At 45.5% G+C, this 141,233-nt stretch overlaps 6 protein-coding genes, 1 long non-coding RNA gene and 1 pseudogene across 10 annotated transcripts; 4 read left to right on the top strand and 4 right to left on the bottom strand.

Moving 5' to 3' along the window:
* The first annotated feature begins 18,647 nt into the window (after positions 1-18,647).
* Positions 18,648-19,610, top strand: LOC144326762 (vomeronasal type-2 receptor 26-like; annotated as a pseudogene).
* Positions 19,611-26,692: 7,082 nt separating this feature from the next.
* LOC114592011 (uncharacterized) lies at positions 26,693-37,210 on the top strand. 2 transcript variants are annotated; one of them, XM_077921571.1, is made up of 6 exons: positions 26,693-26,802; positions 30,054-30,546; positions 31,517-31,592; positions 32,090-32,172; positions 33,329-33,455; positions 34,531-37,210. In XM_077921571.1, exons 2-6 carry the CDS (start codon positions 30,145-30,147, stop codon positions 35,982-35,984), a joined length of 2,142 nt encoding a protein of 713 aa, XP_077777697.1. In that variant the 5' UTR covers positions 26,693-26,802; positions 30,054-30,144; the 3' UTR covers positions 35,985-37,210. The 2 variants fall into 2 exon arrangements, with proteins under 2 accessions (XP_077777697.1, XP_077777698.1); XM_077921572.1 differs by lacking the exon at positions 26,693-26,802 and adding an exon at positions 27,262-27,351.
* Positions 37,211-37,216: 6 nt separating this feature from the next.
* On the top strand, positions 37,217-52,544 carry LOC114592006 (zinc finger protein RFP-like). The gene is made up of 8 exons (XM_028719807.2): positions 37,217-40,379; positions 43,513-43,948; positions 46,681-46,776; positions 48,143-48,373; positions 49,464-49,486; positions 50,539-50,654; positions 51,464-51,496; positions 51,732-52,544. The coding sequence occupies exons 1-8, from the start codon at positions 39,952-39,954 to the stop codon at positions 52,247-52,249; spliced, it is 1,881 nt and encodes a 626-aa protein (XP_028575640.2). The 5' UTR covers positions 37,217-39,951; the 3' UTR covers positions 52,250-52,544.
* Positions 52,545-56,167: 3,623 nt separating this feature from the next.
* Positions 56,168-84,881, top strand: LOC114592019 (zinc finger protein RFP-like). The gene is made up of 15 exons (XM_028719827.2): positions 56,168-56,828; positions 59,399-59,488; positions 60,639-60,869; positions 62,773-62,795; positions 63,194-63,309; positions 63,950-63,976; positions 64,916-64,942; positions 66,767-67,298; positions 69,955-70,174; positions 76,670-76,765; positions 78,170-78,400; positions 79,013-79,035; positions 79,890-80,005; positions 80,552-80,587; positions 82,721-84,881. Exons 1-15 carry the CDS (start codon positions 56,412-56,414, stop codon positions 83,245-83,247), a joined length of 2,712 nt encoding a protein of 903 aa, XP_028575660.2. The 5' UTR covers positions 56,168-56,411; the 3' UTR covers positions 83,248-84,881.
* A 6,058-nt stretch (positions 84,882-90,939) lies between these two features.
* LOC114592010 (uncharacterized) lies at positions 90,940-114,982 on the bottom strand. The gene is made up of 6 exons (XM_077923073.1): positions 112,867-114,982; positions 110,501-110,630; positions 109,320-109,430; positions 106,823-108,310; positions 95,720-96,859; positions 90,940-93,562 (listed from the first exon to the last, which is right to left on the bottom strand). The coding sequence occupies exons 1-6, from the start codon at positions 112,924-112,926 to the stop codon at positions 93,345-93,347; spliced, it is 3,147 nt and encodes a 1,048-aa protein (XP_077779199.1). The 5' UTR covers positions 112,927-114,982; the 3' UTR covers positions 90,940-93,344.
* LOC144326610 (uncharacterized) lies at positions 97,482-106,406 on the bottom strand. Of its 2 annotated transcripts, none has more exons than XR_013391627.1 (3): positions 104,264-106,406; positions 103,064-103,435; positions 97,482-97,586 (listed from the first exon to the last, which is right to left on the bottom strand). It is a non-coding gene; the product is annotated as an uncharacterized LOC144326610 (long non-coding RNA). The 2 variants fall into 2 exon arrangements; XR_013391626.1 differs by lacking the exon at positions 97,482-97,586 and adding an exon at positions 100,984-102,611.
* Positions 114,983-115,329: 347 nt separating the features above from the next.
* GLOD5 (glyoxalase domain containing 5) lies at positions 115,330-119,485 on the bottom strand. The gene is made up of 4 exons (XM_028719859.2): positions 119,330-119,485; positions 117,746-117,898; positions 116,364-116,519; positions 115,330-115,504 (listed from the first exon to the last, which is right to left on the bottom strand). The coding sequence occupies exons 1-4, from the start codon at positions 119,390-119,392 to the stop codon at positions 115,373-115,375; spliced, it is 504 nt and encodes a 167-aa protein (XP_028575692.2). The 5' UTR covers positions 119,393-119,485; the 3' UTR covers positions 115,330-115,372.
* Positions 119,486-125,115: 5,630 nt separating this feature from the next.
* On the bottom strand, positions 125,116-137,488 carry LOC114592005 (uncharacterized). 2 transcript variants are annotated; one of them, XM_028719805.2, is made up of 6 exons: positions 136,834-137,488; positions 134,326-134,417; positions 132,366-132,495; positions 131,173-131,283; positions 128,450-130,109; positions 125,116-126,487 (listed from the first exon to the last, which is right to left on the bottom strand). In XM_028719805.2, exons 2-5 carry the CDS (start codon positions 134,398-134,400, stop codon positions 128,476-128,478), a joined length of 1,950 nt encoding a protein of 649 aa, XP_028575638.2. In that variant the 5' UTR covers positions 134,401-134,417; positions 136,834-137,488; the 3' UTR covers positions 125,116-126,487; positions 128,450-128,475. The 2 variants fall into 2 exon arrangements, with proteins under 2 accessions (XP_028575638.2, XP_028575639.2); XM_028719806.2 differs by having other exon boundaries at positions 128,450-130,106.
* Positions 137,489-141,233: the final 3,745 nt, after the last annotated feature.

Below are 141,233 nucleotides of genomic sequence, written 5' to 3'. Positions count from 1 at the left end.
ATCTTGAGTTTCACATCAACATTGAAAGATCTCCTTCATTTGAAGGTTTCTAAACAAATGCCTGACAACTATATATATCAGGACTGCCCAGATGGCGTCTTCTTGTCTGGCAGGGGGGCTAGGCTGGTGGCTGACTTAATTTCAGGATAAATACAACTCTTACAACTATATGAAATAAGAATCTAGCATTTCTTAAATCCTTTGCATAATTACATTTAAGCCAATATATTTAAGCTAATATATTTCATACATTATCATAGGTAACCTTTTAAAAGAATAAAGCTTCTCAAAGTAGAAAGGAAGGAACTCAGTAAAAAACAGCTTTTAAAAGAAACCTCTTCAGTTCACACCTCCCCCTTTCACCCTCCTTTCCAGCCTCAAAATAAAATAGGAAGAAGCTTCTTCTTCCCCAGCCAAGCCAGTTGCCTTTCCCAACATTTATTGCTCTTTTTAACTCTCTCAGTTTAAGAAAGAAACTGCTTTTAGAAGATTTCCTAAAAATGCTCTCTTTTTCTGTCAGCTAAATGTTTTTTTTTCCCATTTGCCTCTGGCCTTAGAAAATACAGCTCAAGGTTTAAGAGAGGCCCATGGTATCATTTTACTATTTGCCCATTCCTAATTATGTTTATCTCTGCTTTTTTATCTTCTGTAACATGTAAGGTCAATGTCCTCGCTCTTAGTCTGTAATTCCAGCTTTTACGACTTTGAGAATTGTTTTCTGCTATAAATCAAGGGGGGCCCCTTGTCTTAGGAGAATGGCCAAGGTTTTCTCTGCCTGGCATGAAACATTTGTGAATTCAAGCCCATTTTAGACTTTATGAACCTGATCAAGATATAAGCCAATATAAGTCTTGATTAAAAATGCAGTCTATATTCAGATGCCACATTCCCCCCTTTCAAGCTCAAGGACCTTCATCCCAAGTGTCCTTGATAGCTTGACCTTCATCATATTCCTGAGGTAAAGCTCTGTATAGGGCCATGATATGAGGTAGAGTTTCATTTGAAACCATCTTGCTAATTGTACTTCTAAAACATGAAATGATACATGGCATCATACATAAAACCATTACCACTACTGTCAAGAAAAACAAGCAAGACAATAGTATCCCTTTGAGTCCTGTGACATTAGGTAACCAATTGGTGAGCCATCCCATATCCCATCCTTCCCATGTTTGTACTGGGACATGTGCTATATTCTCCATCTTTGTAGCCAACACACGGATTGCCTCACCATTATCAGAAATGTTAAAGCAACAGGCATTCCCTGTCAAGTTCAAGACTCCACATAGGCCTCCCTGCCTGGCAAGTACATAATCCATTCCCATTTTCAGCTGCAAAATGGCGGCTCTACTTTCATCCAACTGTTGTGCAATAAGTCTCAAACTCTGGGCCGTTGCATTGGTTACAAGTTCCACTACTGCTTGCAATCGAATTATTCTGTTTAGATTATAAATAGGATCCCGTGCCCCTTGTATGAGCTCACCAGGATTCCAGGAGGCAGGATCATAATAGGCTATAATGCGCTCTGGCGGCCAATCATCAGTACCGCTCCAACTTTGGGTACTTCCTCCTGCTATACGAGAAATATCAGCATTCCTTCGTGTTCGCTTGGCCGAACTAGTGGGCATAATCCACATTGGTGGTAATACCCATCCCAGGAAACAAGTCCCACTCCATTTGGAAGGGAGTTTCTTGTATGCCCATTCTCCACATATCCACCACAACCATCGGGTCTGAGGTTTTTGGTACGTGGAGTACAGAAGGCGAAATATCAAAAGAGGTAGAGAGTTCACAGTGCAGTATGTTAGATTGCCTTTTTCTGTCACAGTTATGTTCCATACCACTTTCCATGCATGAATAAAAGGAGGTGCACAGGGCAAGGTATTCCGAGTTCGATAGGTAGTACCGTGTGCCCAGGTATGACTATTCTTAAAATAATCCCAAGTATAGTGACAATGAGAAGAGCCTATCATGGTAGAATCAGCTGCATCTGATGATTTATGTACACAGAATTCCCCTTGTACAGGTATAACTCGTAATGGTTTAGTTGAGTTCCATCCGGGGAAATTCTGTATTTCTGTTTGGTGTGGCATTTCGCTTACCATACCAATGGCATCTAATGGTATCGGTAATAAGGGCATACCTCCCTCTGAATCATCTGGCCCAAGAGAGCAAACAAGGCAATTGGTCCTATTTGCAACATTGGCTACCATTTCAGCTAAACCTACCCACATATTGTGGTCATGGCTGAATCCATATTTAGCAAATTTGGTCAGATTCAAGGACCCTTCCCCTTCCCAAGGGATCAGGATTAATAATAAAATCATGTTGATGTCTAGCATATGCATTCCTTCCACAAAAGATTACCTTATTGTGATAGCATAAAACTATTAGTCCCAATATAATTCCCCCAGTGACAGAAATGGGGAACCACCAAGACCAAAACATATATCCCGAGGATCCCCAATGAGTAATATCTCTGATAATTGTTCCACAAGGGGGGGGGGGCAGTCAATCAATTGTATAAGAGAATCTTCCCTTTCACAATCGCTGGTTCAGATGCTCCTCAAGCTTCAGGCGTGCGCAGGTCAGCCAGCTTCCAGGTTGTGGCTGCAGCAGGCCGGTCGTCTAATGTTGCCCGTGACCTAGCCCGTTCCCCGTAGGGCTAGATACAGGGGTTTTTGGAGAGAGTCAGTTTTAAAGGATTAGAGGGGTCACCTTTGCACGTCCAACTGCCTTCAGACTTCTTCAAACGGGAGTGATGAATCCAGGGGGTCACCTCAGCTACCTTCACCGCTGTTGGAGTAGAGAGCAAGACGGTGTAAGGTCCACGCCACTTAGGTGCAAGTGGATCACGTTTCCACTCTTTCACCCATACGCTATCGCCAGCCTGGAACTGATGAATCGGCTCGGCAATGCTGCACGGCGTGCGCTCGAGGACCCACCTGTTAAGAGAAACAAAAACACGGGAGAGAGATTGCACTTGTCCCTGTGTCACATGGTCTCCTATTTGTTTAAGGTCAGCTGGAATATCCTGAACAAAGGAGGGCGGCCTCCCATACAGGAGCTCAAAAGGTGACAACTTAAGTCTTTTTGTGGGTGCACACCGAACACGAAACAGTGTTATGGGTAACACATCTACCCTCCTGAGACTTTAGACATATTAGTGGGCTTCTGGCATGCCCTGCGGATACCTTGCACAAGCGTCTGGCGGTAAGTGGTAAGTCTGGCCAGATGAATTGCATTGTTTGGATCCCAATTAGGATCTTCCAAGGGAAAGTTGTCCTGGAGATGACGGTCAATATTAAAAATATTTCCCACTCTGGCCTGCTCACGCAAAGATATCTGTGCCTTTTCAATTATGTCTCTCCTTTCCTCAGTGGTGAAGAGAGTATTCAGAAGCTGGCGACAATCTGTCCAAGTAGGACTATGAGTATTTACTATTGAGGTCACCAAGTCCATCATAGCCTGAGGTTTTTCTGCGAAAGATGGGGTGTGTGTTTTCCAATTCATCAGATCCGTAGTTGTGAATGGAATGTACTGAAGGGTCGAAGTTCGAGGTGGCCTTGGTCCGGGTTGCCCGTTAACCAGCACAGGCTCCTCAAGTGCATCAAATACTCTTCTAAGAGGGGCTACTACGTGACCTTTTTCTTCGCTTTGCTCTAGGGGCCTCAAATCATAGGGGATGGTATTTGTCCCAAGGCGTTCTTTTAGCAGCTTAATACGCCTGGCTGTATTGCTTGCTGACCGATTAAGGTCTCCCTGTAACTTCTGTAATAATTCTCTAGGACTTGGATGTACAGGGGTTTGGGGTAGGCAATCAGTTGTTCCACTAAAAGAGACTGTAGATGGAGTTCTACTGGGACTCACAGATGGAATAACCACTTCTGCTTGGGCTTCATTATAGGACTCCAATGCCTCCTGAAGATATTTATCATAATCTATCAAGGAGTCAAGTTCTGTGTCTCTACCCCCATTATTCGTTCCACTTTCTTGTCTTGGGGTTACAACTGGTGGAGGGTTTGGATTAGGCTCCCTTCGATGTGGAGCATAGGGTGGAGGTGGAAGCACCTCTTCCTCTGGTCCCTCAAAAATGGGTTTGAGTTTATTTGGCAAGATTCCTTTCCTAGCTTCGGCTTTTACAGCCAATAATTTGCATCGTTGGACTTTGCATTCCCTTATCCATGGAGGATTTTTATTTAATGTGCTCAGCCAGGAATCTATATATGAAAATTGTTCTGGGCACCCTCCAGTTTCTTTGGTGATGTTAGACCAAAGTTTGCTTACTAAATTTATATCAAAGGTTCCCTGAGATGGCCATTCAGTATTTTGTTTTGGCCACTCTAATTCACATAACGTTCTCAAGCGCTCTGGCGTCATTTTGACTCCATATGCCCCTGAGAAGGCTTTCTTAAAATTATTTAACATACATTCAAGAGGTGTATTTCCCCCCCTTTGAACCCCCAACTCCCATTGTATGGCCCTGTGAAGTATCCACTCAGTCACTCACACACACGCTTCGTGGGGTTTCTTGCCCAGATGGAGTCGCCTCACTGGGAACCGAAGTACTACCCACTCCACACTCAGGTCAGCTACAGATTGCTCTGTACTTTCTCACACATACAATGCGCAAGATACTTCACCACACTCTACCTCCCATTCTTCCCTTTTCCCCCACCAGACCACCATCTGATATACCCAACCACCTAGCGTACTCAGTTCCCACTTACTGAGACGCAGAAGTTTGATCAAGACTTCTCTTCCTCCCAATTAATTGGAGGGCCAAAAATCCCTTTGTGCACTTACCCTTGGTTGGTTCCGTTTCCCCCCGGTCCGTCGCCGCCAGTGAGCAGGGTATCAGACAGACGAGACTTCTGCGTTCCCCCTGGAAAAAATTATCCAGTGCGCGCTGGGTAGCAGTTTAGAGATCCTCTCTCTTGTACCCTGCCCAGTAGAGCGAAGGGGCTGCGTTCCAGCAGACCACTGATCCGAGTCACAGGAGCACCATAAAATGTAGCACCCTGCTTGTGGTTAACGCTTAGCTGGAATGAAATATTCAACGCAGCAATAGAGAAATTAAAATAATAATTTATTTGTCAGACAAATAAATGAGAGGCACAGTGGTATATGGTTACCAAGCTCTGGCCTGGCCTCCTGCCATTATGGCCAGCACTTATATTCCCTTAATCCAGCCCCCTTTGCTCCTCCTGTGGCTGCATCTGTCCAATCAGCCTGGTTGAAATTCCTATTGGCTGCCTGCTATATCCAATCACAAAAGATACACCCATTTCCTTCTATCCTTATAAGGGAGACAAAGAGCTATATATTGTTACATCTATAAATGACAAATAAGTAATAATATATCTTACATGGAATCTTAATTACCAGCTCACCTCTTGCCCTCTTCGCCCTATTGCCTTCTAAAACAAATGGTTAATCTTAAATTTTTATCTTAAACATATGTCAAGGATCTTGAGTTTCACATCAACATTGAAAGATCTCCTTCATTTGAAGGTTTCTAAACAAATGCCTGACAACTATATATATCAGGACTGCCCAGATGGCGTCTTCTTGTCTGGCAGGGGGGCTAGGCTGGTGGCTGACTTAATTTCAGGATAAATACAACTCTTACAACTATATGAAATAAGAATCTAGCATTTCTTAAATCCTTTGCATAATTACATTTAAGCCAATATATTTAAGCTAATATATTTCATACATTATCATAGGTAACCTTTTAAAAGAATAAAGCTTCTCAAAGTAGAAAGGAAGGAACTCAGTAAAAAACAGCTTTTAAAAGAAACCTCTTCAGTTCACACCTCCCCCTTTCACCCTCCTTTCCAGCCTCAAAATAAAATAGGAAGAAGCTTCTTCTTCCCCAGCCAAGCCAGTTGCCTTTCCCAACATTTATTGCTCTTTTTAACTCTCTCAGTTTAAGAAAGAAACTGCTTTTAGAAGATTTCCTAAAAATGCTCTCTTTTTCTGTCAGCTAAATGTTTTTTTTTCCCATTTGCCTCTGGCCTTAGAAAATACAGCTCAAGGTTTAAGAGAGGCCCATGGTATCATTTTACTATTTGCCCATTCCTAATTATGTTTATCTCTGCTTTTTTATCTTCTGTAACATGTAAGGTCAATGTCCTCGCTCTTAGTCTGTAATTCCAGCTTTTACGACTTTGAGAATTGTTTTCTGCTATAAATCAAGGGGGGCCCCTTGTCTTAGGAGAATGGCCAAGGTTTTCTCTGCCTGGCATGAAACATTTGTGAATTCAAGCCCATTTTAGACTTTATGAACCTGATCAAGATATAAGCCAATATAAGTCTTGATTAAAAATGCAGTCTATATTCAGATGCCACAGCTTCTTGATCCTCGGACCCTTGACTTTGTAACTCCTTGCTTCCTGACCCTTGGACCCTTGGCTTCCCAACTCCTGGCTTCCCATTCCTGCTCCCACCCCGCCATCTTCCCCCCGTCCTGACGTCCCTAGCCGGGACTTTGATCGCCCGTGAACCGGACCATGACAGTTGTTTACAACCTCGGGACTAAAGCTACTCCTAGCTCAAGATAAGGCACAAGGCCTCTAGCTTGGCTAGTTAGCTGGGCTTATAGGTCTCTATGTGCATCAGAAGTAACAGGACTAGGAAAGTTGATCTGGGATTCTAGAAAGATCTAGACCAGTGTTTTCCAACCTTGGGCCTCCAGCTGTTTTTGAACTACAATTCCCATCATCCCTGACCACTGGTCTTGCTAGCTAGGGATGATGGGAGTTGTAGTCCAAAAACAGCTGGAGGCCCAAGGTTGGGAAACACTGATCTAGACAACTTTGGGCTAAAGAAACCAATGCTTTGGATCCATACCAGGCAGATTGATATGTTCATAAACTTATGCGACGGTTTTTCTGCTGGAGCTTTGAAGATATTTTCTCCCTTCCAACCTCAGAGGTTTGAGCCATGAAACTGGACAGTGCACGAACCCCCATTGGGAAGGCTTTTCCTGCATAGCAGAGAGTTGGACCAGATTCCCTTGGGGTCCCTTCAAACTCTATGATTCTATTTGTAATTTCTCCTGATATACACCTGCACATGGAGCCGCAGGGAGAATCGAGGATGCTGAAGTGTACTCTGTCCCTAATCATTATCAAAACCATTCTAATTGCTATTTATTATTATTTTGAAAAGCTCTGGGGAGTGTTCCAAAGACTGGTTTTGAAACTAGTAACAGAAATGCCAGAAGCGAGAACAACATGTAATAAGCTTGCATACCCACTGTGAAAAGGTTGGTGCATAAATATCTCCTGGGCCATCGAGAGCCTGGTCTCAGATTCAGGGCAGGCAGGGACCACGCAGAGGTGAGGTTTAATATTAGCCCCTTAAGAGCTGTTCAGCAGTGGAACAGATTCCCACGAGAGGTGGTGGACTCTCCTTCTTTGGAGGTTTTTAAACAGAGGTTGGATGGCCCTCTGTCATGGATGCTTTAGCTGCGATTCCTGCATTGCAGGGGGTTGGACTAGATGACTCTAGGGTCCCTTCCAACTCTCCAATAGTCTGATTCTGTGATCCTGAAGCCGCAGCTGGACTCCCATCTGGATTAAGATCTGCAGCTGAGAGCAGCCAGGGCAGAAAGGAATGCAGCAGCAGCAGACAGTGAAATGATGGCACTCCTCTCCCTAATTCTTTTGCTGTTGTTGCTGCTGCCCCATTCGTCCTGTGCAACGCTGGAGGGGAAATGCCAATTCGGTGTGATAAGTGATCGAAAAGATGCAATTAATTATTATAAGCCAGGAGACCACCGCATAACTGGTATCTTATCTACAGGCACTTCTTTATCCCAGTTGCATGATTTCTTCACGCCTCCTTCTAACGCTTTGGAAATGTACGTTATTCTGTAGATAAAAAATTTACTACTGCTTCTCTCAACTGAGATTTCCTCCTCTCCCATTTTTCTGGTGTCTTTCCAAATACACCGTAGCTCAAACTTGTCCTTGCTTGGTACCAGGGAAATCATATTTCCTGGGTGCACAGAGGAATGTAGTGCACAGCCAGGCATCTCTCATGTTGCAGCCTAGCCAGGAAACACCAGCCACTGCTTCCCCACAGTTTGTAGTGTAGCTGCCCAAGGGGCTACTCAGTGTGGCTGAATGTGCTCTAAGGTGCTGCTGCTGCTGCTGTTTAGAAAATGCTGCTGGCTCCAATGTGATATTAAACATTGTCCTCTGCTTTTTAAAGGAGGGAATGTATGGTGAATTCACAACTCAAGGATTAATTGTATTGTATTGTAAAGGTAAAGGTACCCCGACAATTAAGTCCAGTTGCGAACGACTCTGGGGTTGCGGCGCTCATCTCGCTTTAAAGGCTGAGGGAGCCAGAGTTTGTCTTCTTCTGCAGACAGTATTTCTGGGTCATGTGGCCAGCATGACTAAGCCGCTTCTGGCGAAACCAGAACAGCACAAGGAAACGCTGTTTACCTTCCCGCCAGAGCGGTACCTATTTATCTACTTGCACTTTGACATGCTTTTGAACTGCTAGGTTGGCAGGAGCAGGGACCGAGCAATGGGAGCTCACCCCGTCGCAGGGATTCGAACCGCCGACCTTTCGATCGGCAAGCCCAGGCGGCATAGTGGTTTTCCCACTCCAGTACTATGTTTCTAAGGAAATACTGTGCATGATTCTAGACATACAGTTCCTACTGTACTTCTCCCTTGTTATCCTGCCGTGCTGTTAATCCTAAAATCCCAAGGGTGCTTCCAAAAAGAATTACATGAAACCATGAACAATAAATGGGGGCACTAATAAAATCAAAACTGTCAATTCCTGGGATTCGGAGGTAGCATCAGTAGAGTCCTCACAACAAAATCCAAACATTTCTACTGGTTATCAATGCATATCTGTGTGTGTGTGTGTGTGTGTGTGTGTGTGTGTGTGTGTGTGTGTATTATATGCAGACAATTTAACACACATTTATTGACTAGAGGATGGAAATCTCATGTCATCTATTTTGCTGCAGCGTATACGATCAAAGGTACTGGCATATCCTGCCCTTCTTGTTTGCCATTCACGAGATCAGTAGGGACCCCAGGCTCCTACCTAACATCACCCTGGGCTACAACCTCTATGAGAACTATTTTCATGAAATAACGACTTATGAAGCTGTGCTAGACCTGCTCTCTGGTGGGCAGAAGAATGTTCCAAACTACATCTGTGAAAAACAGAATACGCAACTGGCCGTTCTAGAAGGAGGCGACTCTGCTATTTCCAACCTGATTTCAACCATTCTGAGCATTTATAAAATCCCACAGGTATGAATTGGGGGAATGTGGGTGGGTTGGGGGCAGAGCCAATTTCCGTATTACAGTTTCTCTCCACCGGTTGCATCAGACTGTATGTAAAAATGCATATTTTTGTCCGGGCTTTCCCAGACCCAAAAGTTGGTACTCCCCACTTTTAGATCACCCTCTTCCTGCCCAGTTGAGAAAACAAGGTCCGGAATGTTTTGCCTAGAATATACACACACACACCCAAATGTTGTCGGCAGCATCCCTAATACACTTCTTCCGCATTTGCAGTCAGAATGCAGAAAAGCAACGAGAGAAATACGTGTGTAGAATTATGTCTGAAGGCGCACAACGCAGTGTGACTTGAAATGAAACTATGGCTGAAAGATCAGGGCTTAGATTGAAACCTTTTAAAAGTAAGCCATGCTGGAAATAGACATACGTGGTACTGAGCAAATGCCAGTTTTTCCACCAGGCTGCAGAGCAGAAAGAGAAAGCAAAGAAGCAGGGTTATTCTGTCGCTGCTGCTCAGAGCTACCTTTGGAGTTTTTCCACAACTGTCACCTTGCAGCAGTCATTCCAGCAAGCTCCTTGGCACTGTTTCCACCCCATGATCACTTTAAGAACTACCTAAGCATTAGATGGTGAAAAGCTAGTTTGCCTCTTATCAACTTTCTGTAAACTCTTTGATTTTGACTTTGCATTCAGCGGCCCAATTCCTTGGACTACACCTGCTCTCGAGAGATTAAATAACATTAAAGGTAAAGGTACCCCTGCCCGTTCGGGCCAGTCTTGCCAGACTCTAGGGTTGTGCGCTCATCTCACTCTAGAGGCCGGGAGCCAGCGCTGTCCGCAGACACTTCCGGGTCACGTGGCCAGCGTGACAAAGCTGCATCTGGCGAGCCAGCGCAGCACACGGAACGCCGTTTACCTTCCCGCTGGTAAGCGGTCCCTATTTATCTACTTGCACCCGGAGGTGCTTTCAAACTGCTAGGTTGGCAGGCGCTGGGACCAAACGACGGGAGCGCTCCCTGCCGCGGGGATTCGAACCGCCGACCATGCGATCGGCAAGTCCTAGGCGCTGAGGTTTTACCCACAGTGCCACCCGCGTCCCTTAAATAACATTACTTGACAAAATAATAATAATAATATGTCACATCACATTGTTAGTTTATGTTCTTATCACTGAGCAGCTGTGTGGAGTCACAGGACTCTGTTTACATTCCAGAGACCTTGCAGTCTCACGGGAAAGGGAGACGGGATGTGACGTTAGTGGTTTCCGGTTTTCCTTTGTTCCTTTGTTCAGTTGCTCTCTGCTTTCATAGAGAGAGGATGTCTTTTCTGTTCTGCGTAGTTTAGAAATAAAACTCTTTACAATGTAGCCAAACCTCTCGTATCTTCCCTGTGGTGGGAACCCTGCTGGATAGCATGTGCTTGAGGCCTTATCAAAGGCTCAGGTCATTAAACACGTCGGAGGCGATTTCAAAGGCTCAGCTCGGAGGAAGATGAGGCCTTCTCGGCTTGGCCGAGCGGCAATTCCGACACACACATATAGCCTTATTACAAATATTGCAAAGGAAGTAGTTTTTCAAACATTGAAGACGGCTCCAACTACTTACATCCTTCAATATACTTTCGAGCCATGCATGCTTTCAGTTACTGTACTTTTCAAACCAAACTTCTCCATATCGCTTTGTTGATCACTTTAAACAACATAATACCGTATCAAGGCCTGAGCAATGTATCAATATATTGCTTGAAACCGGTTGAAAGTTAAAACCATCAACTTCTGTACTTCTTCTTTCTGTCACGTACACGTTCACATAGAAACGTTAGCACTCCAGTTACCTAACCCTGTCTCTTCTTAGGCATTTGTGGAGATGCAGCCATTAAGGTCAACTCACTCACGCACAAAAGAAAACGTAATAAGATGCCTCCCATGTGACCAGAGTTAACCAATCACACTTGCTGCGGAACATTCCAGAATCAAGCACACAGCTGTGCATTTAGGCACTCCCCATTTCAGTAACTTAAATCACTGTACTTATATACTCCCTAACTTCCCTGATTTCACTTATGCTTCCCTTTTGCGGCAACAGAGGCAGAGCTAGGAAGCAAGGGAAACAGAAACTCCCCTCGCGCCAGCCCTCCCTTCCCCTCGAGGAAATGGCAGCTCTGTTGCTGCCAATCGTGAAGCCAAGTGGCAGGAACCTCTTGGCTGCTCCAAGCAGACGGCAAGGAGAGACACTTGGGGCATTTGTGGGGCGTGCACCAACTTGGGGGGGGGGGGCTCAAATATTTTATTGGAGCCCCCCAAAGGGCCCCGGGCCCCTAGGAGTTGGCACCAATGGAACCTACACAGCTGAATACAATTAGGCTAGTGGACACTCCTAATGGGGCCTTTCTGAGGATTCATAGAAATCACAGAATTGCAGAGTTGGAAGGGACCCCAAGGGCCATCTAGTCTAACCCCCCGCAATAATAATAATAATAATAATAATAATAATAATAATAATAATAATAATAATAATAATAATTTTATTTATATCCCGCCCTCCCCAGCCAAAGCTGGGCTCATAGCAACTAACAACAGTAAAATGATAAAACATTCTAAAATCATTTCATTATAAAATTAATTCCAATCAGATTACTGGCAACCATTGGGCTAGAGTTCTGTGAGGATTGCCAAAGGAGGGGGTCAGGCTGTGCCCTGGCCAAAGGCCAGGTGAAACAGCTCTGTCTTGCAGGCCCTGCGGAAAGATGTCAAGTCCCGCAGGGTCCTAGTCTCTTGTGACAGAGCGTTCCATGCAGGAATCCTGCCCACAGCCATCCCTGGGTAGACTTGAACCACCAAACCTCTGTGTTAACAGCCAGATGTACTGACCCGTTGTGCCACAGGAATATATTTACTGCATTCAGCACTTCCTAAGGTGAAGGAGGACCCACGCCTCACGTAGTCTTTAAGCAGGCCGTGAAGAAATACCGTTTCAAAAAAGCCTTTCAGTTGTAGTATACATTGGGATCATAACCTGGGCGAATTTTCATAACTGATGCTTTATTTTATTTTCTGTGTTGGCGTTCAGGGTCACTGTTGTTGTTCTAAGTGCATCTTTGAAATGGTTCCATGCTGTACAGTGGTACCTCAGGTTAAGTACTTAATTCGTTCCGGAGGTCCGTTCCTAACCTGAAACTGTTCTTAACCTGAGGCACCACTTTAGCTAATGGGGCCTCCTGCTGCCGCCGCACCGTCAGAGCACGATTTCTGTTCTCATCCTGAAGCAAAGTTCTTAACCTGAAGCACTATTTCTGGGTTAGCGGAGTCTGTAACCTGAAGCGTATGTAACCCGAAGCATATGTATCCTGAGGTACCACGGTATTTCGCTTTGTGCATTTAGCTGACATAGTGAACTGCTGTGTAGGACATCTGCTCAAAAAGCAGGTAATAAATCTTTTAACTAAAAATAAATAAATAAATTTGGGCTCTCAGCCAATCGTAATGACGAATATTTTCCTAGTTATTAATCGGTTGAGGTTAATACATATTTGTGCTGAAAACAAACGAAGAAACCAAACTCTTCCTTTCTCTTCTAGGTCAGCTTTGGTTTTGCTAGTCGTGCATCTTCTGATAAAAATCAGTTCCCTTTCCTCTACCAGATGGTCCCAAAACGAGAGCCTCCTCACCTGGCTATGGTCAAATTGCTCCTGCATTTCAAATGGACGTGGATCAGTCTCATTGCTTCAGACAATGACAATGGAGAAAGGTTCGTGAAGACCTTCACAGCTGCGGTCACAAAGAATGATATTTGTGTGGCCTTCTCAGAAAGCATCGCAGAAACTGTGACTTACTATAATGCAAAGCACCTGGTTTCATTTTTCATGCAGCAACAAATCAATGTAGTTGTCTACCACGCAGAGCTTCAATCCGCTTTAATTCTAATGACATTTGTTATAAAAGTTGAAAAGAAACTTAAAACGATGGGGAAAGTTTGGGTCACGACAGCTTTGCAGGATCTCAGTATGAGTGAAGCATCTCAATATGACCCCCAGTGTGTCCCTGCAACCTTGTCCTTCTTAGTCCAGACGAAAAAGAGGGCAAAATATGAAACATTTGACCCACATGACCTTGAAATCCAACAGTTTGCGAGGATGGCATTTAGGTGTTCCGTGTCAAAGAATTCTGAGCGAGTCAGGAGAAGATGTAGAAAGAGAGGTGAACTGGGGACCCTGCCACAAGACCTAATCGAGAGAATCCTGTCTCAAGACAGCTACAGTATTTACAACACTATCCAAACCTTGGCAAGAGTCCTGAGTGCTGTATACTCATCCAAGCCAAACCAGAAGGCATCGGTCGGAAGGGGCAAGATGGGCCTTCAAAGACCACAACCGTGGCAGGTATGATCCTTTCTCTCACAGCTACTCATTCTTGAACGTTAAGTCAGTACAGTGGTACCTCGGGTTAAGAACTTAATTTGTTATGGAGGTCCGTTCTTAACCTGAAACTGTTCTTCACCTTAACCTTAGCTAATGGGCCTCCCGCTGCCGCCGTGCGATTTCTGTTCTCATCCTGAAGCAAAGTTCTTAACCCAAGGTACTGTTTCTGGGTTAGCGGAGTCTGTAACCTGAAGCGTCTGTAACTTGAAGCGTCTGTAACCCAAGGTACCACTATAATTAAATTCTGGTTGGGGAAATATCCAGGGTGGGCACGGAAGTGGTGTTTCGAACTCACTTCTGAGGTCTGTTGTCGAGGGCAGCTCCCCCCCCCTTTACATATACAGTGGTACCTTGGGTTACATACGCTTCAGGTTACATACGCTTCAGGTTACAGACTCCGCTAACCCAGAAATAGTACCTTGGATTAAGAACTTTGCTTCAGGATGAGAAAAGAAATCAGACGGCAGCAGCGGGAGGCCCCATTAGCTAAAGTGGTGCTTCAGGTTAAGAACAGTTTCAGGTTAAGAACGGACCTCCGGAATGAATTAAGAACGTGACCAGAGGTACCACTGTATACAATTTGTAAAGGTAAAAAACCTAAAGGACCCCTGGACGGTTACGTCCAGTCAAAGGCGACTATGGGGTTGCAGTGCTCATCTCGCTTGCAGGCCGACGGAGCCGGTGTTTGTCCACAGACAGCTTTCTGGGTCATGTGGTCAGCAAAACTAAACTGCTTCTGGCGCAAGGGAACACCATGACGGATTTATTACGGGGTTGCTTAATTTTGAATTTTGCAAGGTGGGCTGTCTTTAATTTGAAAGGGGGGTTGCTTTTTTTTGAGACGCAGATGTAGTGATTTTGTTTATCTATTTTGTAATCCCCCTGTTCAATTAGTACTTGCATGCAAGGGAGGGGGATCTGTGGTCGAGGGCAGCTCCCCCCCCCCCCTTTACATATATACAACTTGTAAAGGTAAAAAGGCATTGCTGGCCCCAGCTGTGGAGGCAAATCTAGCAGCCGTACTATTGGAGCAAATAACACCTGAGGGGGGGTGGCATTTGATGGGAAACTAAAGTGGCCCTGATCCGGATCGAGAGCATGTTGCAGATCGAGACTCCACAGCTGCTTTTTCCTCCCAAATCAAATTGCCTGGCTGAAGCACACTTTTAAAAACAGAGCGGAGCAATGCGTACATTGCTCCCAACTGCCTAATCAGGATGCAAAATGAAGCTTATATTTGATTTATGGCTGCATTTGTGTCACACCTTTCCTCTGAGGAGACAAAAAAACGGAGCAGATGGCTCTCTCCCCTCCCTATTGTATCCTGGCTGCAAGGGGGTGACTGACCTGAGGTCACCCAGTGAGCTTCATGGCAGAGCTGGAATTTGAACCCTGGTCTTCCTAATCCTAGGGACGCGGGTGGCACTGTGGGTTAAACCACAGAGCCTAGGACTTGCTGATCAGAAGGTTGGCGGTTCAAATCCCCGCAACGGAGTGAGCTCCCATTGCTCGGTCCCTGCTCCTGCCAACCTAGCAGTTCGAAAGGACATCAAAGTGCAAGTAGATAAATAGGTACCGCTCTGGCAGGATGGTAAACGGCGTTTCCGTGCGCTGCTCTGGTTTCGCCAGAAGTGGCTTAGTCATGCTGGCCACGTGACCCGGAAGCTGTACACCGGCTCCTTCGGCCAATAAAGTGAGATGAGCGCCGCAACCCCAGAGTTGGCCACGATTGTACCTAATAGTCAGGGGTCCCTTTACCTTTACCTTCCTAATCCTACACCAACACCATAATTATTACACCAAACTTGCTTTCATTAATGAGTCTAAAGAAGAACCAGAAATAGACACACTTCACCTCCAAATAATAGCCGCTGCCACAACTGAGTCTTTGAGGGCCTGCACCATTGGAAATTGAGTTCCAAGTGAGCAAGGCTCATGTACGCAACTTTGTTCCTCATTTCCTAATTGTGTGTGTGTTTTTCTATACCATTTTAGCTGCACTCTTTCCTAAGAAACCTCCACCTTTACAACTTTTCCATGGACGGAGCTTATTGGGATGAGAATGGGGAGCTGGCAGCTGACTTTGACATTGTCAACTGGGTGGCGTTTCCCAATAAGTCCCTTGTTGGGTTGAAAGTTGGGAGTGTAGAGAGATCAGCATCTCCAGAGAAAATCAAGTTTGCCATTGACCAGAATGCCATTGTGTGGCCCAGGTGGTTCAAACAGGTAGGGGACATAATCAGTTTCACCTTACTTTCTTTTTTAGCTCAGATCAGGCAGTCCTATGGTCCTGGAAAGTCAGCAGCAAATTCACACTTCCTTTGCATATGCTACGATCCTATCTCCCCTATATGACTCATATCCACAAACCTTAACGTGTTTTGCTTGATGCTTTAGAATAATAGAATTGTAGAGTTGGAGCCAGTGTGGTGTAGTGGTTAAGAGCGGTAGACTCGTAGTCTGGTGAACCGGGTTCGCTTCCCCGCTCCTCCACATGCAGCTGCCTTGGGCTAGTCACACTTCTCTGAAGTCTCTCAGCCCCACTCACCTCACAGAGTGTTTGTTGTGGGGGAGGAAGGGAAAGGAGAATGTTAGCCGCTTTGAGACTCCTTCGGGTAGTGATAAAGCAGGATATCAAATCCAAACTCTTCTCTTCTTGGAAGGGACCCCGATGGTTATTTAGCCCAACCCCCTGCAATGCAGGAATCACAGTTAAACTATCCATGACAGATGGCCTTTCAATCTCTGCTTGAAAACCTTCAAGGAAGGAGAGTCCACAACCTCTCATGGGAGTCTGTTCCACTGCCAACAGCTCTCATCATCAGAAAGTCCTTCATGAAGTTTAGTCGCAATCTCCTTTCTTGTAACATGAATCCTCAAGTCCTACCCTCTGGAGCAGGAGAAAATAATCAAAGAGAAGAACAGCTACCAGACTTTTAGAAGACATCTGAAGGCAGCCCTGGTTAGGGAAGCTTTTAACGTTTAACAGACCACTGTATTTTAATATTTTGTTGGAAGCTGCCCAGAGTGGCTGGGGAAACCCAGCCAGATGGGAGGGGTATAAATAATAAATTATTATTATTATTATTATTATTATTATTATTATTAGCCATGTGACAGCCCTTGAGATAGTTGAAGATGGCTCTCATATCTCCTCTCTTTCTCCTCTTTTCCTGGCTAAGCATACCCAACTCCCTCAATCGTTCCTCACAAGGCTTGGTTTCCAGGCCCTTGATCATCTTGGTGTCATACATTCCAATTGGTGAATATCCTTATTAAATTGTGGTACCCAGAACTGGACACAGTACTCCAGCTGTGGTCTGAGCAAGGCAGAATAGAGTGGTCCTTTTCAGTGTTTTTTTCTCAGGGGGTACGCAGTACCGGCACCTCTCTCTTTTTGGTTAAAAAGTGTGGTACTTACTTTAACAACTTAATGGTGAGTACAGGCACATATTTTTCTAGGAAAAAAGCACTGTTTCTATTCCTTCCCTAGCTCTAAACACTATACTTCTCTTGATGGAGCCTAGAATCACATTAGCTTTTTTTTTTGTTGCGGCATCACAGTGTAGACTCATATTAAGCATGTAGTCCAATAAGACCCCTAGATCCTTTTCACACATAATACTGGTAAGCCAGGTGTCCTCCATCTTATATTTGTGCAGCTGCTTGTTGTTGTTGTTGTTGTTTAGTCGTTTAGTCGTGTCCGACTCTTCGTGACCCCATGGACCAGAGCACGCCAGGCACCTCTGTCCTCCACTACCTCCCGCAGTTTGGTCAAACGTGCAGCTGCTTATTCCTGCCCAAGTGTAGAACGCTACACTTGTTGAACAACAATGAGCCCAGGACAGAACCCTATTGTTATGTACTGAAGTTCTCACCCTGGGCCAGCAGGGGGATACTGTAGATAGTTTTCACTCAGGTCACATATGCAAATAAGGGATTGAAAATGACGTTCAGTGATTGGATAGTTACAGAAAATGGTTACTGTTGCGTTCTAGTGGAGCTCTACATAAGCAGGCTGGCTGAACCCTTCAGTTCAGTTCTGTTCTGGCCTATGAATAAACAAGAGCTGTTTGAAGAATTGCTGTGTCGTCTGATATGTTCACCCACAACTTAACACCTATAGCATCCCACTTGTCTCTTTTGTCGAGGAAGGCAAGGAACCATTAATGAGCACTCGTTGGGTTCAGTCAGTCAACCAGCTACAAATCCACCTAACAGTTACTTTATCCAGCCCACATTTTACCAGCATGTCTTCAAAAATATAATGGAGGACATGTCAAAAGCTTTATTGAAATCAAGCATTCCACTAATCCACCAAGCTTGTAACTCTATTGAAAAAAGAAATGAGTTTCATCTGGCATGACTTGTTTTTTTAGAAACCCATGCTGGGTCTTAGTAATCACAGAATCCTTTTCAAAGTGCTCATGGACCAACAGTTTAATTAACAGTTTAATTACCTGCTCTAGGACCTTTCCGTGTATCTATGTCAAGCTCACTGGTTGGTAGTTACCTGGTCTTCTCCCCCTTCCCCCTTTCGTCTCATTTTGGTTAGAACATGCCTCTGTCAAGGTGTACCAAGAGCTGTCATCCAGGATATGCCAAGGCGATTAAGGAAGGAGAGCCAGTCTGCTGCTATGATTGTGTTCAATGTATGGAAGGGACAATCTCAATTCAGGAAGGTAAATGACCCTAAAAGGAAAGGATATTTAAAAGAATGAGTCACTTTTTCAGAGTTCAAAACCTCATTCAAATTCCAGGCATTGGTACCTATGGAGGGAGGTCTTCCCCTATTAAAGGAGTTCAATGGATTATGCTGGCCCTTAATACTTTTATTTTGACCCCAGACTTTAGCCCAAAATTGCTTCAAGGCAAACCGACAACCCAAAATACAGTAATCAGATAAGAATCACAGAATTGTTGGTATGTAGTAGACTATGGAATGTCATGGCTGTAATATTTATATTGGCAACACTGAGGTCACTCTTGTGTTTTTCAGATGCAAAGCTTTGCAACAAATGTCCAGATGATCAGAATTCCAATCTACACAGAGATCAGTGTGTCCCCAAGATTATACATTTCTTGTCCTACGAAGAACCTTTGGGGATGATCCTGGCTTCTTTTGCCCTGCTTTTGTCCCTCACTGCTGGTTTTCTTTTGGGAATCTTCATTAAATACTTTGACACACCAATAGTCAAGGCCAACAACCGGGACCTCACCTACTTGCTCCTCGTCTCCCTCCTGCTCTCCTTCTTGTCCTCCTTCTTATTCATCGGTCGGCCCCAGAAGTGGACTTGCCTTCTCCGACAAACTGCCTTCAGCATCATCTTCTCCATGGCCGTGTCTTCCCTGTTGGCAAAGACCATCACTGTGGTGGCAGCGTTTATGGCCACAAAGCCAGGGAGCCAGATGAGGAAATGGCTGGGCAAGAGCTTGGCCAACTCCCTTGTCTTGTCTTTTTCCAGTGTCCAAGGGGGCATCTGCATGGTCTGGCTGGGAATGTCTCCCCCCTTCCCAGACTCCGACATGCACTCCCAGCCTGGGCAAATCATTCTGCAATGTAATGAAGGCTCTGTTGCCATGTTTTATTCTGCCCTTGGCTACATGGGCTTTCTGGCGGCCGTCTGCTTCACGGTGGCTTTCCTAGCCAGGAAGCTGCCTGGGGCCTTCAACGAAGCCCAGCTGATCACCTTCAGCATGCTGGTGTTTTGCAGTGTTTGGGTGTCCTTTGTGCCAGCCTACCTGAGCACCAAGGGGAAATATATGGTAGCCGTGCAGGTCTTCTCTATCTTGGCCTCCAGTTCGGGGTTACTGGGTTGCATCTTCATCCCCAAGTGCTACATTATTGTCCTGAGGCCAGATCTGAATAAAAAGGAGCATCTGATGGTGTGATGTAAAGATGGTTTCTAATATTAGTATATTTTTCATAGCACAGCATTAATAAAATATCCAGCATTCATTCCCTGATTATTTCTTTCCTTCACGTGAATCAGAAAGGAAACTGACGGTGGGATGGTCAAAGCCCTGTTCTTTTAAATATACACATTCCCACTTTATTTCTATCTGAATCGAAGTAGAATCATGTTAACATTATTGGGTTTTATTCAACTAATGCACCTATGTTTTCACCAGACCCATTTTGCAAGGTCTGATTTCAGGGTGGAAATAAACATGCCGCTAAGGAGATCGCTACAGCAACCCTAGTATTTCTCCTTGGATGTCTCAGACTGGTTGGCTGTGGGGTAATAGTAGCAGGTCCCAGCTTGGGAAGGAGGCTCAGAGCCTGGGGATTAGGGGTGAGACAATGATGAGCGGTCAGAGGGAGAAGACTGTGGGGAGGTGTCAGAAGCTGAAGAGGTAAACAGGGCTTAGTGAGCAGGGGCGAGTCTGTAGCAGAGAGCAATCCAGAAAGAGGCAGAAGCTGAAACAGGAGAGGAGGGAGGCAGAGAGGCAGGGATGTGTTCAGCTGGTGAAGATGCATGGGTGTCTCCCCTTCCTGCTCCCCACTGGTTTCCCAGAAACAGGAGAGGCATGAAGAGAGCAGAGGAGAAGTTAGCTTCGTGCAGGCACAGTCTCAGATTGCTTGAGTTGGCTTGGGCAATTGTAGGGAGGTCTCCACAACTGCCTTACTGGGGCAAGACTTGCTGGAGAAGGGTTGCTGCGCTTTCTTCTTCTTTTTTGGCGATCACTCATAGACAAGTAAGATTGTCTTCCATAAACACGGTTTTAACAATGAGTCCGTAAGTGACTGTGGAGGCCAATTCTGTATCCACACGTCCTTCCACAGTGGGGACATTGATTCCTGGGCGGGAGTTGATCACAGTGTGGATTTGCCAAGTGTGCCTTCCTCTTAGCACGTTTCTCCCTTGCGTCCTGAGTCGGAGTGTCTTCAAAGCCCATTACACCTTTGGTAAAGGCTGTTCTCCAAATGGAGCGCTCACAGGCCAGTGTTTCCCAGTTGTCAGTGTTTATACTACATTTTTTTTTAGATTTACCTTGAGACAGTCTTTAAACCTTTTTTGTTGACCACCAGCATCATGCTTTCCATTTTTAAGTTCAGAATAGAGTGGTTGCTTTGGAAGATGATCATCAGGCCTCCGCACAACATGACCAGTCGAGCGAAGTTGATGTTGAAGAATCATTGCTTCAACACTGGTGATCTTTGCTTCTTCCAGTACACTGGCATTACCGGTAGCTCGCCTGTCTTCCCAAGTGATGTGTAAAAATTTTCAGATACACCATCGATGGAATCTTTCGAGAAGTTGGAGATGGCGTTTATAAGTGGTCCATGATGACCAGCAAGTGTGAGTTGCTGCGCACATTACACCTGACACTCCTGTGCAGATAAAGAGCTAACTGCGGCTGATGAAGAGTTAACTCCAGCTTGCTCAGTGTTCTTTCTCGCTGGCTCACTCCTCTCATTGGCTGATGGAATTAGCTGACCTCTCCTCACCCTGAGTGCTGCTCTGGGGTTTCTCCTGATCCTCCAGAGCTGATCTGGGAAAGGCCAGTTGTGGTAGCAGGACTCCTTGCAGTGGCACCCCCTAGCACAACTAGTTACTTGAATGCAGCCTTCAGAAATTAGAGTATATTTGTTTTATTTATTATGATTTTTATGATTATTTATTTATTTATTTATTATGATTATTATCATGCTCTTCTGAAGTTTACTATACAGCGGAAAGGAGCAGCCAAGCATACTAGGACTCAATTTCTCGACTTTAAGAAAGCCGACTTCATAAAGCTTAGGGAAGTGCTGGGTGAGATCCCATGGACAGTAATACTAAAAGGAAAGGGAGTTCAAGATGGCTGGGAGTTTGTTAAGAGGGAGATAGTAAAAGCACAACTTCAGGCAATACCAATGAGACGGAAACATGGAAGGTGCCTAAAGAAGCCAGGGTGGCTATCTAAAGAACTTTTAACTGAGTTAAGATTAAAAAAGGATGTGTACAAAAAATGGAAAAGGGGGGAAACCACCAAAGAGGAATTCAAACAAATAGCCAGCACGTGTAGACACAAAGTCAGAAAAGCTAAAGCACAAAATGAACTCAGGCTTGCTAGAGAGGTTAAAAGCAACAAAAAAGGCTTTTATGGGTATGTTCGTAGCAAAAGGAAGAACAAAGAAACCGTGGGGTCACTCAGAGGAGAAGATGGTGAAATGCAAACAGGGGACACAGAAAGGGCTGAACTCCTCAATGCCTTCTTTGCCTCAGTCTTCTCCGATAAAGAAAACAATGCCCGACCTGAAGAATTTGGAGCAAATGATTCAGCAGAGGAAACACAGCCCAGAATAACTAAGGAGATAGTACAAGAATACTTGGCTAGTCTAGATGTATTCAAGTCTCCAGGGCCAGATGAACTGCATCCAAGAGTATTAAAAGAACTGGCAGATGTGATTTCAGAACCACTGGCAGTCATCTTTGAGAATTCCTGGAGAACAGGCGAAGTCCCGGCAGACTGGAGGAGGGCAAATGTTGTCCCTATTTTCAAAAAGGGGAAAAGAGAGGACCCAAATAATTACCGCCCAGTCAGTCTGACATCAATACCAGGGAAGATTCTGGAGCAGATCATTAAGCAAACAGTCTGTGAGCACCTAGAAAGGAATGCTGTGATCACCAATAGTCAGCATGGATTTCTGAAAAATAAGTCATGTCAGACTAACCTGATCTCGTTTTTTGACAGAATTACAAGCCTGGTAGATGAAGGGAACGCAGTGGATGTAGTCTACCTTGATTTCAGCAAGGCATTTGACAAGGTGCCCCATGATATTCTTGTAAAGAAGCTGGTAAAATGCGGTCTTGACTATGCTACCACTCAGTGGATTTGTAACTGGCTGACTGACCGAACCCAAAGGGTGCTCATCAATGGTTCCTCTTCATCCTGGAGAAGAGTGACTAGTGGGGTGCCACAGGGTTCTGTCCTGGGCCCGGTCTTATTCAACATCTTTATCAACGACTTGGATGATGGACTCAAGGGCATCCTGATCAAATTTGCAGATGACACCAAACTGGGAGGGGTGGCTAACACCCCAGAGGACAGGATCACACTTCAAAACGACCTTGACAGATTAGAGAACTGGGCCAAAACAAACAAGATGAATTTTAACAGGGAGAAATGTAAAGTATTGCACTTGGGCAAAAAAAATGAGAGGCACAAATACAAGATGGGTGACACCTGGCTTGAGAGCAGTACATGTGAAAAGGATCTAGGAGTCTTGGTTGACCACAAACTTGACATGAGCCAACAGTGTGACGCGGCAGCTAAAAAAGCCAATGCAATTCTGGGCCTCATCAATAGGAGTATAGCATCTAGATCAAGGGAAGTAATAGTGCCACTGTATTCTGCTCTGGTCAGACCTCACCTGGAGTACTGTGTCCAGTTCTGGGCACCACAGTTCAAGAAGGACACTGACAAACTGGAACGTGTCCAGAGGAGGGCAACCAAAATGGTCAAAGGCCTGGAAATGATGCCTTATGAGGAACGGCTAAGGGAGCTGGGCATGTTTAGCCTGGAGAAGAGGAGGTTAAGGGGTGATATGATAGCCATGTTCAAATATATAAAAGGATGTCACATAGAGGAGGGAGAAAGGCTGTTTTCTGCTGCTCCAGAGAAGCGGACACGGAGCAATGGATCCAAACTACAAGAAAGAAGATTCCACCTAAACATTAGGAAGAACTTCCTGACCGTAAGAGCTGTTCGACAGTGGAATTTGCTGCCAAGGAGTGTGGTGGAGTCTCCTTCTTTGGAGGTCTTTAAGCAGAGGCTTGACAACCATATGTCAGGAGTGCTCTGATGGTGTTTCCTGCTTGGCAGGGGGTTGGACTCGATGGCCCTTGTGGTCTCTTCCAACTCTATGATTCTATGATTCTATGATTCTATGATTTATTTTAACATTTTCTACCCTGCTTATTTTTCCAAGGAGACTTATTTACAAACCATAATGAATGCAGAATAAAACAGACACAATCCCTTAAAAGTGTTGAGGAATTTGCAGCAGGGCCCCAGATGATGGCAGGACTATGTGGGGAGGGGCAGATGGTGTGGGGATTTTGCATTTCACCTTAAGTTGCAGACATGGGATTGTGTCACATGTCTGTTTACATTCCAGCACAGTTTGCAGGCATATGCAGAACTTCTGCTGTGTATAGCTTTTGCCTCTCTCTCTGAGGAGGCGGCAAGGAGAGACGACATGTTTCTTTGTCCTGATTTATGCTTAATAACTCCGTAGCTTGTAGTATGTATCCACATGTCTCACACCTCTTCTGTTTGCGCAGTTTGCTCTGCCGATATAGCGTGCTCATGTCAGCAGACATGAGTCACTGATTTACGTCGGAGCCAGAGGTCAAGGGATCTCCGCACGATCCAGCTGAGGGCCTAAAGAACCCATGGAAAGAAGGCACAGAACCTTAAACTGAGCCTGGAATATAATTGGCCGCCGAAAGAAATCCCATAGTACTGACATGATAGACTCAAAACACCTAGTTCCCGTCAGCATTCCAACAGCACCATTCTGCACTGGCTGAAGTTACCGAATGTTTTTCAAGGGCAGTTCTATGTAAAGCACATTACAGTAGTCTAATCTGGAGGTTACTAGAAGATGAGTGACTTTGGCAGTGTCCACCTTTGTCCGTAAGAGCTATAAGGCGAATGCTGCATGCACCAAGTGGTGAGAATGGTACCTGGAATAAAGGTCGCTGGAGACTCTGGTGTCTTTTATGGTATATATAACTTTAGTTGCACATATGTACAACCTAGGCATAAGAGAAGGGCTCACAGCTGTAAAGACTTTTCTCAGGGGAGAGACATGTTATTTTGCTGTAGGTGGACATTTTATTTCCTCCTCTTGGGCTCTTCATGTGTTCTTGTCTGCAAGGGACCATGGTTTCCAGACAGTCACCCATCAGGCACTGATCAGACCCAGAACGGAAGGAGCATCTCCACCCCCATCGTCCAGCCCAGACACTGAGGCCCAGCTCTGAGGTCCTTCTGGGGGTTCCCTCACTGCGAGAAGTGAGGTTACAGGGAACCAGGCAGAGGGCCTTCTCGGTGGTGGCACCTGGCTTGTGGAACGCCCCCCCCCCCATCAGATGTCAAGGAAATAAACAACTATCTGACTTTCAGAAGACATCTGAAGGCAGTCCTGTTTCGGTAAGTTTTTAATGTTTGATGTTTTATTGTGTTTTTAATACTCTGTTGGGAGCTGCCCAGAGTGCAGAAACCCAGTCAGATGAGCGTGGCATACATAATTTTATTATTATTATTATTATTATTATTATTATTATTATTATTATTATTCTGCTTAGCAGGGGGTTAACCAGGCTGGGATAGCTGAGATAGCAGGCTTGTTGGTTTTTGAATGTCTGATGCAGATTTTTTCAATTCGTTGTTCTGTATGGGACAATGACAATAAAGATTATCGTATTGTATCGTATTGTAAGAAGAGCAGCTTCTGCTCCCACTCTGGGGCCTTGCTTCTACCCCTTGAAAGGCTAGCAAAGGCTAGCGAAGATGCCAAAGACTGTGGACTTTCCCTCATGGGAGGTTTTTAAGCAGAGGATAGATGGCCCTCAGTCCTGGACGCTTTAGCTGAGATTCCTGCATCGCAGAGGGGTGGACCACATGGGCATAGCCAAGATTTTTGGTAGGGCGGGCAGACCTTTTGGGGGGGGGCAGAACTTCAGTTTGTTATGCATTTTTATTTTTATTTTATTTATTTAAATTTTTATAAATAAATGTTATTTGTATTTTCCACACAATAACACGAAAAATATCAAAAAACAACAACACACAAAACACAAAAACCAACATACAAAAAAAATATCCATATCTTACAAGTTAATAATATAATCCACCAAACGCACAGCACCTCCTTTACTTCTCATTGTGTCTTCCTGTTTTCCTTATCATCTCTATCCTAGCATCTAGATATAAATCCCTCTTTCTTATCCTTTCACTTCACAAGGTTATTCCAGACTCAGCCAGATTTCTGTCCTCGAACCTTGGCTTTTAAGGTATTCATTTAGACACTCCCATTCCTTTTTCACTTCACTGTTTGGTTTTTGTCTTATTATATCTGTCAATTTGGCTAATTCTAAATATTCTGAAAGCTTACATAACCATTCTCCCCTAGATGACAAACCTAGAGAGCATCTTTAAAAGCAGAGACATCACCTTGCCCGCAAAGGTCCGTATAGTTAAAGCTATGGTTTTCCCAGTAGTGATGTATGGAAGTGAGAGCTGGACCATGAAGAAGGCTGATCACCGAAGAATGGATGCTTTTGAATTCTGGTGCTGGAGGAGACTCTTGAGAGTCCCATGGACTGCAAGAAGATCAAACCTACCCATTCTTAAGGAAATCAGCCCTGAGTGCTCACTGGAAGGACAGATCCTGAAACTGAGGCTCCAATACTTTGGCCACCTCATGAGAAGAGAAGACTCCCTGGAAAAGACCCTGATGTTGGGAAAGATGGAGGGCACAAGGAGAAGGGGACAACAGAGGATGAGATGGTTGGATGGTGTTCTTGAAGCTACCAGCATGAGTTTGACCAAACTGCGGGAGGCAGTGGAAGACAGGAGTGCCTGGCGTGCTCTGGTCCAGGGGGTCACGAAGAGTCGGACACGACTAAACAACAAAATTTTTATTGATGGAGGGGTCAGCTGCCCCTCCCTGCTCCCCCATTGGCTATGCCCATGTTGAACTAAATAACTCGGGGTTCCTTCCAACTCTACAATGCCATGCTTCTATAATGGGGTTTCCTATTTCTCGCAGTCTTTTTCAACGCAAGCTGTTCTTCCCGTTTCTGCCCAAAGGAGTGAACAGCTCAGAACGCCAGACAAGACGGTCCCCTAAAATAAAACATCTTTGCGTGTGCGCGCAATGCGCGTTAAGAGGGAGGCGTGATCTTGCTGCGCTCGGCTTTCCAAGGGTTAAAAATGAATGCTCCGGATTCCTAGAGAGGACAGGAAATGGGGGGGGGTGTTTCAAGGTCCTCCAGAGGAAAAGCCCCTCCCTCCAAAGTCCCTTCCTGCAAGAGGAGTGGGGGGCACGGCTTTTGTGTCTCTCCTCTCTAAGTGCTGCGTCGGCGGCGGCTTAAGGGATCTGGTGAGTCTTCCCTCTCTTCTCCAATAGTGTGCATTTGGGAGAAGTGGGGGATCCCAGGGCTGCAGGGGGAGGGTGCATGCCCCCCCCCGGTCAGCTAAGGCATGGGGGAAGCCCCCTCCAAGACACCACCCCCAAATCCGGGAGCAGAGGTTCCTCTCCGCTTCCCCTCTGCAAAGCCAGGCGGGGGGCTAGTTTTACATCTAGGTCTGCGACTGCATTCTTCTGTATTTGTATCAATTCGCAGCTTGGGGAGGGATATTGGGGTCAGGAAAAAAGAAAATGGAATGCAAATAAACCGATGGATGAATGAATGAATGAAGTCATATTTGTTAACAAGGATCACAGGGATAATAAATGATACAAAGAGAGAGAGAGATCAAGCCTTCTCATGTCGTTTGCATATCACACAAAAAACAGCACAATACATTTGCAGCAATATCTACAACATGTGGTTCGTTTTCAGTGGTCCGTGTAGAAGTTCTTGGTTCGTGAATTGGTTTAAACAAAGCCGGAAACAAAGGAGGGAACAGGATAGTGCAGAGTTAACAGGTAATACTCAGCATTACAAATGCTATGCCTGGAGACTCAGGTTAATTATGTGTAATAGTGATTTTTCCTCTTATGTTACCAATGAAACAATATGAAGTGTTGGTCTTTTGATGAATATGGGGTGGGGGGTGTCAAAGCGAATATAATTAAAATTTAGATCGACCAGATGGAGCAAAACGCTGACTGTTTGTGTGTACACGTGTGTTTGAGGCTTAATTTTATTCTCAGAATGCTGTAATGTCTGTGTTTAGTTATGCAAAAACCTCGAGGGAGAAAACTACCCTGCAAATTCCAACAAGTCCCCCCTCCCCCCCCCATGTTGAGGCTTTATTCCCCCCCCCCCAACCTTGAGGATTTATTCATTGTTGTTCTGTTTGTTATGGTTATTACTGTTATTGCTACTGCTACATTTATTATCCATGGCAGGTTACAACCATTAAGAAATATTCAATATTGAAAAGTGTCAGGAAATTATAGCCATAGGAACAGGGCAGGTCCTGAAAACATATGCCTCGTGTGTCAGGGGAAGGAGGGGATTTTGGACCAGTTTCTGAGTCGCCTTCAAGGGCAGTTGCACAGAGAGCACATTGCAGTAATCCAATTCTGATCCACAGCATGGGGTACCATGACCACATCATCTCTGACTGTGGCTGGCAAACTAGCTGGAAATGGACGCTGCTAGTCACCGAGGTCGCCTGAACCTATATGGTTTTGTGTGGGTAGAGAGACTCGGGTGGCGCTGTGGTCTAAACCACTGAGCCTTGAGGCTTGCCGATCAGAAGGTTGGCAGTTCGAATCCCCACGATGGGGTGAGCTCCCATTGCTTTATCCTAGCTCCTGCCAGCCTAGCAGTTTGAAAGCACACCAGTGCAAGTAGATAAATAGGTACCACTGTGGCAGGAAGGTAAAAGGTGTTTCTGTGCGCTCCGGCTTCCATCATGGTGTTCCATTGTGCCATAAGTGGTTTAGTCACCCTGGCCACATGACCTGGAAAGCTGTCTGTGGACAAATGCCGGCTCCCTCGGCCTGAAAGCGAGATGAGCGTCACAACCCCATAGTCGCCTTTGATGGATTTAACCATCCAGAGGTCCTTTACCTTTTTCGTTGGGTTAAGCTATATAACATTGTTATTATTAACCCCCTAACTCTAACGCTAACCCGTTCTTCACCCGAAATTCCCAGGGCAGATTACGACATTAGAACACAGTATTAAAAACAGTTGTTTTTTTTAAAAAAAAAAACTGTTTTATAAGCACAGTCCTACAATCATAATTACAGTACTTCTTTACTTGCCCAAGTGCTAGAAAATGAGACGGAAGCAGGGGGGAAATGTGTAGCTGAGGTGGGGGTGGAAGAGAGAGAAACTTTTTAGGACCCTGAGGTTAGGATCCACATTATAGCCTAGTGTCCAAACTGAACTAGGTACAGTCATACCTTGGATTACAGATGCTTCAGGTTGCACATTTTCAGGTTGCACACCACGCCGAACCCGGAAATACCAGAATGGGTTACTTCCAGGTTTCGGCGTTCACGCATGCATAGAAGCACTAAATCGCACTTTGCGCATGCGCAGAAGTGCTGAATCGCGACCTGTGCATGCGCAGATGCTGCGCTGCAGGTTGCAAACATGCCTCCCGCACGGATCACATTCGCAACCCAAGCATCCACTGTACAATTCACTCACTTGTCAGTCACAGTTCTGACTTCATTCCTTGACTGAAAACACTGAAAGGCAGGAGCAACCCTGGAGAAAACTGGACACACACACACACCACTGATTTGCAACACCAGACTTCTGGGTGGCGTGGGGAAGTTAAAGGGGGAAAATAGTTGGTCTGATGGGAATGATTTTTATACTACGGGGAGGCTGAAGTTCTGTTTATTTTTGTCTATTTGTTAATTAGGGGGTCTGAGTATTGCTTTTTATTATTTGAGTACAGTGGTGCCTCGCAAGACGAAATTAATTCGTTCTGTGAGTTTTTTCGTCTTGCGATTTTTTTCGTCTTGCGAAGCACGGTGTCGGGAAAGTTTTGGAAAAGCTTCAAAAATCACCAAAGTCTTTAAAAACCTCAAAAAAGGCTACCACACCGCGTTCTATGAGTTGCTCCTCGAAGTCAAGTCGCAACTGTATTAACGGTGTTAAGAAAAAGGAAACAAACTTGCAAGACGTTTCCGTCTTGCGAAGCAAGCCCATAGGGAAAATCGTCTTGCGAAGCAGCTCAAAAAACAAAAAACCCTTTCGTCTTGCAAGTTTTCCGTCTTGCGAGGCATTCGTCTTGCGAGGTACCACTGTATGTTTTTTGCATTGATGTTATATGAAATATTAATATATTATATGGTTCCCCCCACTCCCCCGCCATGGTAATATGTATTGTATGTGTATGTTTTTTGTGTATGCTGTAAGTCACTTGGAGACCTTTGGGTGACAAGCAGCTAATAAGTCTAACAAATGAAATAAAATGAAGTGATTCATCTTATAGAAATCGCTTGAGTTGCCTGCACATTTTGCATTGTTCTTTCTTTCTTTCTTTCTTTCTTTCTTTCTTTCTTTCTTTCTTTCTTTCTTTCTTTAGAAAGCTCAGAGTCCGGGCTATGGTGCAACCCAGCTCTGGTTCCTAGCAGGACTTATCCACACTTGCTCAGGGAACATTTTCCTTCTCCTGACAGTGTATTAATTTTATGATAATGTAATTGCTTTGTAGAACTTGCTGGCACCCTTAATTGGGACAAGCAGGACGTGGCAGAAGACAAAAGGATTCCTTCAGATCTCCTGGAGACTTCCTGAGAGCACAGATGGATGAGCAAGACTCGCCTGGGCCTCAAGCAGGAAGAGGCAATACCATCCAAACCGGGAGCATCGGGGGATTCTGGGAAAACTCAGTGCAGAAGATCCTGGGTGAGGAGGACACCCTCAGCTCAGATGTGCAGAGCCAGCAGTTCAGGCAGTTCTGCTACCAGGAGGCTGAAGGACCCCGAGAGGTTTGCAGCCGACTCTACCACCTTTGTCGTCAGTGGCTGAAGCCAGAAAGGCATACGAAAGCTCAGATGCTGGACCTGGTGATCTTGGAGCAGTTCTTGGCTGTCCTTCCACCGGAGATGGAGAGCTGGGTGAGGGAATGTGGAGTGGAGACCAGTTCCCAGGCAGTGGCCCTGGCCGAAGGTTTCCTCCTGAGTCAGGCAGTGGAGAGCAAGCAGGTGAGAGAGACTTTCATCATGATGGGCTCAGAACATGAGGAAAGGTACCCCATGAGTCTCTACTGGGGACGGGGCGGGCGGGTGTGGGGGACTCCCTGGTCCTGAATGGGGTAACTGTGTCCCTGAAGAACCAGGTGCGCAGTCTGGGAGTCATTTTGGACTCACAGCTGTCCATGGAGGCGCAGGTTAATTCTTTGTTCAGGGCGGCTATGTACCAGCTCCATCTGGTACGCAGGTTGAGACCCTACCTGCCCGCGGACTGTCTCGCTAGAGTGGTGCATGCTCTAGTTATCTCCCGCTTGGACTACTGCAATGCGTTCTACGTGGGGCTACCTTTGAAGGTGACCCGGAAACTGCAATTAATCCAGAATGCGGCAGCTAGACTGGTGACTGGGAGTGGCCACCGGGACCACATAACACCGGTCCTGAGAGATCTGCGTTGGCTCCCAGTAGGTTTTCGAGCACAATTCAAAGTGTTGGTGTTGACCTTTAAAGCCCTAAACGGCCTCGGTCCTGTATACCTGAAGGAGCGTCTCCACCCCCATCGTTTTGCCCGGACACTGAGGTCCAGCTCCAAGGGCCTTCTGGCGGTTCCCTCGTTGTGAGAAGTGAGGTTACAGGGAACCAGACAGAGGGCCTTCTCGGTAATGGCGCCCGCCCTGTGGAACGCCCTCCTTTCAGATGTCAAAGAGATAAACAACTACCTGACATTCAGAAGACATCTGAAGGCGGCCCTGTTCAGGGAAGTTTTTAATGTGTGACATTTTAGTGTATTTTTGGTCTCTGTGGAAGCCGCCCAGAGTGGCTGGGGAAACCCAGCCAGATGGGCGGGGTACAAATAATAAATAATAATAATTATTATTATTTTGGAAAGCATCCAAGGAATGATAATTGGATATACCTTGCCTCTGTTGTTCCTTTTCTAATCATTCTCCCCTTTCTTTGTTTGTAATCCTCATTGCTAATTCAGGGAACGAAACTGTTTGTAGAATTGTGCATGGATTACTCTGAGGCAGAGACATTGGACACCAGACAGAGGCCACTGGGTAAGGGTGAATGATTTTCTCTCTTAGTTTGGTCACATTCTGTTGATTTTGAAACTAATCCATGGGTTCCTTTAATCTTTTGGGGGAAGACACTTGAAGCCACAGGCCCCAAGGAGAGGAGATGTATTTTTACACAACTAAAATATGAAATGGGTACAAATGTCAAAACGCCCTCAACAGGTGAGACTTTTTCTAAGGCCCATTTGTACAGTGGTACCTCGGGTTAAGAACTTAATTCGTTCTGGAGGTCTGTTCTTAACCTGAAACTGCTCTTAACCTGAGGTACAACTTTAGCTAATGGGGCCTCCTGCTGCCGCCACACGATTTCTGTTCTCATCCTGAGGTAAAGCTCTTAACCTGAGGTACTATTTCTGGGTTAGCGGGGTCTGTAACCTGAAGCATCTGTAACCAGAGGTACCACTGTAGTTAAGAGATGCACTGCTTAACCTTTGAGAAGCATGCACTAAAGGCTTCCCGCCTGCCCTTGTTTTTCACAGGTGACAGAATGATGCTGGCAAGACCTTCTCATCCATCTTTTCATCGTGGCAGAGGGGAAGCAGCGGCCGTGGAAACAGATCAGGTAGGGGGGAGAAGCAGAGAACTGGGGCAGCCAACGTGCCACTGGGCCCAAGCAAATCTCTCTCCTCTGGGCTTCTGTCAGAGCTTCCCTTAACAATGGCTGAAAATGCCATTCATGGCGGTTTATGTGCTGAGAATAAAAAACAGCCGCCTCACCGTAGCTAGCTTTCTAATTGTCGCTAGTATTATTTATCAATAGTTGAAGTTTTTGTTTATATGTTTATCGTTTAATGCTAAAGTATGCTTCTATGCAGTTTTACAAACCATGAAAAACAGTGGCCAGGATTCACCTAACCAGCTCCATCAGTTGCAAAACAGGGCTTCCCCCCTCCCCCCATGAACTCCTTGAATTTTATTAATTTATTCATTCATACATACATACATACATACCCCGCCCATCTGACTGGGTTCCCCGGGGTGGCTCCCAACAGAATATTAAAAACACAATAAAACATCAAACGTTAAAAGCTTCCCTAAACAGAACTGCCTTCAGATGTCTTCTAAAAGTCAGATAGTTGTTTATTTTCTTGACATCTGATGGGAGGGTGTTCCACAGGGCAGGTGCCACTACCGAGAAGGCCCTCTGCCTGGTTCCCTGTAACCTCACTTCTCACAGGGAGGGAACCGCCAGAAGGCCCTCGGAGCTGGACCTCAGTGTCTGGGCTGAATGATGGGGGTGGAGATGCTCCTTCAGTTATACTGGGCTGAGGTCATTTAGGGCTTTAAAGGTCAGCACCAACACTTTGAATTGTGTTCGGAAACGTACTGGGAGCCAATGTAGGTCTTTCAGGACCTGTGTTGTATGGTTTCGGCTTTAGGACTTTAGGACATTGGCAGGGTACCCCCCACAGAACAGCACAGGGGAGAGTAGAGAGGAGATCCTTCCACCTGGCAAACTGGAAAGCTTGCACAGACAGTATGATTGAGAAACACAATATGGAGTTCCTCCCATTTACACAAAGATTAATAAGCATCATTAAAATACACAATAAAAGAATTCCATTAAAACATTAAAATAGACATCCGGAATTTAAAATGTGCAGGAAAACAATATCATCAAAGCAACGTAGCAATTATCAGGCAGAAAATGACAGAGAAATATGTAGCAGATAATCTTTATGCTGTCAAAGAGGAGGACATTTCCCTTTTTCTTTTAGGGTCCAGTGCGCTTTGAAGATGTGGCTGTTTATTTCACAGACGAGGAGTGGGCATTGCTGGATCCTGACCAGAGAGCTCTGCATAACAAAGTCATGGAGGAGAACTGTGGGATCATGGACTCTCTTGGTAAGGCTCCCTGTTGGATCTTAGTATCTGTTTTGAAATTCAATACGTATTTCTATGTCATAAAGTGCCAAGATTTTGACGTAGCTCAACAGTGCCACCCAAATCATTTGGGACACTAACACCCCACAGCTAACCTTGAATGGAAGGCTATATTTTGTTTCGTCTGTGAATATTATTCCTCTGGTTAGGCCTTTTTAAACAGACTGCCCTGAACCACCCCACCTAGGCCTTCAGAGTTGAAGAAACTTCTATCAAGTTTTTTGTTTTTGCTTCTGTCAGTTCTCGGTTGACCAAAGAAACTACTGACATTGAAGAAGGAGCAGATTCCACGATGGGGCCAAACAAAATCCATCCCAGAAAAGTGTCAGCATCGCCCTTGAGCCAGTGTCACCAACTGGACTCATCCCCTTCAGCCCCGACTGGGCTAGACAAGCTGGGTAGCACTTCCAGAGACCACCTTCTGCACAGGAACAGGTCAAAGTGCTGTGGACTCACAGCTTAGAGTTGTGAGCACCGGATTCACTTCCACAAGAAGACAGTCTTCGCACAGCAGAGTATAGCAGAGTATAAACTACTCGGAGAGCAGCTCTGTAGAATATCTTCTTTATTCTATCTACAACTATAATACACAACTATATACAGAGCTAAATGAGGTCTAAACGAAAAATGCTGAACTGCACTGAGTGTCTGCAGCTGCTCTTAGCAGCAACCTTATCTATACACACGATCTCTCTCTAACACTCAGTCTCTCTCTCTCTTTGATGTGAGGCTGGAGCGGAATAAGTAGAGAGCAGAAACCGCCCCCCCCCCCTCTCTGGAGAATCATCAGAGAACATCAACAGATTCTTGGATATGGGAGGGGTGAAATCTCAAAAAGAACCAGGTTTTTCAAATCTCATGTTCCCATAAATATGTCAGCTAATGGCCGTCAACAAAGGCAGAGAACCCTGTAGGAAGATCTCACATCTAACTCCCTTCAGTTCTTCCTCTTTCACAAGCATTAATTAGCAGTGTTCAGTAATTTGGGGCTACATTATTTTCTTGAGGCTCTAATCCATTTCTCCATTTGTTGCAGGTGGGGATGAATTGGAAATTAAGAACAAGGTAGTTCACAACAAAATCCACACAGTGGAGAAGCCATCTAAATATTTGGAATGTGGAGGGAGCTTCAGTCAGAGCTCCCATTTCGCTTCCTATCAAAGAAATCCCATTGGGAAGAAACCCTATCAGTGCTTGGAATGTGGAAAGAGCTTTAATACAAGCAGAAACTTCCGTCGACATCAAAGTATTCACCGTGGGGAGAAACCGTTCCATTGCCAAGAGTGCGGGAAGAGCTTCAGTCAGAAAGAAAGTCTTACTTCCCATCAGAGAATTCATACAGGGGAGAAACCGTATCAGTGCTTGGAATGTGGAAAGAGCTTCAGTCGAAGTCACCGCCTCACTTCCCACCAAAGAACACATAGTGGTGAGAAACCATATCTGTGCTTAGAATGCGGAAAGAGCTTCAGTCGGAGTGACCGTCTCACTTCCCATCAAAGAATTCATACAGGGGAGAAACCATATCAGTGCTTGGAATGTGGAAAGAGCTTCAGTCAGAAGGAAAGTCTCACTTTCCATCAAAGGATTCATACAGGGGAGAAACCGTATCAGTGCTTGGAATGTGGGAAGAGCTTTAATACAAGCACAAACTTCCGTCGACATCAGAGAATTCACAGTGGGGAGAAACCCTTTCAGTGCCAAGAGTGTGGAAAGAGCTTTAATACAAGCACAAAGTTCCATAGCCATCAAAGTATTCACCGTGGGGAGAAACCGTATCAGTGCCAAGAGTGTGGAAAGAGTTTTACCTGGAAGGAAAGTCTCACTTCCCATCAAAGAATTCATACAGGGGAGAAACCGTATCAGTGCTTGGAATGTGGGAAGAGCTTTAATGCGAGCACAAACTTCCGCCGACATCAAAGTAGTCACCGTGGGGAGAAGCCGTTTCAGTGCCAAGAGTGTGAAAAGAGCTTCAGTCAGAAGGAAAGTCTTCTCTCCCATCAAAGGATTCACACAGGGGAGAAGCCATATCGTTGCTTGGAATGTGGGAAGAGCTTCAGTCAGAGCGCACCTCTCACTTCCCATCAGAGAATTCACACAGGGGAGAAACCCTATCAGTGCTTGGAATGTGGAAAGAGCTTCAGTCATAGGTCCAATCTCACGGCCCATCAGAGAATTCACAGCGGGGAGAAGCCATACCACTGCTTGGAATGCGGAAAAAGCTTCAGCCAGAGCTCCTACCTCACTTACCATCAAAGAACTCACAGTGGGGAGAAACCTTATCAGTGTTTGGAGTGTGGGAAGCGGTTCACCTGGAAGAAAAGTCTCACTTCCCATCAAAGAACTCACAGCGGGGAGAAACCCTATCAGTGCTTGGAATGTGGAAAGTGTTTCAGCCAGAGCTCCAATCTAACTACCCATCAAAAAACTCACAGTGGCGAGAAACCATATCAGTGGCTGTGTACGGATTTAATTTTAAGAGACTTTCATTAGTATGCAGGTGAGGATTGCAACAGTGTTCTTGTCATTTGGTCACCCGGCACAGAAGTTGACCTTGTCTCTCAAAACCAAAACAGTCAGTATTTTTTCATACCATGTACCTAGATCTGTGAGGTGCAAGCCGTCAACCAAGATGTGATTTGGCAACACTCAGCTCTCAATGCTGAGCTTTCCTTTGAAGAAGTTGACATAGTTCCGCTTCTAGAGCCTCCAGATTGCAAATTTGTGGTGCTCCTGACCTCCGCTGTCCTCCTCAACATGTCTAGGGTGGTGGTGGTATCAACTGGAGCTCTTCCGGGTATCTGCTAAACGCACATAGGACATCTGTCAGAAACTCCGCAAGTTTTCCTCTGTGAGAAGGTTAAGTAAAGGATTCCCCTGTCCTCCTTTGAGCATTCAAAGTACATAATGAGTGCATGCCGGGAGCAAAGAACTGTATCTATGAAGAAGAAAGAGTTCTCTTAACCACAACACCACACTGAGAGCCAGTGTGGTGTAGTGGTTAAGAGCGGTAGACTCGTAATCTGGTGAACCGGGTTCGCGTCTCCGCTCGTCCACATGCAGCTGCTGGGTGACTTTGACACACTTCTTTGAAGTCTCTCAGCACCACTCACACCACACAGAGTGTTTGTTGTGGGGGAGGAAGGGAAAGGAGAATGTTAGCCGCTTTGAGACTCCTTTGGGTAGTGATAAAGAGGGATATCAAATCCAAACTCTTCTTCTCTGTTCATTGAACCTCAAAGGTGGTTGGGAGCAACAGGAAGCAAATTTGTTTGCTTCAGCCAACTTCACTACTTCTCTGCACATGTCAAGACACATGGAAGGAGGCTTAAATTGAACCGAGACTCTGAACAACACAGCTCACCGCAGTGGCAGCATCCGACTCATTTTTCCATGCCGTGTGGATAGGGCACCAGATCTTGACTCGTGGGACATTGTTGTCAGTGTCTCACATATATTCCTTGAGACGGTGACACTCATCTACTTCCTGCCCAGTGTTAAACTGAGACTCATAACGGACGAGGAGTTTTTGAAACCAAGCTGAGTGGCAGTGTCTCCAGTCAAGGTTTTGTGACCCTCTTCACGAGGCCTTGTGCCCCACAGATTGTCGGCTCTAACACCCCAAGATGTCTTGCTCTTCTTCTCAAGATTTGGAAGCCACTTTGTCCAATGTATATCTTTTGTCTGTGTGTGTATCCTGGCTGCCAATCTATATCACCTGTGGATGTATCTATTGTAACATGAACATACACCACAAAATAGCTGAAGGTTCGTTCTGTTTACATACACTGTTAATGGTATACTAGGTTGTGAAGCCCTCCCCAGTGCTCTGAAGGATCTTCAGAAGAACGCAAAGGAACCCCTGGTGAACCCTGCTCTCAGGCCGAGTTGGACTTCTTGTCATGATAGGATCACTCCTTAACTGAAATTCTTCTCAGACTATTGATGTCAGACCTTTGCTGCACTCTTTTGGTACCTGCTTAACATACTTGTTAATCAGGTATGCCTTTCCAGAGGCATAGACGTAGATGTGTTTTAATCTTACACAGGCAATTATAATATTTTTAACTGTTTTAATTTTGCCTTTATATTTCAAATGCTTTACTTGTTTTCAACTTTTTAATTGATAATTTCAACATTTCTAGTGAACCACGTAGATGTTTTGTTACCATCAAGTGGCATATAGGTTTTATTAAATAATAATAAATAAAGGTCCGTCCCTCCCCCAATTGTAAGGGTTTTAGAAACCTACTTTTGTTTTTTGTTTTTGTGGAACGTTTGCAATACAGTTGTACCTTGGATCCCAAACGCCTTGGTACTTGGACGTTTTGGCTCCCGAACATCACAAACCTGGAAGTGAGTATGCGAACGTTCTTTGGAACCCAAACATGTGAGCTTCCTGCAGCCAATCAAAAGCCGCGCATTGGTTTCCAAACGTTTTGGAAGTTGAATGGACTTCCGGAACAGATTCCGTTCGACTTCCTGTACTTGTATACAAACTGTACTTTGTATAAAAGTTTGTGAGTTGTTGTTTTTCCTGGTATCATTTCATGGAATAAGCACCATCTATAGAAAATGGCTTCCATCTTCCAGCAACCTTTTTTGCTGATGGCTCTGTGCTCTGACCTGTTGTTATTGTTGATAATATTTTTTCTTTTTTTGTATCCAATTCATTAGTAACTGAAAATAGAAAGACACCCCTCATTTATTTTTTATTTTTTTGAAGGAATGACCACAGTTTGCTTTTGGAAAGTTCTCAAAAGTATAAATTTGGATCATTCACACACTAACGTGGCAGCTGGGGCTTCCAGGGGGAAAGTAACTCAAAAGATGCAAATATTGAAAGAAAAACCAGAGGGACACCTTTTTCAAAAAAATGCATTGGACTGTGCCTGCAACATATGTTCAGATTTGGTCAGCACGCGAAGGACTGTGAACCTCTAGCATTCTTACTCAGTCTCATATGTTTGGAAAGATAAATCTCTTGCTGCGCCGCATCCCTGGAAGGCAAAAGGGTACAGAATCTATATACCTAAACAGTCTTACTCCTCATATAAATTGCCGCCGTGGACTCCATTGGGAGGAAGAGCGGGATATAAATTTAATAAATATGGTATTGTAATGAGTGGCAGCAAATTGTTACACAACTGAAAAACAAAACACCGTCATAGTTCCACTTCACTTCGCAGTGAACAAAGACGTGAATCACCCTGAGACCTCTGGGTATACAGCGGTATATAAATTCAATAATATTAAATAATAAATACAGGCAGGTCTTTGCTTTCCTTCTTTTCAGCCCAGCCGTATGCTAACGTGGCTTCTCTCTGCTTTGCTCAGCCTCTCCAGGGAGCAGCAACAGCGATCCTGAAGGAAAAACAAGCCTGCATCTGATTGCAAATTGGGAGAATTTGTACACTTTCTGAGGCTTTACTTCAGAAGTGTCTAATCTTCAGCCCTGAACCACAGCTTACACCATCTCTGACCACTGGCCATGCTGGTTTGGGCAGATGGAAATTTTGATCCCACAACATCTGGAGGGCCAAAGCTTCCCCATCTTATAATCTACTTGACTGGAAGCACGAATTGGTCACTGAAACCGGCATGCCCAAACAGATGAGCTATGCTTGATTCTTTTGCTTTGCAAGTACAGTGGTACCTCGGGTTACATATGCTTCATCCCTAACTAATAGGACCAGTGGTCAGGGATGATGGGAATTGTAGTCCCAAAACATCTGGAGGGCCGAGTTTGGGGTGCCTGCTCTAGACCACTTAAGAGTTTGCTTGTTTTTAAGCATCATGATCTAGGGATGCGGGTGGCACTGTGGGTTAAACCAGGACTTAACGATCAAAAGGTTGGCGGTTTGAATCCCCGCGACGGGGTGAGCTCCCGTTGCTCGGTCCCTGCTCCTGCCAGCCTAGCAGTTCAAAAGCACATCACAGTGCAAGTAGATAAATAGGTACCACTCCAGCAGGAAGGTAAACGGCGTTTCCGTGCACTGCTCTGGTTCGCCAGAAGCGGCTTCGTCATGCTGCCACATGACCTGGAAGCAGTCATGACTGGACCTAATGGTCAGGGGTCCCTTTACCTTTTAAGCATCGTGATGCGCTTTAGCAACACTTTTAAATAATCAGCACAAAATAAAAGGGGTGAGAGGGACCTGAGAGAATGAAAGCGAAGAGAGTAAAAAGTGAAGCTGCCTCAACTCTCCCACTAAGCCAGAAGAGAAGGAAGAGGTGATGAAACCTACGTCTACAAAATAGACGGCTTGCTTTTTCACTCCTGTTTTCAGCACGCGGGGAAACCACGGAACGAATAAAATTGGTCTGAGCCACACCTTTCCCGGGAGCAGCCAATCCACGGAGGGCGGATCCGCCCTCTAATGAAACGAGGAGGGATCCAGAGCTTCTCGCGCAAACACACGTCTTCCCTCCCTCCCACCAAGCAGTTTTAAGGAAAGCGATGCCTCGTGTGGGAAAAGGCCCTTTGCAAGAAAATAAATGGCACCCAGGCGAGAGCAGACTCAGGACTTGCCTGCAAAGCCAGATTTTCACCTTTCACTCCCCCCCTCACACCCGCGCGCGCAACTTTCGCTGCTCCACCTGCGTTGATTCGTGGGCACTCGGCGCGCCTTCTCATTCATGCGCGCTCGGTTCATTCATTGATGGTTGCCCCAAACACGCCACGCCCCCGCCCCTCCCCCGCAGGGAAAGGCGTGGCTTCGGCCGCCACTATTTATCGGTCGCCTGGAGCAGCTTTCGAACTTTCCCTTTCGCGCGGGTGCTTCCTCCGCATCCACAGTTTCGCCATCTCTGGACGCTGGCCGTTCTCTGCTCTCTCTTCCCTACCCAAATAAGTACCGGAATTGGCAGCAGGCAGCGTTTTGGCAGGTAACTCCACCTTTCCTATCTTGCTGGTTAAAAAACTGGCGGCTGTTTTGAGCTGGCATCTTAGGGAAATTGCTGTGCTTTAAAACTAGCTCCACTTATTATTATTATTATTATTATTATTATTATTATTATTATTATTATTATTATTATTATTATTTTATTATTTTATTATTATTATTATTATTATTATTAATTTATGCATGCATGCATGCTTGCACAACCTAGCCTTCCTCCTAACTGAATAAGGGGAGCACGGGAAGCTTGCGAGGAAAGAGCCTTAGAGCCTTTTTAGAAAAGCGGAGCTGCCTTGCAGCCTCGTTGCCCCCTCCCTCAACGTCAGAGGATCCAGTTTCCTGTCTAGTACTGGAATCCTGAATCGTCTATGAAGCTGCCCAGCTTTACAGAGCCTTTGTGAATAAACCTGAACAGTCAATAGGCTATGTTTAGTTCAGTTGCAGAGCCACAGTGGGTTCATTTTGTATTCTGTTTTTACCTTCTGCCTGGTCCCCCCCCCCCTCCCCACAACCTTTTATTCCTAAGGAAAGTTCCTTCGTGTGACTGCTGATGTGTGTGTGTCTCCAGCCTCAGGGTTACAGAATCTCCACCTACCTAAACCCTTGGTATTCAGGCTACTGGGAGTTTAGGATCGCAGTTTGTAGTGACCACACACTCTTCTGAGGTCTGGGAGAGTCTCTGAGATATTGATGGACACTGGCTCAATACCTTTTTTAAAAGTACCTGCTTTAGTGTGTTCCAGTTTTAAATATACAGTGGTACCTCGGGTTAAGTACTTAATTCGTTCCGGAGGTCCGTTCTTAACCTGAAACTGTTCTTAACCTGAAGCACCACTTTTGCTAATGGGGCCTCCTGCTGCTGCCATGCCGCCAGAGCACGATTTCTGTTCTTATCCTGAAGCAAAGTTCTTAACCCGAAGAACTTTGGGTTCTTCTGGGTTTATTTCTGGGTTAGCAGAGTCTGTAACCTGAAGCGTATGTAACCTGAAGCGTATGTAACCCAAGGTACCACTGTGTGTGTGTATATATATATATACAGTGGTACCTTGGGTTACATACGCTTCAGGTTACATTCACTTCAGGTTAAGAACGGACGAATTAAGTACTTAACCTGAGGTACCACTGTATATGTGTGTGTGTGTTAAGACCCCGTCACTAAAGAAAGTTGCAAAAATTAAGTTTCACCCCTTAAAATGACACTCCCTACAAAGCCCTGCTTTGATCTATTTATCTGTCTAAATTGAGGACGAAGTTACAGCTCCCACAAACCCTGTCAATTGGCCATGCTACCTGGGATTGATGGGGCAGGTGGGCACTGTGTTGGCTATGCTTGATGTAAATGGATGTCCGGAAAAACATTTCGTTTTCTTGAAATACCCTTTCCTTCCACCTCCTCCAACAATTCCTCATTTTCTCACCCGCTCACCCTCAGGCTGAGTGAGTGGCTGTTGAGAACATGTGAAGAGTGTTAGAGGCCATAAGAGGAGTTCGTCTCCGTGTGGAAGGTGATTTGCTGAAGCTGTCAGACAACTGATGGACTAGTTGTCTAGGTGCAAGTTTCTTTAGTGTGGAGGTACATGAAAGGTACATGAAAGGTGTAGGACTTACCGATCAGAAGGTCAGCAGTTCGAATCCCCACGACGGGGTGAGCTCCTGTTGCTCGGTCCCTGCTCCTGCCAACCTAGCAGTTCAAAAACACGTTAAAGTTCAAGTAGATAAATAGGTACCGCTCTGGCGGGAAGGTAGATGGCGTTTCCGTGCGCTGCTCTGGTTCGCCATAAGCGGCTTAGTCATGCTGGCCACATGACCCGGAAGCTGTACGCCGGCTCCCTCGACCAATAAAGCAAGATGAGCACCGCAACCCCAGAGTCAGCCACAACTGGACCTTATGGTCAAGGATCCCTTTACCTTTTTACATTAAAGGTGAGATTATATCGTATGAAATTTAAGTGCTCTGGTAAAGAGGTGCTCTGTTGAGTATTCTGTTAGAGAGCTTTGCTATAAAGTGAGGTTTTCAAGTCTTGGTTTATATGAGCGGGGTTTATATACTATTAGTGAGATATAAGAAAGGTCACAGCTACTATTTGTTAGAATTTCTGCTCCACGATTGCAGTCATGGGATTGTTGTCTATCACATAACAGTGTATGTTTTGACTCCACAGAGTGCGAAGTGGAGACAGGATGTTTGTGTTACTGTGTTCCGTGAAGTGGGACTATTGTCCTTTGTCCTTTTTCTCTTTGCTGTCTGATGCTAGAGAGAGAGGGAACCATGTCGCAGTGCTCCGTGTGTGTTTATATGTAAATAAAGTAGATTAGCCAAAATGCTGAGTTGCTGAGGTCTGTTACGCAACTGTGCAAACTCTGCGGATCCCGAAGTGTGCTGGTGTCTGTTGGCATCGGTGACTGTGATGATCGGGCAAAAGAAAGCTTTTGTTTTTTGTTGTTGTTTTTTAAAATGATATTTATTAAGATTTTACAGACAAAAATGAGTTACAAAATTAAAAAGGAGCAAGGAAAAAAGTAACAAGGAAAAAAAATAAAAGGCATAAAAATGCAACAGAAAAAATGCAAAATACATAGAAAGTAAAAAACCAATTAAAAACAAATCAATATCTTCATATCTTATATTTCATTTACTTGTTTCCTGACCTCCTCACACCTCCCTTTTTTGTATTCCAGTTCACATGGTTAATTCAGCAAATCCTTTCCCTCTTTGTTTTTATCTTAATTCTATATCTTAACATATTATAACTTCGTATTTTCATCTAATTATCAATCCATTTTTACATATTCTTTTTAACCTTATTGCTAAAGCCGTTTCATTTCAATCCAACATCATTTTAACATTCATTAATTTTACAATATTTCTGCAAATAGTCTTTAAATTTCTTCCAATCTTCTTCCACCAACTCTTCTCCCTGGTCTCGGATTCTGCCAGACATTTCCGCCAATTCCATATAGTCTATCACTTTCATCTGCCCGGGCAAAAGAAAGCTTTTGAAGCTCTCGAACGATCGACCAGGAGGCAGAGAACATGCCAGTCGGGCATGTGTCTCTACCAGGGTCCTACTCAAGCGTAGGCTGAACTCCTGACACTATTTCCCTCTCTTTTCCTGCAGTTCCAGGAAGAGAACCACCATGGCTGCTGAGAACCTCAGGAAAAGGCTTCAGGAGGAGGTGACTTGCTGCATTTGCCTCGACTTCTTCACCGATCCTGTTACCTTAGAGTGCGAGCACAGCTTCTGCTCTGCCTGCATTGCCCAGTGTCGGGGGGAATCTTCTGCCAACGTCCTCTGCCCTCTGTGTAAAAGGGCCATCCGGGCAACGAAGTCCAAGCCGAACAAGCAACTGGGCAACTTTGCCGAGATAGCTAAGCAGCTGAGAGATCAGGAGAAGGAGGAGGCTGAAGGGAGGCGGTTCTGCGGGAGACACGGGGAGCCCCTGAAACTCTTCTGCAAGGATGACCAAGTCCCCATCTGTGTGGTGTGTGACTGGTCCAAGGAGCACAAAGGACATGAAGTGGTTCCCAAGGAGGAGGCTGCCCAAGAGTACAGGGTAGGTTAAGGTTACCAGATTTTTTTCAATGAATCCGAGGACACTTTTTTTTTCTTTTAAAAAAATATTTTTATTAAACAATTTCAGCATAACAAATTATCAGTCCAAATAATCAATTACATTATTTTTCCCCTTCCCTCCCACCCAGGACTTCCCTCAGCTCCCCTCTTTGGTTTCTTTGCACATATGTTATAAAACTGTACATATCCTTGCCTTATCTATCATGTGTTCAACTAATAAATTTGTGAATGTTTATTCAAAACCTGCCAAGGAGTCCAGGTCATTTTGTTGTCTTTTTAGGTAATTTGTAAAGAGTTCCCATTCTTCCTTGAAGTCACAATTGTCCTTATCACGCAGTTTGTATGTCAATTTGGCCGATTCCGCATAGCTCATCCATTTTTCTTGCCACTGTTCTTTCGTTGGGATTTCCTCATTCTTCCATCCTCGTGCTAACAAGACTCTTGCCGCTGTTGTAGCATACATAAATAAGTTCTTTATTTTTCTTGGCAGGTCTTGTCCTACAATCCCTAACAAAAATGCTTCTGGGTATTTTTACAAATGTCATTTTAATCATTTTTTTCAATTCATTATATATCATTTCCCAATTTTTTTTGACTTCTCTACATTCCCACCACATATGATAAAAAGTACCTTCTTTTTCTTTGCATTTCCAACATATGTTTGACCCGGTTTTGTACATTTTTGCTATTTATACTGGTGTGGTATACCATCTGTACATCATTTTCATATAATTTTTCTTTCAAAAGAGAACATTCTGTAAATTTCAGATCTACCTTCCACAATTTTTCCCAGCCCTCAAATTGTATATTATGTCCTATATCTTGTGCAATCTGGGGACACTTTTCAACTTCCTACTAAACAGATGGATTTTGTCAGGGGACTGATTTGTAAATCTGGGGACTGTCCCTGGAAAACGGGGATGTCTGGTAACCTTAGGGTAGGTGCGACGCTGCTTCAGGGAGCAGTGAACAGGGCACGCTTTGTGTTTGTCGACAGGCAGTAAAATTGGAATGCTCTTTGGAGAGTAGCAGTGGAGAGGTTTGCCATTGCCCTGGTTCCAAACAGTCCTGCGTGTTTTCAGGGACACAAAATGGTGACTGTCTGTCACAGACTAGCTAGATGCAGAGGAATTGTAATAGGAACCAGGTGGGGAATCCCTAAGGTAGGCACGTCCAACAGGTAGATCGTGATATACCAGTAGATCACTGGCTCCCCCCAAAGAAGCTCAACAACTTTGGCTCCCCTAAAAAAAGCTCAACATTAGTCCTGTACCCCTAAAAAACAGGCCTTCCTCTTCCCTAAAGAAAGCCCAACAACTTTGACCTGAACCCCAAAATAGGGGGTAGATCGCTTCCAGCTTTTAACTCTGTGAGTAGAGCGCAGTCTCTTGGGAGTTGGCCACCCCTGCCCTAAGGGGAGAAGGATCAGAGCTTGGGAATGGCGATGTGACAACCATGAGTGGTCACAGGAAGCAGACTGGAATGAGGAGGTGTCAGAAGCTGGAGGGGAAACAGGGCTTAGTGGGCAGGGAGAGTCTGTGGCAGAGAAGTCCAGAATCAGAGGAAGGAGCGGAGGGGGACAGAAGGCAGAGAACGAGGCAGGCTGCTGAAAAGTCACAGGTGTCTCCCCCTCCTTCTGCGACAAGCTCCCCTCACCCCTTATGTCCCAGAACCAGAAGAGGGCTGAAAATGAGCATAGCAGTGGAAGGCTGCAGACAGGCACAGTCTCTGATTGCTTGGGGAAAGCCCTGTAGAGGAGGGAACTTAGACAGCTGTGGGAGGTGGGCACTTTCAGTCTCGGCAATTGATCCATGGGGCAAGACCTACCGGGGATGAGCTGCTGGGCTCATTAGACCTGACACTCAGCCAAGCTCATGCATCGAGTAAAATAGATTCAGGGGTGAGGAAATTGGGGCTCCCTCCAGGTGTGGCTGAACTACAACTCCCATCAGCCCCTGGCATTATGGCCAGCGGTCAGGGAGGATGCAAGCTGTAGTTGAGCAACATTTATAGGGCTGAAAATTAGCCACTCCTGAAGTAAAGCCCCAGAGGGAATTGGGAAGCAAGGAGCAGAGTGAATGGAGCTTCCATTGAAACAATAGTGACTTTTTTCTTTTCTCTTTTTTTTCTCAAATTTTTATTAAATTTGTTTTACATTTTTAGAATATTTATTTAAACAACCTTAAAATATCAGTGACTTCCCTTCTCTTTCCATGGTTCATTTTACAAAACATAAATCCCTGCATATTTTATATAAACCAAACCATTCAGTAGTCCATTATTACATCCATCAGAACTTATTTACTGTTGAATTTATCTTAAAGCTGCCCACGTTTTCAAATAAACACAATTTTCCTCCATATATTCAGTAAACATTTTCCAGTCTTCTTTAAACGTATGTTCTTCTTGTTCTCTTATTCTATATGTTAGGTCTGCAAGTTGCGCATAATCCATCAGCTTAAGTTGTCATTCTTCTTTAGTTGGGACTTTGCTCGTTTTCCATTTTTCTGCTAACGAAACACGGGCTGCAGTAGTGGCATACATAAATAACCTTTTTTTGACACCTGGGAATTTCCATCTGAATTACCCCCAACCCAAAGGACTCTGTTTTTGGGAAAGTATGTTTAAACTCCCCCCCCCCCCAATTCCTTATGGAACAATAGTGACTTTTTTCAAACCTTCTCTAACAAGATTTCTCGCCCTCCTCTCCAGGATCACGTCTGCAGCTTGCTGGAAGTGATGAGGAAGCAGAGAGAAGAGATACTGGTGCATATATTGAATACAGAAAAGGAAAGCCAAGACCTGCTTGTACGTGTCTCTTTTCACTGGGAACTTGTGGAGCTATTATTTTGAGCACCGCATGCCACCAAGAGTTGCCTAGTGTGTCCTGAGCTCTCAGAAAGCCCCCTGTAGATGCTCTGACTTCCTAGAATGCCCTAGAAAGCTATTGTGCCTTGGGAGCATAGCTGAATGTTGTGGTTCCCTAAAGGTGGCTCACACGCCACAATGCGATCCATAAATGGATTTTTTTTGGGGGGGTGAGGGGACAGGAGGGAAGACCAACAATGCAAGCCACCCTGATCTCTTGGAAGACGAGACGGGATGGAAATGTTGTAAATACAGTGGTACCTCTGGTTGCAAACAGGATCCGTTCCAGAGGCCCATTCGCAACATGAAAAGCCCGCAACCTGAAGCGCTGTATCTGCGCAGGTGCGCAGCGTGATTTGGTGCTTGTGTGCATGCACAAAGTGCGATTTAGTGCTTGTGTGCATGCGTGAGCGGCGAAACCCGGAAGTAACCCTTTCCGGTACTTCTGGGTCACCGCGGGACACAACCTGAAAAAACGTATCATGAAACAAACGTAACATCAGGTATGACTGTAGATGTCTGGTTTTGCTTTATATTTTTATTATTACCATCATACCCCAGGTTTCCTCCAAGGAAACTCAGGGTGGCATATTTGCCATAGCTGTCAACCGCCCCTTATTTGGCGGGAAACTCCCTTATCCCAGCGCCGTGTCCCGCTGCTGTCCCTTATTGATTATGTCCCTTAAATTTCCCGGGTTTCATGCTCGCCCGGCTCGGGAGGGAAGCAGTGGCTCAGGGTCCTCCGCTGCGAGAGAGAGAGAGCGCACTGTCACCGTCGTCTTGGCGCAAGGAGTTCCATTGCCTGAGAGAGAGGGGGAAAGGGAGAGAGACTCTTGCCCACGCTGCCTGCAAGCCCGGAGGCGGCGGCTGATGAGGCGGCCTGAGGGAGGAGGAAGAGGAGGGGATGGGGAGGGACGCAGAAGGGCGGTGCTTCAGTGGCCACTGCCGCGCCACAACCGCCTCATGCCGGATTGACAGCATCTGTCAATCCTACCAATGTATGTAACCCTTTAGAATAGCAAAATCCCTTATTTTGGCTGCTGATCCCTTATTTTCGAGGCTGCTGGTCCCTTATTTTCAAATCTGTAAGTTGACAGCTATGCATATTTGCATTTCTCCCCCCCTCCCCATTTTATCCTTACAACAGCCTTGTGCGGTAGGTTAGGCTGAGAGACAGTGGCTGGCCCAAAGGCAGCCAGTGACCATTATGGCTGGGTGGGATTTGAGCCCTGGTCCCTCAGGTCCCCCAGTCGAGCTCTCTAACCACCGCACCGCACCGGCTCCCCTCTCTCTCCACCTGCTGCAGAAACGGATAGAATCCGAGCGGGAGAAAATGACGGTGGGAGTCAAGCAGCTGTACCACATTATCAAAAAGCAACTGGGCTTCATTGTGGCACAGATGGAGTGGGCCAAGAAGGAGATTGTGACGAAGAGGGATGAGCAAATGGCCAAACTCTCCCAGGACCTCTCCTCTCTGGGCAGCAGCATCCAAGAGATGGAGCAGACATCTCGGCTTCCTGTGAGTGACTTCCTGCAGGTAAGATGGCTGTCTGTATTTTCCCCCAGTACAGTCGTACCTCAGAAGTCGAACAGAATCCATTCCGGAAGTCTGTTCGACTTCCAAAGCGCGGCTTCTGAATGGCTGCAGGAAGCTTCTGTAGCCAATCCGAAGCCCTGTTTGACGTTCGGCTTCCGAAAGAACGTTCGAAAACTGGAACACCCACTTCCGGTTTCCGATCGTTTGGGAGCCGGAACGTTCAACTCCCAAGGCGTTCGGGAGCTGAGGCACGATTATAGTGTTGTACAGTGGTACCTCAGGTTACATGCGCTTCAGGTTACAGACTCCGCTGACCCAGAAATAGTACCTCGGGTTAAGAACTTTGCTTCAGGATGAGAACAGAAATCGGGCTCCGGTGGCGCGGCGGCAGCAGGAGGCCCCATTAGCTAAAGTGGTGCTTCAGGTTAAGAACAGTTTCAGCTTAAGAACAGACCTCCGGAATGAATTAAGTACTTAACCTGAGGTACCACTGTGTACAGAATAAAGCTGGGGGAAGAAGTAGTTGGGGGGGGATGGGGGAGAAGATTGCCCCCCCCTTTTTAACCTTTTCCGACTCAACAATATCCTTTTTTGAGTTGAGGCAACCGGAACTTTATACAGGACTCCAAATGCAGTCGCACCAAAGATTTGTATATGGCATGAGTAGGCAAACTAAGGCCCGGGGGCCGGATCCTGCCCAACCGCCTTCTAAATTGGGCTTGCGGATGGTCCGGGAATCAGCATGTTTTTACATGAGTAGAATGTGCCCTTTTATTTAAAATGCATCTCTGGGTTATTTGTGGGGCATAGGAATTCGTTCATTCCCCCCCCCCTTCAAAATCTAGTCCGGCCCCCCACAAGGTCTGAGGGACAGTGGACTGGCTCCCTGCTGAAAAAGTTTGCTGACCCCTGGTATAAGGGCATGTATTAGGATATTGACAGTTTTTGTTTTCTTTCCCAGTGATCCTTAGCTAGAAATTTTAAACCCCAATGCATCCTTACCCCAGGGGGCATTCAAGTTCTGTGTGGGGTCTCCTTAGCAGCCTGCGGCAGGGCACTCAGTTCCCTCTTCTCCCTCTCCCCACTCTAGGACGTTGCAGGCACCTTGCAAAGGTAAGTGGGTCCCGTTCGTTCTGTTTCACATTTGGTTAACCTTGGGAGACTTTGCACAATAGGGGAAGTTGCTGCTGCAGTGCCATTTAACCTGTTTATTCCCCAGTTGTATTTGTACCTGGCTCAGCTCTTCCAAAGGACCACCCAGCTTTGCACAGGGAAGAAGGTGGTGGTGAAGGAATCTCCTCTTCCTTTTAATGTCACTTGCCGAAGGTCAATCGGCTTGTCCTTAAAGGGGCGGCACTTCCTATGAGAGGTGGATGATCTGTTGAACTATTCTTGGGATGATCTTATCGGCAAAACCTATTTGGTGTTTCGCAACTTTCTGACTAGTTGCAGGACCTTAGCCAGACCTAGCAGAGTAAACGCAGAATCCACAGAAGCAATTGGCGACTTGGCTGCAGACAGGATAGACAAAGCAGGAACCAGGAACTTGTAGTTAGGTGTTTATTATATACAGTGGACTATTTACAGGAACAGAACACGGATCTTTTGCTAGCTCTCTCTGACACGACTCACAACTCCTACACTGACACAGAACTCTGAACCTCTGAACACTGAACCAACACATTCCAGTTAGTAGGCCATTAATTATCACTCCCTTGAGAGAGCTTGACCAATCAGGGAGCTGTCTCCATGTCTCTGTTATCACCAGGCAGACTTACTCCTTCAGATTGCCTTCTGGCTGTCTGCCAAACCTTAATTGACTCTGTGTGAGTTGCTGCACATACACAGTTTCCCAACAGAACTTTGCATAGTCTTGAAGCCCAGCTGCTTATTATGGTGTCTTCTTCTCCACTAAGCAGCCCGCGAGGCAGGAAGGATGGAGTGTGACCTACAGTACAAAAATGACCCAAATTGTGCCAGTTTTCTGTCCCTGTGAGATGGGCTTATTGGTGTTCACCTTCCTTCCTTCCTTCCTTCCTTCCTTCCTTCCTTCCTTCCTTCCTTCCTTTTTCTGTCCATTTCTCTCTTTTCCTTCCACTGTGATTATTAATCTGTCCAGATAAAGGGATAAATCATTATTATAGGCTCTTTTTCTCTTTCTCCAGGAGCAAGGAGGTCAAGTTTAAAAACGTAGCCACTTTCCCTCCAAAACTAAAATGGAAAACCTGGGAATTTTGGGACGTCACTGCCATTTTGCAGAAGTTCACAGAGAAATTCAAAGGTATCGGAAGGGTTTTGGGTGGGGAATCGGCTGCCAGACAAAAGGGGGAGGGTGGAATTGGTGTGGGAACGAGGCTTTGTAGGAGATTCTCTCAGATGCAGGGGAGCTCAGGCAACAGTGAGGAGGCCATATTTTATTTCCACCAGGAACCTAGCTTCCTGCATCTGGAAGTAACTGCTTCCTAGGGCATTGTTGCCTTGCAGCAGAGAAGCACAGAGAATGCCTAAGGAAGTTTGGATTCTTCTCTCCTGACAGCCCATTGATGAAAGAAAGAAGGCCCTGTATTGTCAGCTAGGAACCTGGAAATGGCAGAGTTATAAAGCCATAACACACACACACCCCTTAATCAGACTCGAATTGAAGGTGACTGGATTTTATGGGTAAACCAGGATCCATCCTATAGACTTTTGGTGTTGGAAGGCACCCAAAAGCCCTGTTCAGTTGAATATTTATTTATCCATTTAATTTCCTTTATGAATCACTTCTCATAAAGCTTCCCAAAGCAATTTCACAAGAAAAACATATACAGACTGGCTTATCCATGCCTCCCCTTGTTCTGCTGCTTCCGTCACCCTCCGGGGGGGAAACGACTCTTTAGTGCTCAATCGGAGCTAACAGGAATTTGGGTTTTCCCCAGATTGCCAAAATCTACTGGTACCACATTCCCGATAGGTGGTCCAGCAACCTTTGATCAAAAGCCCTCTTAACAAAAGGGGGGGAGTCTATCGGTTACTGGTTTTTACACATGGGGTGGTTTTCTGTGCATTTGAAGCACTCCTTTGATCTCACTCCCCCATTTTCTTCTACAGGCAATCTGATATCTGGATATTCACTGCGTAAAGGTAAATTTCAGGCAGCAAAAGGTGGTGTTGAGGTACCTCTCAATAGCTGACCACCTATTTCTTTGTTCACTCACTTTAAATCCAGGGTGGGAAACTGGATCGAGAAGTAGCCACAGAGTATTTGTTGTGGGGGAGGAAGGGAAAGGAGAATTTTAGCCGCTTTGAGACTCCTTCGGGTAGTGATAAAGCGGGGATATCAAATCCAAACTCTTCCTCTTCTTCTCTTCTTCCGCAGCGAAAGTGTCTCTGAACTCAGCCACGGCCCATCCTCGGCTCGTCGTATCGGAGGACCTGAGAAGTTTGGCGCTGGCAGAAAGGCCGCAGGCTCTTCCCCTCAGCGCTGGCCGATTTGAGCGCTGGCCGTGCGCTCAGTGCCGGGAGTTCTTCAGCTCTGGCAGAAGCTACTGGGAAGTCGAAGTGAGGAACGAGGGCGCCTGGGCTCTGGGCATCTCAAAACCGCTTGTGGCAGTCAGGAAGGACGCACAGCCTTCCCCGGAAGCTGGCGTCTGGGCTATTGGAAGGTGGGAGGGTCAGTACAGGGCTGTTGTCCCACCGCATTACCCTTTCCTGTATCCGAGCAGGGAGCCCCAAAGAATACGAGTGGCCCTGAATCTGGATGCTCAACAGGTGGCTTTTTTTGATGCTGAGGCGGCAAGCCTGCTCCACACTTTCTCCTTAGCCGAATCCTCGTCCGACACCTTCTGCCCCTTCTTTTGGATCTGGAAAAAATCCCATCTCCAACTCTGCCCGTGAGAAAGGAGTGCAGCCTCTGTTGTTGATCTATTTTCTGCTCCTTCCCTCTGGCTTCTCCCAATGCAAACTTAACAACAAACCTTCAGACCAAAAGGCTAGATATTCTTCCACACTCTAAGGTTCTGTTTACCGTTTTTCACAAAACAGAAGCTGCCTCTCTTTGAAACCAGTGTACCGGTAAATGCTTTTTAATGTTTGATTTTACCTTACAGAATGAGCAGCCTTGGAGGTTTCTTTAGAACCAGGGAAGTTTTATATATATATTCTTAACACACAAATAAAAAGAATAAAGGGTCGTTACTCCCAAGGTGGCCTGAGCTTTATTTGTTGTGGAAAGTCCAGGATCTGAAGCATCTGTTGCTGCTTTTCTGTAGCTAAACGTTTTTGACTGTAAGAGCTGTTCGACAGTGGAGCGGTCTCCCTTGGGAGGTTGTGTGTTCTCCTCCTTTGGCGGTTTTTAAGCAGAGGTTAGATGGCCGTCCGTCCTGGATGCTTTAGCTGAGATTCCTGCATTGCAGGGAGTTGGACTAGAGGACCCTAGGAGATCTCTTCAAACTCAACAATTCTGTGGTTTTATTATTCCCTGGTGGGTAGATCCTTGGCGTATTTGTATGACATTGCAAAAAGAAAAAAGAAAAAAAAAAGAGGAGTGTTGGAACTCTGAGCCACATCTGCAACTTGTCTTTGCATACAAGCAATGATGGCTGTCTGCGGCAACAAAGGATTCTTTGCAGCGAAGCTCCCCTGTATTCTGAGTTCTCTGTTTCTTCAGAAACAAAAGGTGAACAAATTTCTCCAGTGTGGCAGCGCAGCACTTTTAGAGCTGTGGAGGTAAGGGGATAAGCCACTGTGGCTAGTAGCCTCTGATAGCAATGTTGTTGTTTAGTCGTGTCCAACTCTTCGTGACCCCATGGACCAGAGCACGCCAGGCACTCCTGTCTTCCACTGCCTCCCGCAGTTTGGTCAAACTCATGCTGGTAGCTTCGAGAACACTGTCCAACCATCTCGTCCTCTGTCGTCCCCTTCTCCTTGTGCCCTCCATCTTTCCCAACATCAGGGTCTTTTCCAGGGAGTCTTCTCTTCTCGTGAGGTGGCCAAAGTATTGGAGCCTCAGCTTCAGGATCTGTCCTTCCAGTGAGCACTCAGGGCTGATTTCCTTCAGAATGGATAGGTTTGATCTTCTTGCAGTCCATGGGACTCTCAAGAGTCTCCTCCAGCACCATAATTCAAAAGCATCAATTCTTCGGCGATCAGCTGATAGCAATAACTGCCATAATTTTTTTCCATTCGTCTTTTTTAGCCATCCCGGTTAGTGACCAACGCTGGGGAATGCCGTACTTTAACCATGCACAGTACGAAGAAGTACCGTATTTTCCCGTGTAGAAGACGTGGGATTTTTTATTAAGAAACATTGTTACAAATTTGGGGTCGTCTTATAGATGGGTAGTACATAGGGGGGATGGGCGATTGTCATAGCCGTTTCCCTTTTTTTTAAAGGGAAATTCCCTTATTCTGAATAGGATTCCTTGCAAGAAGAGGGAAAAGCTGACAGCTATGGTGATTGTTGACAGCTGCGAGTAGGAAATACACAGCGGTGATTGGGCGGGTGATTGGTGTATGCGCCAAGGGAATGTTGCGGCAATTGGCCGGGCGATTTGTGGCTGCAGGCGGCGATCGGGCAGATGATTGTTGACTTCTGTGAGGCGGGTGAATGGCAGCTGCGTTGAGGCAGGTGAATGATTGCCAGCAATCCCCTCCCCGCCCCCCCCCCCCAAAAAAAGGTGAACAACTCTGGGCAACCTTTCCTTTTTTTTTTTTAATAAAAAATTTATTCATTTTTCTTTTTCATTCATTACATACATCTCAAATTCTTAACATTTACTATGTATTCCTTCCCCCCTCCCCTACTAGGCTTCCCCCAACACCCGCTTCTGGTTTGTTTCTCCTTTCACCCACTTTGCTTTTTGGGAGAAAAGCAATGACAAACCTAGACAGCATCTTAAAAAGCAGAGACATCACCTTGCCAACAAAGGTCCGTATAGTTAAAGCTATGGTTTTCCCAGTAGTGATGTATGGAAGTGAGAGCTGGACCATAAAGAAGGCTGATTGCCAAAGAATTGATGCTTTTGAATTATGGTGCTGGAGGAGACTCTTGAGAGTCCCATGGACTGCAAGAAGATCAAACCTCTCCATTCTGAAGGAAATCAGCCCTGAGTGCTCACTGGAAGGACAGATCCTGAAGCTGAGGCTCCAGTACTTTGGCCACCTCATAGTAAAATGAAGAAGAGGAGTTTGGATTTGATATCCCGCTTTATCACTACCCGAAGGAGTCTCAAAGCGGCTCACATTCTCCTTTCCCTTCCTCCCCCACAACAAACACTCTGTGAGGTGAGTGGGGCTGAGAGACTTCAGAGAAGTGTGACTGGCCCAAGGTCACCCAGCAGCTGCATGTGGAGGAGCGGAGACGCGAACCCAGTTCACCAGATTACGAGTCCACCGCTCTTAATCACTACACCACACTGGCTCTCTAAATTTATTATTAACAATATACAAATGGTGACTCAGAATGGGGAAAGGTAAATATATCATGTAGGTGCAGACATCAAACATGGCACCCAAAAATGGGGTAAGAGGACAAGGAGAGCCCACCGGTTCAGGTCAAAGGACCAGTCTGTCCACCTTTCCATTTTATTATTTGCCAATCAGATGCCAATGGAACGTGTGCAGCCAGTACCTGTGTACAATAGCCAGTTTTCGCACTTGCAGCTGGCGACCACCTCTGGCACTGAATGCAGCGCACAGCCATCAAGGCTGGTAGCTTTATAGACAGCTTTATCCAATAACCCCTATTCAAACCATCCAAGCTGATAGCCATCACAGGCAGCCCTTGTTTTGCACAGGGGTCACATTCCGGACCCCACCGCGCATGGCAGTGGAAGACATGTAAGCCTGTAATGTCCCTTTCCGTGGCATCTTTACGACACTTTGGGGCTGCTTCCAGGTTTGGCGCCATGTGTGATTGTGCATCATTCGGTAATTGGTTGTTACCTGTGCTACATCTTCTGGTAGTGGATGCTCATAGTTTAACTGTGCTGTATGAAGAAATACTCTTTTGCCTGACCTGGCCCTGTGAGTTAAACCACAGAGCCTAGGACTTGCTGATCAGAAGGTCAGCGGTTCGAATCCCTGCTCCAGTTGCTTGGTCCCAGCTCCTGCCAACCTAGCAGTTCGAAAGCACAAAGTGCAAGTAGATAACTAGGTACCGCTCTGGCAGGAAGGTAAACGGCATTTCTGTGCACTGCTGTGATTCGCCAGAAGTGTCTTAGTCATGCTGGCCACATGTCCCGGAAGCTGCACGCCGGCTCCCTCGGCCAATAAAGCGAGATGAGTGCCGCAACCCCAGAGTCGGTCACGACTGGACCTAATGGTCAGGGATCCCTTTACCTTTAATCCTCTAATGTTCTGCTTCATTTGATCCCCATGAGTTCCATTATTATTGTTTCCATTTATTAAATTTGTACCTCGCCCTTCTTCCGAAGACCTCAAGGCGGCTCGCAGCGTGTTCAACACGCCTGATTTTGCACACACATTTCATTTCCCCATCACTTTCTTTCCAACCGAAAAAGGCCCAGATGTTGCCACGCCCCTCCTAGGGGGAGTTGTCCCAGCTCCGTTATCATTTTGATTGCCCCAAACTATCCCTGTACCTTGAGCACAGAGCACCCTATGTCAAGTGCTGTCACGTGTACGCATATATACAGACGAACACACAAACACGTGCACACAGCTCCTTGGGGATCGCAGCAGATCAGGTGGGCGGGGAGGGGATATAATGTACATCCCCATCTGTCGTCGTCCCCCCAATAAATAAATTAATTGCTAGGATCTGGTGGGTGGCAGGAAATATTCCAGGGAGCCACTCCTAGTTTAAAGGAACCTAAGAAAAGATCAGGGCTGTTTCTGGAGGAAAGAGATCTACCCCTCCCTCTTAGCCCAGGCCACCCATCTGACAGCAGCGAAAACATCCGGCTAAGGCACACCCCTCGGCCCATTGCCGCTCCTCGCTCAGCCAGTCCCGGAGGAGATTCCGGGAAACGGACTGCAAAGTCATTGCAATTGCGATCAGAAGCGAGAGCTGTCCTTCTTCCCGGGCGAGGCAGCCATGGACCACCCCGGGGGTCCCATCCAGGCGCTGTGCTTGGAAGCGACCTGCTCCATCTGCCTGGAGTTCTTCAAGGACCCGGTGATCCTCGACTGCGGGCACAATTTCTGCCAGGGCTGCCTGGCCCAGTGCTGCGAGGAGGGGGGCAAAAGCGTCTCCTGCCCCCAGTGTAGGGAAGCCGTCCCGAGAGAAAGCCCCCGGCCCAACTGGCAGCTGGCCAGCATGACAGAAATACTCCGGAAGCTGGAGGAAGAAGGGAGCGGGGCAGAAGCTAAGGAGGGGGGGTTGTGCCACAAGCACCGGGAGCCCCTGAAGCTCTTCTGCAAGGAGGATCGGGTCCCGATCTGTGTGGTGTGCGACAAATCCAAGGAGCACCGAGACCACCCCGTGATTCCCATAGAAGAGGTAACCCAGCAGGTAAGAAATCCCTGCTGTGGGGCATTGTGGGGCAGTGACTTTGTTTTTCTTGGGGTGGATCTGTGGGGGAAACCACCCGGATCGTAAAGTGGTAAGGGACCTCAGAGGTCATCCATTCCAGCCCGCGGCTGCTGCAGCTGCAGGAAATCCACGCCTACAGCATCCCTGATAGGTGGGCATGCAGTTCCTGTCCTCTGGAACAGCTTTCCCCAAACTGGTGCACGCCAGGGGTTTGGGACTACATCTCCCAGCAGTTCCAGCCAGTCAGGGATGATGGGAGGTACAGTGCATCTGGAGGGTGTCAGGGTGGCTGCTGTGGCAGGACAGGAAGCAAGTTTGCTCCATCATCTACATGGCAGGGCTTCGGATATCAGAAGGAGGCCGCCTATTGCCTCATCACCAGCCCTTCTCTAGGCTAAACATATCCCTCTCTACGTTTATATTTATTTTATCACCTTGGCACCCCATTTTTCCTCCAGTAAGTTGAAGAAGCTGCAGTGGTTCAGAGTTCAGAGTGGTTTAGCAGTCCATACCTATTCATAGGGGGCGCTGGGAATTGTAGCTCTGGGAGCGGAATAGGGGGTCTCTTGACAACTCACAGCACCCCATAACAAACTACATCTCCCAGAGTTCTCTGGGGGAAAGCCATGCCCGTTTAAAGAGGTATTACAGTGCTTTAAAATGTATGCTGTCGATGCTGGGCCTTGGCTGTGCTCCAGCAGGGCTCTTACGGCATTTGCCAACACTGCTATATTCATCAGCTTTTTTATTTTTATTTTTATTTAATTATTATTATTATTAATAATAATAATAATAATAATACCCCACCCATCTGACTGGGCTTCCCCAGCCACTCTGGGTGGCTTCCAACAAAATATTAAAATACAGTAATGCATCGAACATTAAAAGCTTCCCTAAACAGGGCTGCCTTCAGATGTCTTCTAAAAGTCTGGTAGTTGTTGTTCTCTTTGACATCTGGTGGGAGGGCGTTCCACAGAGCGGGTGCCACTATCGAGAAGGCCCTCTGCCTGGTTCCCTGTAACTTGGTTTCTCACAGCGAGGGAACCGCAAGAAGGCCCTTGGCACTGGACCTCAGTGTCCGGGTAGAACGATGGGGGTGGAGACGCTCCTTCAGATGTACTGGACTGAGGCCGTTTAGGGCTTTAAAAGTCAGCACCAACACTTGTGCTCAGAAACGTACATTCAGTACACCACACAGTCCTACACAGACCTACTCAGAGGTAAGTCCCACTGGTTTCAATGGGGATCACTCCCAGATAAATGAATACAAGACTACAGCTTTATTCTCCTTTTTCCTGGAAGAATTTGTATTGCTTCATTGGGCTCGGTTTGCGGTTATAATCTAATAGCGTGTGCCGTTTTCCTTCCATTCACAAACTTTGGTTGAAGCTGTTCTCTTATATAGTTCTTCAAAAGAAAAAAGAGAGAAATCTTAAGGTGTCCACCCCTGAAAAGAAACACCCCTCTCTTTTTTGCTTATTCCCCCCCCCCCATATTTTCTCCTCTCTCATTTACTGCTGCTGTTGTTTTTAATGCATTTTTATTAAAGATTTTCTTGGTTTACAAAAGTATGTGCAATCTCTCTCTCTCTCTCTCTCTCTCTCTTTTTCCAAGTAACATTTTTTACAGATCCATTTCATTTGTTGAGGCATTAGGAAGAACCGTGGGAAGGGGGGAGGAGGGAGATGGGGGGGTCGGGTGGCGAAGTTTCTCTTATACTTAATATATGTGGGGTTTTGTGTCAGCGTTGCTTGTGCAGGTTCTCTGCTATTCACTTGTGTTCCTTTGGTGGTGAGAGGTTGGGGTTGGCCTAGGGTGTGGTTGTTGGTTTGTGATTAGCTGTGGTGATCTTTGTTTTCATGTGTGAGTGGGGTGGGTGGCTGTTTTGGATCAGCCATATTGATTTGTAGGCTGTTGGTGGATTTTTGTCATTGTCTTGTTGGGCTGTGTATGTGATAAAGGGGAGCCATACCGGGGTGAAGACGTCTTCGTCTGTTTGTCCCTGTGTCAGTTTCAGTTTATTGGTTAGTTTTTCTAGTAAGGCTGTTTCCCATACTATTTGGTACCATTGGTCCATGCTTACTCCTGACAGGTCTCTCCAGGTCTGGTTATGGTGTTTCTGGCTGCTGAAAGTAGGTGGGTTATGAGTTCTTTGTGGTGTCTTGGAAGATGTTTAGTGGGGCCAATTCTGGGATGATTTCTAATACTCATTTGTGAACATTGAAATGAGCAAAGGTTCAGCGTAACGCTAGTTGTTGTAATAAATACATAACTGCACATTGTGCCTGGGTCTCCAGTTAAGTGTGGCACAAAACATGCAACTTGAAAATAAAATGCTGACCATACCTTCTTAAATACCCATTTGAGCAGAGAAGACATGAAAGGCCCACATCACGAAAGAGGTCCCTGATTTATCCAAGGCGAAATATGGAGGACAGGTTGCTAGTCCTGCAGCCGTATCAAACATGGCTTTCAAAGGAAATGAATCAGTGGCATCAATAATTCTCCATATAAACTTTCCTTCTTTTCTTTTCTTTCTGCTTTTCAAGGAAAAGGCTGAGCTGAAGTGTTTGGAAGAAGAGAGAGAAATTCTTGCGGATCGGAAACTAGCTGAAGAACTGAGAAGCAAAGAATGTCTGGTAAGTGCTTATTCTTAAGGTACAACGTTCCCCAAGCTAGAACAGATGTTTTGAACTACAACTCCCATCAGCCCCAGTCTGCGTGGCCAGGGGTCAGGGATTATGGCAGATGTAGTATTAAAAAAAAAAACATACAGTGGTACCTTGGGTTACAGATGCTTCAGGTTACAGACTCCGCTAACCCAGAAATAGTACCTCGGGTTAAGAACTTTACCTCAGGATGAGAACAGAAATCGTGCGGCGGCAGCGGAAGGCCCCGTTAGCTAAAGTGCTACCTCAGGTTAAGAACAGTTTCAGGTTAAGAACGGACCTCCAGAACGAATTAAGTTCTTAACCCGAGGTACCACTGTATAGAGGACAAGAACGGATTATAGTCTTTGCCTAGAAGACTCCTCATGCCCCCAAAAGACATCTCAACATTAGGCTGACTGGTGGTCCAGGCTGACCTCTAGCTGAAGAGTCAAGTGTCGACAGCGAGCCACTGGCACATTTGCAGGCATCTTTGTAACGCAGAGTTGGTCTGCTGGTGGGCCTGGTGCCAGAAGCCTGTTCCCCATAGAGCACATCCTTGAAGATCCTGCCATCTTCCATTCTGTAGACATGACCAAGTCAACGTAGACATCACTAAGACAGGAGGACAAACATGCTGGGGATGTAGGCTTGGGAGAGCACATCTTTGTCTGGAATTCCATCCTGCCACGCCATGCTCAAAATCAGGGGCAGGCAACCTAAGGCCTGGGGGCCAGATGCAGCCCAATCGCCTTCTCAATCTGGCCCATGGATGGTCCAAGAATTGGCGTGTTTTTACATGAGTAGAATGTGTCCTTTTATTTAAAATGCATCTCTGGGTTATTTGTGGGGTATAGGAATCCGTTCATTTATTCCCCAAAATATAGTCCGGCCCACCACATGGTCTGAGGGACGGTGGACCAGCCCACGGCTGAAAAAGGTTGCTGACCCCTGCTCAAAATCTTCCTAACAGAGCACATGTGTAAGGCCTTGAGATGTTTCTCCTACGTCACTTGGGAATCACAGGCAGGGAGAGGGTTGGCGCCTTCTTCTCTTCAGGAGTTATACACCTGCATGTAGGAACCAGCCCTCCGTGGTTATGGCCCGTCGCTGACAATTTCTGTGTTTCCCTCCCCGCCAGACGGAATTAGAAATGGAGAAGCAGAGGGTCGTGTCTGCCTTTGAGCGAATGTACAACTTCCTGGAAGAAATGGAGCTCCTCAGGCTGGCTAAGCTCGAAGGTCTGAAGAAAGAGGTGGAAGTGATCCAGAAGGAAAACCTCACCAGACTCACAGAAGAGATTTCCCATCTCAGCAACCTGATCACTGAAGTGGAGAGGAACTGCCAGCAGCCAGAAAATGAATTTCCACAGGTGAGGCTGAGTTTGGCTCCAGAGGTACACAATAGAAAGGTCTTTTCATTTTGCCCCCATTGGATAAGCCCAGATCATGTCCACCATCACTCTTCAAATGACAAATACTCACTTCTGTTACCCATATATGATTTCCTTCATGATTTTTCCCCCCCGCCCCCGTTCTTCTGTTAAATTGTGCCTTTATAGTGGTCATTTATAGCACCATATTGTTGTATATAGTCGTTTAGTTGTGTCCGACTCTTCGTGACCCCATGGACCAGAGCATGCCAGGCACTCCTGCCAGGCACTCCTGTCTTCCACTGCCTTCCCCAGTTTGGTCAAACTCATGCTGGTAGCTTCAAGAACACTGCCCAACCATCTCATCCTCTGTCATCCCCTTCTCCTTGTGCCCTCCATCTTTCCCAACATCAGGGTCTTTTCCAGGGAGTCTTCTCTTCTCGTGAGGTGGCCCAAGTATTGGAGCCTCAGCTTCAGGACCTGTCCTTCCAGTGAGTACTCAGGGCTGATTTCCTTCAGAATGGATAGGTTTGATCTTCTTGCAGTCCATGGGACTCTCAAGAGTCTCCTCCAGCACCATAATTCTAAAGCATAAATTCTTCAGCGATCAGCCTTTTTTATGGTCCAGCTCTCACTTCCATAAATACTACTGGGAAAACCATAGCTTTAACTATATGGACCTTTGTCGGCAAGGTGATGTCTCTGCTTTTTAAGATGCTGTCTAGGTTTGCCATCGCCTTTCTCCCAAGGAGCAGGCGTCTTTTAATTTCGTGGCTGCTGTCACCATCTGCAGTGATCATGGAGCCCAAGAAAGTAAAATCTCTCACTGCTTCCATTTCTTCCCCTCCTATTTGCAAATAGGGGTGATGGGACGAGTGGCCATGATCTTTGTTTTTTTTTATGTTGAGCTTCAGACCATATTTTGCGCTCTCCTCTTTCACCCTCATTAAAAGGTTCTTTAATTCCTCCTCGCTTTCTGCCATCAAGGTTGTGTCATCTGCATATCTGAGGTTGTTGATATTTCTTCGGGCAATCTTAATTCCGGTTTGGGATTCATCCAGCCCAGCCTTTCACATGATGAATTCTGCATATAAATTAAATAAGCAGGGAGACAATATACAGCCTTGTCGTACTCCTTTCCCAATTTTGAACCAATCAGTTGTTCCATATCCAGTTCTAACTGTAGCTTCTTGTCCCACATAGAGATTTCTCAGGAGACAGATGAGGTGATCAGGCACTCCCATTTCTTTAAGAACTTGCCATAGTTTGCTGTGGTCGACACAGTCAAAGGCTTTTGCGTAGTCAATGAAACAGAAGTAGATGTCTTTCTGGAACTCTCTAGCTTTCTCCATAATCCAGCGCATGTTTGCAATTTGGTCTCTGATTCCTCTGCCCCTTCGAAATCCAGCTTGCACTTCTGGGAGTTCTCGAGGACTCTGCTTTTAAACAATCATAGAGAACTTTCAAAAATGTTTTTAAGGTGGGGAAAAAACTAAAGTGGGGAGATTTGGGGGACGGCGCTTCATGATATCGCAAACACTCAGCCGTCCAGTGCTCTGCACACAACCACTTCTGCTTCCAGCTGGCAGAATTAGCACACACAGCCCAAGCATAATACTCAAGAGAAGACTGTTCACATGACAAGTAATCCCAGGGAGGATTAATTCCTGCTTTTTACAAACCAAGATAAAAAGACCATTCCCAACTCCCTTTACAAGAAAGGGGAAGTCTTCTCGAATCATAAGATTAGAAATAAAGTTGACACAAACGTGGGGAGTGGCAGTTCCATTTTCAAGGCGGAAGGAAAAAACATTAATTCCCAGCAGAATAGCAAGCAATCCAGCCTGTGTTGTGTTTGTGCAGCTGAACAGAACTCTTTCTCTCCTTCTTCCCATGCTGTCAGGACATCAAAAAGGTTTTGAGCAGGTAAGTGGCACTTTCTCACTCCTTGAGTCATAGAATCATCAAATTGTAGAGTTGGAAGGGACCCCGAGGGTCATCTAGTCCAACCCCGTGCAATGCAGGAATCTTTTGCCTGAAATTAATAAGAGCCTCGTGCTCTACCAACCTGAAAAAGGGCTCCCTGACTCTGTTCTGCAACCTGGGATTTCTAGCAACAGAGATATCTCCACGAGGCTCTCATGAATCTGTGAACCATTTTGTGGGGCGTGTCTGTTGGAGAAGATGTCTCCTTAGGTTTCAGAGGAGCTCCATATGAGGTGAACCAGGGAATGGATCCATCTCCTCAGGATAGCTCTCCTCAGAGGAGTTTGCCTGGGCAGGGGCCATGGCAGACTTCTCTGTTTTACCTGCTTCCCCTGCAGATATGAGAAAGGTCAAGTGAGACAGCTGGTGGACCTTTCTCCAGGACTGGAAGAGAAGTTCAGGATTTACTCTCAGACGAATTCCGCTCTGGAAGAAGCTATGGAGAAATATAAAGGTATTGGTGGTAGTCATGGGATCAGAGGGGAGGGGACTGGGTATAGACCTTTGAGAGGCTCCCAGTTCTGGGCTGGATGTGAGGAAAGAGAGGCCCTCAATGAAAAGGAAGTGGTTCTCTTATTGTGGTTCCTCCAGATGTCTGAACTGGCGTCCCAATAAATATTGTCCCCTTCCGTTCCATTCCACTTTGGTGGATCTTTTGAGGAGCTTGCATTAAAGGCAAGCTGGTTGCTTTCCTCACAAAATAATCTGTGGGCATCAGGGTGGAAGAATCTCGTCTCCCACCATCCATATCTGTTTCTGAGGAGAAGGAATGTAGCTTGATGCCATTGCTCTCTTGAAAGGCACCTGGAGGGGCAAGAAAGAGCCTGTGGCAACTTAAAGATCAAAAGATATATTTATTATGGCGTCCAGTTTTGTGGTTCTTCAGTCCATGAAAGCTTCAGCCAGAATAAATAAATGGGTTAGTCTGCAAGGTGCCACAGGACTCCTTCAACGCTATACTTAATTTTGTGTAAGTGAGACTCTTGTGTGGTTTTCAGTTCTTCTTTTCTCTCTCTCTCGCATGAATTTACACATTGCTATCTACAGTATATGGTGGTCTGAGTAAATTTGTCATCCTTTTCTTCACATGGCAGAATCTCTGGAGGAAGCAGTAAACAAAGGTAGTTTTCTGGGAATGTACGGGAAGGGAAATTTTGATGGGAGATGGTGCTTGAGATAGAGGTTGCTTCCACACTAGAACGTGGGCTGTGGTTCTCCTTTTCCAAAAGTGAAACTATAATTTGTTCTTCATGTCCAGTTCCATAAAGCTTGTACACAAATAACTCCCGTTCAGCAAAGGTTCCTTGCAACATGAATTAGAAGTTTTCTCTTTGTAAGTTCTCCTTTTTTTGTTGCCTACTGATTAGTGTGGCTAGGAGATCAGAGATTAATTGTTTATTAGCTGGCTTCTGTTATTCATCAAGTAGTTATTTTAGAAATCCAGATTCCATGCACTATTTTTTCTGTTTCTGTTTTGATAGAGAAATAGCACTATTTCACTGAGAACGGGTGAGAGGGAGAGAGAAGGAAAAGTCTTAAGACCCAGAGAAGAGAAATTCTGGGGCATTTAATCACTAATCCTACAAAAACCCTGAACCAGAAACAATAAAACAAGGAGAACAGGAATCTTTTAATCAAAGTCACACTAGTCTTTGAAAGCCTCAAAAGTGCTGTCTGTCCAGACTGTTTTATCATAAAAATGATCATAAAAAAACAATGAAAAATTGGGTGTACAGCAAAGAAAACACTGGAATGCAACAATTTAGCAACACTGACAGATTCTCCATAAAGACTGAATGAGCAATTATAGTAATTTAAGAAACAGGAAAAAAGACCTAGTGTAGAAAGAACCAGGGTTAAAAGGTTGCCCTCTCTGATCATGGAAACCACATCTGAGAATTCAAAAACAACAACAATTAACTAAATGCAGTTGTAATTGAAATTTGAACGTGATCAGTTTAGTGTGAGAGGTTTTGCTCCCTCTTGAAACATTAAATGATAGACCACTATATGTATGATGGTGTCTGATTTAATTTGTCTCTCTTTCCCTTGCGCAACAGAGTCTCTGAATCAAGACTTGTACAAAGGTAACTATATGCATAGAACTAAAAATAAAATAAAAAATTTAGAAACTTTTGATGGGGGATGGAGGCTCAGCAGCAGCCCCACATTGAAGTATTTAATTGAGGGCTGGGGCCCTCCAGGCACTGTCAGACTCCAACTCCCATCAGCCCCAGCCAGCATCATCAATGCTAGGGCGTGATGGGAGTTGTAGTCCAAAACATGGAAGGCATCAGGTTGGAGAATGATATCCCCCAGAGCTTTCAGATGCCCCATCCAGCATGACTGTAAAGACTGGCGGAAGTCCTACAAATCTCCTTGGAGGGCACCAGGTTGTCAAAGTCTGGTCTGGAGAAAGGAGACATTATGAGAAGTGGGGGTGGGGAGGACCACAGGCCCCATTGGCCAAAGCAGGCCTCAAGGCCTCTCTTATCTGGCCCCCTCCAGACTCTCCCTAGGCAAACACCTATCACTGGCCTTCCCTGAGTGTGTTTGTCTGGCTAGAAGGTGTCCGCCAACTGCCACAATGCCTCTTGCATGCCTAGATGAAGATGTGTGCGTGTGGAGGCCTTTGGTTTTTGCATGGCTGGAATGTCACCTAGTGTTGAGGTCAGAGTTGCATCTGCTGACCCGCCCACTTTCCCATTTGACCCCGCCCACCACTGGCCTCTGGAAGGTTGCCCAGGATGAAATGTGGCCCTCGGAAGCTGAAAAAGCTTCCCCCAGATCCGATCTAGCCTCTGAGACTAGTCTTTCCAAGGATTTAATACACCCTGCTCTTCTATCTATCATCTATCTATCATCTATCTATCTATCTATCTATCTATCTATCTATCTATCTATCATCTATCATCTATCTATCATCTATCTATCTATCTATCATCTATCTATCTCTATCTCTATCTATCTATCTATCATCTATCTATCTATCTATCATCTATCTATCTATCTATCTATCTATCTATCTATCCACACCTTGCTCTTCTTTCTATCTATCATCTATCTATCTATCTATCTATCTATCTATCATCTATCTATCTCTATCTATCATCTATCTATCATCTATCTATCTATCATCTATATCTATCTATCTATCATCTATCTATCATCTATCTATCTATCATCTATCTATCTATCTATCATCTATCTATATCTATCTATCATCTATCTATCTATCTATCTATCTATCTATCTATCTATCTATCTATCTATCATCTATCTATATCTATCTATCATCTATCTATCTATCTATCTATCATCTATCATCTATCTATCTATCTATCATCTATCTATCTATCATCTATCTATCTATCTATCTATCATCTATCTATCTATCTATCTATCTCTATCTATCTATCTATCCACACCTTGCTCTTCTATCTATCATCTATCTATCTATCTATCTATCTATCTATCTATCTATCTATCATCTATATCTATCTATCTATCTATCTATCTATCTATCTATCTATCTATCTATCATCTATCTATCTATCATCTATCTATCTATCTATCTATCTATCTATCTATCTATCTATCTATCATCTATCATCTATCTATCTATCATCTATCATTTATCATCTATCATCTATCTCTATCTATCTATCTATCATCTATCTATCATCTATCTCTATCATCTATCTATCTATCTATCTATCTATCTATCTCTATCATCTATCTATCTATCATCTATCTATATCTATCTATATCTATCTATCTATCTATCTATCTATCTATCTATCATCTATCTCTATCTATCATCCATCTATCTATCTATCTATCTATCTATCTATCTATCATCTATCTATCTATCTATCTATCTATCTATCTATCTACCTTCCCCTCTGCAGTGAATTTCACTCTGGATCCGGACACCGCAAACCCCTTCCTCATCCTTTCTGAGGACCTGAAGAGCGTGAGAAGAGGGAGTCGATACCAATCCGTGCCCGACAACCCCGAGAGATTCGATATCATGATGAGTGTGCTGGGCCGCGAGAGATTTGCTTCGGGGAGGCACTGGTGGGAGGTGGAGGTGGAGGAAAATTTGGGAAGATGGGCCGTGGGGGTTGCGAGAGAGTCCGTGAGGAGGAAGGGGCAGGTCCGCATAAGCCCGGACGAGGGGTTCTGGGCTGTGGGGAAGTCGTTCCACAACAGCCACGACTCATCCTCCCCGTGCCAAATTCTGGCTTTCACATCCCCAAAGCCAACCCCCTTGATCCTGAGGCGTAACAAGCTCAGGAAGATCCGAGTGTCCCTCAGCTACGAAGAGGGTCGTGTGGAGTTCTTCGACGTCGATTCGGACGACCTGATCTTCGCTTTCCAGCTGGCCTCGTTCTCTGGGGAGAAGATCCTCCCCTTTTTCCGGGTGTGGAGAGGGGTCAGGTTGAAGTGCTGAATTCTAAGGGCGAATCTTCCCCCATCTCAGCTACAATAACTTCCACCATCCTGAAAGGAGGTGACGTTCTAGCGCTTTCTCTACACCCAGGCAAGGAGCTTACGGTCTTAGCGGCTTCCCAGCAGTAATGGTGTCCCCCAGCCCTAGATCTTAACTTCCATTGGCGATGAGAGAAAACAGAATCAGTGTAAAAACATAAACGAAACAGGTGGGATTAGAGACTTCCTACACTGGGCATGGGGAAGCAGTGGCCCTCCAGAGGGTGCTGGGCTCCAGCTTCCCTCAGCCCCAATTAGTATGGCGGATGGTGAGGGATTATGGGAGTTGTAGTCCCAACAACTGGAGGGTCAGAACCTCCCCAATCCTGCCCTACAGCTTCAGTCCTGTCTGTTATTTAAAACCTTTTCTTCCCCCAGCGATATATTTTTGGCAGGGCCTTTAGAAGACACACCAAAGGGGGGAAAGTTCAGCTATGGTGGACTTCTGTTTATTAATGATTCCACTTTTCTACCATAAGGCGGCTTGTGTGGGATTTGTAGTAGTCGCCCACAGATCAGTTGCAGAGCTGCTTGGCTTCAACTCGTGCGCTTCAGTTACTGCAGCTCCATCGATTGAATCTTGCCATTCAGGAGTCAAAGCGGGAAAACTTGGTCCTGCCTCTGGAGAGGGGAGGCTCATCTGCCTCAGCCTAAGATGGGGAATCTTGATTCCCATCAGCCCTTGTATTGCAAATCAGGCTTTGTAGGAGTCCAACTACATTGAGTTCCCCTATTCACTGCTAGGAATTGAACTGCAGCTGGAACTTTTTGGTAATATCTCTTTGGGGTCAGGTAATGTGCTAAGCTTTCTGCAGGCCATTTTTGTTCTGATGGCAAGTTAGACAGGAGCCCTTTGTGAGCATTGACAAGAGGACAAGGCATAGAGATCAAGCCAATTAGGTGATAGTAGCTTTTTCCTCCCCCCCCCCCAATAAATTTTTATTATTCTCTTTACACAATCATTCTTACAATACAATACATTAATCAACATATAAACATTTTTGCTCTGCCGAGCTTGCAACTTCCCTCCTTCCCTTCAGCCGGTATCCCTTATCAAATCCAATCACATATTTTAACTTTTTACTTCTTATCTGCATTGTAGGAGTTATATCAGTCCTGCTCGTGTCTTTAAAGTTTTACAGTTATCCTTTAAGTATACAATAAATTTACTCCCATAGCTTTTTCCATAGCGCAGGGAACGTGGAGACATTTCCATCTTTAAAATCAGAGGTACCTCCGTCTTTGAGATGGACATTAATTTGCAGACATCTTCTATTTCTGCTGTTTTCTCCTGCGTATCACTGGCATGTTGTTTACAGTGCCAAGTCCTGTAGCATAACATAAATAAAAATCAGCTTGGCAAACACTTCTGACAATCTTAGGCTTTTTTCGCTCTCTGGTTATGCTTATTGTGGGTGGGGGGGAGACTGGAAGCTACGTACTTCATGCAATAGTTTTGCTTCTAATTTTCAGTTGTTTGGAGGCTGGGAATGTAAGTACAATCTGTTGGCAGGAAGGCTGACAGAATATAAGGCATGTGTACAGGGTGTTGGAGGAGACTCTTGAGAGTCCCATGGACTGCAAGAAGATCCAACCTATCCATTCTGAAGGAAATCAGCCCTGAGTGCTCACTGGAAGGACAGATCCTGAAGCTGAGGCTCCAATACTTTGGCCACCTCATGAGAAGGGAAGACTCCCTGGAAAAGACCCTGATGTTGGGAAAGATGGGGGGCACAAAGAGAAGGGGACAACAGAGGACGAGATGGTTGGACAGTGTTCTTGAAGCTACCAGCATGAGTTTGACCAAACTGCGGGAGGCAGTGGAAGACAGGAGTGCCTGGCGTGCTCTGGTCCATGGGGTCACGAGGAGGCGGACACGACTAAACAACAACAACAACAACAGCTAATGGGGCCTCCCGCTGCCGCCGCACAATTTCTGTACCTCAGGTTAAGAACTTTACCTCAGGATGAGAACAGAAATTGTGCGGCGGCAGCAGGAGGCCCCATTAGCTAAAGTGGTACCTCAGGTTAAGAACAGTTTCAGGTTAAGAACGGACCTCCGGAACGAATTAAGTTCTTAACCCGAGGTGCCACTTTATATGCCTCCTTTTATCAAAAGTTCCCAGGGAAGTGTGCAACATTAAAAACACATTACAGAACATCAATGATAAAAACATAGTGAAAATTATGCTGACAGACAGCTTAATACAACCTTTTGTATTAACCAAGTTGTTTTGACGCCTGAAGCAAAACAAAACAACAACAAAAAAACCACCACAAATGCTTTCCCAGGGAGTACAAAATACAATGAAAACAAAATTAAATAACAGATTTGCTACCCAAAATCAAACAGCATCTCTCACTGCATCTGACTGTAAGCAGGATTTTCCCTGCTTACCTAAAAGAGAAATTCCCTAAGTGTCTGCGCACACAAACACACACACCCTGCTAGTTACGGTATATAATTCTTGGTCAGGAAACCTGAAAGCGAAACAAAAACACTTGTTTTTTTCAGTTGCTTCCTGCTGCTCTCAGATTCCTCCGCCATCCGGTGTCGGTTGCACAAAGGGAAATGCCAGGCCTTTATGGCATCAAAAGGAGCTTGAGTTAAGAATTGCTGCTGCTGCTGCTGCTGCTGTTGTCACTTGGAGACAGGCTTGGAAGAGGAGGAGATGGAGGAGATGGAAATGTGCGAGAAGCACCGTGAGCCCCTGAAGCTCTTCTGCAAAGACGACGAATGCCTCATCTGCTTGGTCTGCGACAGAGCCAAGGAGCACAGAGGACACAACGTGGTCCCTGCAGAGGAAGCTGCCCCAGACTACAAGGTAACGGTATTCACCGCGACAGAAGGTCAGGGAAGAAAAACATGTAGTTGTCCAGCTTTATGGGGGATGCCCCCAAAGAAAGGACATATGGGGGGGGGGGAGAGGCTTCAGTGGGATTTGAACAGAACCTCTGTTAATTGAGTACTTTCAATGCTTTTCAATAATTTTGGTAGCTCTAAGCCCATGGATGTAGCCAAGTGAGTCCGTAAGTGACTGTGGAGGCCAATTCTGGATCCGGACGTCCACAGTGGGGACATAGGTTTCTGGGCAGGAGTTGATCCTGGCAAGGGTTTGCCAAGCGTTCCTTCCTCTTAGCCCGTTTCTCCTTTTTGTCCTGAGTTCGGGCGTCTTCAAAGTCCACAACGCCTTTGGTAAAGAACCACGTAAGTAACGTGGAGAAAAAGGTGGTTTAAATGCAACAAATCAGTCAAAATGAATAAAGCAGTACAGTGGTACCTCGGGTTAAGAACTTAATTCGTTCTGGAGGTCCGTTCTTAAGCAGAAACTGTTCGTAACCTGAGGTACCACTTTAGCTAATGGGGCCTCCCGCTGCCACCATGCCACCGCCCCGTGATTTCTGTTCTCATCCAGAAGCAAAGTTCTTAACCCAAGGTACTATTTGTGGGTTAGCAGAGTCTGTAACCTGAAGCATCTGTAACCTGAAGCATCTGTAACCCAAGGAGTGGTACCTCTGGTTACGAACGCTTCAGGTTACGAGCTCCACTAACCCAGAAGTGGCTGTTCCTGGCTGCAAACTTTGCCCCAGGATGCGAACGGAAATTGCGCACCTGAGGAGCATGCTCAGCAGGGGACCCCATTAGCGACAGCACGCCTCAGGATAAGAACGGTTTCAGCTTAAGAACAGACCTCTGGAACGAATTAAGTTCGTAACAAGAGGTACCACTGTATCAGAAGACTTTGAACAGTCATGGTTTCCCCCAAAGAATCGTGGAACTGCGGTTAAGGGTGCTGATAGTGATGCGGGACCTCTATAATAATAATAGTAATAGTAATAATAAATAATTTATTATTTATACCCCGCCCATCTGGCTGGGTTTCCCCAGCCACTCTGGGTGGCTTCCAACCGAATACTAAAAACAATACAGCGTCAGACATTTAAAACTTCCCTAAACAGGGCCGCCTTCAGTTCTAATACAATACTCTCCTCACAGAGCTACAATTCCCAGAGTAACCATCCCTCTTCCCAGGGAACTCTTAGCTTTATCTCTTTTCCACCTCAGCAGATTTTTCCGATGTCCTTTTGTGCTGTATATCTCTTCTCTGCAACACACACAGAAGAAACTTTGCTTTTAGATTCCATTCCTACTGCCTATAAAAAATTCTCACAGGTTTAGGATTCACTGTCTGTGCTGAGCTTTCTGCATACATTTTGTGCAGCTTCCAACTAGTTTTTGGAAGATTTTACTTCTCATCACGATACAGAAGTGTTCGTCGTCATCGTCGTCCCGACCGCCACCACCGCCACCCTGAGCTTCAGGCTACGGACAGCTTTGAACAGATGATATAGAATTTTGTTCCTGGTTCACAATTTTATCTTGAAACACTCCCCCCCCCCCTTTTTTTCTTTTTTTTGTAATTCTACTGGACCAACTTTCTCTTTGATTTTTTTCTGGATGCCAGAATGATCTCTAGTAACATATATCTAACAACACAGAAAAAACAATGCTGTCCAGGGTTGTAAAGACTGCGGAGAGAATAATTGGGTGCACTCTTTCCACCTTGGATCAAATCTATGCTGTCAGGTGCCATAAGGAAGCTGCAGAGATAGCGCAGGATAGTGCGCACCCCGGAAATGATCTCTTTCAGCTTCTGCCTTCTGGAAGAAGGTATAGGGTTATAAAGACCAGGACTAGCCACCTGAGAAACAGTTTCTACCCAAATGCAATTCTGGTTCTAAACTCAGCATAAGGAATCTTTATAGTTTATTGCATTTTAAAATTGGGTTTCAGAGTTTTTAGGGGTTTTCAAATGTTTTATGTAGATTTCCAGTTTCATTGTTCTGTATGGGACAATGACAGTAAAGATATCGTATATCATATAGAAGCAAGTTTCTAGGAATTTCACTATGTTCTTAAACTAAAAGGCCAGGTAAAGGTAAAGGTAAAGGGACTCCTGACCATTAGGTCCAGTCGTGACCGACTCTGGAGTTGCGGCGCTCATCTCGCTTTATTGGCCGAGGGAGCCGGCGTTTGTCCGCAGACAGCTTCCGGGTCATGTGGCCAGCATGACTAAGCCACTTCTGGCGAACCAGAGCTGCGCACGGAAAGGCCGTTTACCTTCCCGCCGGAGTGGTACCTATTTATCTACTTGCACTTTGACGTGCTTTCGAACTGCTAGGTTGGCAGGAGTAGGGACCGAGCAACAGGAGCTCACTCCGTCGCGGGGATTCGAACCGCCGACTTTCTCATCAGAAAGTCCTCGGCTCTGTGGTTTAACCCACAGCGCCACCCGCGTCCCAAAGGCCAGGTAGTTAATGGGATAATGTAGTAAACTTTTAACTAGAGTATTGGTGGTGTTTAGCTAGTCCAGTGTAGGATTCAGCAATGGATAAGATGCAGCTAGTTTTAATCATGCCTATTGCAATCACCACTTTATACTCTCATTTCTCCAAGTTCCATCTGTGTACAATGTGCTGTCGATTTCTCTTTGACATTATAACGCTGATGTCTTTCATAGGCTGAAATGCACTCACTGCTCTTCTGCTGGTGTATTTAAAATTAATCTTTCCAAACAGATTGTAGCCTCTTGGGTCCTGTTTGATCACCAACCTCATTTTCAATCTCTGCTGCCTTTGGGGGCCACCTTGTTCGTTCTGCTGGGTGGGGGCACTGGACTTTTGCCCCGGCGGCACCATTCGCAGTGTTGAGAACTTAATCGGTTCATGTTCACAGAATGTTATATATAACACATCCTGCCAAACATTTGCTTGTGAGCGTTTATTTCTTCCTGACTGCTGTTTGCAGTTCCAGACCGGAAAACCCAATTGTGTGCTTGCACAAGATATGCAGATACACAAAAGTCCAGACACACAGAGGCTGACAAGATTAAATATTTTTAACCACTGTTGATTTTAATCAACTTTTGAATAGTTTAATACCCATTTTTATCCATTGATTGGCAATTTTAAAAGTTTTCTATTGTTGTAAAGTACCTAGAAGTGGGTTTTTGTTTTGTTTTTTTACAGTCAAGGGGGTAGATAAATTTTGTGAGTAAGCATGCAAGTAAATGAAATCAGCTATAACATTTAACAAATCAAATGAACAAATGAGTAGACAAATAAATAATAATAGACCAGATGACTAGCTGGCCAATAAATCTTTATTACAAGGATAGGGAGACTGGATTTGAGGTTGTTGGATTCCAGCAGTAGTAGTAGTAATAATAATAATAATAATAATAATAATAATAATAATAATACTTATACCCCACCCATCTGGCCGCCACTCTGGGCGGCTCCCAACAGAATTAAAAGCACAATAAAAGATCAAACATTAAAAACTTCGCTAAACAGGGCTGCCTTCAGATGTCTTCTAAAAGTCAGATAGTTGTTTATTTCCTTGACATCTGATAGAAGGATGTTCCACAGGGCAGGCACCACCACCAAGAAGGCCCTCTGCCTGGTTCCCTGTAACCTCATTTCTCGCAGTGAGGGAAGGCCAGAAGGCCCTCGGAGCTGGGCCTCAGTGTCTGGGCTGAATGATGGGAGTGGAGACGCTCCTTCAGGTATACTGGGCCAAGGCCATCAATCCCAGGCCAGCATGGCCAATGGTCAGGGATGATGGAAACTGTAGCTGAACATCTGAAAAGTCACAAGTTCTCCTTCTGTCCTTTAACATTTTCCTTCTCTGTGGTCTGTCTCTCTTCTTTAGAAATCAGCTCCGCCACTTAAACCCTTCCATTTCCAAATAGCTCTGCCTTTACATCCCCAGAAACTCCAGCGGGGGCAGAATGCCGCGGCGAGACTCCTTGCGGGGTCCTCGCTGCGAGATCACATTCACCCGGTACTATACCAGCTGCACTGGCTCCCGGTGGAGTGTAGAGGATCAGGTTTAAGGTGCTGGTTTTAACCTTTAAAGCCCTATACGGCCTAGGACCCTCGTACCTACGGGACCGCCTCTCCTGGTATGTCCCACGGAGGAACTTACGATCTTCAAATAAAAACATCTTGGAGATCCTGAGCCACAGGGAGGTTAGGCTGGCCTCAGCCAGAGCCAGGGCTTTTTTGGCTGTGGCCCCAATCTGGTGGAACGCTCTGTCACAAGAGACTAGGGCCCTGTGGGACTTGACATCTTTTCACAGGGTCTGCAAGACAGAGCTGTGCCACCAGGCCTTTGGTCAGGGCACAGCCTGACTCCCTCCTTTGGTTGCCATCAATTTGATTTTAATTAATTTTTAGAATGAAATGTTTTTAGGATGCTGCACTATTTTACTGTTGTTAGCCGCCATGAGCCTGGCTTCGGCTGGGGAGGGCAGGATATAAATAAAAATTATTATTATTATTATTATTATTTCTATTTCTTTCCCTACACTCCTGAAATTGCAGTTCGGCAGAGAAGGGCTCAGGAGTTCAGTTGGCATTGGAATGTAATGTAAAAGTGCTGTCTAAAATGTATAAAATATTGTTGGAATGGGTGACAAAGGATGAGCAAGTAAAATCCTCAATGATACACTGGGCAATAGATATCGGTCATAATATAGACATGGAAGCATGGGAATGATTGTGGAATAGGGATACAAAATTTACAGCATGCTATGGTTTAAGAGAAAATTATTTGAAAATGATATATTGATGCTATCTAACACCGAGTAAACTGGCAAAATGTATAAAAAAATTAAGTGTTGGAAATGTAAAGAGAAAGAAAGCTCTTTTTATCATATGTGGTGCTCTTGCAGTAAGGTTAAGGCTTACTGGGAAATAATATACAATGAAATGAAAAGGATGTTTAAAATAACATTTGTTTTAAAAAAGCAATTATTATTATTATTATTATTATTATTATTATTATTATTATTATTATTATTTATTATTATTATTATTATTATTATTATTATTTATACCCTGCCCATCTGGCTGGGCTTCCCCTGCCACTCTGGGCAGCTTCCAACCAAATATTAAAATACAAGCCTTTCTCTTGAGAATTATAGGGATAGAACTACCTAAATTATATAGAAATTTATTTACCCTATTTTTCACTCTATAACACACACCAGACCATAACACGCAAGTAGTTTTTAGAGAAGGAAAACAAGAAAAAAAATATTCTAAACGAAATAGTGGATATATGATTTTTGTGGTTCATGCTGTGGCCACAGACATGTGATCTGACAGTGAGTTTGGAGTAGCCCAATGCAAAAATCCTGAGGATCCATGTGGATCCATGCTTTGTAACCACGGAGGAGGGAAGGAAGGGGAACCATGGATCCTCTGCTCACGACTGCAGCAGATCCCCCCCCCCCCCCCGCCACCCGCAGGCATTCGCTCCATAACACGCACAGACATTTCCCCTAACTTTCTAGGAGGAAAAAAGTGAGTGTTATGGTGCAAAAAATACGGTATGTATGCGACTACAGCGGCAAGAATGCTTGTTGTTGTTTAGTTGTGTCCGACTCTTCGTGACCCCATGGACCAGAGCATGCCAGGCACTCCTGTCTTCCACTGCCTCCCGCAGTTTGGTCAAACTCATGTTCGTAGCTTCGAGAACACTGTCCAACCATCTCGTCCTCAGAATGCTACTTGCCCCAAAATGGAAAGAAGCAGAAGTCCCAGCAAAGGAAGAATGGATACAAAAACTTTTGGAATATGCAGAAATGGCAAAAATTACCTGAAGAATAAGAAATCAAGATAAACTTTTTATAAAAGAATGGAAATGGTTTATTGAATATTTTCAGATAAAAACAGTGGCAGGATTATTGTAATAACCTGCAGCTACATAAGAGTATATTTATAAAGAAGATAAATAAATGAGCAAATTAAGTTACTTTGGATATGCAGAAGATATTAAAAATAAATTTAAGGAACCACAGAAAAAGGGGGAAGGAAGTCAAGTTTTAAGATGTCAAAATGACTCTAAGATCAGTGAAATGTATACAGTGGTACCTTGGGTTACATACGCTTCAGGTTACATACACTTCAGGTTACAGACTCTGCTAACCCAGAAATAGTGCTTCGGGTTAAGAACTTTGCTTCAGGATGAGAACAGAAATCGTGCTCCGGCGGCACGGTGGCAGTGGGAGGCCCCATTAGTTAAAGTGGTGCTTCAGGTTAAGAACAGTTTCAGGTTAAGAACGGACCTCCGGAACGAATTAATTTCTTAACCTGAGGTACCACTGTATATCTGAAAAGTATAAATAAATTTTAAAAAAGATTTTAGTTGGCATCTCTTGCCCCTCCCTGGAAACAATGGCATTTGGGCAGTGGGGAAGAGGGATTTGCTCACTTGGCTACATGATGTTGTGCATTTTCTGTTTGTTTAGGAAGAAATTGAGGGCCACCGGAAGTCTGTGGAGCTCATGAGAAAGAATCTTGAGGACCGTGTATTGGCCGAAGAGCTGGGAAGCCAAGAATGTCTGGTAAGGGTTTGTTGTTATTATGGCATACACCTGGGGTCAGCAATGCAGAGCTTCAGGGAGGCAGCATGCCCACCCTAAACTTCTGTGGCAGCTGTGAAGGGTCTCAGAAATCCCCTCAAAAATCCTGAATGCCCCATGGAGAAAGCAGTGGGTGGGAAGCAAGGCTGGTCAAATGTTGCTAAACCACAGGCAGATCCAAAGTGAGCACTTCTGAAGGCAGCCCTGTTTCGGGAAGTTTTTTAAGTTCTGATGTTTTGCCGTGTTTTTAATATGCGGCAGCTAGACTGGTGACTGGGAGTGGCCACCGGGACCACATAACACCATAGTGGTCAACTGTCCCTTATTTGGCGGGAAAGTCCCTTATCCCAGTGCTGTGTCCCGCTGCCGTCCTTTAATGTTGATGTCCCTTAAATTTCCCGGGTTTCAAAGGAAGCAGCTCCTCTCCCTCCCTCCCTGCCGGCCAGGGAGGAGGGAGGCTCCAACTGTGTTGCCTGGCTGCGTTGCTCACCCAATAAGGAGTCTAAGAACGACTGGGGGGTGGAGCTTGCATGCCTTGTGCCAATCAAATCGGCCGCGTTGCCTGGGGACTCGCCTTTGCTCAGCGCTTCCCAGCGGAGAGGTGACAGTGGTTTTCCTTGCTGCATCCCCTTTGCCGGGTTGCTGCGCTGTGGGAACCACTGCTTGAGGCTTTGTTTGGCTGCTGGCTGGGCTTTCTGCCTTTGGCTTGGAGGGGCTCAGAAGTTGAACATACCTGTGTTTGGAAAATCCCTTATTTTGGCTGCTGGTCCCTTATTTTCGAGGCTGCTGGTCCCTTATTTTCAAATCTGTAAGTTGACAGCTATGCGTAACACCGGTCCTGAGAGATCTGCATTGGCTCCCAGTACATTTCCGAGCACAATTCAAAGTGTTGGTGCTGACCTTTAAAGCCCTAAATGGCCTCGGCCCAGTTTACCTGAAGAAGGGTCTCCACCCTCATCATCCAGCCCGCACACTGAGGTCCAGCGCCGAGGGCCTTCTGGCGGTTCTTTCATTGCGAGAAGTGAGGTTACAGGGAACCAGACAGAGGGCCTTCCTGGTAGTGGCGCCTGCCCTGTGGAACGCCCTCCCTTCATATGTGAAGGAAATAAGCAGCTATCTTATTTTTAAAAGACATCTGAAGGCAGCCCTGTTTAGGGAAGTTTTTAATATTTAATGCTGTATTGTTTTTAACACTTGATTGGGAGCTGCCCAGAGTGGCTGGGGAAACTCAGCCAGATGGGCGGGGTATAAATAAATTACTATTATTATTATTATTATTATTATTATTATTATTATTATTATTACTCATGCATTCTCCATGAATGATCCTCATCTTCCATCTGGTTTTCCTCCCTGCATTTCACTCTTTGTACGTTTGCCTCCTAGGCAAAGTTAGAAGCTGAGGCAAAGAAAGTCAAGTCTTCCTTTCATCGGATGTGCAGATTGCTCGAAAGAATGGTGCACCTCAAGCTGACCCAGATGGAAGATCTGAAGAAAGAGATCAATAAGAGGCAGCAAGAAAACGTCAGCAGGCTCTCCGAGGAGATCTCCCACCTCAACGATATGATCGTTGAGATGGAGGAGAAGTGCCAGCAGCCGGTCTGTGGATTCCTTCAGGTGAGACATGAGACCAAGACATCTCCCAGCAGTTCCTACGCGAGAAATGTAGGCCTGCTGCCTACCAGCCCTGTTTAGGAAAATATAAACTGCCATTTGGACATTAAGGATTAGAGCAAGGCTTTCTCTCCATCAACAACATCTTGTCAAGAAACAAATGTTATTGCTCGTTATTACTTCTTAGTATTTACAGTGGTACCTCGGGTTAAGTACTTAATTCGTTCTGGAGGTCTGTTCTTAACCTGAAACTGTTCTTAACCTGAGGTACCACTTTAGCTAATGGGGCCTCCTGCTGCTGCCGCGCCGCCGGAGCACGATTTCTGTTCTCATCCTGAAGCACAGTTCTTAACCTGAAGCACTATTTCTGGGTTAGCAGAGTCTGTAACCTGAAGCTTATGTAACCTGAAGTGTATGTAAACCTGAGGTACCACTGTATTAGATTTTTAAGCCACCCTTCACCAGAATGTGGAATGGGGGCAGACTTCCATGTTGTCCTTCACCTCAGGCCCTAGTTCTTCCATAGAAGGAAGGGGGAAAGGACTCTCCACAACAACAAAGATCAGGCCAGTATGTGTGCTGGCTGTGTAACTGAGACCTATTTCTCTGTTTCAGGACATCAGAAGCAACTTGAACAGGTATGTGGCTTTCTCCTACCATCTTTTGCATTTCATCTCTGGTGGGATTCCATTTTAAAAGCAGACAAACACATTTCTGTGGAGCGCTGCCAAGTGCTAGATTTCTACCTCAGCGTTGCTGAGGAACACAAATGGGGCAAATGACAACCCTCTGAAGATGCCTGTTGCTTGATACAGAAAGGCAGAACACCTTCCACACGACCCAAAAGCTTACACTACAGTCAACTGTATTCCTAAACTCATTCATTCCTGAATTTGAATCCCTTGGTTTGGCTCCTACTCTCTGGAGCAGCAGAAAACAAGTTTGTTCCATCTTCCATTTTGACAGCCCTTCCAATATCAGTCTTCTCTTCTTTAGGATAAACATACCCAATTCCCTCAACTGTTCCTCATAAGCCTTGGTTTCCAGACCCTGCGAAGAAAATTACATAACTATGAACCCCCAAAATTGGGATTGTCTCCAAACCTGTGCCAAAGTTTTGCAGGGTGGTTGTTGTTTTTAGCGAAAACCCTGCCAAATTTGGGATCCCTTCCTAACCGGTGCCAAACTGTTGCAGTTGTTTTGCAGTGGAACCCCCATGTTTTGCAGCACCCCACAAACTGAGCAATTGATACATCAGACACCTAACTACAAACCCGACCAGGAGGAAGTTTATCTTGTTTCTCCATTTAACCATGAATTCAACTAGAGCAGCATTTTATTGTAAAGGAATTCCATGTTCAAATGGGAGGCTGAGGCATCAACTCACGAGTAAGATCTACTCTCAATTACATGTGAGGCTTCAGCACTGGAGGTGGGCCGGGGAGCTGTAGTCCCTAGCCATCCCTTAAATGTTAACCATCTTCCCTTCCAGATATGAAAAGGAACAAGTAAGGGATGCAATTGAGCTTTCTCCTGGATTGGAAGAGGCGGTTGGAGTTTACTCAGAGAACAGCTCTGCTTTAGGAATTGCTGTGGAGACATTTAAAGGTACTGGGAACAAGGTCAGCGGTTTGAATCCCCACAACAGAGTGAGCTCCCGTTGCTCTGTCCCAGCTCCTGCCAACCTAGTAGTTCGAAAGCACACCAGTGCAAGTAGATAAATAGGTACCACTGCGGCAGGAAGGGAAACGGCCTTTTCATGCGCTCTGGTTTCTGTCACGGCGTTCCGTTGCACCAGAAACGGTTCAATCCTGCGGGCCACATGACTTGGAAAGCTGTGTGTGGACAAACGCCAGCTCCTTCGGCCTGAAAGCGAGATGAGCGCCGCAACCCCAGTTGCTTTTGACTGGACTTAACCGTCCAGGAGTCCTTTACTTGTTTTTACCCCACTGGGATGGGAACAACTCTGGAAGGTCAAGGGAGACAGATGTCTGTGCGTGCTCTACTCAGTTGCACAGCTGATGTTAGTGAGAGAAAGGGAGGGAGGCATCAACAGTGTCCATTGGAGTCTTTTATCAGGTGCTTGGTTGACATGTAATGTGACAGTGCCAAATGTATCTGAGTAAATGGATAACTCTTTCCTCCACATAACAGAGTCCTTGGAATTCCTGGAGCCGGCGCTGTACAAAGGTAATTTTCTTGGTCAGATGGGATGGGAGGTGGTGCTTGAGATGGTTTCAAGGGGGCTAGCTCTGGAAGAGGGCCAAATTAGATGTTACCATTTGCTTTAATGAGAACCATGTAAATTGCACAAGGCATGGGGGGGCGGGTGAAGCAGGGACAACATCAGGGGAAGAAGAGTTGAAGTCCAACATCCTGATGCTAGGGAATCAGCCGTGAGCTCTAACCAAGGTATGTTATTTGGTTTACGGTTCATGGTTTGTCTGGAGGAGACGAGCCTGGGTTTGTACAACACGCCAAACCATGGTTTAGCACATAGCAGCATAACAGGAAGTCTAAGGGAGAGCAGTGGCCTCAGTCTGCCACAGCTAGGCTAGTGACTGGGAGTGGCCACAGAGACCATATTAAACCAGTCCTGAAAGGCCTAGATTGGCTCCCAGTACGTTTCCGAGCACAATTCAAAGTGTTGGTGCTGACCTTTAAAGCCCTAAACAGTCTTGGTCCAGTATACCTGAAGGAGCGTCTCCACTGCCATCGTTCAGCCTGGACACTGAGGTCCAGCTCTCAGGGTCTTCTGGTGGTTCCCTCAATGCGAGAAGTGAAGCTACAGGCAACCAGGCAGAGGGCCTTCTCGGTAGTGGCATCCGCCCCGTGGAACGCCCTCCCATCAGATGTCAAGGAAATAAACAACTATCTTACTTTTAGAAGACATCTGGAGGCAGTCCTGTTTAGGGAAGTTTTTAATGTTTGATGTTTTATTGTATTCTTAGCATTCTGTTGGGCGCCACCCAGAATGGCTGCGGAAACCCAGCCGGAAAGGCAGGGAATAAATAAATTAGTAGTAGTAGTAGTAGTCTCCTCTCTAGGGAACCTTCATGCAAAGCCGTTTACACTAAGCTATGGTTTGGCTTATGGTTCATCCACACTTCTGCTTGTGTGAGCCAGTGTGGTGTAGTGGTTAAGAGCGGTAGTCACGTAATCTGGGTAACCGGGTTCGCGTCTCCGCTCCTCCACATGCAGCTGCTGGGTGACCTTGGGCCAGTCACACTTCTTTGAAGTCTCTCAGCCCCACTCACCTCACAGAGTGTTTGTTGTGGGGGAGGAAGGGAAAGGAGATTGTTAGCTGCTTTGAGACTCCTGAAGGGGAGTGAAAGGCGGGATATCAAATCCAAACTCTTCTTCTTCTTCTTCTTCCTGCGGTCTTCCCTCTGGGGGGAAAAAACACTCTTTACCACCGAATCAGCACAAACGTCAATTGGGTTTTCCGTGGACTGATGTTTGCTCCAACTCAGCAGTAAAGAGCAGGTTTTTCCCGGGGAAAGTGGCAGGGTGAATGGAAAACCACTTGCACCCATGCCTAGAAACCACAGGCCAAGCGGAATACTTCTTGGATCCGTGTTTTCTAGACATGGGAGAAGCGGGGTGTGGATGAGCCATGAGAGCTGCATGCGAAACAGCCCACAATATCCACATGACTTCACCATTTAGTTCTAGGGAGGCTTAAAAACAGCTCCATCCACTTAGACCATGTAGTACATAAACATTAAATGGAAAAGACATTCTGATTTCGCCTTCCATCCCCAAAGGCCTGGTATCAAAATTTATACAAGGACGGGGCTCCTTCCCTACAGATCTCAACACCTGGGCAGATCTATTTTGGAGGTGTCGCAAAGCCGGTGATTTCATCAGCCAGTGATTTCTCTGCTCTTTGCCTCCTGAAACAGATTAAGGCAAAAGTCTGGAAGAAGGAGGGTTGTTTAGTATTTTTGGTTTTTTAAAATGTCTCCAGAAACAGAAGTGAATTCTTTCTGTGACATCACTCATTCAACCTCTTCCTTTCTTCTCGTCTTCCTTCCTTCCTTCCTTCCTTCCTTCCTTATCTGTGTTGGTGTAGTGGTTAAGAGCGGTGGACTCGTAATCTGGGGAACCGGGTTTGCTTCCCCGCTCCTCCACATGCAGCTGCTGAGTGACCTTGGGCCAGTCACACTTCTCTGAAGTCTCTCAGCCCCACTCACCTCACAGAGTGTTTGTTGTGGGGGAGGAAAGGAAAGGAGAATGTTAGCCGCTTTGAGACTCCTTCAGGTAGTGATAAAGCGGGATATCAAATCCAAACTCTTCTTTTTCTTCTTCTTTTTCCTGCAGTGACGGTGACTCTGGATCCAGACACGGCACATTGCCGCCTCGTTCTCTCCGAAGACCTAAAAACTGTGAGGAAGGCAGAGGAAGAGCAGGCCTTGCCTGATAAACCGGGGAGATTTGATGTTGGGCCCTGTGTGTTGGGCCGAGAGCGATTCACTTCCGGAAGACATTTGTGGGAAGTGGAGGTGGACAACGAAGGCAGCGGGGCGATGTGGGCCGTGGGGGTAGCACGAGAGTCCGTCAGGAGGAAAGGAAAGGGCAGCTTTAGGCTGATTCCCAGCGAGGGAATCTGGGCTGTGGGGGCGATAATGGGTGAACTCGTAGCATTTACTTCCCCCAAACAGACCCCTTTAGCCTTGGGGCAAGACCCCAGGAATATCCGCGTGACCCTCGACTATGAAGAGGGACTTGTGGAATTCTTTGACACGGAAAGAGCTGAGCTGATCTTTGCTTTTACGGGAACCTCCTTCTCTGGGCAGATGATCCGGCCCTACTTCTGGGTAGGGTACAGATCCCAGCTGAGGTGCTGAATGGCAGGAAGGAGATCCTTCCCATTGTTTCTTATCACTTCCAGAAAGAAGGAAGCATTCCAGCAATTTTCCTTCATAGCTCCATGAAAGGTTCCCAAGCCATTTTTCAGCCTCGGTGTTTTTTGAGTAGGACCTCCTGATCTCAGAGCACGAAGAGTGGCTATAAATAGAATCAAATTGTAGAATTGGAAGGGACCCCAAGTGTCATCTAGTCCAGCCCCCCTGCAATGCAGAAATCTCAACTAAAGCATCCATGTACACATAAATAAAAAAACACCACAGAAAGTTGGGTGGCTCCCTTTTGTGGCAGGTTTTTGAAATATTTATATCCGCATGCACAAATGGAAAAAGAAACTACAAACAACAGGTGTTGGGGGTTTTTGGGGGGGGGGTTGCTTGAGCTCATATACAGTGGTACCTCTGGTTACATACGCTTCAGGTTACAGACTCCGCTAACTCAGAAATAGTACCTCAGGTTAAGAACTTTGCTTCAGAATGAGAACAGAAATCGCGTGGCGGCAGCAGGAGGCCCCATTAGCTAAAGTGGTGCTTCAGGTTAAGAACATTTTCAGGTTAAGAACAGACCTCCAGAACGAATTAAATTCTTAACCCGAGGTACCACTGTACCTTTAAAGGTGGTATGGCAGGCAGAATTCCAACCAGTACAGACTATCCCGTCCCTGCATGTCCAGATCCACCTTAAAGCATCTATAGATCAAGTTGCCGAGAGTGGGGACAGGAATCAAATTACGGTAGCCGAAAGTCTCTTCTTGCTGTTCCTCCACCCGAACCTCAGCAGAAGGAATTCCCTGTACCACTTGTCAATATTTTTTTAATACTTCTCTGAGTATCTGGTTTAAGAAAATCCACCTGTAGGTTCCTCCTCACAGAGCTACAATTCCCAGTACCCTTAACAAACTACAGTTCCTAGGATGATTTGAGGAAAGTTATGTGCTTTGAGTGTGCATTGGCTGTGCTTAAAAGTATTGCATAAAACAAATGAAATACTGTGAAAATCCCTGAAACAAGAAGTAATCAACTAGAAATATTATCTTATAGAAATAAACTAAATAATAAGAAGCAAAAAGTTGAAGGAAAAAATTAGAAAAACCTGTAGAAACTGTACCTTTGAGTCCTCAATCCTTTATTACTGCACTTTGCTTCACCTAGGTCGAGCTAGGATTATAATCCTTCAGAATTTTTGGGAGTTCTACCCGCTTTTTTGGATTTTTGGTCATTTAAGGTTTATGAATTTTCTATTTCCCTCTGGGGAAACTGAATAGTTCAGTAAAACGAGGTTTGTAGCCGGCATCCCGTTAAGGCTTTGTTCAATTTTAGGTTTTTCTAATTTTTTCCTGCTTACTTATAAATTAGAGGCCACTTCTTCCTTTTTTTAAAAATAGTTTTTATTAAGAATTTCAACATAACAAATTATCAAAAACATATAATCTTCATTTCCACCCCATTTTCCCCCTCCCCAAGAAAAACCCACTCACCCCCAGACTTCCCTCAGCTACTCTCCCCAGTTTTTCAACACATATTATTCTCTGCATATTATAAAATTGTAAAGATCCTTAAATTATCTATCTGTTATGTTAACAATAATAAATTTGTGTATGTTTATTCAAAACCTGCCAAGGAGTCCAATTCATTTTGTTGCTTTTTAATGTAATTTATAAAAAGTTCCCATTTTTCTTTAAAGCCACAGTTGTCCTTGTCTCGCAATTTCTATGTCAATTTCACCAGTTCCACAACAACAACAACCACAACAAGCTCTACCTGTTGGACGTGCCTGCCCTAGGTGAATGTAGAGTTGATGTCGAAGAATTGTATAGAATCTTGGGGAAAAGGCACTTTAAAAAAAAGAACAGACCTGGAGCCCAGTTGTAGTAAACCAAGGAATATATTTATTAAAGGCAGGGAAAGGAGGCGGGTTGGATAAATGAAATAATACAAAGCAAATGGTATACAGTTACACATTGAAGCAAAAGTCAAGAGTGTTTTCTAGGATGCAGAAGCTACCTAGCAGTGTGACTGACCCCTGAGGCCAGGTCTCTCATTCAGGTGGGAAACTCAAGGCCTTTCATTGGACTCTCACCCATCAGCCCCCACCAGCACAGTCAGTGATGGGCGGGCGATGGGCTTTGTAGTGTAGCAACATCCCAAGGCCAACAGATTGCCCAACCCTGACATAAAGGCAACCATGGAAGACGTTCCCAGCTGAGTGACCATCAGCCCACCAAACGTCCTGATCACAGAGTGGCTTATCAGGCTGCAGCCCCCAACCCCAGTTCAGTCCAGCTCCCCTTCTGCCAGAGAGAAGGAAACATTGGGGAAATTCTTCAAACACACTCAGAGATTCCACCTTCGCTCCATGGAGCCCAAAACAAATATACGCTCCATGGTAGAACATCTACCTTGCATGTTAAAGCCCCCCCCCCCCCCCGTTCAATTACCTCCAGGTAGGACAGGGGAATGGGACGCGGGTGGCGCTGTGGGTTAAACCACAGAGACGAGGACTTGTCGGCGGTTCGAATCCCCGTGAAGGGGTGAGCTTCCGTTGCTTGGTCCCAGCTCCTGCCCACCTAGCAGTTCGAAAGCACACCAAAGTGCAAGTAGATAAATAGGTACCACTCTGGCGGGAAGGTAAATGGCATTTCCGTGCGCTGCTCTGGTTCACCAGGAGCGGCTTAGTCATGCTGGCCACATGAACCGGAAGCTGTACGCCAGCTCCCTCGGCCAATAAAGCGAGATGAGCGCCCCAACCCCAGAGTCGGCCACGACTGGACCTGATGGTCAGGGGTCCCTTTACCCTTTAGGACAGGGGAATATTCCGTGTCCGAAACCCTGGGGGTTGGCTGCCAGCCAGTGTAGGCATTACTGAGCTAGATGGATCAACTGTCTGACTTTGATATAAGGCAGCTTCCTATGCCCCTAAATGATCCCTGCGGGCGTACATTTCCCCATGAGAAAGCAGGCTGCTAAAATAGGCCCTGGCAGACTGAAAATGGGCCACTGCCGACGGATTACTCTTCCTTTTTTTTTTTTTTTTTAATATTTTTTATTGTATTTTCTTCATCGTACACATCCACAAAAACGAGAACATGAACAAAAAAAAACCGTTACATAAAAAAGAAAAAGAAAAGAAAAAAGAAAAAGAAAAATTAGAAATAAAGAAAAAGACAAAAGAGAAATGAAAAGCGCACATACAACAGTTTGTTAAAACCGACTTCCTTCCCTCTTGGTTTCAGATGCCTGCTTTTAAATGTTTCCTCTTAACAGCTGGTGTTAGTTTTTAGTTTATAACATCAGAAGAGTTAGATCAGACCTACTGTAGTTGGTAAGTTACTAAAATTACCTTCGATATATACCATAAATTTGTTCCAGTCCTCTATTAACTTTGTATTTTTTTGATTTCTTAATCTTTGCGTCAATCTTGCCATTTCTATGTATTCATATAGTTTCAGTTGCCAGTCTTTCAATGTTGGTAAAGTTGGGTTTTTCCAATTTTGGGCGATAAGTAATCTAGCCGCTGCTGTTGCGTATTGGAACAGGGTTTTATCTTTTCCTATTATTTCTTTTCCGACCATCCCTAGCAAAAAGGCCTCTGGTCTTTTGGGGAACGTGTAACGCAATATTTTTTTTAGTTCGTCATATATCTGATTCCAAAATCTTTTAACTCCCTCGCATGACCACCACATATGTATAAAGTTCCCCTCATTTGTTTTGCACCTCCAGCAGGCCTTATTGCCGGTCTTGTACATCCTATTTAATTTTTCTGGTGTTAAGTACCATCTATAAATCATCTTCTCCAGATTTTCTCTGATTGCCGCACTTGCTGTAAATTTTATTCCCTCATTCCATAGTTTCAGCCATTTCTCATGTTCTATGTTATAACCCAGATCTCTTGCCCACTTTACCGTGACTTCTTTAGTTTCTACCTCTTTTGTATCGGCTTCCAATAAGATGTTATACATTTTAGATAGTAATTTACTTTTGCTTTCGATTATTTCTATTTGAAATTTAGATTTTTTCCTACTCATTCCTATTTTCCTGTCTTCCATCCATCTTGCATTGATTTGGTGATATTGAAACCAGCTCTTCAGTTTTTCTTTCATCTCCTCAAACGATCTCAATTTCCAGCCTTCATGGGAACTTGTCAATAGATCTTCATATGTCAAACCTCGCTCTTCTGTGTTTGTTTTTTTAAATGAAAGGATATCCGTGGGGGACAACCACCAGGGTGTTTTGGGTTCTAGCAAATTTTTGTTTCTTTTCCAGACCTCATAGAGGGGACCTCTAATTATGTGACTCGAGAACCCCTTATGAACTTTCTCTTTATCTAACCACAGGTAGGCATGCCAGCCATACCTATTATCTGCACCCTCAAGATCTAATAAGTCCACATCTTCTAAAGTTATCCAATCTTTCACCCAGCATAGGCAGGCAGCTTCATAGTATAATTTTAGGTTGGGTACCGCCAGCCCTCCTCTCTCCTTTCGGTCTGTGAGCAGTTTATATCTAATCCTTGGCCTTCTACCTCGCCATATGAATCTTGAGAGTACTTTCTGCCAGTCTTTAAATATTTTATTCCCTCTGATCACCGGGATGTTTTGGAAGAGGAACAACATCTTAGGAAGAATATTCATTTTTATCGCCTCCATCCTACCTAGCCAAGAAAGGTTAACTCTACTCCATATGTCCAGGTCTTTTTTAATTTTATTCCAGGTCATTGTATAGTTATCTTCGATCAAATTTATATTTCTAGGTGAGAGCCAAATGCCTAAGTATTTTATTTTTTTAGACACTTTGATACCGTGTTGGCTCTCTAATTTTTCTTTCGCATCATTTTCCAGGTTCTTTACTAAGATTTTGGTTTTTAGTCTGTTCAATTTAAATCCAGCCAATCTACCATATTCATCTATTATTTCCAGCGCCTTCTCCATACTCTTTAGTGGCTCTTCTAGGGATAACATCAGGTCATCCGCGTAGGCCTTCAGTTTGAACTCCCTAGGTCCTATTTTAATCCCACGGATCTCAGGCGTTGATCTTATTTTATTTGCCAAGACTTCTAAGACCATAATAAATAAGAGCGGGGAGAGGGGGCAGCCTTGCCTGGTTCCCTTTTCAATCTGGAATGTATTTGTTAGGTTGTTGTTTATCACCAGTTTGGCTGATTGGTTGGAATATATTGCCTGTATTCCTTTCCAGAATTCTCCCTCTATCCCCGCTTCTTCCATGGTTTTTAAAAGAAACAACCAGGAGACGTTGTCGAACGCCTTCTCCGCGTCTATAAAGATCAGGGCCGCTGGTATATTGTTGTTAATTTCCAAATACTCAATTAAATTTATAGTGTGTCTCACATTGTCTTTCAAGTATCTATTTGGTAAGAAGCCTGCTTGATCTTTATGGATTAGACTTAACAGGCATTTTTTTAATCTATTTGCCATAATATCGGCAAAGATTTTATAATCGTTATTCAGTAAAGATATCGGCCTGTAGTTCTTAATGCTCGTTTTATCCGTATCTGGTTTTGGAATTAATGTTATGTAGGCTTCCCTCCACGACTCAGGGATTCTCCCACCTTTTAAGATATTATTCATGGTGTCGCAGAGCGCCGGGGATAGTTGGCTTTCTAGGACTTTGTAATATTTAGCCGAAAGGCCATCTGGGCCGGGGGCTTTCCCTATTTTCATTTTTTTAATGGCATTTTGGACCTCTTCTATACTAATGGGTTTATTTAGTTGTAATCTTTCTTCCTCCGTAATCATCTTCCCTTTGTGTCTCTTTAAATATCCTTCTATTTGTGTTGTATCCTCTTCTCCCCTCTTATATAGTTCCTCGTAAAACTCGAGAAACTTTTTTTGTATTCTTGTTGGGTCTACTATCAGTTCTTCCTCCACTTTTATTTTGTTTATCGTGTTCTGTTTCTGCCTTTTCCTCAGTTGCCAGGCTAGAAACTTCCCTGTTTTATTTGCTGACTCGAAATATCTTTGCTTCATTAATTTGATCTTCCATTCTATTTCTTGGCTCGTCAGCATCGAGTATTGTGTTTGTAATAATTTTATTGTTCGGCTACTTTGCTCATCTTTCGGGTGATCTATTAGTTTTTTCTCGTGCTCTCTTAACTGCTTAAGAATTTCTTCCAATTTCTGCTGTCTTATCTTCTTCTTAAAATTATTTTGCTGAATGAATAATCCTCTTATTACCGCCTTACTGGCGTCCCAAACTACTTCCATGTTTGTTCCTGTATTCGAATTCAGCTCAAAATACTCCTTTAGGGTGCCTCTGGCTTTTTCGACAACCTCGTCGTTCCCTAATAGATATTCATTTAGTCTCCATCTGAAGCTTCCCTGCGATGCTCCCTTAATTTCTAATATTATTAGACTATGATCTGAGAGTGTTCTTGGGTGTATATCACATCTTGTCACTCTTAAGGTAAGTGTTCTCGAGGTCCAGATTTGATCTATTCTGCCCCAGCTTTTATGTACTTCCGAAAAAAAAGTAAATTGTCTTTCTGTTGGGTGTTTATGCCTCCATATGTCTGTCAGATCTAGATTTTCCTCCAGATTTTGAAATGATTTCGGTAGCTTTCCTTGATTTCGTTTTTTATTTTCCGTTTGCCTATCAATATCTGGTAATGGCACAGCATTGAAGTCACCTAGTAATATTATCTTATTATCATCTAGGTCTAGTAGTACTTGTTCTAGTTTCCTAAAAAACTCAGGTCTGTTCCTAGGATGATTTGAGGAAAGTTATGTGCTTTGAGTGTGCATTGGCTGTGCTTAAAAGTATTGCATAAAACAAATGAAATACTGTGAAAATCCCTGAAACAAGAAGTAATCAACTAGAAATATTATCTTATAGAAATAAACTAAATAATAAGAAGCAAAAAGTTGAAGGAAAAAATTAGAAAAACCTGTAGAAACTGTACCTTTGAGTCCTCAATCCTTTATTACTGCACTTTGCTTCACCTAGGTCGAGCTAGGATTATAATCCTTCAGAATTTTTGGGAGTTCTACCCGCTTTTTTGGATTTTTGGTCATTTAAGGTTTATGAATTTTCTATTTCCCTCTGGGGAAACTGAATAGTTCAGTAAAACGAGGTTTGTAGCCGGCATCCCGTTAAGGCTTTGTTCAATTTTAGGTTTTTCTAATTTTTTCCTGCTTACTTATAAATTAGAGGCCACTTCTTCCTTTTTTTAAAAATAGTTTTTATTAAGAATTTCAACATAACAAATTATCAAAAACATATAATCTTCATTTCCACCCCATTTTCCCCCTCCCCAAGAAAAACCCACTCACCCCCAGACTTCCCTCAGCTACTCTCCCCAGTTTTTCAACACATATTATTCTCTGCATATTATAAAATTGTAAAGATCCTTAAATTATCTATCTGTTATGTTAACAATAATAAATTTGTGTATGTTTATTCAAAACCTGCCAAGGAGTCCAATTCATTTTGTTGCTTTTTAATGTAATTTATAAAAAGTTCCCATTTTTCTTTAAAGCCACAGTTGTCCTTGTCTCGCAATTTCTATGTCAATTTCACCAGTTCCACAACAACAACAACCACAACAAGCTCTACCTGTTGGACGTGCCTGCCCTAGGTGAATGTAGAGTTGATGTCGAAGAATTGTATAGAATCTTGGGGAAAAGGCACTTTAAAAAAAAGAACAGACCTGGAGCCCAGTTGTAGTAAACCAAGGAATATATTTATTAAAGGCAGGGAAAGGAGGCGGGTTGGATAAATGAAATAATACAAAGCAAATGGTATACAGTTACACATTGAAGCAAAAGTCAAGAGTGTTTTCTAGGATGCAGAAGCTACCTAGCAGTGTGACTGACCCCTGAGGCCAGGTCTCTCATTCAGGTGGGAAACTCAAGGCCTTTCATTGGACTCTCACCCATCAGCCCCCACCAGCACAGTCAGTGATGGGCGGGCAATGGGCTTTGTAGTGTAGCAACATCCCAAGGCCAACAGATTGCCCAACCCTGACATAAAGGCAACCATGGAAGACGTTCCCAGCTGAGTGACCATCAGCCCACCAAACGTCCTGATCACAGAGTGGCTTATCAGGCTGCAGCCCCCAACCCCAGTTCAGTCCAGCTCCCCTTCTGCCAGAGAGAAGGAAACATTGGGGAAATTCTTCAAACACACTCAGAGATTCCACCTTCGCTCCATGGAGCCCAAAACAAATATACGCTCCATGGTAGAACATCTACCTTGCATGTTAAAGGCCCCCCCCCCCGGTCAATTACCTCCAGGTAGGACAGGGGAATGGGACGCGGGTGGCGCTGTGGGTTAAACCACAGAGACGAGGACTTGTCGGCGGTTCGAATCCACGTGAAGGGGTGAGCTTCCGTTGCTTGGTCCCAGCTCCTGCCCACCTAGCAGTTCGAAAGCACACCAAAGTGCAAGTAGATAAATAGGTACCACTCTGGCGGGAAGGTAAATGGCATTTCCGTGCGCTGCTCTGGTTCACCAGGAGCGGCTTAGTCATGCTGGCCACATGAACCGGAAGCTGTACGCCAGCTCCCTCGGCCAATAAAGCGAGATGAGCGCCCCAACCCCAGAGTCGGCCACGACTGGACCTGATGGTCAGGGGTCCCTTTACCCTTTAGGACAGGGGAATATTCCGTGTCCGAAACCCTGGGGGTTGGCTGCCAGCCAGTGTAGGCATTACTGAGCTAGATGGATCAACTGTCTGACTTTGATATAAGGCAGCTTCCTATGCCCCTAAATGATCCCTGCGGGCGTACATTTCCCCATGAGAAAGCAGGCTGCTAAAATAGGCCCTGGCAGACTGAAAATGGGCCACTGCCGACGGATTACTCTTCCGATTACATTGCTTCTAGCGGAACCCTGCAAATAACATTTTTTGTCCTGAATATTCCACCATTCTGCTTCATTGGCTGACATCTGGGTCTAGAATTATGGGGTGGAAGACTTCCCCCACTTTTTCTGTACCATGGATCATTTTATAGCTCTTGATCCATGACTCCCCTTAATCAAAATTTTCCCAAAAAAGAAAAAACTGCAGCAGCTATGGGCTTCCCTTGTAGGGCAGCTGCTATCACCTTCCGATTACAGTGGTACCTCGGGTTACAGACGCTTCAGGTTACATACGCTTCAGGTTACAGACTCCGCTAACCCAGAAATAGTGCTTCAGGCTAAGAGCTTTGCTTCAGGATGAGAACAGAAATCGTGCTCCGGTGGCGCGGCAGCAGCATTAGCTAAAGTAGTGCTTCAGGTTAAGAACAGTTTCAGGTTAAGAACGGACCTCCGGAACGAATTAAGTACTTAACCCGAGGTACCACTGTATTTCTTCTCTTCAGTCTCTCCATCCTTTTTGAGATGTGACCAGAATTGCACATTGCACTGTATACCATACCCAAACCTTTGGGGGAGATTGCAAGTGTACCATTTAGAGCTGAGACACATTTGCCTCGCAAATTAAGCTCTCTCTGATATTTGATGCCAAGTAATAAATATGCATTGTCAATATTTAATGCCCGGTAGTATCTGAAAGTTGTTACTTGAAAGCATTTCAAAGACGACATGCAGAAGTATTAGTATTTGAAAGCCGGCATGCAATAGCATTCGTATTTGACTATATTTGCTAGCTAACATGCAAAGTTTTTTTTTTATGATTTCACTAAATTTGACAGGTGGCATGCAATGGCATTTAGTGTTTAAGCACCTTTAAGTAACTGGCATTCAAAACATCCGTATTTAATCACCGACATGCAATAGTGTTTACTATAATCTGATAAGATGGAATGGAATGGTATGTAGTGTTTGATAATAGTCATGCAATAGTATTTACCTACCTACCAGTATTTTATAGCTGACATGCAAAGGTATTTAGTTTATGACTATTTTAAAGTTGCTAGCTTATGGCATTTTATATTTGACACCTTATAAAAAAATGAAACAATCAGAGAGACTGTCTAATGAAAGTCTAAAGCACCCATATTTTGTGGTCGATTTTCAAAATGTGTTGGAAAAAGCTTGCTTCAGCTTTAGCGTCATTTGTTCTGACCACTTTTGGACTGTGATGTCACCTGTCATCAAAGAGAACTGACTGCCATAGGTCAGTGCTTTCTTCCGACATACGCTTTGCCATCCTGGGTCAAGGCATCTTCTTCTGTGTGAACACCTTCACTCTGACCCAGAGACCCTTGCAGGCTGAGCCACTTCCCAGATGCGAGCCATTCATACAGTTTGTTTTCCTGCACCGATTCCCCGGCATCACACCCCAAGGCTTGGTTCGTCAACAAAATGTTCTCCACGCACTGGGCCAGAGGATAGCCTGGAATGAGAATAATTGCAGGCTGAGATCACACGAGGAACAAAGAGGAATTATAAAACTACAGTCACCCACAAGAGCAATGAACTAAACTGAATGACGGAAGGACCACAGAACCCTGACCTTACCTTCATACTCTCATAATTTACCCCCAACTTCTCTCTCTAACAGTGAACTCGGGTGGTTGAGTGCCAGTCAGTTTGGATGGAAAACAGGTCCGCACAAAAATAAGGTTGTGGTTACTATATTTTCTTGGGGGAAACCTCCTCCTGGAAAGAGTGCTTGTCTATGGAAGAAGAGGTGATCTCAGCAGCTAGGATTGCTTTTTACAAGACGCTGTAACGCTGGTTACATCCAAAACGAGGCTAATGTTGGCACTCTCTACATAGAGCTGCACAGAGTGCAGAAATTTCATCAGGTACCGAAAAGAACAAAACTTCAATAGGTAATGGGGGGAAATTTATAATTTATTTAAGAAACCACTGTAAGCAGCTGAAAACATTATCAGGATTGCAATAGCACTCGTAAGGTAGCAAAGACTACGGACAAAATGGAGAGACATAAAATATGGACTGTGAAATAATATGCAGTTGAAAAGGATAGCAATAGGACCCATGGAGGGGATGCTGGGAAGTTCAGAGATTCAGAAAAATCTCTAAATATGGATATGTAATTGGTAAGTAAAACCTCCGCGAACGTCCACCACATCGAGCATTGATTTTGACGAATGTCCGTGGCAAACCCGGAAGTACCGGAATGGTTCCCGGTTCGCCGCTCACATATGCGCAGAAGTGCAAACCGCTCAGCACATGTGCGCAAAGCAGCACTTTGTCAAGCATCCCTTTCGTTGAGCATCCAGGGCTCCGGAACGGATCCTGGACTCAAAACAAGGTACCCCTATGCGGCGTTTGCCCTCTTAGGTGTGAGACATCATACTGGGTTCATAAGGAAAGGGTTAACTAATTGTAAAATGACTAACCAATGGGAACCCAAGGGGCGGAGTTAACTGTGTATAAGGTTTAAGCACAGAGGTTTTTTTGAGTTAGAGTTAGGGTGGTTGAGAAGACAGTCTGGAGTTAGGAGAGACAGAGAAGATAAGTCTGTGGGTTGGGCTAGTCTGGTGGGAGAGAGTGAGAGAATGTGTTAAGAGGAGTCAGTCAAACAGTTGAGATAATCAGTCAGAAGGTAGTAATAATAATAATAATAATAATAATAATAATAATAATAATAATAATAATATTTATACCCTGCCTATCTGGCTGAGTTTCCCCAGCCACTCTGGGCGGCTCCCAATCAAGTATTAAAAACAATACAGCATTAAATATTAAAAACTTCCCTAAACAGGGCTGCCTTCAGATGTCTTTTAAAGAGAAGATAGCTGCTTATTTCCTTCACATCTGAAGGGAGGGCGTTCCACAGGGTGGGTGCCACCACCGAGAAGGCCCTCTGCCTCGTTCCCTGTAGGAAGCGATAGGCCGGTAAAGAAACTAAAGTTAAGATACTGACAGGAATATTATCTGAGAAACCATAAACTTGTTAATGTTTGTAAAATAAACTTGTTTATTTGGTTCACTTTTAACAACTGTCTGGACTCTGTTTTACCCGAGAGTAATGGGTTGGTGGCAGCGGGAAAGTGAACACAGTGGTGGCACAGGGATCAATAGACCGTTAAACGTCCGGGAACCCTGTGAGATCGCCACACCCTGAAATTCTATAAAATCAAATAATGGGACGCAGGTGGCGCTGTGGGTTAAACCACAGAGCCTAGGACTTGCCGATCAGAAGGTCGGCGGTTTGAATCCCCGTGATGGGGTGAGCTCCCGTTGCTCGGTCCCTGCTCCTGCCAACATAGCATTTCGAAAGCATGTCAAAGTGCAAGTAGATAAATAGGTACCGCTCCAGCGGGAAGGTAAACGGCGTTTCCGTGCGCTGCTCTGGTTCGCCAGAAGCGGCTTAGTCATGCTGGCCACATGACCCGGAAGCTGTACGCCGGCTCCCTCGGCCAATAAAGCGAGATGAGCGCCGCAACCCCAGAGTCAGGCACAACTGGACCTTATGGTCAGGGGTCCCTTTACCTTTACTTAAAATCAAATAAAAATTATTTAAAACAAACCAGCAAAAACCCAAACCCGCCCTTTGTGATAAAAAGGAGCAGCTCACCTATATGTTGCCTCTGATGGTGAATGAGGCTCCGATTGGCGCTGAACCTTTTCCCGCACTCCAAGCAGGCGTAGGGCTTCTCGCCCGTGTGGACGCGCTGGTGGGTTACGAGGTGGGTGCGGTTGGCAAAGCAACGCCCGCACTCTGCGCACTTGTAGGGCTTCTCGCCCGTGTGGACGCGCTGGTGTTTGACGAAGGCCGAGCGGTCGGCGAAGGCTTTCCCGCAGTCGGGGCACCCGTGGGGCTTCTCGCCCGTGTGGCGCCGGTGGTGGCGTGTCAGGTGGGACGGGGAGCCGAAACATTTCCCGCAGTCTAGGCACCGGTAGGGTTTCTCCCCCGTGTGGGTCCTCTGGTGCCTGACAAACGTCGAGCGCTCCGAAAAGCACTTCCCGCACTCGGCGCACTTGCAGGGCTTCTCCCCCGTGTGGACGCGCTGGTGGCTCACCACGTGCGACTGGCGGGCGAACGACTTGCCGCACACCAGGCACTTGTAGGGTTTCTCGCCCGTGTGCACCCTCCGGTGGCTCCCGAGGTGTTCCTGGCGGGCAAAGGTTTTCCCGCACTCGGCGCACTTGTAGGGCCGCTCCCCCGTGTGGACCCTCTGGTGTTTCGCGAAGACGGAGCGGTCGGCAAAGCATTTCCCGCACTCGGGGCACTTGTAAGGTTTCTCTCCCGTGTGGACTCGCCGGTGCTTCAGGAGGTGGGACTGCTGGACGAAGCTCTTCCCGCACTCCAGGCACTTGTGGGATCTCTCCACGGCGTGGATCCGCTTGTGGCTCACCAGGGCCGACGGGTCGGCGAAGCACTTGGCGCACTCCAGGCATTTGTAGGGTTTCTCTCCCGTGTGGTAGCGCCGGTGGATGACGAGCTGGGACTGGCAGGCAAAATGCTTCCCGCACTCCAGGCACTTGTAAGGGGTCTCCCCCGCGTAGATCCCCTGGTGCCTGGCCAGGTGCGCCTTGCGGCCGAAGTATTTGTCGCAGACCAAGCACTTGTAGGGCTTCTCCCCCGTGTGGACAATCTGGTGGCTCATCAGGTGCGAGTGGCAGCCGAAACATTTGCCGCATTCCAAACACTTGTAGGGCTTCTCCCCCGTGTGGATTCTCAGGTGGCGGGTGAGGTTCGGTTTCTGAGTGAAGCGTTTGCCGCACACAGTGCACAAGTGCTTTTTCCGAGGGTTATCTGCAGAGAGAGAGAGAGAAATCACCTGGGAAGGAGCCTCAGAAAGCATATGGACAGAGGTGAGATTGTTGTACAGTGGTACCTCAGGTTAAGTACTTAATTCGTTCCGGAGGTCTGTTCTTAACCTGAAACTGTTCTGAACCTGAAGCACCACTTTAGCTAATGGGGCCTCCCGCTGCTGCCGTGCTGCCGGAGCACGATTTCTGTTCTCATCCTGAAGCAAATTTTTTAACCTGAAGCGCTATTTCTGAAGCGCTATTTCTGAAGCGTATGTAACCTGAAGCGTATGTAACCTCACGTACCACTGTATACACAAAAATGGAAAGAGACAGCGCTACCTGCTATGCATTAATGGTTGATAAAATTATTGGACTTGGCTGAGGTGGCCAAGGTAATGGGCTTAATTGGAGAAAAATCTTTTTTTTAAAAATATTTTTATTAGGAATTTCAACATAACAATTCATCAAAGTCAGATCATCCTCATTTTTCCTCCCCATTTTCCCCTCCCCGCTCCCCAAGAAAGAAAACACCAACACCAGGGCTGCCAACACCCTTTGCCAGGCTCAAACCAGTGCCTCACCTGAGCAGGTGTCGAAGAGCTTCCTTCCATCCGGAGAATCGGGGACACAGGGCTCCTCCCCTTGTTCCAGGCGGCAGATGAGGCCAGGCTTAGGAGCTGGGTATCCTTCTCAGGAAGAGAAGAGGAATGATGAGGACGGTTTTCCCGTGTTTTGGACGCTGAGAGTTGTTAAAGGAGTTCCCTATTGTCCTCAGAGAGCTGCCGTCCTGAGAGTGGTTTAACACTTCCCCCCTCTTCCCCAGGGAACTCTGGGAATTGTAGCTCTGCGAGGGGAACAGCGGTCTCCTCATGACTCTCAGAGCCCTTAACGCACCCACATTTCCCAGGATTCTTAGGGGGAAGCCATGACAGGTGGCCATCCAGCCTCTGATTAAAAACCTTTCAGGAAGGAGATTCCAGTGGTGGGTGGAGCCAGGGCAAAAGTGGGCGGAGCAATGCATCTACATTTTATATTAAAAAAAATGTTATCAATACATTTTATATTTGTATTGGGAATGAATTGTACCCTTACACGGTAGTCTCTCTCTACATACACACACACAAACAAACAAACAAACAAACAAACACATCCCTCCATCCAGTTAAGCAAAAATAAAAACATAATGATTATTATTATTATTATTATTATTATTATTATTATTATTTATACCCCACTCACTCTGGGCGGCTTCCAACAGGATATTAAAATACAATAACCTACTAACCATTAAAAGCTTCCCTGAACAGGGTTGCCTTCAGATTAATGTAACAACCTGCAGTTTTATAAGAGTATATATTTACAGCAGATAAATAAATGAGCAAGATAAATGAGCTTGTGATATGCAGAAGGTATTAAAAAAATTAAGTTATGGAACCGCAGGAGGAGGGGGAAGGAAGTCAGATTTCAAAACGTTAAATTGATTGTACAACTAATGAAATGTTTAAATTTTTTTAAAAATATAAATAAAAAATGTTTTTTAAAAGGAAGCAAGGGTCTCTCTCAGAGTTCAAGGATTATTGTTAGATTAATTAATTAATAGATGCATTCTAGCCAGGAAAAGACACTCAAGAGTGCAACACACTCTTTGTGATTTTATGTTGTATTTTATGTTTACCGCCCTGAGGCCAACGGGTATAGGGTGGTATACACCGCTAAATTTAATAAAATAAAAGTAAAAGCAGGGATATCATGCAGTGTGGCCTTAGAAGAGTTCTGAGGGCCATACAGAGACAACCGGAGGGCCGCATTTGGCCCCTGAGCCTGACGTTCCCCACCCCTGACATAACTAAATCTGAAGGAAGGAAGCAACTTTCCTAACGCAGAAAGGACTGGGGAGACGGAGGAAGGAAGTGGCATAAATCTTGTATTTTGAAGCCACCTTTGCCAACCTGCAAAGAACCAAAGATCCAAAACCAGTGTTTTGGATCCTAGCTCCCAGTACTGACAGCCTTCGCGCACCTACCCCAAGGAAGAAGGGAGTTCCTTACCCAAGGAGGCCACATTCCCGTAATTCTCTATCATGACTTCCTTGTACAAAGCTCGTTGGTTGGGGTCCAGGAGATTCCACTGCTCCTTCGTGAAGTACACAGCCACATCCTCAAATGTCACCAGGCTCTGCAAGAACACAAAGGATTGTTGCTCAGTCTTCTGCACCTGGCAGAAACACTTTCTCGCCAGCTCTGAAACAGGGGTGGGGATCCCCCCCCAAAAAAATGCTTTTTGGGACTCCCATCACCACCAGCCAATATTTCCAATGGTCAGGGCTGATGTTAGCACCAACAACAACTGGAGGGCCACGGATTCCCCAGCCCTGCTGTATAATAATGTCTAGGCAACACAGTGACCATATATATACGTAATAGACCATCTTTATAGAATTCCTTCAAATCATAAAAAGTTCAAAATGAAATCTTTAGTCTCAAAGTCTCTGAAAATCTTTAAATGAAGCGAGGTACCAAATTTTGTACAGTGGAAGGCAACAAGGCTTTATCGCATGTAAAACGCAACTGTGTGTTGGAGTTTCTGTATTTCTTGGTATAGAAGAAGAAGAAGAAGAAGAAGAAGAAGAAGAAGAGTTTGGATTTGATATCCCGCCTTTCACTCCCTTTAAGGAGTCTCAAAGCGGCTAACATTCTCCTTTCCCTTCCTCCCCCACAACAAACACTCTGTGAGGTGAGTGGGGCTGAGAGACTTCAAAGAAGTGTGACTGGCCCAGGGTCACCCAGCAGCTGCATGTGGAGGAGCGGAGACTCGAACCCGGTTTCCCAGATTATGAGACTACCGCTCTTAACCACTACACCACACTGGCTCTCACAGAAGCTGAAGGTCTTGGTCTATCACAGGCTAAGTCAGGGGTCAGCAAACTTTTTCAGCAGGGGGCCGGTCCACTGTCCCTCAGACCTTGTGGGGGGCCAGACTATATTTTTTGGGGGCGGAGAACAAATTCCTATGCCCCACAAATAACCCAGAGATTCATTTTAAATAAAAGTACATTCTACTCATGTAAAAACACGCTGATTCCCGGACTGTCGGTGGGCCGAATTTAGAAGGTGATTGGGCCGCATCTGGCCCCCGGGCCTTAGTTTGCCTACCCATGGGCTAAGTCAACATTTAAAGACTTTCCCCAAACTTTCATAACATCGATGGCATATATATATATATATATATATATATATATATATATATATATACACACACACACACACACACACACACACACTCCTTCTTGAAGAAGGACTCTCTATTCTGCTAGATGAAAGGAACCATACACAGCACACTGAAGCCAGATTTTTTTTTAAAAGAAATGGTTTAATATTACGTTCTTTTCTTTTACAAGCAACAGCGACAAAACTAACAAGACTTCCACTTCCATTCATAACGAGACAGACGGCGGTTAAAGTCAGCCAACTGGGAGAGTCAACAGAACTGGCCCTCCAGCTCTTAAGCAAAATTCAGCAAATCACACATGTTAAAGCATTAGCTGCTGACCGAGGCAGGAAGGGTTTGTGATATTTGGCAAGCCCCTTCCTTACAGCAATCACATCGTAATTAGGCTCCCACTTCGCAGATAATATCTTCCTGCTAAGCTGTCAAAACCTAGAGGACTCTGGCAAATCATTTTTATTGAAAGCAGAATTTGAAATCAATAAGTAATTAGAGTAACATAAGAATTGGCTCGCCGGATCAAACTCAGAATTACGTTCCATGATTGGCAGCAGGGTTTCAGGCAGGGAGTCTTTTGGAGATTTGGGGGATTAAGCCTGCAACCTTCTACACATGCAAAGCCGATGTTCTAACACTGAGTCCCATAGTAAAAGGTAAAGGGACCCCTGACCATTAGGTCCAGTCGTGGCCGACTCTGGGGTTGCGGCGCTCATCTCGCTTTATTGGCCGAGGGAGCCGGCGTACAGCTTTCGGGTCATGTGGCCAGCATGACAAAGCCGCTTCTGGTGAACCAGAGCAATGCACGGAACCTTCCCGCCGGAGCGGTACCTACTTATCTACTTGCACTTTGATGTGCTTTTGAACTGCTAGGTTGGCAGGAGCAGGGGCTGAGCAACGGAAGCTCACCCCGTTGCGGGGTTTCGAACCGCCGACCTTCTGATCGGCAAGTCCTAGGCTCTGTGGTTTAACCCACAGCGCCACCCGCGTCCCACATACTCTATAGAAGTGTTAAATAAAACCCCCATTGTGTGCGTTCCTGGGTACCAGACAATCGAAAGTATACTTCTTCTAAACATAGCAATTATGGCTAGTTGTTGAATCTTCCATGAATTTTTCAATATTTTTTTTTAAAGATGTAAACTAACAGATATCAACTATCAAATCTCAGCATCAACACCCAGAATTCTTGGGCAGCTGGTAGTGCCCTGGGCTTCTTCTTTCCTTCCCCACTGCTGCCCAGTGCTCCAAAATAACGCACACCCAACTAGGTCTAGGGAAGCCATCGTTTCGAATCCTGACATTACTCCACCACAGCACCACTTCTCAGCATGGTGGGAATTTTAAACGCTGCTCCCTGCAAAGAGAAAACCAGCACAACACAGGCAGAAGGCTATGTCGGAACCTGTCTCAGTGCTACAGTAGTTTTCTGTTTGCAGGTTTTCCCTTGCGGGAAGCATTCAGAGGCTGCACAGCACAATCACAGCTGCAGTCTAATCTCTATCATGCCACCTCATTTTGCTGCACAAAACATACAACACCGTCTCGAGAACTGGTCCCATGAGCGTGGTGTCACAAAGGTTGACCTGACTTCTTTAAGGTTGCAAACTGACTCGGGCTCCAGTCCCAACAACTAAAGAGGGCCTTAAATCCAAGTAAACCTTTTCCAGATTGCTCTGTAGGTATAACACGCTTTCAAAGGGCCTTGGCACTTTACAGCAGGGCTAAAGAACCTGGAGAACCTGTACTGTTGGACTACAACTCCCATCACCCCCAACAATTGGCTATGCTGACTCGAGAAGGCTGGGAGTTACTGTCCAACACATGCATTGCTACAGTAGAGAGGTCCCTGCCCCCAGAACCATACAATCTAAACCTGGACAGAGAAACAAGGAATGGGAGGCACACAGATAACAAGAGATGCAGGTGGGCAACGAAAGTGACACACGATCCATTCTTTTTATAATTCTGTCAGCAAGGAGAAGTGTTAGAGACAAGGCGTTAGATTCGTGTCTCCTGCTTAGAAAAAAAAGATCCATGCCTGTTTTGTTTTCACACCACTGCGGCAGAGATATTTTACGATGTTGCAGAGATTTTTCCTTTTTTTTACGATGTTGTCATCAGCAGGCAATGATACGAGACGCTGGACAAAGTGTGCTCTAACCCACAAAAGCTCATGGTTACGCCTTAAGTCTTTAAGGCGCCTACGAGAGTCTGAGTTACGACCGGAGGGTAGCGTTGGGGAACTTGCACGCACACATGGTGAGGGTACATGCCTCCAAGCTACGGCTTTTATAGCACTGCAGCGCCAGCAGGGACCACATCAGTCACACTCACACACAAAATTATGATGCCGCAAACAGCCAAGGACGCAAGAGCTCTCGCTCTCTCTGTTTGTGCGTGTATTTCAGAGGTGGATCTGAGACTTCAGCATGCAAAATCGCGAGGATCCAAGTCTCAGGTACCTCATCAATGCGCTGGATTCGTGGCTTAAAAGATAAACAAATGAAACCATGCAGTGACAGCAGAAAGACATATATAAAGAGACACACACATATATCAGCTGCTTCTGTTTTTTCTAGTTTTCCTGCTGCTTTTTCCAAACTAAGACAGAAGCACTTTCAGGATCTACAAGGACCTGAGGTTTATCTTTTCCCCGCCATTTTAAGAGGTTATATTTGGTCTCTTCCCACCCACCCTCCTTGCTTTTCTGCCCCTCCTTCTCCCCACACCCAGGCACCCCCCCCCCCAAGTGCACAAGGGGATGCAAAGCTCAGCCCCTTCCTTTTCCCCCTCTGGGTCTATGAAAAAGGGTGGGGAGGGAACTCAAGCAGACAAAGGAGACACCCCCCCCCTCCCATTCCCCCAAGTTGCAAGAAACATAACCCACCCCCAAAAAAGCCCCCCCCCGCGCTCAGTTAATGCACCCCCCCCCTTTTACCTGCATTTGCAAAAGGTGGGTTTCAGGCACTCCTCCGGACAGTTTCCGGCTCTTGCAACTCAACTCACTGACGTCCCCCCCCCCTTCTGTCCTGGGGGTGCTGCGGTCACGCGCTTCCCCACGCCTCTTTTCCAGCTCAGCCAATCCCTCGGCTCCTTCGCGCCCGTCGCGGCCAATCCACTGTCGGGATATTCAAGACTCCGTACCGTGGAAGGGGAATGGAGGCGGGGCCAAGAGCCCAGTGGCTGGTGGGAATCGTAGTCCTTGTTCCCCCCCTCCAGCTGGTCCCCAGCGCCTCCCTTTACGCTGCGCTTGTGAGACTTGGGTTGTTGCTTTCTAGTTTTTAACCCGTTTTTCGGCCAGCAAAGCACTCTGTAGGGTTGGAAACGAATAAAATATAAAATATAAAATAAAATAGAATAGAATAAATAAAATATAAAATAAAATAAAATATAGGATAGGATAGGATAGAATAGAATAGAATAGAATAGAATAGAATAGAATAGAATATAAAATGATGATGCTGCAAAGGTAAAGAAGATGACCTTAACATTTTAAAACTGCAGCAGACGAAAACAAAATCCAAAACAGGAACAGCCTTTGTGTTCTCGTGCAAAATCACTGGCTTTTTTTGGGGGGGGGGGGTGGAATTCGGCACTTAGGTTTTACTTAGATAGAATGAAGTGTTCCCTCCACACGCAAAAATATGCTGATGCCCTTTTTTCTCAGGCTGCTTCCAGATGGTTTTATTTTTAAAAGACGTTTTTAATAAGGATTTCTATTTTTAAAACAAGCTACAGCAACAAAACAGAAAAGATTTAACAATGGAAACAAATCCATGAAATGCCCATTTTGCTGCTGATGCTCAATACAGTGGTACCTCGGATTAAGTACTTAATTCGTTGTGGAGGTCCGTTCTTAACCTGAAACTATTCTTAACCTGAAACACCACTTTAGCTAATGGGGCCTCCCGCTGCTGCCGTGCTGCCGGAGCACAATTTCTGTTCTCATCCTGAAGCAAAGTTCTTAACCTGAAGCACTATTTCTGGGTTAGCGGAGTCTGTAACCTGAAGCGTATGTAACCTGAAGCGTATGTAACCCGAGGTACCACTGTACAAAATAAAACGCATACAAGAAAAAGCAGGCAATCCCACCGCCCCCACAAAGCAAACGAGCTCACCCCAACAACTTTTTATTTACCTTCTGCTTATAAGTACATTTTTAAAATGAACAAGGGTTAGGAGCTTGAGCAGCAACCAAGAGAGGTACTCTAACCACTACACCCCATGACCACCAGGTAAGTTGCCTCTGTTTGCACAGCTGCCCCTCCTCCACTAACATGGGGCAATCTTCAAGGGAACATAGCAGACAACAGCTGTGACATTCAGCACAACTCGGTCTTCTTCCAAGCTGAAAATGTCCCAAGTCCTTATGGGGATGGGAACCCCTTCTCCATGGGCACCATCCGCAGCAGAGAGCTAGAGTGGCCCCACTGCCTCCAAATTATTAGATAAGCTTCTGTTGAGCTGTACGGAAATAACTGTGCCACCTTTTCCCTCCCAGTCCAACTACAGGCCGATGGACAGAGGCAGTCATCTGTCAGCTGAGTGCTTTGGAGCAGACGAAAAACACAAGTTCACTGGTGTTTGCTGAGTGGGTGGCAAGTCTGCAGTCTGAAGGTGGCCGATATTGAAGACCAGAGGCCATCTGATCTCTAGGAATGAACCTAGCGGATGTTGTGTGGGCCCGGGGGGGGGGGGGGGAGTCGGTGGAACTACACAACTTTTTAGAAGGCATCTGAAGGCAGCCCTGGATTGGGAAGTTTTTAATGTCTGATGTTTTGTTGTGCTTGTATATATGCTGTAAGCTGGCCAGAGTGGCTGGGGAAACCCAGTCAGATGGGTGGGCTATAAATAATAATAATTTATTTATTTGTTATATATTATTATATATAGTGTTTGCATTCCTGCATTATGAAGTCATACGACTGCCGATTATTGTATATTCTACTGGCCAAAAGCCACAGGCCTGTTCTTTTGTTTCCAAATCTTGTCACCACTGAACTACAAGCTTTCCATCACCCCCTTTTCAGTGATAATATAGTGTGTAAAGGTAAAGGACCCCTGACAGTTAATTCCAGTTGTGAACAACTCTGGGTTGTGGCGCTCATCTCGCTTTACTGGACGAGTTTTTCCAGGTCATGTGGCCAGCATGACTAAGCCGCTTCTGGCGAACCAGAGCAGCGCACAGAAACGCCGTTTACCTTCCTGCCGGAGTGGTACCTATTTATCTACTTGCACTCTGATGTGCTTTCGAACTGCTAGGTTGGCAGGAGTGGGACCCAGCAACGGGAGCTCACCCCGTTGCGGGGATTCGAACCACCGACCTTCTGATTGGCAAGCCCTCGGCTCTGTGGTTTGGACCACAACGCCACCCGTGTCCCCACTATAGGGTTTAGAGCACACCAATGAATAAATATGCAATTCTGAGTGTTGTTTGCATCTCTCAGAGGCACGTCCTTTGACGTCCGTTCTCTATGGCAGAGGTTCTCAAACCGTGTGGCAAGAAAGGATGGCAGGTGTGGCAGGAAGATTCAAGGACAACCAAAGTAACATTTAAACATTTCAGTGTAGGTATGGGTATACAACCAGAAACAGTAACCATGACTCTCTTCAAGAACGTTGGCTGTTCTTCCACGACATATTGTTGTGAACAGGAGTTCTCAACTCTGACAAATATGAAAAATCAGAAAAAAGGAAGGAGATGAGAGTTTGTCTCAAATGAGACCTACTACAAATGAGATTAGCCGGAAAAAGCAAGCTCACACCTCACTGAATTTGCATACCTACTTAAGGTGCATATGTAAGAGGCTCATTCATAATTATATTTTGGGAATGATTCATGTTCTTATGTAGCTCCTGGTATGCCCCACAGAGTACCTTAAGGTCAAGAAACGACAACATTTTGGAGGTCCCGGGTCACAAGGTGGTTAGATTGGTCTCAACGAGGGACAGGGCCTTTTCAGTACTGGCCCCGACTTGGTGGAATGCTCTTTATCACAAGAGACCAGGGCCCTGCTGGACTTGACGTCTTTCCGCAGGGCCTACAGGACAGAGCTGTTCTGCCTGGCCTTTGGTTTGGACTCAGTCTGACCCTTATGTTTCCCTCCCCTTATGGTCTTGATTTATCGGCTATTTTAAAATGAGGCTGCACTTTAAATTGCATTTTAACCTGTATTTTAAATTGGTTTCCCCTCCCCCTTCTTTCCCCCCTATTATGTTCTTACTGTGCTTTTATTGGTGTTGGCTGCCCTGAGCCCGGCTCTGGCCAGGGAGAGCGGGGTATAAATAATAATAATAATAATAATAATAATAATAATTATTATTATTATTATTATTATTATTATTATTATTATTATTATTATTATTCTTGGTGTTCCACAACCACATTATAAAACAGCTGTGTCCTATGTTGTAAATCAAGTTGTTTCTTTTCCTTTTTCCAATAAAAAAATAGGTGCGGCCCACAGTAATTTTTTATTCTGAAAGGGTGGCCTAGAGAAAAAAGCTTGATAGCCTCAGCTCTATTGTATGGGGAAAGGCTTGGAAGAGTCATAATAATTCTCATCCACATGGGCTCGCTCGTGGCAGATGAGGGCTGACGTCGAGGGGAAACATTCGCCGCACATCAAACACGTATAAGGTTTGTCGGCCGCACAGGTCCTCTGGTGCCTCAGAAGGTCTGAACTTTGAACAAAGCATTTATGGCATTTCAAACATTTGTGGGTCCTCTCGCCCGGGTGAACTCTCTGGTGTTTTGCCAGGGTGGAGGGATCAGCAAAACACTTCTCACACTCCAGACACTTGAAGGGCTTTTCTCCCGTGTGGACGCGCTGGTGTCTCTCGAACTGCGGTTTGGAAGCGAAGCCTTTCCCGCACTCCGAGCACTGATAGGCCAAGCGTTTGTAGGTTGCCTCTCCCGTGTGAACTCGCCGGTGTTTCGCAAACGTCGAGGAGTCGGCAAAGCGCTTCCCGCACTCCAGACAAACGTAGGGTTTCTCCTTTGTGTGGATTCTCCTGTGCGTCGCGAACGTGGAGTTGTGAGCGAAAGACTTCCCGCAATCCGCACACTTGTAGGGTTTCTCTCCCGTGTGGACTCTGCGGTGAGTAGCAAACGTGGAAGAATCGGCAAAACTTTTCCCGCAGTCCGAACATGTAAAGGGCTTCTCCCTCGTGTGGGATCTCTGATGCCTCGCAAAGATCGCTCTGCGGGCAAAACGTTTCCCGCACTCTGCGCACTCGAAGGGTTTTTCTCCCGTGTGGACTCTGCGGTGCGTGGCGAGCGCAGAGGAATAAGCGAAGCATTTCTCGCACTCGGCGCACCGGAAGGGTTTCTCCTTCGTGTGCACCCTCTGGTGGTTCGCCAGTTCCGACTTGCGAGCGAAAAGCTTCCCGCAATCTAAACACTGAAAAGGTTTCTCCCCGGTGTGGACTCGCTGGTGGTTCCCGAGCTGCGACTTCCACGTAAAACATTTCCCGCACTCCGCGCATTTGTGAGGCTTCTCCCCTGGGTGGATTCTCCTGTGCGTCACAAAGGCTGTGGAATAAGCAAAGCATTTCCCGCACTCCAGGCACTTGTAGGGGTACTCTCGCGTGTGGACCTTTTGGTGGGTGACGAGCACCGACTTGTGAGAAAAGCGCTTCCCACATTCGGCGCACACGAAGGGCTTCTCTCCGGTGTGACTCCTCCGGTGCTCCCCGACCTGAGATTTCCAAGCGAAACACTTCCCGCAATCTGAGCATTGATAGGGTTTCTCTCCCGTGTGGACCCGCTGGTGGTCGGCGAGTTTTGATTTCTGGACAAAGCACCTCCCGCACACGGCACACTGATACGGGTACCTGCCCGTGTGGGCTGTCTGGTGAATCACGAAATAGGATTTGTGAGAAAAACGCTTCCCGCACTCCGCGCAGCCGTAGGGCTTCTCTCCCGTGTGGATTTTCCGGTGGCTGGTGAGGTTTGATTTGGTGGCGCAGCGCTTCCCGCACTCGGAGCACTTGTAGGGCTTTTCTCCCGTGTGGACTCTCTGGTGGATCGTGAATTTTGATTTCTCAGCAAAGCACTTCCCACACTCCAAACATTCATGGGCTTTCTTTCCTGTACGGAGATCCTGATATCTGGCAACGCTCGACTTCTGAACAAGATATCCCTCCCGAGCGGCACGTGGCTGATTTCCCTTGCGCTCATCTGCTGGGGCAAAAGGCAGATAGAAATAGGATTTATTCTGGAGGAAGGAAAAGCTGGAAACCTGGGAAGAAGGTTGAAAGGGGAAACTGAACCATTAAGAATGTGGCGGTAATGAAATATCAAGTAACGAAGCGGCATGAAAACACCTCCCTCTTTCATCCCGTCATCCCCATCACACATTTACACAGCAGCTGTTGGTTTAATACAGTGTTTCCCAAACTTGGGTCTCCAGCTGTTTTTGGACTACAACTCCCATCATCACCTAGCGAGCAAGACCAGTGGTCAGGGATGATGGGATTTGTAGTCCAAAAACAGCAGGAGAACCAAGTTTGGGAAACACCGGTTTAATGCATCTTAACTGCCCATTTGTCCATGGAGTTTTCTTGGCAGGGATACTGGAGTGGCTTGCCGGTTCCTGCTCCAGGTGGATCACGTTGGGTGAAAACTCTCCACTATGACCTGTCCATCTTGGGTGGCCCTGCACAGCATAGCTCATAGCTTCTCTGAGTTATTCAAGACCCTTCGCCATGGCAAGGCAGTCTTGAGAGACTCTTGAGAGTCCCACGGACTGCAAGAAGATCAAACCTCTCCATTCTTCAGGAAATCAGCCCTGAGTGCTCACTGGAAGGACAGATCCTGAAGCTGAGGCTCCAATACTTTGGCCACCTCGTGAGAAGACTCCCTGGAAAAGACCCTGATGTTGGGAAAGATGGAGGGCACAAGGAGAAGGGGACGACAGAGGACGAAATGGTTGGACAGTGTTCTTGAAGCTACCAGCATGAGTTTGACCAAACTGCGGGAGGCAGTGGAAGACAGGAAGACAGGAGTGCCTGGCGTGCTCTGGTCCATGGGGTAACGAGGAGTCGGACACGACTAAACAACTAAACAACAACTGCCCATTTGCCTATTTTAGAACCATGACTTGAGGTATCCCAGGAAATTTTTACTGAGAAGAGTCCCAAAAAATCACGAAAGAGTTTGGGGATGGTTGGCTTCCCCTGAGACCCCTCACCTGAGCTGGCGTTGGAGTTCTCAATTTCATCCAAACCCCGACAATTTGGCACCCACGGTTCTTCCCCTCGTTCCAGGTGGGAGATGAGCTCAGGTTTGGTGAATGGAAATCCTACCCAGGGAAGAAGACAGCAGAGAAAGTCACAGATGTGGTGAAACACATCCAAACCCCACAAAGAGGGAACCACACAACCACCACACATATCCTGATATCTTTACAATTGGAGGAGAACCTCCTTGTCCACTAGGTCTGGCAAGAGTCTTAAATTGGACCTTGTGGCCATTGCCCCCAGACCACACCCGTGATATACAATGTCAGTTAAAACCTCAGCTGCAAAAGAACAATTGTCAGCTTAAAGCTGGCTTCCGATTTTCCCCCCTTAATGTTGGAGTTATATAATACAGTGGAACCTCGGAAACCGAACGCCTGTGAACGTGAACGTTTCAGCTCCTGAACAATCAAACCCCAGAAGTGATTGCTCCGGTTTTCGAACGATTTTCGGAAGCCAAACGTCCGACGCAGCTTCCGATTGGCTGCAGGATGCTCCTGCAGCCATCATAAGCCGCGCTTTGAAAGTCAAATGCTTTGGAAGTTGAACGGACTTCCGAAATGGATTCCGTTGGACTTCCAAGGTACGACTGTATATGTGTGTGTGTACACACACACACACACACACACACACACAAAGTGGACGCTCAAGTTGCGAACGTGATCCGTGTGGGATGCACGTTCGCAACCCGCAGTGTTCGCAACCTGCAGCTGCGGGTCTGCAGGTTGCAATTCAGCGTTTCTGTGCATGCGCAAAGTGCAATCTAGTGCTTCTGTGCATGCGCGACCGCCAAAACCCGGAAGTAACCCATTCTGGTACTTCTGGGTTTTGGCGGTCCGTAACCCGAAAAAACGCAACCTGAAGTGTCTCTAACCCGAGGTATGACTGTATATATATTTGCAATCAATGAATGAATGAGGCAGTTGCATGAATGATGGTTCTAGTATGCCTAGGTCTTCTCTCAGCCTGTTGTGAACAGGGAAGTCTATCAAGCAACTCACCCTGAATTTTTTTTAGAGAAAAGGCCCAGTGAAGAAACCAAGTGTGCCATAGATACACATCATTTCAAACATGCAGAGATGGGCAGGAGAATTTCGAGGCTTCTTGCAGAATGATGAACCAGAATCCTTACCCAACGAGGCCACATTCCCATAATTCTCCATCATGACATCCCTGTAGAGGGCCCTTTGGTTGGGATCCAGCAAAACCCCCTGGCTCTCTGTGAAATACACAGCCACATCTTCAAAGGTCACCACCGGCCCCTGCAAAGACAGAGAGACCCCCATCTCATTTCCCACAAATGTTTTCAAGAGTAGAGACATCACCTTGCCAACAAAGGTCCATATAGTAAAAGCTATGGTTTTCCCAGTAGTAATGTATGGAAGTGAGAGCTGGACCATAAAGAAGGCTGATCGCCGAAGAATTGATGCTTTTGAATTCTGGTGCTGGAGGAGACTCTTGAGAGTCCCATGGACTGCAAGAAGATCAAACCTCTCCATTTTTAAGGAGATCAGCCCTGAGTGCTCACTGGAAAGACAGATCCTGAAGCTGAGGCTCCAATACTTTGGCCACCTCATGAGAAGAGAAGACTCCCTGGAAAAGACCCTGATGTTGGGAAAGATGGAGGGCACAAGGAGAAGGGGATGACAGAGGACGAGATGGTTGGACAGTGTTCTCGAAGCTACCAGCACGAGTTTGACCAAACTGCGGGAGGCAGTGGAAGACAGGAGTGCCTGGCATGCTCTGGTCCATGGGGTCACGAAGAGTCGGACACGACTAAATGACTAAACAACAACAACAACAGGGCGCAGACCTGGAACAGGAAGCAGCTGTCCCAGAAGGCACCTTGCCCCACTGACTCAGCCCAGACTCTCCCCATCTTCCCACAACCACGACTCTCCTCCTCTCCCAGCCCTTGATAAAAAAAAAGGTGCTTCTGGAATGTGCCATTTCAGGCTGCAGGTGGAGCAGTCTTTCCACACAGCACAATACCAGTGGTGGAATGGACTACAACACTTGGGTCACTTCTGCAAGGCCTGCAGGTGGCTTTTGACAGGTGAACATGACGTGTCATGTGACTGACAGGTGAGTTGTCCCGCCCATCTGTCAAAAGTTGCCCTGAGGAAGATCTTTATCTCAAACCCTAGAGAGAAAAGGTCCCCCTTGCCCAGCTTTAAGGTAAAGGTAAGGGGACCCCTGACCATTAGGTCCAGTCGTGACCGACGCTGGGGTTGCGGCGCTCATCTCGCTTTACTGGCCGAGGGAGTCGGCGTACAGCTTCCGGGTCATGTGGCCAGCATGACTAAGCCACTTCTGGCAAACCAGAACAGCGCACGGAAACTCCGTTTACCTTCCTGCCAAAGCGGTACCTATTTATCTACTTGCACTCTGACGTGCTTTCGAACTGCTAAGTTGGCAGGAGCAGGGACCGAGCAACGGGAGCTCACCCCGTCGCGGGGATTCGAACCGCTGACCTTCTGATCGGCAAGTCCTAGGCTCTGTGGTTTAGGCCACAGTGCGCAGCATTAAAGCATTGCAATTATGAGCAAACACAGACACCAGCTGCGTTAAGAGAGTTGATTTAGGGCATCAGCACTTGAAAATATGAGCTTCTGTCCAGGTTCAGAACATCAGGGGGGCTTTCCGGCCAGGTGTGTGTTGTGAGATCGATGCTCTACCTCTTCCACATGCAAATTCCCCACAGTATCTATGTGGCACTGCTCATATTAAAAGCACTATCTGATATTTCTCTCCCACCCACATCCCATTTAATCCAGATTTGCCATTTCCTAATAAAATCCAATAACTCGTTGTTGTTGCTTTTTTTAAAAAAGCCCTGTTTGTAATATCTAAACAATAAAAAATAATAATAATAAATTTTTATTTATATCCTGCCCTCCCCAGCCGAAGCCGGGCTCAGGGCAGCTAAGAACAATAAAATAATACAACAATAATACAATCAAATTGCAAAATTAATCCCCCACTACTTGGAACTGTCTCGTTCCTTTAACAACAAACAGAAGTGCGCTGAGATCACATGCATGCAAGGCACCTTTAAGGGCTGGTTTTTTAAAAGCAAACGAAGAAGAAGAAGAAAAACTCTTTCAGGAATTACAGCGGTCTGAACGTTTATCTCTTTTTCTCTTTTCTCTATCCACATCTCCTCCCCCCTCCTCCGCCATTTTTTGATGTCACGTTTGGTCTTTTCTTATCATTTCCCTCTCTTCCCAAGTACATAAAGGGATGCAAAGTGCAGCCGCTTCCTATTCCCTTCTGCATCGAAAAGCAAAATAAAAACAATAAAATCAATCCTGGGGACCCACCAAACAAAGGAAGGAGTCAGCCCCAATTCCCCATGCTATGCAAATATAAAGCAGCTCCTCGCGCACTCCTTCCCAGTGATGCATTTTCCAGCCTTACCTCCATTTAGGACCCGGGAGATAAAGATGTTCTTCTTCCCCGCAGTTTCTTGCTCTTGCGAACGCAGAGAATGCTCACCTGGCTCTGCTGCCCTGGGTGGAATGTTGCGCTCTGACGTCTCCCGCCCCCTTTCCCCATCTCAGCCAATCACTCGGCACCTTCGTCACCCTCTCAAGCCAATGGGCAGGCCGCATTCCCAATGGCTGCTGGGAAATGTAGTCTTTTTCTTCTTCCTCCAGGGCAACATTTTCGCAGGGACTTAAAGGTGTTCGCAGACGGGGATCAGAGCGCTCTGCGCTGCAGTATTTTGTTGCTGGCCTTGCTGCAAAGAAGCTGTGGCTTAGGGCCCCACTCTCTTGGGGGCCCCCAAAAAAAATTCAAAGGGAAAAAAAACCTGGATGTACATTTCCAGAATATAAGATAAAACACAAATAAAATAAAACCTACATACAGAAACAGTGGTTTTGTGTTGTGTAGGCTCCTATGGTGTAAGTAATGGACCCTGCTGCTAGCCTACTCCCTAAAATATCACTGGTTTGCTCATTTCTATATATAGGGTGCCTACATTCTGCTATTTATAATTATTAGTAGATTGCATCATATTTTTACACCTATTAAATATACCTATCCTTTGGTAATTCTTCACAGAACTCTAGCCCAATGGTTGCCATCAATTTGATTTGAATTGATTTTATAATGAATTGATTTTAGCCGCTCTGAGCCCGGTTTTGGCTGGGGAGGGCGGGTTATAAATATTTTTTAAAAAATATATCATCATCATCATCATCATTATTTCATGTTATAGGAAGTTTCTAGAGACCAGATTATGAAATTGTGTTTCTAAAGGAACTTTTGTTATTGCCCAGTACCAATGTGTTTGCATTATTATGTTTGTTAGGAATAGAAAATCATTTTAAGTTTTTTGTTTGTTTTTTTAAAAAGAAAGGTAAAGGACCCCTGACAGTTAACTCCACTTGTGAACAACTCTGGGGTTGCAGCACTCATCTCGCTTTACTGGCCAAGGGAGCCAATGTTTGTCCACAGACTGATTTTCCGGGTCATGTGGCCAGCATGACTAAGCCGCTTCTGGCGAAACAGAGCAGCGCACGGAAATGCCGTTTACCTTCCCGCCAGAGCGGTACCTATTTATCTACTTGCACTTTGACGTGCTTTCGAACTGCTAGGTTGACAGGAGCAGGAACCAAGCACCGGGAGCTCACCCCGTCGCGGGGATTTGAATCGCCAATCTTCCAATCGGCAAGCCCTAGGCTCTGTGGTTTAACCCACAGCGCCACCCGCGTCCTCATTTTAAGTTAGAGCTTCATAATTATTTCACTATTAATATACTTCTTCGTAATTGCATTTCACTATTAAGATTCTTCTTAATTGCATTTCAGTTCAACAATTACTTTGATAAAATACATATTTTGTCCATAAATTACCATATTACCATATTACCATATTTTGTCCATAAATTACCATGTCCAACCAGTAGGTCGTGATCTACAGTGGTACCTTGGTTCTCAGACGCCTTGGTTCCCAAACGCAGAAAACCCGGAAGTAAGTGTTCCAGTTTTCAAACATTTTTCAGAAGCCGAACATCCGATGCGGCTGTCGGCTATTGTTTCCGGGACGACTGCACCAATCAGAAGCTGCACTTTGTTTTTTGAACATTTCAAAAGTCAACCCGACTTCCGGAACGGATTAAATTTGGCACTTTTGGTTTTGCTATTTATTTTGCTTTCTTGAGGCTTTTTCAGTTAATTTGTTTTTGTGACTGTGACTCTCCACTATGACCTGTCCATCTTGGGTGGCCCTGCATGGCAGAGTTCATAGCTTCTCTGAGTTATTCAAGCCCTTTCACCACAGCAAGACATGCAAATGACACAACCTTGATGGCAGAAAGTGAGGAGGAATTAAAGAACCTTTTAATGAGGGTGAAAGAGGAGAGCACAAAATATGGTCTGAAGCTCAACATCAAAAAAACAAAGATCATGGCCACTGGTCCCATCACCTCCTGGCAAATAGAAGGGGAAGAAATGGAGGCAGTGAGAGATTTTACTTTCTTGGGCTCCATGATCACTGCAGATGGTGACAGCAGCCATTAGTGATGTATGGAAGTGAGAGCTGGACCATAATGAAAGCTGATCGCTGAAGATTTGATGCTTTTGAATTATGGTGCTGGAGGAGACTCTTGAGAGTCCCATGGACTGCCAGAAGATCAAACCTATCCATTCTGAAGGAAATCAGCCCTGGGTGGTCACTGGAAGGACAGATCCTGAAGCTGAGGCTCCAATCCTTTGGCCACCTCATGAGAAGAGAAGACTCCCTGGAAAAGACCCTGATGTTGGGAAAGATGGAGGGCACAAGGAGAAGGGGACGACAGAGGATGAGATGGTTGGATACTGTTCTTGAAGCTACTAACATGAATTTGACCAAACTGCAGGAGGCAGTGGAAGACAGGAGTGCCTGGCATGCTCTGGTCCATGGGGTCACGAAGAGTTGGACACAACTAAACGACTAAACAACAACAAACAGTCATTTAGTGTCACTTTCCATTATTTCTCTCTGGAAATTGGAAATTTCACAAGTCACTCCCACCATAGTTGCAGACTTCCAGCAGGTTATGGTCCGGGTCTCGGAAATAAACAGATTTTATTGGGCCAAGCGCCCCAGTTCTGGCGACTGGGCCTTCTTCAATGCTGACCCCACATACCTAAAAAAGCGACAGGGGAGGAAATGAAGGAAATGAAAATGAATTAAATTAAATGAATGAAAAAATCTAAAATTCCATCAAAAGCATCGAGGGCCATTTGCAACGTCACACTGCTCCTGCAATGCCAGATCCCACCCCCCTTTTTAAATTGAGTGTTACAACTATTCCATTCATTGTTAAAAATAAAATAACAACTAAAAAAACAGTAAAAAAAACACACACACGAGAAACACCAGAACCTGATAGTAAGATTCAACTAATAATAATAATAATAATAATAATAATAATAATAATAATAATAATAATATATTTCTACCCCACCCATCTGGCCACTCATTGTTAAAAATAAAATAACAATTTAAAAAAATGTTATTATTTTTCTGCTGTACTTTATTGGAAGGAGAAAAACAATCATTTCTGTAACAACGAAACAATTTATGTAACTAAAACAATAACATGATAGCAATGTTTGTTAACTGATGTGGTTAAATCATTTTTTTCCAAAAAAAACACAAAACTTGGAGTTTTAGCACACATGAAAAACTTTAAACAAATCCTTATTTCCTGATGAATAGCCTTTGGACTATAATGTAACTGAAATAGAAAACTATCTTTGGGAAGATTTTTCCTCCAAAAGCATTTTATTTTTTAAAAAAACACAATTTAAAATTTAAAAAATCCGATTTAAATTTAAAAAACCCGATTTAAATAAAAAAATCCAATTTAAATAAAAAAATCTGATTTAAATTTTAAAAATCCGACTTAAATTTAAAAAAGCCGATTTAAAATTTAAAAATAGGATTATTTTTTTTAAAAACCCATTGATTTTTATCCACCCTGGTTGCAGCCCCTGCCTGACCTTCAGGTGTTCCACCAGCTGTTCCAGAGGCATCTCTGTAACGAGGCAGAGGTCCAAAGAGCCAGGGGTCGGCCGGTGGGCTTTGGGTTCGAATTCCTTCCCCACTTCGTGGAGGTTGAACTTCTGCTGGCCAAAATGCAGAGCTTGACGGTTTCCCTGTGAAAGCAAAACGTAGCCTGGAATGACGAGGAGGGAGACAAGAGAAGGGACTGGGCTTGGCAAATACAGCATTTGATCATGGTAGAGATATACCCGTTCCGGAAGTCTGTTCCAAAACTGAGGCACGCTTTCCCATTGGAAAAAAAAAAAGCAAAACGTCCATGACCAGAAGGAGGAGGAGTATCAGGAAGAGTGGAATAAATTTAATGACTATCTAGTAAAATTTGTTAAGTTAAATTAATTGAAAATAGCTTGCAGATACTTAATTGGCTTAGGATTTTATTTATGTTAAGTGATGAATTAATGTGTTTAATTCCATAAGGTGAAGATTTAAGGATACTAATGTTTAAGTTAAATTTCATAAGAATTGGGATTTGGAAAACTGTTAAATAATAATAATAAATTTTATTTATATCCCGCCCTCCCCAGCCGAAACTGGGCTCAGAGCGGCTAACAACAATAAAACAGTACAAAAGTACAGCACAAACAACACTCTAAAATCATTCATTATAAAATTAATTCAAATCAAGCCACTGGCAACCATTGGGCCAGAGCTCCGCGAAGATTGCTGAGGGAGGGAGTCAGACTGTGCCTTGGCCAAAGGCCTGGTGGAACAGCTCTGTCTTGCAGGCCCTGCGGAAAGATGTCAAGTCCCGCAGGGCCCTGGTCTCTTGTGACAGAGTGTTCCACCAGATCGGAGCCACAGCCGAAAAAGCCCTGGCTCTAGTTGAGGCCAGCCTAACTTCTCTGTGGCCTGGGACCTTCAAGATGTTTTTATTTGAAGACCGTAAGTTTCTCTGTGGGGCATACCAGGAGAGGCGGTCCCGTAGGTACGAGGGTCCTAGGCCGTATAAAAGGACATGCAATGAAATTCAACCAAGGGGAAGCGAGGAAGTCACTTAACAAAGTTAATAAGTGTAATTTTCAATAAGGCTATGGTTTATGTTTGTTTGTTTGTCTTGTGTGTTTGTTTGTTTGTTTGTTTGTTTGTTTGTTTGTTTATAATATTGTGAAAACCGATAAAATTTTGGATTTTTTTTTTTAAATTTAAAAAAGCAAAACGGATTAATCCATCCCAGACTTTTAAAAACAGCAATTTGAGCATGAGTTTTACTCTCTAACGAGACCGTTGATCCCTAAAACAAAAGCGATCCTCAATGGACCATACTGTAAAATAAATAACACCGTCTTGGAGGTGATAAAGGGGTCGCCGTTCCCAGCACCTTGAAGGAGACGACTTCCATGCCGAGGACGCGGGAGTAGAAGGCGGCTGTGTCCTCAATGCTCCGGACTGTCATCACCAGGTGGTCCAGCCGGTGGATCAGGCCCGGTGGGGCCGCCTTGCTGCTTCGCTCCCGGGACATTTCCTGAGGAACCTGCAAAGCACAAGGAGAATTGCAAAGACCCAGCGCAGGAGATTTATCAGTAAGACTTGATTTAAATCATTTTTTTTACAGAAAGACTCAGCCTTGCTGGCATCCTCCTAATATTGACAAGCGGAGGAAGGTTTCCTATTCGGAATAATAAAATCCCTTTTTTACAGAAAGGTTCAGCCTTTCCAGCATCGTCTTAATACAGTGGTACCTCGGGTTAAATAATAATAATAATAATAATAATAATAATAATAATAATAATAATAATAATTTATTATTTATACCCCGCTCATCTGGCTGGGCTTCCCCGCCACCCTGGAACAGCTTCCAAAAAATATTAAAATACTATAATACATCAAAAATTAAAAGCTTCCCTAAACAGGGCTGCCTTCAGATGTCTTCTAAAAGTTTGGTAGTTATTTTTCTCTTTGACATCTGGTGGGAGGGCGTTCCACAGGGAGGGCGCCACTACCAAGAAGGCCCTCTGCCTGGTTCCCTGTAACTTGGCTTCTCGCAGCAAGGGAACCACCAGAAGGCCCTCGGCACTGGACCTCAGTGTCTGGGCAGAACGATGGGGGTGGAGACGCTCCTTCAGATATACTGGACCGAGGCCATTTAGGGCTTTAAAGGTCAGCACCAACACTTTGAATTGTGCTCAGAAACGTACTGGGAGCCAATGAAGGTCTTTCAGGACCGGTGTTATAAGGTCTTGGTGGCCGCTCCCAGTCACCAGTCTAGCTGCTGCGTTCTGGATTAGTTGTAGTTTCCGGGTCACCTTCAAAGGTAGCCCCACATAGAGCGCATTGCAGTAGTCCAAGCAGGAGATAACTAGAGCATGCACCACCCTGGCGAGACAGTCTGTGGGCAGATAGGGTCTTAGCCTGCGTACCAGATGGAGCTGGTAAACAGCTGCCCTGGACACAGATTTGACCTGTGCCTCCATGGACAGCTGTGAGTCCAAAATGACTCCCAGACTGGGGCACAGTTACCCCATTCAGGACCAGGGAATCTTCCACACCTGCCCGCCTCCTGTCCCCCCAAAACAGTACTTGTGTCTTGTCATGATTCAACCTCAATCTGTTAGCTGCCATCCATCCTCCAACTGCATCCAGGCACTTCATCGCCTTCACTGGTTCTGATTTGAAAGAGAGGTAGCGCTGGGTATCATCTGCATACTGATGAACACCCAGCCCAAACCCCCTGATGATCTCTCCCAGCGGCTGCATGTAGATGTTGAAAAGCATGGGGGAGAGGACAGAACCCTGAGGCACCCCACAGCAGTTTCAGCTTAAGAATGGACCTCCAGAACAAATTAAGTTCTTAAGCCGAGGTACCACTGTATTCTAAGAGTCCATGTTCAGAATTCCCATCATAGGAATAGCTGCCCCCCCCCCCCACAACTGAAAGGTCAGGACGGTCAGGAGTCAAAAGTACCTGGACAGGTAAGGAGGGAATTCTGCACAGCAGTTGGGGGCGAAGGAACCGGAGGCTCAACATTTCCTGGTCTGAAGGTGGAGTTCGAACCGGTTTGGCAAATTCAGCAAGCGAAGGACGCCCTCCCTGGGTCACATGTTGGAAAAATCATTCTCAGCTCTCCTGCCAAGTAAATGATTTGCCAACCCACCAGGGTTTGGGAAACAACTTTCAGCTGGGCCTCTGACAAGGAAACTGGGTGCTTCTTGTATTTAGAGATCGGAAAGGGAGTGCTTTTGGCAAGGCATGTGGGAGCGCCGTTTTAGGAATGTGTCAAGATATGCGGTCGCTTGAAAGAGCTCCTTGGTTTTTTTAAATGCTTCTGGGCACAGCTAGAGATGTAAAATTTCCTGGAATTTTGAAGCCCGGTGGGTGGATATTCCCCCCCCCCTGTTTTTTTCTGGAAAAAAAATGGAAATTTTGGAAATGTTGAAAACAAGTTCAGTGTGGAGTAGTTTTACAAATTGCGTGAAACGCAGTGTATGCTTGCAATAAAACAGGTAACCATCCCCCTTTCCCTTGAAAAAAATTAAGGTATATATATATATATATATGCAGGTTTTGGTGTCCTCGGGTGTCTTCCCGTGTAAAAGTTGGGGTGTCTAGGCGACGTTTCGACGAGGTCTCACTCGTCATCTTCAGGCTGGTGCTTTCGGCTTCTTGTTACTGGAACAGAGCAGGATCTCAGTGTTTGAGTTCCTATAAATACTGTAGAGGAGGTATGGTGTATAGCCTCCAATGTTCTGGGCAGAGAGGAAGTTCCCAGGCTAGTGTGCCTTTTCTTCTTTTGTTCCTTAATTACTTGAGGGATATCTTGAGTGATTTCTTGAGTTGTATCCTGAGTACCACTTAGGTGGGTCATTAGGTGTGGATTAGTTGCTAAAGCCTTTGTGTCTTGACCTCTTGAACTTTGTGAAGAGTTTTTCTGAGAAGATGGCTGTACTGCACTTAGTTGTGCTCTGGCTTGGCTTCGTGTATAGGGGCGAGCTGTGGTTTTGTGGCCTGTGCCAGCCAGATCTGTGTAGGGATTGCAGGGGGGTGCAGCATCCGGAGGTGCCACCATGGTTTGGCTACTGGATGGTGTCTGTAATTTATCTGTGGAGAGGGTCTGGGTTTGGGTCTGGTGTGGTTGATTGGTGATGGCGTTCTGTGTGCCTCTGGATCTGGTGTCAGTTTTTGTGGGGAGGGCTAATTTCCAGATGTCTGGCAAGCGGGATGTGTCGTCACGCTTGTTCATGTTGTGAGGGTGTTTCTCTATCTCGATGGCTTCCATGATTATTCTCTTGTGGTGATGTTCCATGTTAAAGAGCAATTTGGAATCTGCAAAATTAATTTCGTGTCCTGTTTCTTTCATGTGTTGGAAAAGAGAGGAAGTTTTTTCTTCTTTTTTGACGGCATTCTTGTGTTCTGCAATACGTGCATTTATTCGTCTGTTTGTTTGTCCAATGTACGTGGCTGGGCAGACTTTGCAGGGTATTTCATAGACCCCTTGGTTTTCCAACTGGATTTTATCCTTGGGGTTTCTGAGGATATTGGCTATTTTTTGGTTGGTGCAAAAGGCTGTTTTGATATTGTGTTTATGGAGGATTTTGCTAATTTTATCTGTAGTGCCCTTGATATAAGGAAGGAGGGCCATGCCATTGTTTTCTTCTGTGTCTTGGTTTTTGGGGGGTGTTTCTTTTTGGATTAGCTTCGTAACCCTGTTTTGCTGGTATCCATTGGCAATTAACACATTTGAGAGATTCTGTAACTCAGTTGTCAAGTGGTCTTTGTCAGCCAGGCGTTTGGTTCTGGAGATGAGAGTCTTGGCTACGGAGTTTATTTGTGCAGGGTGGTGGTGTGATTGTGCATGTAAGTAGCGGTTGGTGTGTGTTTTTTTCCGGTAGATAGTGTGTCCTAGGGAGCCATCAGGTTTTTTGTAGATTAGGACGTCAAGGAAGGGAAGTTGGTTGTTGGCTTCTATTTCCATAGTGAATTGTATTTTGGGGTGTAGGCTGTTGAGATGTGTGAGGAAGCTATCCAGTTTTTCCTTCCCGTGTGGCCAAATTACAAAGGTGTCGTCAACATATCTGAGCCAAAGTTTGGGTTTGTGTTCTGACTTGTCTAAAGCATTGGTTTCGAAGTGTTCCATGTACAGGTTTGCGATGACCGGTGAGAGGGGTGATCCCATAGGTGCTCCTTCTATCTGTTTGTATCTTTGTCCATTGTGGATGAAGTACGTGTTGGTTAGGCAGTGGTTGGTCAGGTCCAAGATGTATTCGGGGGGATTGTATTTGTTTTGAATGGCTGTCAAGGCTTCATTAATGGGCACTTGTGTGAAGAGAGATACAACATCGAAGCTCACAAGTAGGTCATTGGGATGTAGGTTTTGCTTCTTTATTGTTTCTATGAACTGGAAGGAGTTTGGAACGTGTGAAGAGATGGATTCTGCATAGGGCTGAAGTTGCTTGGTGAGAAATTTAGCGAGATTTTGTAGAGGTGAGCCTATGGAGCTGACTATTGGTCTGAGTGGTGTTCCTTCTTTGTGTATCTTGGGGAGGCCGTAGAGTTTGGGGCATCTGGATGATTTTTCTCTGGGGATGATTCTTAGCTGGATTTCTTCACTGATAGGAGAGGCTTTTATTTTGGATTTGGTGGTTTTTTCCAGATAGGTGGTGGGATCTGTTTTTATAGGTTGGTAGGTAGGGTCTTGGAGTAGATTTGATAGTTTTGCTTGGTAGTCCGATGTGTTCATCACAAGAAGAAAAAACTTCCTCTCTTTTCCAACACATGAAAGAAACAGGACACGAAATTAATTTTGCAGATTCCAAATTGCTCTTTAACATGGAACATCACCACAAGAGAATAATCATGGAAGCCATCGAGATAGAGAAACACCCTCACAACATGAACAAGCGTGACGACACATCCCGCTTGCCAGACATCTGGAAATTAGCCCTCCCCACAAAAACTGACACCAGATCCAGAGGCACACAGAACGCCATCACCAATCAACCACACCAGACCCAAACCCAGACCCTCTCCACAGATAAATTACAGACACCATCCAGTAGCCAAACCATGGTGGCACCTCCGGATGCTGCACCCCCCTGCAATCCCTACACAGATCTGGCTGGCACAGGCCACAAAACCACAGCTCGCCCCTATACACGAAGCCAAGCCAGAGCACAACTAAGTGCAGTACAGCCATCTTCTCAGAAAAACTCTTCACAAAGTTCAAGAGGTCAAGACACAAAGGCTTTAGCAACTAATCCACACCTAATGACCCACCTAAGTGGTACTCAGGATACAACTCAAGAAATCACTCAAGATATCCCTCAAGTAATTAAGGAACAAAAGAAGAAAAGGCACACTAGCCTGGGAACTTCCTCTCTGCCCAGAACATTGGAGGCCACACCTCCTCAACAGTATTTATAGGAACTCAAACACTGAGATCCTGCTCTGTTCCAGTAACAAGAAGCCGAAAGCACCAGCCTGAAGATGACGAGTGAGACCTCGTCGAAACGTCGCCTAGACACCCCAACTTTTACACGGGAAGACACCCGAGGACACCAAAACCTGCATTCCTGTACCCGTGAAAATCTACGAAAGCAAATATATATATATATATATGTCAGGGGTTCAGGAGCAGAGGGACAGGAGAGGGAGGAAGTAGAGACCGAGGGAGAGGAATCTGAGGGAGAAGTCAGCGAGGGTAGCCATCCGAGGTCTCTAAGTCTCTCCAGTGAATCAGAGGATTCACAGAAAGGGGCCCCAGTGGTCAGAGCCAGGGGGTTGCCAGAGGGAACACCCCAGGAAGGAGGGGCCAGAGGGGACTCAGAGAGCAGCAGCTGGAAATCGGGACCAACTTTCCCACCGGAGAGCAGTAAGGGGGAGGAGTCCCAAACATCGGCAGCAGGCAGCCTTCCGTCAGCGGAAGGACATGAGTCAGGGTTAGCCACGCCTGCATCAGAGAGCGAGGTAACGGTCAAAAGGAAGGTCAGGGGCAGCGCGCGCGCGCCAAGTTCAAATGTACAGGAGGGGGGCGCAATGGGCAGTCCGGAGAGAGAGCCGGGTCCCAAAGCCCGCCGGAGAGAAGGGGAGGAGTCCGAAGGGTCCGCTTCCGAGGCATCCCGGAAAGAAGGCACCCAGGGGGGTAGTAGGACCCAGAGGAGGAAGGAGAAACGTAGAAGGTGGAGTAAGGCTAGAGTCTTAAGCTGGTGTACAGGGGGCGGAGACTCAGACGAGGCTTCGCTGGTCTAGGGTTTAGACGTAGAGACGCACGCTAGTGTTTGGAAATGGAAACTAAATGCCAATAAAGACTTCTGTACAGTTCTAATGGCTAGCGTTGGTCTTCTGTGAGCTGAGACCGGGAGGCAGTCTCTATATATGTTCATACTGTAGCATTTGTGTTTGATTTTAAGAAATGTGTAATATGTTTAGGGTGTCTAAATTACTATGGGGTAGGGAACCAATGTGTTTTAGACTTCTATTAGCCCCGGCTAATGTCTCTATGAAGAGACATAGCTTCCCAATTCTGGATCCAAGATACAAAATAGAGGATAATGGATAGAGCATTGCTAATTTACAAGTTCCCAGCCTTTGGAGGAATTTCCAAGAGCTGTTAACTTGCCCATGGTTGTATCGCCTCCACAGATAAATGGATGGATAAAAGATAGATAGATAGATAGATAGATAGATAGATAGATAGATAGATAGACAGACAGATAGATGAATGAAAGCTTAACTGGCAATATATTTAAAATCAGTGGCAGGCCTATCCACCCAAACTTTATTTTTAATTCACTGAATAATAATGAAAACAGCGACACTTCTTACATAATTAAAAACAATCAAATCAGATGATAATTTTAGGTTATATGTTAGTGCTTAAGTTTTAATTTATATATTTTTAAACTGTTGCTATATCTGTATTGTCCCTGTTATACCTAATTGCAAACTCAAATGTATCCCTATTGTGTTTTATGACTGTTATGTATTGAAGTTCTCACCCTGGCCACCAGGGGTATCATGTATATAGTTTTCACTCAGGTCCACGTCAGTTAATTTAGGCGGGAAACCCTGGGTTGTTGTTGTTACAATGTTGACAGCCGGCTGCCTATAAAAGCAGGCCGGCTGAGCTGTTTGCTGTTCAGTTCTGTTCCAGCTTACAAATAAAGAGCTGCTTTGGAGAAATCGCTGTGTCGTCTGCTTTGCCAATCCACTACCTAATAATGACTTCCTTGATATTGTATGTGGGCTGGAACTGGTCTGTGACCGAAATAATAAAAGTCATTCATTCGTTATTATTATATTTATATTTATTTATTTATACCCCGCCCATCTGGCTGGGTTTCCCCAGCCACTCTGGGTGGCTTCCAACAAAAGATTAAAAATACATTAAAACATTAGTCATTAAAAACTTCCCTATCTTTTCTAAAGATAGGGTACCCCCCCCTTTTTCATTCAATGACATAGAAGCATAGAATTGTAGAATTGGAAGGGACCCCGGGGGTCATAAATTCCAAACCATTGCGATGCAGAACTCTCCACGAAAGCTTCCCTGTCAGGATGGCCATCCTTGTTGCGATACTGCCAGGGAGACAAAGTCCATCATGGCCCCATGTCGCCTCCGGACGTCCATCGATCTCCCGTAGACACGCAGTATCAGCAATTAGCGACTCGAGCTCCAGAAATAGGTTGCCACATTCCAGAGCTGATGCACGCTCTTATCAGCAGATAATGCACAGCGAAAGATGCACGCAGGAGAGCATTATTTATAAGTTTATTCTGCGTTGGTCAGAACAGAGAAAACACGACTGCCTGCTTCAGTGTTTCAGGCAGAGAGAGAAACGAAAGCAATAGAAAACATAAACATCCTGTGAACAGGAAATACGCAGACTCTGTGACTCACAAAGCCTGCTCCCTTTTAAGGTGGAACGAAAATATCCTAACATCCCAATCTCTGCTTAAAAACCTCCAGTGAACGCAAGTCCACACCCTTCCAAAGGAGCCCATTCTTACTGCCAGAAAGTTCTTCTTGATGTTTGGTCAGAATCTCCTTTCTTGTAACTTGAAGCCACTGGTTCATGTCCCTCTGGAGCAGGAGAAAAGAAGCTTGCTCCATCTTCCATGGACAGCCCTTGAGATATTTGAAGATGGTTATCCTATCGCCTCTCAGTCTCCTCTTATCCAGGCTACAAACCCAACTCTGACTTAAGGTCAACTACAGTGGTACCTCAGGTTACAGATGCTTCAGGTTACAGACGTTTCAGGTTACAGACTCCGCTAACCCAGAAATAGTACCTCGGGTTAAGAACTTTGCTTCAGGAGGAGAGCAGAAATTGCGCAGCAACGGCGCAGCGGGAGGCCCCATTAGCCAAAGTGGTACCTCAGGTTAAGAACAGTTTCAGGTTAAGAACGGACCTCCAGAACGAATTAAGTTCTTAACCCAAGGTAAAGGGACCCCTGACCATTAGGTCCAGTCGTGGCCGACTCTGGGGTTGCGGCGCTCATCTCACTTTATTGGCCAAGGGAGCCGGTGTACAGCTTCCAGGTCATGTGGCCAGCATGACTAAGCCGCTTCTGGCGAACCAGAGCAGCACACGGAAACGCCGTTTACCTTCCCACCAGAGCGGTACCTATTTATCTGCTTGGCACTTTGACGTGCTTTCGAACTGCTAGGTTGGCAGGAGCAGGGACCAAGCAACGAGAGCTCACCCCATTGTGGGGATTCGAACCACCGACCTTCTGATCGGCAAGTCCTAACAGCAGACAATTTGCTATAATAATTTAGAACTCCTCCTTTTTTGTCACTTTAATAAAGATATGCTTTTAGTGATTAACGGCATCCTACCCAGATCCGGAAAATCTTGTCTGAAGTGCCGGTAGATAGCAAGAAAAGCATCAGTCTATAAACACACACATACACACTCCCAGGTTAAATGTACTTTCAGACATGCGCCAAACACTCATAATGCCTCCCCTTTGCAGAAATATGTTCATTCTCAACCATCTTTTTGGCACAGCCTGTTTCCTCAGACAATAGACAATATTCTTTCTCGAGTGGCTTCTCTATCTTCTCCCAAAACTCAGTGCTCCCATGGACTTTGCAGAAGAGCATTTCTCTCGGATAAGATGCTGGAACGAAGAAATAGAAAGAGAATTAGATTACTGCAACACGTTATAGAAAAGGCTGCCTCTGAAAAGACAGACGTAATATTTTACAAGAAACAACACGGACAGAATAATTGCCACACACAGGAAGAGTAAGGATATAGCTTGAACGCTTCCCCTGTAGCTTTATAAATCATTTAATACGAATGGAAGTCGTTAACATTGTGGTTGTTGTATAAGGGATTGTTATTTTGACTGGGGTGTAATTGAAATTAGTAAGATTTTGGAACGCAGAAATAAAGTAAATCATCAAACCATCAATTCTAGCACGCCAGGGGGGCGGCACCTAAATTATATAATTTGGTATCTGAATGATTGGCATTAGTAATTGTATTATAATTTGCCATTGTTATAATGAGGCTACTATTAGATTATTGTAATTGAAATCTAATAAAAAACATAATCTAATTTATGTATATATATAAAACGCCAATCCTGGCCCAACTACATTGGCTCCCAATTAGTTTCCAGGCCTGATTCAAAGTGCTGGCTTTGACTCACAAAGGCTGGAATGACTCAGAGCCACAGTACCTCAAGGTCTGACTCTCCCCAGACCCTGTGTTCATCATCTGAGGCCCTTTTTTGTGTGCCTCCTCTGTGAGAGATCCTAAGGGAGGCAACACGAGAACGGGGCCTTTTTTCCAGTTGCTCCCCACTTGTGGAATGCTCTCCCCAGAGAGGTTTGCCTGGCACCTTCGTTACATATCTTTTAGGTTGAGGCAAAAACATTATTTTCCTCCCAGGCCTTTGGCTAATTAAAAAATCTATGGCCTTTTAAACTGGGGGGACGGGGACGGGACTGTTCTTGATTTTTATTATGCTATATATGGCCATGTATTTATATTGCAAATCACCCTATCAACTTCGGATGAAGTACGGTGTAGAAAACAAACAAACAAACAAACAAACAAACAAACAAATAAATAAATAATAGGTAAACATTTCGAGCTAAATCTGATCTTCCCATTCCACAGAATGAAGATTGGAATCCTAGACTCTACTGCTTCAGACTGAGGACATGGGAGGAGTCAGCCAAAAATATTTCCCCATGTAAATAAAGAAGAAAGAAAGAAAAAACTCTTTCTTCATGAAGTAAACTAGCTCATCAGGTTAATTTTGGCCTTTGGCTAATTAAACAATCTGTGACTTTTTCAAAACAGAGACATCACCTTGCCAACAAAGGTCCGTATAGTTCAAGCTATGGTTTTCCCAGTAGTGATGTATGGAAGTTAGAGCTGGACCATAAAGAAGGCTGATCGCCGAAGAATTGATGCTTTTGAATTCTGGTGCTGGAGGAGACTCTTGAGAGTCCCATGAACTGCAAGAAGATCAAACCTCTCCATTCTGAAGGAAATCAGCCCTGAGTGCTCACTGGAAGGACAGATCCTGAAGCTGAGGCTCCAATACTTTGGCCACCTCATGAGAAGAGAAGACTCCCTGGAAAAGACCCTGATGTTGGGAAAGATGGAGGGCACAAGGAGAAGGGGACAACAGAGGACGAGATGATTGGACAGTGTTCTCGAAGCTACCAGCATGAGTTTGACCAAACTGCGGGAGGCAGTGGAAGACAGAAGTGCCTGGCGTGCTCTGGTCCAGGGGGTCACAAAGAGTCGGACACGACTAAACAACTAAACAACAACAACAATGGCCTTTTAAACTACTTTTGACTTCGTATTGTTTGACTTCGTTACTACGTTATGTACTTTTGTGTTTTCATATTGCAAACCATCCTGTGATATTTGTATGAAGAATGGTATAGAAATGAAACTAACTAATCAATCAATTAATCAATTAATTAAAGAAGAATGATCATTTAAGGCAGGTCATGTTGATCTGCTCAGCAGTAGAGACTCTCTGCCCCATAGACATAATTAGGCCAGCCAGCCAAAATTACAACACGTGGAAATAACTATAACAATGTCCCACCTGGTGTTCTCAGGTGTGAAGAATCTCTACTGGGATGAATATTCATGAAGTCCGCCATCTGTGTGAGCTGCCTGGTGTCTGAGAAGGGCTGATTTCAAAGAAAAACATTCCCTACACTGTAAGCACTTATACGGCTTCTTGCCAGTGTGGAGTCTCTGGTGGTTTTTGAGGTATGACATCCGAGCAAAACATTTCCCGCACTCCGCGCATTTAAAGGGTTTCTCTCCCGTGTGGATCCTCTGGTGCATCACGTATTGCGATTTGCAAGCAAAACATTTCCCACACTCCGCGCATTTATAAGGTTTCTCTCCTGTGTGGCCCTTGTGGTGCTTCACGAGGCTAGATTTCACAGTGAAACACTTCCCACACTCGAGGCATTTGAACGGCTTTTCCCCTGTATGGACTCTCAGGTGTGTCTGGAGATTTGATTTGTTAGCAAAAGCCTTCCCGCACTCTTTGCATGTGTAGGGTTTCTCTCCCGTGTGGATTCTTTGATGTTCCACAAGACGGGACTTGAGATTAAAGCATTTCCCGCACTCCAGACATTTAAAGGGCTTCTCTCCCGTGTGAACGCTTTTGTGGATTGTGAGGTGCGATTTCTGACCAAAGCACTTCCCACACTCCAAGCACTTATGTGGTTTCTTTCCCCCGTGGACTCTCTCGTGGTTCGCGAGATGCAACTTCCAGGAGAAGCATTTCCCACACTCCAAACATTTGTACAGTTTCTCCCCTCTGTGGACCCTCTCGTGGCTGCGGAGGTGCGATTTCCGAGCAAAACATTTCCCGCACTCGGAGCATTTGCACGCCTCCTCGGTCGCGTGGCTTCTCTGATGCAGAGTGAGGTTTGATTTCCAAGCAAAACACTTCCCACACTGCGCGCATTTGTAGGTTTTCTCGCCAGTGTGGACTCTCTGGTGTCCCGTAAAGGCAGAGGAATCGGCAAAGCGTTTTCCACACGCCAGGCATTCGAAAGGTTTCTCTCCCGTGTGGGTTCGGCGGTGGATAGTGAGGTGTGATTTTTGGGCAAAGGACTTCTCGCAGACCAGGCATTCGAAAGGTTTCTCTCCCGTGTGGGTTCGGCGGTGCATCACGAGGTACGATTTGTGAGCGAAGCATCTGCCGCATTCCAAGCACTCGTGCGCTTTCTCTCCGGTGTGAACCCTCCGGTGGCTCACAAGCTTCGATTTGTGGGCGAAACCTTTGCCGCAATCCAAGCACTGAAATGGCTTCTCTCCCGTGTGGATTCGCTGGTGCATCATGAGGTACGATTTCTGAGCAAACGTTTTGCCACATTCGGAGCACTTATACGGCTTCTCTCCAGTGTGGACACTCTGGTGCCTGTTGAGTTTTGGCTTTTCAGCAAAGCGCATCCCACACTCCAAGCATTGGTGAGGTTTCTCTCCCGTGTGGACTCTCTGGTGTATCACAAGCGGCCATTTCCAAGCGAAACGTTTCCCACACTCGGAGCATTCGTACGGTTTTTCTCCTGTGTGGACTCTCTGGTGCTCCACGAGCTTTGATTTCCGAGCAAAGCGCTTTCCACAGTCCACGCATTTGTTCAGTTTCTCTCCTATCATTTGCTGGCGATTGGAAAGGGTTGGTATCTGCGATAACTGCAACCCCCACGTGAAATATAAATTATTTTGATTGCACAGACCTGCTGAGATGTGGGAGAAATAGTAAGAAAAATGTTTATTTTGGAGGATAAAGAAGATTGAAACATGTTAAGAGTTAGAAGGTGGAAATTCAGCTACTAACATAAAGTCAAGAAGAGGCCCATCAACACCCACCTCTTCCTTCTCCCACAATGGCAGTACAGTCGTACAGTGGTACCTCTGGATACGAAAGGGATCCTTTCAGGAGCCCCGTTCGTATCTAGAAGCAAACATAACTAGCGACGGCACGTCTGCGCATGCACGCGTCGCTTTTCCCTGCTTTCGCAAATGACATCATTTTGAGCGTCTGCGCATGCGCAAGTGGCGAAACCTGGAAGTAACGCGCTCCGTTACTTCCGGGTTGCCGCATAGCGCAACTCGAACGTGCTCAACCTGAAGCACATTCAACCCGAGGTATGACTGTACCTTTGTTTTCCAATTTAGTCCATTCTGGGAGTCCGTTCAACTCCCAGAACAGTTCGAAAACCAAGGCGCAGCTTCGAGTTCAAAGGCGTCCAACTTCCGAGGTTCAACTGTATATCAAACACTAAAAAAGGTAAAGTGACCCCTGTTAGGTCCAGTCGCGGACGACTCTGGGGTCGTGGCGCTCATCTCACTTTACTGGCCGAGGGAGCCGGCGTACAGCTTCCAAGTCATGTGGCCAGCATGACTAAGCCACTTCTGGCGAACCAGAGCAGCACACGGAAACGCCATTTACCTTCCCGCTGGAGTGGTACCTATTTATCTACTTGCACTTTTACGTGCTTTCGAACTGCTAGGTGGGCAGGAGCAGGGATTGAGCAACGGGAGCTCACCCTGTCGCGGGGATTCGAACCGCCGACCTTCTGATCGGCAAGCCCTAGGCTCTGTGGTTTAACCCACAGCGCCACCCGCGTCCCTATATCAAACACTAACTCCTCTCAAAATATAAATATAATGCAGCTTAAGGGCTAGATGCTGTACAATAATTAAATTAGGAGGAAATCCTAACATTTTAAAAGGATAATGGCCAGATTTCCCAGAAATCTGGAAAGAGTCTTGGTCTCCTGGTTTCCCAAAACCCCTCACCTGAGTTGGAGCTGGAACTCTCTGTTTCATCCAAGTCCTGAGAATCTGGCACCCAGATCTCTCCCCCTTTTTCCAGCTGGCAAATAAGTTCAGGTTTGGCAAATGGAGATCCTTCCCAGGAAAGAAAAACAGAGAATGTCTAAGGATGTGGTCAACCCCCACAAACTCATCCTATGACCCCCGCAAAGTGGCTCCGGAAAACAAGCCCCAAAACTACCTTTCACAACACAACTCACCATCAAATACATAGCTGAATTTCCTGAATCTATAAAAATAACAGCAAATTATTTTTTAAAAAATATCCCTGAATATTCTTTCCTTTCCGGGTTGAACTGTGTATTGTTACAGTAACTTAAAGGTCAGAAGACTTTTTCCTAGGCAGCACATTGGCTATTGTATTTGTTTACCCACTATATCATGGGTAGGCAAACTAAGGCCCAGGGGCCGGATCTGGCCCAATTGCCTTCTAAATCCGGTCTGCGGACGGTCCGGGAATCAGCCTGTTTTTACATGAGTAGAATGTGTGCTTTTATTTAAAATGCATCTCTGGTTTATTTGTGGAGCATAGGAATTCGTTCATTCCCCCCCCCCCAAAAAAAATATAGTCCAGCCCCCCACAAGGTCTGAGGGATAGTGGACCGGCCCCCTGCTGAAAAAGTTTGCTGACCCCTGCACTACGTGGTTCGCCTTAAAACTGAGCTCCTCCAAAATCCCTTGCCCACGTCTGCCATTTTGCACTGGTGTTACTTGGGACTTGTAACCCATTTCAATGTACAGTGGTCAGTAAGCCCTGTAAATCCCTGACCCCGTGCGTACAGCCTTAAATGATCTAAAGGATGCTAAAGAATGGGGCAGATGCATGAACAATGTAATGTCTTGGTCTTCCCTCAGAATAGCCTGCCGTGACATTGCAAGAAGGTAAGTATATAATGCAATCTGACCTTAAAAATCCTCAAGCAATTAGGACATTAGTAAATACATAAAGTCATTATTTGCCCTGTGAACATGAAGACATCCAGCTGTTTCTTTTTTTATATAAAATTTTTATTAAGATTTTTACATTACAAAATAGAAAAAGAAAAAGAAAAAAGTACAAAATAAAAATAGTTAAAAACAATCAATCTTTTCATCACATTATTTTTCATTTACTTGTTTCTCCCAGCTGTTTCGTAATGAAGACAGAAGCTCCTTACCCAACGAGGCCACGTTCCCATAATTCTCCAACATGACATTCCTGTACAAGGCCCTTTGGTCGGGATCCAGCAGAGCCCCCTGGCTCGCCGTGAAATACACAGCCACATCTTCAAAGGTCACCACCGGCCCCTGCGAGGACAGAGAGACCCTCATCTCATTTCCCACACATGCTTTCAAAAGGATAAGGTAAAGGTAAAGGACCCCTTACAGTTAAGTGCAGTCGCAAACAACTCTGGGGTTGCGGTGCTCATCTCGCTTTACTGGCTGAGGGAGCCGATATTAGTTCGCAGACAGTTTTTCTAGGTCCTGTGGCCAGCATGACTAAGCCGCTTCTGGCAAACCAGAGCAGCGCACGGAAATGCTGTTTACCTTCCTGCCGGAGCGGTACCTATTGATCTACTTGCACTTTGACGTGCTTTCGAACTGCTAGGTTGGCAGGAGCAGGGACCGAGCAACAGGAGCTCACCCCGTTGCGGTGATTCGAACCGCCAACCTTCCGATCGGCAAGCCCTAGGCTCAGTGGTTTAGGCCACAGTGCCACCCGCGTTTCAAAAGGATAAAACTTTGCAACTCTAGAATCCCTTTCAAAAGTCTGAGCCACAGACACAGAACAGAAAGTAGCCACCCCAGAGGGCATCTTACTCAGCTCAACTTACAGAAACCACTTGAAGCCACATCTACTTGTGCATTGTTCTCCAATGCCCTAGCAACACAGGCCAATTTTCTTTTCTGCCCAAAACCCCAAATGCAAAACGCCAGGTTTATGGAATGTGCCAATTCAGATCGAAGTGGGCGATCAGAATGCTCCTCCATACAAAAAACAAAACAAAACAAAATCAGTAACACATCACTTGGGAAGACAGGCAAACTAATATCAGTGTACTGGAAGAAGCAAAGATCACCAGTGTTGAAGCAATGATTCTTCAACATCAACTTGGTTGGACTGGTCATGTTGTGCGGATGCCTGATGATCGTCTTCCAAAGAAACTACTCTATTCCGAACTTAAAAGTGGAAAGCGTAATGCTGGTGGTCAACAAAAGAGGTTTAAAGACTGTCTCAAGGCAAATCTTTAAAAATGTAGTATAAACACCAACAATTGGGAAACACTGGCCTGCGAGCGCTCCAGTTGGAGAACAGCCTTTACCAAAGGTGTCATGGGCTTTGAAGACACTCAAACTCAGGGCGCAAGAGAGAAAAGTGCTAAGAGGAAGGCACGCTTGATAAACCCTCACCATGAACAACTCCCACCGGGAAACCAATGTCCCCACTGTGGAAGGATGTGTGGATCCAGAAGTGGCCTCCACAATCACTTACAGACTCATTGTTAAAACCGTGTTTATGGAAGACCATCTTACTCAGCTACGAGTGATTGCCAAAGAAGATGCAGAGAGAACTAGCCTAGTCATCCAACGTGTTCTAGTCTGTGAGATTTCCATGCACTATGATGTGCAGGACATTTTCTACCAGGAGGAGGGCATTCAAAATGTGGCTGTCCCGGTGCAAGCTCAGTCCCCCCCCCCCCCACGTGATCTGCTTCCTGCGTAGACTTGCCCCAGATGCCCCACTCCAGAAAGGGAGATCCACACACAGAAGAAAGATTTTTATTAATGGAGATTGTAAAGTGTGGGTTGTAAACATTCCCATACTTCTTGCTCTGTGAATGAGAAACGCAAATCTCCATCCGTTGTCCCGGGTAAACTAGTCTGTGGATCTAGTAGGAATGTTCTTCCAGAAGTTATTTCTGCCGTAAATTGTCCCACTTACTAGACTAGATGGATCTTTTCATCCAATCCAGAAGAGGCCTTTTTACATTCACAAGGAGAGAGGGATGGAGGAAAGGAAGGAAACAAGCCGTGCATTGGGTTGTTCCCTGCCTGGTTCACTCTCCTTGCAATATGTCATGCTTTTCCCTTCCCATCTCCTCCAACCCACCCATCAACTCATGGAGGATATCCTACCTGGTTTGGCTGTTGTGCAACATCTTGCCTTGTCCTGGAAGGTGGGGGCAATCTCATTTGAGACTTGGATATCATTTTTTCACTCTGTGGGGCTAAGGAGGGTGAAGCAAAGAGAGAGGGGACATTTTCAGAAGCATAAACGTTCAATGTGACATCGCACCCCCAAAACGGACAAGCAATTTGCTAACTTCACATTGTGGGAAGAAAGGAAGGGGCGAAATTCTCAACGGCTTCAGCACTGATCGCTCGGACAGTGGAAGTTGCTCCAAGTCCCAGTCACCACATGGAAGCAATTTAAAGTCCAAATAGTTTACTGCTGCAGAAGATAAGAAGAGTTTGGATTTGATATCCCGCTTTATCACTCCCCTTCAGGAGTCTCAAAGCGGCTAACATTCTCCTTTCCCTTCCTCCCCCACAACAAACACTCTGTGAGGTGAGTGGGGCTTGGAGACTTCAGAGAAGTGTGACTGGCCCAAGGTCACCCAGCAGCTGCATGTGGAGGAGCGGGGAAGCGAACCAGGTTCACCAGATTACAAGACTACCGCTCTTAACCACTACACCACACTGGCTCAGATAATGTTCAGTGTAACAGTTCCAGGACATACAGCTTGTAAACTTTTGCGGATATAGATACAGATACATACAAGTACAAAGTATCTCTGTGGCTCCAAATAAACTCCAGCAATTCAAGACAAGCAACAGACTCCGACTTGCGCTGACAAACACTAACTGAGCTGAAATACATTAATCACAGATATACCTGGTGCACTGGGCTGTTATCATAGCAACTGGCTTGGCTGACCTTGCACATTTGATTAGCTCATCCATGGGGTGATTTATGCTCAGGAAGGAAATGAACCCCTTCTCAGGTCCAGTTGCTCCAACACTGATGAAATATACTCAGAGTCGCAAAGTGATTTCATGCTCTTTATTCAGCTCATAGTGGTGAGGAGGAATGAATGAAAGTCCCCTCAAAGTATCTGCTTTATATACATTATTTACACAATGGGCTGCACATGATTGGCTAATTCCGGAATTCTACTGTAAGCCAATCAGGTTGTGGATTCACTTCTATCTGGAGCATGATTGGGTAGTTCCTGCCAACCAATCATACTGCTGCATTGTTCTAGGACCAATCAGACTGCTGCATTCTGAATCCTATTGTTCTAGGACCAATCAGACTGCTGCCTTTTGGATCCTATTGTTCTAGGACCAATCAGACTGCTGCCTTTTGGATCCTATTGTTCTAGGACCAATCAGACTGCCGCAGTTTGGATCCTATTCAACTCAGTACATAACACCTGATGCACTAGGAAACTTCCTTACTCTGAGTCGCACCCTTGGCTCCTCCTGTTCGTTCAGTCAAGCTGGCAATGGCTACAAGGTCCTTGCCTTCCTGCTGGAGCAAACCTAAGATTACACCTGGTACCTTCTGCCAAAAAATTATCTGTTCTACCCTTGAGCTCCCAGGTAAGACAGGTTTGCCAGTTGGGACAGGATAACTCATGAAGTGGCCATCTCTCTGTGGCTGAAAGATTACCAGATCTATTCCTTACATCCCACAGCAAAAGCGATAACACACTTTACAGTCACTGTAAACAGCAATTTCCCACCCAAATTACTGAGGAGGACCATGCCCAGGTGGTAGAAAGCCCCTTGGGGATAGAAACCCACTTCTGGACAGCTGATTCTGCCATTCTGCAAGATGCACAAAAGCCAAAGAACTGGTCCATTGAAAAGGAATTGAAAACCCACAGCCAGGAACCACTTTATTTTTATTAGGACAAGGTGCAACATCACAAAAATAGTGAGCAAGCTTTCAGCTTCTCAAGAACTCTTTTCTTCCCTTTTCTAGGAAAGACTGCATTCTCTCTACTAGGTAAGACTAACAACTGGCTAACATGGAGCCTCTTTCTTAATTTCTCTCTCTCTCTCTCTCTCAATTATATTTTTACTAAGTTTCAACATTTTCAACATATACAATCCAATGTGCATTTAATTTTTTCCCTTTCTCTCTCTTTTTAAACCTAAAATTAATTTCCATCTTTGCTAATTAAACTCTGCCGTGCGTCTATTTCTCGGACTAAGGTTTCTGAGAATGCAAACTCCATCCCTCTCTCTTTCTCGGACCTGCGCGCAATCGCCGGCGGGAAGAACCGCGGTGTGTTTCTTTGTCCAAGCGGTGGCGCTTTCCCCGGGAACAACCTGATCTATCCAAGACCAAAATCCCCTCCCACATCGCATCTTTAAAGGAAATCCTGCAGACGCCATTTTGCCCCCCTCCCAACTCGACCAACCCGCCACTCCCCGCTTTGTTTAACAGCTGGAAGAAGAGCTCTGAGTAACTCGCAAGCTTGCTCGCTATTTGGGGGCGCGCGCAAGATTTTTATGTTTATGGGGTTTTTTATAATTTGACGGATACACTCAGATTAGGAAGAAATAAAAATAAAGGTGTTTTGTTTTTTTAATGCAACATGATATATAATTCTAAAGGTAAACCCTACTCACCCAAAGTGCAGGCGCGTCTTCTTCGCTGCTGCAGCCTCCAAGCCGGTGGAGACGATCCCAGGCAAAGGTAGCCTTGCGCGCCCTCCCCTGCGCACTCGCGCAAACTGGAGGAGAGTGCGGACCTTGGAGGAGCGCGAAGGGATCGGATCGGAGGCTGGGACCCGCCTCTCTTGCCCCTCTCCGAGGTGCTCCAGGCGTCGCCGGACGGAGGAAAGAGAGTCGCGCAAAGAGACCCTGATCTCGGAGAGCGCGCGGGCGAGTCTTAGGGCATCATCGCACGCACTGCTCTGACCTTGGGGGTGATCGGTGGGATCTGATAGGAGACATGCATTTCCACGCAGGGGAAAGTTGCTCCCCGTCCCACTCAGCAAAGGTCCAAATGGGTTGCTGTTGCTGTTGCAGAAGAGAAGGCTCAGTCAAACAGTGCGTAGATATAGCTACAGCTTGTCGGGTTGGCAACGGATCCCGGTTGTTCCAAATGAACTCCAGCAATTCAAGACCAGCGCACTCTACATAAGGATGACGGCGCACAAACTAAGCTGAGCTATATTCATCACAGATATAGGCAAGGCGCTGGGCCATTGCCATAGCAACTGGTTGACCTTGCACGTGCGATGAGCTCATACGGGGAGCGATTTGCACTCACACATTAACCCCTTCTCATGTCTAGTTACTCCAATAATGATGTGTGTGTGTGTGTGTGTGTGTGTGTGTGTGTGTGTAAATATTTAATTATTGCATTTAGGTAAAAAAAGAAGAAGGCAAAGGACCCCTGGACAGTTAAGTCCAGTCAAAGGTGACTATGGGATTGTGGCACTCATCTCGCTTTATTGGCCGAGGGAGCCGGCGTTTGTCCACAGACAGCTTTCCGGGTCATGTGGCCAGCAGGACTAAACTGCTTCTGGCGCAACTGATGGAAACCAGAGCACACAGAAATGCTGTTTACCTTCCCTCCGGAGCGGTACCTATTTATCTACTTGCACTTTGACGTGCTTTTGAACTGCTAGGTTGGCAGGAACTGAGACAGAGCAACGGGAGCTCACCCCATTGCAGGGATTCGAACCGCCAACCTTCCGATCGGCAAGCCCAAGAGTCTGAGTGGTTTAGACCAGGGGTCAGCAACCTGCGGCTCTTTTACACGTTTGCCACGGCTCCAGGGCAGATACTAGCGAGGGGAGGAGGCGCATTGTGCGCCCCGACACTCCCCACTGTGGCGGGCGCTGTACTGGCTGTGACATCACATGGGGCTGTGCGTGCGTTAGTCACACACCGTCCCGACGTCACCTTCCCGCCCACCCGCCCGCTACATTGTAAGGGGCATGTACGCTGGTCACTGCATTGAAAGGGGGCATGTACGCTGGTCACTGTTTTGAAGGGGAGTGAAGCACACACACACACACACAAAAAGGTAACTTGTAAATTTAACGTTTATTTCTATGAGGAGGAGTAATTCTGAGGGGTCAAACAAAGAAATAATAAAAAAGTGACAAAAAGGTTATTTTTATAATGACGAGTTTTGCGGCTCCCAGTTTTTTTTTCTTCGGAAACGGGTCCAAGTGGCTCTTTTTGTCTTAAAGGTTGCAGACCCCTGGTTTAGACCACAGCGCCACCCACATCCCGAGTTATTGCATTCACAAGCCACTTCTCTACCAAGGAGCTCAGTGCAGCATGTATGGTTCTCCCCTTCCCCATTTGATCTTCACAACAGCGAAGTAAGGTTAGGCTTCTGAGAGACTGGTCAGGGCTGGTTGGGGATTTGAACCCAGGTCTCCCAGGCCCTTGTGCAGGGCTCTTAACCTCTATAACACACCGGCTTCTTCTGTATATTATGATACGATACGATACGATACGATACGATGCGATACAATACAATACAATACAATACAATACAATACTCTTTATTGTCATTGTCCCATACAGAACAACAAAATTGAAAAAATTCTACATAAGACATTAAAAAACCAACAAGCCTGCTATCCCAGCCTGTTTAGCCCCCTAAAAACTCTGATACCCCATTTTTAAATACAACATACTCCCATAGAGACTCCTTACACAGCGTTTAAAATCAAAATTGCATTTGGATAGAAACTGTTTCTCAGGCGACTAGTCCTAGTCTTTATAATGCTGTAAGGCAGAAGCTGAAAGAGATCATTTCCGGGGTGCGTTCTATCCTGCGCTATCTCTGCAGCTTTCTTATGATACCTGAAAGCATAGATTTGATCCAAGGTGGGAAGAGTGCACCCAATTATTCTCTCCGCAGTCTTTACAACCCTGGACAGCATTGTTTTTTCCCTGGCCGTGCAGCTCCCAAACCACACACACAGACCATGAGTTAACACACTCTCCACAGTGCAATGGTAAAATGCCATCAACAGGTCCTTTGAGAGATTGTTTTTCTGGAGGATTCTCTGAAAATATAACCTCTGCTGTGCTCTCTTCACCAGGTCTTTGCTGTTCTCTCCCCAGGTTAGGTCATCTCTCAACTCCATTCCCAGAAATCAAAACACCAAGACCTATTCCACGCACTTCTCCTCAATAATAAATGGCTGAATATTCAATTTACATTTCCTAATGTCCGCAATAATCTCTTTTGTTTTCTTTAAGTTAAGGAGTAAGTTGTTTTTCCTGCACCACTCCCCCAACTATGATCAATAATAATACATGTAAGTTCCGTTTAGTTATTACTGGTAACAGATGTTTCAACATCTATTATCATGTTTGTTGGCAACTTTGTTTGTGGCAACAAGCACTCCTTTCCTCATTTATTTATTATATTTGTATCTGGGCCTTTCCTCCAAAGAGCTTGAGGCTGCGTATATCGTGTGTCTGCGCCCATCCGTGGGAAAACAAAAACCCTGCAAGGCGAGGATGTTAAAGAGTGCGGCTGGCCCAAGTTCACTCACTGAAATTGCATGGCTGAGATAGGGGGGTTGGATTCGAACCTTGGTCGCTCCAGACCATGGGTAGGCAAACTAAGGCCCGGGGGCCAGATCCGGCCCAATCGCCTTCTAAATCCGGCCCGCAGACGGTCTAGGAATCAGCTTGTTTTTACATGAGTAGAATGTGTCCTTTTATTTCAAATGCATCTCTGGGTTATTTGTGGGGCATAGGAATTCGTTCATATATATTTTTCAAAATTTGGTCCAGCCCCCCACAAGGTCTGAGGGACAGTGGACCGGCCCCCTGCTGAAAAAGTTTGCTGCCCCCCGCCCCAGTCCTTCGCCCTAGAAACACTCTAACGCAGATCACTGGTCTCGTTAGCTAGGAATGATGGGAGTTGAAGTCCAACAACGTCTGGGGACACAAGGTTGAGAAAGGCTGCTCTAACCACTACACCACCGTGGCCCAAATGCCAACATCCATGAATGTGGAGGAGGCATCGACATGCTCAGGGGAACCTTGAAATGTACAGAAGGGAAAGCTTTTTAAAAAATTAAAGCAGTCCAGAGAGATCTGAGCATGCTCAGTGTGCATGAAATTCTGACTTGTCTGTTACAGAGTGGGAAGATAGAATTGGCCACCTCTCTATTACGGCCCCCCTGCCTCAGTTGCCACCAGAACATGGGCGTAGCCGGGGGGGGGGGAAGAGGGGGTAGCTGCCCCCCATCAAGTAAATAAATAAAAAACACCCAACTTAAAATAGAAATAATTAGAATGTGCGAAACTGAAATGCTCGCTGTGGTCACATGGAAGATGTTGTGGGGCATTCTAGCAATGCAACTGGTAACCCAATTGATCAATAGGCGTGCCTTCCACAAACTGACGAATCGCGTCACAGTTCTGGAAGCTTCTAATAGTTTCCAGCATTTTCTCCCGAGAGCGCACACCTGCAGGGCCCGTCTAGAATCGACGGGAAGTTTGCCAAAGGCTACTTATACGGCAGAAAGCCCTCACAGTCCTCAGCCGATGATCTAGTTCAGTTTATTCAATTTCACAATTTGGATCGGTGCAGAGTTCGTAGCTAACGTTTGTTGTGAACAAGTGTTTTATTTAAATATAGTGTCGTTTCCTGGCAATCGCTGGTGTTCTGTCTCCAACCTAGTCAGGTTACCTAGGCTAGGCTTACTGAGCGTGCACAGAAAAAGTGCATTGGTAGAATTTGAGAAGGAAGTGCTGGAAAGGCTTCTGGCAAATCCAAGAAAACTTGTTTTAGTTTAGGCGTTGTTGGTTTTTTTTAATTAGATGAAAAAAGGCATGTTCTTTGTAATTTTGCAAAATATTCTCGTTAACCGCATGAAAGGTAGTCCCTGATGTTTTGGCTGTTGTTGTTTTTTAATTTAAAAAAAAAAACTTCCTAGTTTTCAAATGACTGAGGATTTTGACAGATTTTCCTGAGCACATCGGGTCAAAAGAAAGTAAGGGCAAAATGGGGGTGTCTGGTGTGTCCTGCCTTGCTTGTG

This window comes from Podarcis muralis, chromosome 2 (genome assembly GCF_964188315.1).
Source record: "Podarcis muralis chromosome 2, rPodMur119.hap1.1, whole genome shotgun sequence".
NCBI lineage: Eukaryota > Metazoa > Chordata > Lepidosauria > Squamata > Lacertidae > Podarcis > Podarcis muralis.
The sequence above is the reverse complement of the archived record's forward strand: the minus strand, read 5'-3'. Positions and strand labels throughout refer to the sequence as shown.

Coding starts and splice junctions, on each gene's coding strand:
- LOC114592019 (XM_028719827.2), top strand. CDS start 56,412: ATGGACCACCCCGGGGGTCCCATCCAGGCGCTGTGCTTGGAAGCGACC. Junction 59,489..60,638: donor TGAGAAGCAAAGAATGTCTG/GTAAGTGCTTAT, acceptor CCTCCCCGCCAG/ACGGAATTAGAAATGGAGAA. Junction 63,977..64,915: donor GGAGGAAGCAGTAAACAAAG/GTAGTTTTCTGG, acceptor CTTGCGCAACAG/AGTCTCTGAATCAAGACTTG.
- GLOD5 (XM_028719859.2), bottom strand. CDS start 119,392: ATGTTGAGCCTCCGGTTCCTTCGCCCCCAACTGCTGTGCAGAATTCCC. Junction 117,899..119,329: donor TTCCCTCCTTACCTGTCCAG/GTACTTTTGACT, acceptor TGTGCTTTGCAG/GTTCCTCAGGAAATGTCCCG. Junction 115,505..116,363: donor AGCTGGTGGAACACCTGAAG/GTCAGGCAGGGG, acceptor TCGCTTTTTTAG/GTATGTGGGGTCAGCATTGA.
- LOC114592005 (XM_028719805.2), bottom strand. CDS start 134,400: ATGATATCCAAGTCTCAAATGAGATTGCCCCCACCTTCCAGGACAAGG. Junction 132,496..134,325: donor TTGCACAACAGCCAAACCAG/GTAGGATATCCT, acceptor CTGTCCTCGCAG/GGGCCGGTGGTGACCTTTGA. Junction 130,110..131,172: donor GAGTTCCAGCTCCAACTCAG/GTGAGGGGTTTT, acceptor CCCACATCTCAG/CAGGTCTGTGCAATCAAAAT.
- LOC114592010 (XM_077923073.1), bottom strand. CDS start 112,926: ATGGGGAAAGGGGGCGGGAGACGTCAGAGCGCAACATTCCACCCAGGG. Junction 110,631..112,866: donor ACCCAGGGCAGCAGAGCCAG/GTGAGCATTCTC, acceptor CTGTCTTTGCAG/GGGCCGGTGGTGACCTTTGA. Junction 93,563..95,719: donor CCATCAGAGGCAACATATAG/GTGAGCTGCTCC, acceptor TTCTCATTCCAG/GCTATCCTCTGGCCCAGTGC.
- LOC114592006 (XM_028719807.2), top strand. CDS start 39,952: ATGCCTCGTGTGGGAAAAGGCCCTTTGCAAGAAAATAAATGGCACCCA. Junction 40,380..43,512: donor AGCAGGCAGCGTTTTGGCAG/GTAACTCCACCT, acceptor CTTTTCCTGCAG/TTCCAGGAAGAGAACCACCA. Junction 46,777..48,142: donor AGGAAAGCCAAGACCTGCTT/GTACGTGTCTCT, acceptor CACCTGCTGCAG/AAACGGATAGAATCCGAGCG.
- LOC114592011 (XM_077921571.1), top strand. CDS start 30,145: ATGGATGAGCAAGACTCGCCTGGGCCTCAAGCAGGAAGAGGCAATACC. Junction 30,547..31,516: donor AGGCAGTGGAGAGCAAGCAG/GTGAGAGAGACT, acceptor TTGCTAATTCAG/GGAACGAAACTGTTTGTAGA. Junction 33,456..34,530: donor TGGGATCATGGACTCTCTTG/GTAAGGCTCCCT, acceptor CATTTGTTGCAG/GTGGGGATGAATTGGAAATT.